This window comes from Apodemus sylvaticus, chromosome 3 (genome assembly GCF_947179515.1).
Source record: "Apodemus sylvaticus chromosome 3, mApoSyl1.1, whole genome shotgun sequence".
Classification (NCBI taxonomy): Eukaryota; Metazoa; Chordata; class Mammalia; order Rodentia; family Muridae; genus Apodemus; species Apodemus sylvaticus.
The window spans coordinates 132979290-133116870 of NC_067474.1; the positions used below are offsets into that span (position 1 = coordinate 132979290).

At 50.9% G+C, this 137581-nt stretch overlaps 1 protein-coding gene and 1 pseudogene across 1 annotated transcript; one reads left to right on the plus strand and one right to left on the minus strand.

Moving 5' to 3' along the window:
* Positions 1-3890: 3890 nt before the first annotated feature.
* LOC127680353 (60S ribosomal protein L18-like) lies at positions 3891-14040 on the plus strand (annotated as a pseudogene).
* Positions 14041-21106: 7066 nt separating this feature from the next.
* Positions 21107-103496, minus strand: Ptprf (protein tyrosine phosphatase receptor type F). Its single transcript, XM_052177165.1, has 33 exons — positions 103378-103496; positions 96932-97011; positions 89719-89858; positions 81891-82036; positions 81574-81715; positions 69962-70150; positions 61688-61798; positions 51245-51514; positions 49623-50204; positions 49263-49399; positions 48836-48980; positions 45121-45426; positions 44350-44543; positions 40246-40363; positions 39592-40170; positions 38831-38928; positions 38469-38722; positions 38290-38383; positions 37272-37490; positions 36745-36899; positions 34134-34249; positions 30656-30753; positions 26635-26758; positions 26341-26516; positions 25547-25666; positions 25192-25346; positions 24827-25112; positions 24561-24739; positions 24213-24339; positions 23861-23986; positions 23478-23632; positions 23236-23371; positions 21107-22760 (listed from the first exon to the last, which is right to left on the minus strand). The coding sequence occupies exons 3-33, from the start codon at positions 89807-89809 to the stop codon at positions 22692-22694; spliced, it is 5697 nt and encodes a 1898-aa protein (XP_052033125.1). The 5' UTR covers positions 89810-89858; positions 96932-97011; positions 103378-103496; the 3' UTR covers positions 21107-22691.
* Positions 103497-137581: the final 34085 nt, after the last annotated feature.

Consider the following 137581-nt stretch of genomic DNA (forward strand, 5'->3'; position numbering starts at 1 on the left):
AGGACCTCTGAGAAAGTTTCAAAAGTCAAGGAGTTCAAAAAATGTGACCAGCACGTCCGGGTTTGCCAAGGACTCTCAGTGCGCTAAGTCTTGCGTTCTAAGAAGCCCCTTGCCTGCTGGCAAGGTTGGGTAGGTAGGGATCTGTTCCAGGAGAAGGAGCCCTGGGGGGTCATTAGGGCAGATCCTGAAGGAAGATATCCCTGGGGATTTTAAAAAGCGGCTCCCCTTGAGCGAAAATTTTGGGTCATTAGCCGCTCTTGGAGTGAACAAGGTGATTCTAAGAATCATTAAAGACACTTCAGGGGGGCCGAAAGGGATCCCTAGAAATCATTAGGAACAGTTCCAGAGAGGCTGTGAGCAGCTTTAAGGAGTTCCCAGATTGTCGTGGACAATGAGAAAGGAGAGGTTAACAGACCTATAACACCCTTATAGGTCAAATAAGGAAGAGAACTCACCGAGCAAATGAGCACCGGAAAGAATTGTATTGTGTCTCAACTGCTTTCAAAACCAACCACTCAGTACCGAGAGATGACTGAGAGGAAAGGCATAAGCCTTATTATGATCTGAGGTAAACTGTTGAGGAAGGAGAGAATCAAGGCAAGTTCACAAGATGTCCTCTGACTTTTGTGGGATGCAGTGCCGCTGCCGCAGCCACCACCACAAACACAAACACACTAAATAAATAGGTAAATTTTTTTTAAAAGGTGTTTTTAAACAACTTCTTATCCATGCCTGGATTTTTCAAGGGGAACAAATTCAGGGGAGTTGAAATGGATGGCAGGAGTTTACCAATGTTAACTAAAAGGAGATACTTCATAGAATGCTATGGGTTAAATATCTGGGCACATATCTAATGCAAAGGTTGCTTCAAAAAATGAGGCCAGCCTGGAATAGTGAGTTGAGGCCAGCCAGAGTTACACAGTAAGACTCTCCCTCTTTCTTAAGAGGGAGAGAGGCAGAGATAGATATGTGGGCATTATGGCACAGCCCTGCCTAGCTCAGCCCTTGAGGGGTAGAGGCCAAAGAGTAAGTTCATAGCTGGGCATGGTGACACACGTCCTTAATCACAGCTCTTGGGGGGTAGAGACAGGTGGATCTCTGTGAGTCTGAGGCCACCCTGATCTACTTAGGGAGTTTCAGGACAGCCAGGGGTACATTTTAGAACTTGTCTCAAAACAAAACAAAAAAAGTTGCTCGAGAACATCCTTGGCTATATAGCAAATTCTAAGCCAGCATGAACCGCAGAAAACCCCAACTCCAACAGAAAGAGGAGGAAAAAGGAGAAGGGACAGTAATTGTCATATGTGTGTACATATGTTACATTTTTGAGACAGGGTTTCTCTGTGTAGCCCTGGCTATCCTGTAACTCACTCTGTAGACCAGGCTGGCCTTGAACTCAGAGATCCGCCTACCTCTGCCTCCCAAGTGCTAGGATTAAAGGCATGCGCCACCACAGCCCTATATTTTTTTTCAAGACAAGGTTTTTCCATGTAGCTCTGGTTGTCCTTGAACTTGTTATGTAGCTCAGGCTAGCCTATCAAACTTACAGAGATCCCAGAGAACCACCTGCCTCTGCTTCCCAATTCCTGGACACTCCCAAAGACTTCAATTGACAATATTCATTTTTCCTAATTCTTAAAATTAGACCTATTTAAACTAGACATGGTGGCACATGCCTTTAATCCAAGCACTCAGGAGGCAGAGGCAGGTGAATGCCTATGACTTCAAGATCAACCTGGTCTAAGGAGCAAGTTCCAGGCCAGACAAGACTCTCCAAAATAATATGTTCATATATGTGTTGAAGGGTAGTACATATTCATACAAAGACCAGGGGACAATTTGCCAGATTCAGTCCTTCTACCCTATGAGTCTTAGGGATTCAACCTGGATTGTCTGTCTTGGTAGCAAGCACCTTTACCAGATGACTTAAGTCATCTTGCTAGCTCTTTTGTTGTCGTTCTTGTTTTAAGCTAGTCTTGAATTCTTGAAGTTAAGTTTCTCCTGATCCTACTGCTTGGAGCTGGAGAGATTGTTAAAAACACGTGCAGCTCTGGCAGATGGACCCAAGAGTTCAGTTCCCAGCATCCCAGCATCCCAGGCAGTTCACAACTGCCTACATCCCTGCTTCAGGGGACTGTGAGCCTCTGACTTCCACCAACAATGGCACCCACATGCATATGCTCCCTCCACATACAACACAGTCCACACATGTGTACACATGCATGGACATAATTTAAAATGATAAGTCTTAAAAATTTAATCGACAAAATATCTTGTCTAATTTTGGACCATTTTTATCCGTTCAGTAAGAGTTTCATCTCACTTCTAGAGCCTATTTATGAGTGATCTGGGCTCCCGCCCCAGCTGAGGGGACCAGTCCCTCTGTAGATTTGCCTCTTCTGGTTGTTTCCTGTAAATAAAGCCGTGCCATGTGCTGCTGGTCCTTTGTGTCTGGCTTCTTTCACTGAGCATAATGTCTTTTGGAGAGAAACCCATGTTGCACTTGCGTCCGTGTTTCCTTCCTTTCTGCTGTTGAATAGCATCCCATTGTGGTTTTGATTGACAAGCGGATTGTCTCCACTTTGGGGCTGTTATGAATAGGGCTGCTATGAACATTTATGCACAAGTCTTTGTGTGAACGTCTGTTTGCATTTCTCTTGGGTAGATAACTAGAGTGGAATAATTGCTGGGTTGTATAGGAAATTTGTGTTTATCTTTTTAAGAAACTGCAAAAAACTGTTTTTAGAAATGTTCATTCCCATTAACAATATATGAGGATTCCCGTTTCTGCACACCCTTGCCAACATTTGGTATTGTCTGTCTTTCTGATTACAGCCATTCTAGTGGGCATGAAGTAGTATCATGTTGTGGTCATAATTTGCATTTTCCTGATGACTAATGAAGTCGACCATCTTTTTATGTGCATATTAGCTGTGCTAATATATACATAGGGGAATCATCCAAATCTTTTGTCTAATTTTGAATTGGGTAGTTTGAATTGTTATTGACTTGTAGGAGTTCTTTGTATATTCTAGATTCAGATCCTTTGCCAGACATAGACTTTATAAATATTGTCTCTGATTCTATGGCTTGTCGTTTTCAGTTTCCTTCTGGTGTCTCTGGATGCATGTGAGTTGTCGGTATTGGTGCAGTTCCAGCTTATCAACTTTAATTTTAGGAATTGTGCTTTGACAGTAGCATGGACTTGGTTCTGATCTGCATCTAGAGTACATCTAAGAAGGGACCATTGCCCTTGACCGCCACTGCACCTAGGTCCCTGGCTGTCCCTAGCTTGAATAAGGTAACTGCCATGGCCTCTGAAGAAGCTGCTGCCCAGCTCCCGGCAGTCTCCTCACCACAACAGATGGTGGTTCTTTCCTAGAAGCTAGATCATGTCTCTCCTCTCCAAACCACCAAAGGACATCCCAGCTGGTTTTGGAGAAAATCCACGTCCCTTCAGACATTAGGTCAACTCCCACCCCAATATATCCACTCCAACCCCATTTTCTCGTCTAGTTCCTTATCCTCTGGCTTGCTCCCCTTGGCTCTTTGATGAAATAGGGGCTTCTTCAGGGACGTCCTCCAGGCCCACCATTGTATGCTTGCTCTGTTCCGTGCCTTAGTCCTGACCTATGCTGAGGCAGGAGGTTCTCAAATTCAAGCTCACTGTCTACAGTAATTTTAGGGCCAACCTGGATGACTTAGTGACTTAATGGGGCCCTGTGGCAAAATTAAAAAGTGATAGGTGGGGCACTTAGCTAGTAAGAGCACACACACACATACACACACTCATTCACACACACCACACACACACACACACACACATACCCCAAAGGAACACTCATACCCATAAAATAAAATATTTTTTTAAAAAGTGAACTGGTGGCAAGATGGGTCAGCAGGTAAGTGTTTGCTGCCAGCCTGAAGACCTGAGTCCAACCTCTGAATGGAGACGGTAGAGGGAGAAAATAAACTTGAGCAAGCTATCCTTGACTTTCACACTGGCACAGTGACATGCATGCGCTCACATAGAAACACACCATAAAGAAACAAATGTAGTGTTAGTACACCTTTAATTCCAGCACCTAGGACAGTTGGGAGGCAGAGGCAAGCAAAGCCCTGTGAGTTCCAAGCCAGCCAGGACCACATAATGAAATCTTGTTTAAAAAGGTGGGGGATGGGGGCGCATGGTAATACATGCCTTTAATCCCAGCACTTGAGAGGAGATGGCAGATAGGACAAAACCTGGTCTGTATACACAGTTCCTGACTGGCCAGGACTACATAGTGAGGCACTGTCTCAAGTTGCTCAATAAACTTAAAAGAAGTGAATCCTGGGTGTGGATGCTTATGGCTTTAATCCTAGCACTCAGGAGGCAGAGCTAGGTGGATCTCTGAATTTAAGATCAGCCTGGGTTACAGAGTTCCAGGACAGCTGGGCAGTGGTGGCACACGCCTGTGATCCCAGCACTTGGGAGTCAGAGGCAGGCAGATTTCTGAGTTCAAGGCCAGCCTGGTCTACAGAGTGAGTTCTAGGTCAGCCAGGACTACACAGAGATACCCTGTCTCAAAAAACCAAAATAAATAAACAAACAAACAAACAGAGTTCCAAGACAGCCAGGACTACACAGAAAAACCCTGCCTCAAAACAAAACAAAACAAGACAAACAAGAAAATAAAAAGCACATAAAAAGTTGTGGCCGGAGCAGACGGTGGAGACTCGGCCTAGCAGATGCGGGGCCCTGAGCTGAGCGCTGCCAGGTAAATGAAACAAATACCCGTTGAGAGGCGTCTTTTCTTTTCTCCTGCATGATGAACTTCAGATCTGGAAGTCAGCAATATTACTCATTACCCACGGTATGTAGTGGAGAGACTGCGGATATACTAAGGACTGTGGCCTTCACCTCCTGTTCAGTCACACCTAACCCTTGCCTGTGGCATTAGCTGCGGAAAGTAAACACTTTCCCTGGGTATTCTCGGAGGCTTTGGGCGTGAGAAGGAAGAGCAGCAGCAGGAACTCTCCGATTCAGCCCCTCCCGCTGAGCCAGTTCCTCTCTGGGCAGGGGACTTCTGCAGCCAGCCCAGTCATGGAAATGAGCAGAGAATCAGTCAGGCCTGAACATCACCTTGCAGACAAAGGGCAGTTGGAAAGACTAGGCATCCTGGACAACGAAATATAGAAATACAAATACACATTTGCATAATTCGACTGGCAACAACGTGGCTCAACCAGGAAAGATGCCTGCCCCACAAGCCTCACCACCTGAGTTTGGTTTCTGGGATCCACATGTGGAAGGAGAGACTTGATTCCCCAAAAGCTGTCCTCCGGCTGGCACACGTGTATCATGGCATGAACACACAGAATAAGTACGTTTGATTTAAAAACAGAATCCAATAAATCCCTTACCCCACTGAAACCTCTTAAAAGCTCCACCGGCTAAGGGTAGACGTGTAGGCCTAGAACCCCATCCTTCAGGAAGGAAGAACGGAGAAAGTTCAAAGTCCTCTCAGTTACAGAGTTCCAGGCCAGTCCGTCTCTAAATAACAATAACTTAGCTGGGTGTGGAAGTTCGTGCCTGTAGTCTCACAAGCTGCAAATCTGAGAGAGGCCTGGTCTTATCAAGTTTCAGACCCAACTAGGTCTGTAAAGTGAAACCCTGTCTCAAAAAAAAAAAAAAAAGGAAGGAGGAAGAAGAGGAGGAGGAAAGAAAGGGAGGGAAGGAAGGAGGGAGGGAAGGAAGAAGGAAGGAAGGAAGGAAGGAAGGAGGGAGGGAGGGAGGGAGGGAGGGAGGGAGGGAGGGAGGGAGGGAAGGAAGGAAGGGGGACTAGGTATGGTGGCACATGCTTTTAATCCCAGAACTTGGGAGGCAGAGGCAGGAGGATTTCTGTGAATTTGAGGCCAGCCTATTTTAACTAATAAGCATATAATGAGTTTCAGGACAATCAGGTCTACATAGTGAGACCCTTTCTTAGGGAACAGAGGAGGAAAAATAGTAAAATAAAATAAAATGATAAAACCTGGGTTGGTGCATGGCTTTTAAGCCCAACACTTAAGAAGCAGAGGCAGGCAGATCTTTGATTTCAAAGCCAGCCTGGTCTACAGAGAATGTTCCAGAACAGCCAGGGTTATAAAGAGAAACCCTGTCTTGGGGGGGAGGGGGTGCAGGGATAATACAGGGGAAGTACTTCTCATATTTGGTACTTAGAAATGCTAGCAGATATTATTACGCTTAATAACACAGGAATATAACATGGAATATTATTTAAGATTTTTGGGGTTTTTTTGTTTGTTTATTTGTTTTGTTTTTTGTTTTTGTTTTTGTTTTTTGAGACAGGGTTTCTCTATGTAGCCCTGGCTGTCCTGGAACTCACTCTGTAGACCAGGCTGGCCTCGAAATCAGAAATCTGTCTGCCTCTGCCTCCCAAGTGCTAGGATTAAAGACATGCGCCACCACCACCCAGCAATTATTTAAGATCTTACAGGAGTTCAAATGTTGAACGATAACTGTACAGGGGGCTCTTGACACATGCCGGGGAGAGCTGGAGAAGGACAGATTTGGGAAAAGGTGGGACACAAAAAATCTTTGGCATCCTCCACAGAAGGCCTGGGTGTCATTTACTTGAAACATGATGTTGCCACCAAATAAAACACCCGCCCCACCCACCCCACCCATCCCACCCCTGCAGTGAGAGCCATTACTACCCACTGAGGCTGGAGGCTGGCATAGAAAAGCAGATTGTCCTTGAGAAGAGGACTTGACTTGGTGGATTCGAGTCCCTGAACTGTAGGGGCTGGGAAGTCGCTCTCGGGCCTGATTAGGGTGTTGTGATCACTGTGGGAGCTGGAGCTGGAGGAGAGACTGAGGAGGGAGGCAGAGATTCTGAGCGCTCAACTCAAGCTGCAGCTCTTCCAAGGAATTCGTCTCCTACCTGAAAGTCAGATAAGCATGTCTCCTTTATCCGTTTAGCAAACATGGATCGCTAGAGTCAGGCTCTAAGCCAGGAGGTGAGCGATACTTGGTCCTGGCTCCTGGCTTCAAGTACTCAGACTAGTGGAGACAGACAAGACAAGCAATAATTACCACGCCAGTCTGCATTTCACTCACACCCTGCAACCTGGATAATTTCCTTGATATTTTCCTACAAGTTACTATTTGAACAGCTGAAGAAGCAAGATTTTTTTTTTTTTAGTAAGTCTTGAATACACTTTCTCCTTTCATGTACGTGAGTACACTGTCTCTCTCTTCAGACACGCCAGAAGAGGGCATCAGATCCCATTACAGATGGTTGTGAGCTACTATGCGGTTGCTGGGAACTGAACTCAGGACCTCTGGAAGAGCAGCCAGTGCTCTTAACTGCTGAGCCATCTCTCTAACCCATCACCCCAGCCCACCCCTCCCAGCCCCCACAGCATCCCCTCCCCACCTTTTTGAGACAGTTTTTTTTTTTTTCTGTGTAGCCCTGGCTGTCCTGAATTCACTCTGTAGATCAGGCTGGCCTTGAACTCACAGAGCTCTGCCTGCCTCTTCCTCTCCTGTGCTGGGATTAAAGGTGTGTACCACCATGCCCGGCCCATACAGTCACTGGAGGGACAACGCAGCTGGACTTGAGTCTAGTCTGGTGAGGTTGGGGAGGGAACGGGCTTCAGGAGAGTTCCGGGAAGGACCTGTGTAAAGCGTGCCAGGAGAGGCAGCTAGGACGTGGGAATGACATCTGCAAGTACAGCATGGCGCTTCTCTGCCTCCGCCACTTATCAAAAAGAAGCGCCTGTCAAAGGTGGGAAAACTGGAAAACGCTCTTGAGATAGATAGGGAGCACCATCCCTGGATCATCACTAATGTTGCTGGCACACGTCCTTGTCAGCCCGCCTCTAATTTTAACGCTCGAACAAGTACCATAAGGAGCTGTCAGAGCACAGGTTCTGAGTCAGCAGGTCTGTGGCTGGGTCTAAGATTCTGCACTTTATGAGTACCCGGGAGATAGCGATCCTATATACATGTCTCTATATCTCTAATTCGGGTTGCTTCCAAAGTTTCAGCATTATGAATGCTGCTGCAGTATTTAAATTACTTGTGTGATTCCCTTATATAAGTTCCTAAATATGTATAGCTGTGAAAATGATGAAACACGTTTAGATTTTTTTATCTATCTGTTTGTCCATCTGTCTATCTGTCTGCCTGTCTGTCTCTCTATCTGTTGTTTGAGACAGGTCTTCAGGCCCTGACAGTTCTGAAACTCACTCTGTTGACCAGGCTGGATTCGAACTCAGAGATCTGCATGCCTCTGCTCCCTGAGTAGGATTAAAGATGTGCATCACCACCACCCAGCATTGTTATTTGATTTTATTTGTATGGGTGTCTGACTACATGCCTGGTGCCTGCAGGGCCACAAGAGGGCTCTGTATCCCTTGGAACTGGAGTCTCAGGTGGTTGTGAGCTGCCAGGTGCTAGAAACAGAACAGGAATCTTCTAGAAGAGCTGTCAGTGCTCTTAACTACTGAGCCATCTCTCTAGCCTTATCTCTTATATAATTGCTTGTTTTTTAAAAAAATCTTATTTTTCTTTGAAAAATACATACATACATACATACAATATATTTTGATCAAATTCAACACTAATTCCACTCCCTTGTTTGGCTTGGGAGTTATTTGTTTGTTTGTTTTTTTAAATATTTATTTTATTTATTATATGTAGGTACACTGTAGCTGTCTTCAGACACTCCAGAAGAGGGAGTCAGATTTCGTTGCAGATGGTTGTGAGCCACCATGTGGTTGCTGGGATTTGAACTCAGGACTTTCGGAAGAGCAGTCAGTGCTGTTGACCATTGAGCCATCTCTCCAGCCCCATGTTTGTTTGTTTTTTAATGAGGAAGTATGGGGGGGAAGAGTTATTACAGGAGCACAAATGACTCAAAATACAACTGCTCACTAAAACCCACCCCTTGTGAGTGACAGCTCATAGAAGCTGGAGGTTGGAGCACAGAGCATGACCTGCAGGCAGCTCTGCAGCCCGGAGAGTATTTTCTCAAGGCAGCTGAAGATGTAAGACTAAGATGTAAGATGTAAGGCTGTGGACACTGGACCAACGCTGCAGAGTCTCTGGCATCTGTCAGCAGTCCTTACTGTTTCTATACACTTGGGGAGGAAGAGAACTATTGTGTCTGATCAGAACTTCCTGAAGTGCTTAGAGGTTCCCTGAAGGATGGATTGTCTCACCTCCCTTTAGAGAATCCTTAGTCTTATTTATTTATTTATTTATTTATTTATTTATTTATTTATTTTTGAGACAGGGTTTCTCTGTGTAGCCCTGGCTGTCCTGTCCTGGAACTCACTCTGTAGACCATGCTGGCCTTGAACTCAGAAATCCGCCTGCCTCTGCCTCCCAAGTGCTGGGATTAAAGGCGTGCGCCACCACCTCCCGGCTCTTAGTCTTTTTTTTTTTTTTTAATTTATATTTTATATATGAGTTTTTGCTTACATGTACAGATGTGTATCACATGTGTGCCTGGTGTCCTCAGAGATTAGAAGAGGGTATCAAACATCCTGGAACTGAAGTTAAGGATAGTTTGAGCCACTACATGGAGTCCAGATCATCTGCAAGAGCAACAGGTACCCTAAACTGCTGAGCTATCTCTCCAGTCCTAGAACAACCTTAGGCATGATAAGCTTTGGAAGATTTTGTTTGTTGTTGTTTTTGTTTGTTTTGTTGTTGTTGTTGTTTTGCTTTGTTTTGTTTTTGAGATAGAGTCTCACTATGTAACTCTGACTGTCCTGGAACTCACAGGCATCCATCCACCTGCCTCTGCCTCCTGGGTACTAGGATTGAAGATGTGTGCTGTCACCCCCTGCTTGGAATGAAGGTTTTATCTGAGAGGAAGTTGTTATAAAATAGCATGTATACCACTATGCCTGGCTAAAAATGCGCTGCAGTTTCAACTAAAACTTTCTCCCTGCTCAATACTGAGCATGGACGGCATGACAGGCGCTGCACAGGCTAGGGCAGTCCCTGCCACTGAGATGCCACTTTTCCAGAAGGCCTTTTTGTTTCCTAGAGCCTCATGTTTCCCACCCTGCCTTGGAACTTACTATGTAGCTGAGGATGAGCTTGAACCCCTGATATTCCTGTCTGCACATCAGGGAGGACTGGGATGGCAAGGTTACACTCCACCCAGTTTATGTGGTGTCAAGGATTGAGCCCGGGGCCTTGCACATGCTAGGCCAGCACTCTCTAACGGAGCTACATCCTCAGCTTCCAATATGACTGTTGATAAATACTGCAAAATATTCTCTAAAAAGGTAGACTTGGTCTATATTCCCACTTGCAACATATGTCCAATTCCCTGTGTCAATATTGATGTATAACTTTTGCTGATTTATTTTTCTTTTGCCTATTTGACAGTCAAACATCAGCACCTCATTCTTGTTTCAATTTGCATTCCTTTGACTACTTAGTAGGGCAGAGGACCTTTACAGGTATCATGAGATTTTGTAATTTTCTTTTGAATTTGCCTATTTGCCTCCATACCCATCTTTCTAGCCAGGGTATTTAATTTTGCTCCTACTGATTTGAAAGGATCTTTAACTAAAAGGTCAAGGTTTAAACATCACCACACACACACACACACCACACACACACACACACACACACACGTGCGCGTGTGTGCACATACACACACACATGCATGCACATACACACACACACACACACACACCTCACCTTTTTCTCCCAAGAAAAGATCTCAGTGTGTAGCGCTGGCTGGCTAGGAACTTGCTATGTAGCCAAGGCTGGCCTTGAACTCCCAGGTCCATCTGTCTTTGCCTCCAGAGTCCTGAGATTAAAGGCCTGTGCCATCAAGCAAGGTCTTTTTTTTTTTTCTTTTCCTTTTTAAAAAGAAATTGAAAGCTCGGTATATAAAGAAGTTTTTTGATTTTTTTCAAGACAGAGCTTCTGACTGCCTGGAACTCTGTAGACCAGGCTGGCCTCAAACTCACAGAGATCCATTTGCCTCTGCCTCTGAGTACTAGAATTAAAGTGGGTGCCACCACCACCAGGCTGCAAACAAAAGGTTTAAAATTTAATTTGTGTTTGCATGTGTGTATGTGTATATGCATTTGTGTCTCTCTGTGTGTATTTATGCGTGTGTGAGTTTTGTGTGTGTGTGTGTGAGTTTTGTATGTGTGTGTGAACGTACACACACACATGAGTGTGGGTACTTCTAGAGGCCAGAAAACAATGCCAGATCATCTGGACCTGTTGCTACAGGACATTGTAAGCTTCAGGAGATGAGTGCTGGCCTTCTAGAAGAGCTGCAAACATGGCGCCTTCTCTCCAGTTCCAAACCCTCCATTTTTTTTTAAAGATTTATGTATTTATTATATATAAGTACACTGTAGCCGTCTTCAGTCACACCAGAAAAGGGCATCAGATCCCATTACAGATAGTTGTGAGCCACCATGTGGTTGCTGGGATTTGAACTCAGGACCTCTGGAAGAGCAGTCAGTGCTCTTAACCTCTGAGTCATCTCTCCAGCCTCCAAAACCCTCCATATTTTAAAAGATTTATTTGTTTTATGTATATGAGCACATTGCAGCTGTCTTCAGACACCGGAAGAAGGTATGAGATGCCGTTACAGATGGTTGTAAGCCACCATGTGGTTGCTGGGAATTGAACTCAGAACCTCTGGAAGAGCAGTCAGTGTTCATACTGAGCCATCTCTCCAGCCACCTCCATAGATTTTTTTCTTTTTCTTTTTTTAAAAGCCAAACCTCTCTTGTAGCACTTCCTCCTGCTTCAGTCTCAGTGCTGGCATTCCTGACACGTGCCTTCAACTTATCCCTGTGCTGTATGTGCCCCCGGGTATGTATGTGAGTGCGTGAACATGTGCTTGCATGTGTGTGTGTGTGTGTGTGTGTGTGTGTGTGTGTGTGTGCCATCAGTATGTGCTCCTGTGATGTCTGTGAGTGCCTGTGTGTGTGTGTGTGTGCCATCAGTATGTGCTCCTGTGATGTCTGTGAGTGTCTGTGTGTGTGTGTGTGTCTCATCAGTATGTGCTCCTGTGATGTCTGTGAGTGCCTGTGTGTGTGTGTGTGTGTGTGTGTCTCATCAGTATGTGCTCCTGTGATGTCTGTGAGTGCCTGTGTGTGTGTGTATGTGTGTCATCAGTATGTGCTCCTATGATGTCTGTGAGTGCCTCTGTGTGTGTGTGTGTGTGTCATCAGTATGTGCTCCTGTGATGTCTGTGAGTGCCTGTGTGTCTGTGTGTGTGTGATCAGTATGTGTTCCTGTGATGTCTGTGAGTGCCTGTGTGTGTGTGTGTGTGTGTGTGTGTAGGCCAGCAGTATGTGCTCCTGTGATGTCTGTGAGTGCCTGTGTGTGTGTGTGTGTGTGTCATCAGTATGTGCTCCTGTGATGTCTGTGAGTGCCTGTGTGTGTTTAGGCCAGCAGTTGACTCTACGTGTCTTCCTCTGTCAATTTCCACCTTACTTTCTGCAGCTCACTATTTGGGTTAGAACAACTAACAAGCAAGTTCCAGGATCTACCTGTCTCCATCAATACCACCCCGACCCAAACACCAGAGTTACAGGCACTGGCCACCACATCACATTTTTAACCTCAGTGCTTGGGATTCAAATTCATATCGTGTAGCACACACTTAACCATTGAACCACTCTCTGACCCCAGTAGCTTGCTTTTGACTATAAGCATTAAGCTTTTAGATTTTTTTTATGTTAACATGTTCTCTTAGTATTTTTATTGCTGTGGTAAAATATCACGACCAAAAGAATAGGATTCATTTCATCTCATACCTGATAGTTAGCTCATCATCCAGAAAAGTCAGAGCAGGAACTGAAGGCAGGAATCTGGTGACAGGAACTGAAGCAGAGACCATGGAAAAGCACTGCTTATTGGTTTGCTCCCTGTGGTTTTCTTAAACACCCCGGACCTCTTGCCCAGGTGGTCCTGTCCACCATGAGCTGGGCTTTCCCACCTACTAAGGAAATACCCCACAGCTTGCCCACGGGACAATCTTATGGAAACATTTTCTCAGTTGTGGTTCCTGTTCTTGGACATGTGTAGGTTTGCGTCAAGTTGATAAAAACCAACCAGCACACATGGCTATTCTTCAGATGTGTTCCCATCGACTTTTAAAAGATACAATACAAATCTGTTAGAAAAACTGAGGGAGGAAGGGCCTGGAGAGCGGACTGTTGCCAGAGTGCTTGCCCGGCATGAGGGATGCCCTGGGTTTGATCCTCAGTACCTCATAAGCTCTATAAATTGGGTTTGATAGTGCGGACCCTCAGAACTCTTTGGAGGCAGGAAGATTGAAAGTTCAAGGTTGCCTTAAGCTACACATGGAGTCTGAGGTCAGCCTCGCTACCGGAGAGAGAGACTGTCTTAAAAAGAAAGAAAAGGCGGGACAGTAACGTGGAGAGGTGGGTGGGTCTCTGGTTAAGAGTACTTGTTCTTGCTTTCTGGACCTGGCTGAGCAGGAGGCATCATCATGGCTGTTGACAACAAGGACCGCAAGGTCACAACAAGGACCGCAAGGGTCGGCTCAAGGAGCCCAGGAGCCAGGACACCTACCTGCGGCTGCTAGTCAAGCCGGACAGGTTTCTGGTCACACGGACCAACGCCACCTTCAACCAGGCTGTGCTGAAGAGGTTATTTATGAGCCGCACTAACAGGCCACCTCTGTTTCTGTCCTGGATGATACGAAAGATGAAGCTTTCTGGGCAGGAAAACAAGAGTGCTGTGGTTGTGGGGATGGTCACAGATGATGTGGGTTCTGGAAGTGCCTAAGCTGAAGGTGTGTGCACTGCGGGTGAGCCGACAGCCCGAAGCCGCATCCTCAAGGCTGGGGTAAGATCCTCACCTTTGACCAGCTGGCCCCGGAGTCTCCCAAGGGCTGAGGCATTATGCTCCTGTCTGGTCCTCGGAAGGGCTGAGAAGTATACTGAACCCCACACAGCCACACCAAACTCTATGTACGATCCAAGGGCCGGAAGTTGGAGCATGCCAGAGGCTGAAGGGCCAGATGAGGCAACAAAAAACTAACCCTGGATCTTACTGTTAATAAAAATGCTTTGGATGGAAAAAAAAAGTTCTTGTTCTTGCAGAGAGCCCAGGTTCGATTCCTAGTACTTACTTAAATTAGCGGCTCATAACTGTCTATAACTCCATTTCTAGGGGATCCAGCTCTTCCTTCTGACCTACTCAGGTACTAGACATGCGTGGACTGTATAAAGATGCATACAAGCAAAATATTTATATATACAAATAAGCAAGGCAGTGAGTGGTAGCAAAGGCCTTTAATCCCAGCACTCAGGAAGCAGAGACAGGCTCTGTGTTCTATGCCAGCCTGGTCTACAGAGTGAGTTCTAGGATAGCCAGGGCTGCACAGAGAAACCCTGCCTCAAAAAGCAAAACAACAACAAAACTCATACACAGAAAATGAATATATATATAAAATAAATATGGAAAAAGAAACCCCTAGTAATAATACCCTACTTCAAAAGAAAAAAAGAAAGAAAATAGATAAAAATTGAGAATTTCCCCTAAATAATTCAATGTACATTTGGAAGAAAAACAGGGACTAGTCAAAATAATTTGAAAACTGTAAAAAGATGACTTTAGCCGGGCGGTGGTGGCGCACGCCTGTAATCTCAGCACTCTGGGAGGCAGAGGCAGGTGGATTTCTGAGTTCGAGGCCAGCCTGGTCTACAGAGTGAGCTCCAGGACAGCCAGGGCTATACAGAGAAACCCTGTCTCGAAAAAACCAAAAAATCCAAAAAAAAAAAAAAAAAAAAAAAAAAAAAAAAAAAAAAAAAGATGACTGTAGTGGACGAGCTGTGTAATAAAGCAAGCCAGTGGGGGGGGGCTAGAAAAGGGGAAATCATTTGAAATGTAAATAAATTATATCAAATAAAAAAAAAGACAAAAAAAAAAAGTAAAAAAAAAAAAAAAAAAAAAAAAAAATTTTCAACCAGAAAAAAAAAAAAAAAAAAAAAAAAAAAAAAAAAGCAAGCCAGTACAGTTAGATGCCTAGTCCTGACTAGACTTCAGAGCCCAGCAGTATACTCTGTCCACGTTGTAAGGGAAGTGCTTCTTCAGACAGGGTCTCATGGAGCTCAGGCTAACCTTGAAATCGCTATGCTGACAAGGATTACCTTGCTGTCCTGATCTCTTTCTTACTTTTGCCTCTGCAGTGCTGGAATTGATAAGGTGTGCGCCACCACCACCAGCCCTGTCTGTAATTTTTTATACTATTTAATTAATCTATATTTTATATGTTTGGGTGTTTTACCTGCCTGTATGTCTGCACCACATGCATGCCTTGTGCTGTTGGAAGCCAGAAGAGGGCATCAGATTCCCTGGAACTAGAGAAACACATGGTTGTGATCTGTCATGTGTGTACTGGGAGTATAACTTTGATCCTCTGGGGTAGGAAGTGCTCATAAGCACTGAACCATCTCTTCAGCCCCTTAATTAAAAAATCTTTTTTAATGATTTATTCATTTTCTATGCATTGGTGTTTTGCTGCATGTATATCTGGGTGAGGGTATTAAATCCTCTAGAACTGGAGTTATAGACAGTTGTGGGCTGTCATGTGACTTCCTGGGGCTTGAACCCGGGCCCTCTGGAAAAGCAGCCAACACTCTTAAGCACTAAACCATCTCTCCAGCCCCACTCCAAGGAATTTTTAGAAAACAAGGATCTAAAAGAGTGAAACGGCTGATAATCTGAGTCTGATGCCTGGGACAAACTAAAGGTGAGTGAACCACACAGTCTGACATCTGCATGCATGCTGGGTCTCATATGCCCCCCTACATACAACAACAACAACAACAACAATAAGCAAAAGTTTAAGGCCACGTGTAGTATTGCTTGCCTTTAATCCTAGCTCCCAGAAGGTATTGATCTCAGAGGCAGACCTCTGAGTTCAAGGCCAGCCTCATCTACATGGCAAGTTTTAGGCCAGTCAAGGCTGCATAGTAAGACCATGACTGAAAATTAAATAAAGAAAGAACTCTGCAGCAAGCTCTTTTGGAAAAGGCCTGGAGTAGGCAAACGCCGCACGGAAATGTTGGCGGGTTCGGGCACGCACGCATCAGAAAGTTTACAATGCTGTGTGGCAGGCCTGTGAGGGAAATGCTCCTCAGACAGGGCTTAGTGCAAGAGGATCACCAAGTCTGATCTACTGGGGTGGATGGGGATAGTCCAGGAATGAAAGGGGCAAGGGGAAATCATCAGAAGATCTGCTTGAAGCTGGGCAGTGGTGGTGGTGGTAATGGCGCACACCCTTAATCCAGCATTTGGGAGGCAGAGGCAGATCTCTGAGTTCAAAGCCAGTCTGGTCTACAGAGTGAGTTCCACAACAGCCAGGGCTAGAGAGACCCTGTCTCAGAAAAACAAAACAGCAAAACAAAAGGAATGAACAAAGAAAAAGGAAGACATGGGTACTTGAGAGATTTTTTTTTTTAATAAACACGCAATTGAAACACTATTTATTGACTTTTAATTTTTAGAATGAGAGGCTTTATTGTATTGATGAAACAGTATTATAAACACAAACAACATGAGATCAGGGGAGAGAAAGGAAATGGAGGGAGGCGGGAGAAATAGGTACACTAACTGCCTCATTTTCCCCAAGGGTAATCAATACGGACCGTCCACAGGTGATAAATCAGCAAACGGACACTTAAATATCAACATTTAAAGCCATGCAGGGAGCGCTAAGACGAATTAAAAATAGTAATGTATCTTACAGAATAGGGGGTAGAAGAAAGGTAGAGGCAAGGGCTCAAGTAAACTTGCTAAACCTGTCACATTTATAGCCAAGGAGTCAACAGACATTAATCTGCTAAAGACACACCAAGTCTTCCACCAGAAGAGCACAACACGAGGCTTACCTTTCAGTCTGGACCCTCTAAAACTGAGCTAGTGCAGGAGCTTAGCCAGAAAACTGTTGCCTAGCAGGTGCAAAGCCTTGGGGTAGATCCTCAGCAGGTGCACTCAGCACACAACCAGACATGGACGGACGGACAGACAGACGAACACACACACACAGATACACACTAAACTGAATAGTTTCTCTGGCTGGGTATTTGGAGATGAGAAAGAGAGCTTCAACATGCCACACTTATGTACTATTGAGGCAAGCCTTTAGCTCCCAATCCTCCTGCCTCAGCTTCCTGAGGAGCGGAGATTACAGGTCTGCACCAGCAGTCCTAGGAGCTTTCCGGCTACTAATGACAACTGCATTTGTGCCTCTTTTCCATTTGACCTTCACTCAGGCTGCTCTCTGGCCTTTGTTCAGAGTATTAAAGCCATCCTGGTCTCAAAGCACCGTGCACACATCACTACCCCTTTGCTCCAGAGACCCCCCTCTTCCTGGAGGCCCACCCTTTTATATGTGTAAGAGTACTCGAATGTCAAAAGAGGGCATCAGGTCCCCTGAATCTGACATTAGAGAAGCTTACAAACCACCACGTGAGCATGGGAACGGATCCTGGGCCCTCTGGGAAAGCAAGTGCTCTCAACGGCTGAGCCATTTCTGCAGACCCTAGATACTCATCTGGAAGATGTTGGGCAACCTTTTCCAGTGTTCAAGTCTACCCTGCAACCCCATCTCTGAGGATTAATCTGCATGGTCTACTTGACTGGTCTGAGAGGCACATTTCTGGGTGTGATTCCAGACAGGGTGAACGGAGAGGGAAGATGTGGCCTGAATGTGAAGATCTGGACTGAATTAAGGGTAAGAAGGAGAGAGCTAGCCACACCCTGATCCACTCTGTGCCCCTCCCCCCATGACCAACTACGCTGCCCTGTCATAACAGATGGGAACCATAAGCCAAGAAGAAAAGGTCCCCCTTCAATTCATTCATTCTTTCCTTCCTCTTAAATTTTGTGTGTGGTGGGAATGTGTTGTGTGTATATGTAGGGCAGGCATGTTGGATGTGCAGGTGTGTTACATGTGTGCACATGTAGAAATCATCAAATAATGTCTTCTAATACTCTGCTTTATTACTTTCTGGTAGGGTCTCTCACAAAAAAGGAAAGCCATTTTGGCTAGACTGGCTGTCCAGAGAGTTCTGGAGGTCAGCCTGTGTCTGCCCTCCAGGGCTGGAGTGGCGGGCACCTACCACCATGCCTTCCTTTTTTTTCCCCTCAAAGTGGGCACGCTTCATGATTGACTACACTCTTACCCACTGAGCCATCTCACCCGCCCTTGAGTTGTTTCTGTCAGGCATTTAGGGAACAGACTAGGAAAGGAGCTAATCTGCCATCTTTCATTGAAGCCCGCCTGATCCTCCCTACTGTACCCAGGGCACTCACCACTTTCTGACACATCACAAATACATTTATTCACTGATTTTCATATGCATCCTCTGTCTCCTCAAGAACACATGCCTCTAGGCAGCCATCTGTGGGGCTCACTGACGTGTTTACTCTGAACTCTCGGGTGGTGACTGTCACATGCCAGATTCTCATTAGGCACTGGAGACGTGGATGAAACAGAATATTCCAAGAGATAAAATAGGTGTCATCGAAGTGACCTTATAGCTTGTGAGGATTACACGAAATAATAGACTTCAGATACCTGGCATAGTGAGACCATTTCGCCTCTTTTAGGATGGTTACTGCTGGCTTCTGAAGGAATTATTTTCAGCTAATACTAAAAAAAAAAAAAAAAAAAAAAAAAAAAAGAAAAAAAATGAGGAGTGCATGGGTTTGGGTGGGTGGAAAGATGGAGAGGATCTGGGTGGGAGGAGTGGGGGAGAGGATCAGAATATACTGTGTGAAAAAAATTGCTTTGCAATTAAAATAAAATGAGAAATAAAAGCTATCCAGGTAGACAGGAAGAATGCTTGTAGAAAGCCCTGGAGCTGAGTAGCTGGTTGGGCCTAGCATTCAGAGAACTGGTTTGGGGCTAGAATAGAGTTTGCCTCATACGTGCAAGACCCATCTGCAACACTGCATACACAAACCAAAAAGTGGGTTTTGGTCACTCTTGGGAAACAGGGTAAAGGGAGAAGGAAGATCAGGCCGGATCTTCCAGGGAGTTTTAGCTGATTTTGAGGGCTTGGTGGGTCTCTTCAGTCAGGTCTACCTGGTGTGAGCATTCTGGCTGCCATGCTGAGACTGCGCTGGCCAGGACAGGCTTGGAACAAGCAGATCACGTAGAAGGCATGCCAAGTGGGAAAGGATGGCTGGGGTTAGGCATGGTGGCCCATGCCTGTAACCGCAGTGCTCAGGAACACTTCACCATGAATGTGGAGCTAGCCTGGGCTACAAGGTGAGCGAGACTCTTGTCTCAAGCTGGAGGGCCTAGTGTATGGCTTGGGTATGTAGACACACAGACAGTTACAATAGGCCACATGGGCACGGTTTGGTGGTGGAAAGAGGGTGTACTGGAGAGATTAGCAAACTTAGTGCCTGGGGTGCTAAACTCTGCAAGGGGAGACCTTTGAGGGGCAGTCCTGAGGGTAACAGGGGAAGGGTGTGGTTCACTTGGTAGAGTGCTTGCCTGGAAACCAGGAATGGTAGTTACAGCCCTGTGATCTCTGCATTTGGGACATGGAAGCAGGAGGATCAGAAGTTCATCCCAACCTACATGAATCTGAGGTCTGAACTATGAGGCCCTTGCCTTTTTAAAAAAATAGGCATAGTGGTGCACGTCTTTAATCCCAGAACCCAGGAGGCAGAGGCGAGCAGGCAGATCTTGGAATTTGAAGCCAGTCTATACACAGTGAGTTCCAGGTCAGGCCAGCCAAAGCTACATAGTGAGACCTTGTCTCAAAACACAAACCAGTCAACATAAAGTACAGTGGAGACTTGATACTGCTGGGGATGGAGAAAAGATTCTCAGACACTAGTGTGTGTGGGTCCCAACTCTGGTGCTTAACCTCCCACGTGGTCTCTGGTGGAAACCCTTACTGGTGAAGGACTCCCTGAGCTGCTGCGATCCTTGTGGTTTAGGTCTGCAAAGAACTGAGTGCTGAGCCTGTGTGTGTGTGTGTGTGTAGCAGGTCTGCATGCTGGCGTTCAAGAGTAGGCCTGGCATCTACTCTCCCCTTGACAATGTCTCATGGTTTAATCTTTAATTAAGCAAGTAATTCTTCAGATTTCATCCCATCAGAAACCATGGCCTGATGGTTACCCCCCTCTGAACAAGCACAAATGGGTGGAGCAGTAAACCGTGTGTGGGACACCAGGGAGGGGCTGGTTCTAGGCCCTGGTCATTTAACACTCCGGGTGGTGGGGACTGATAACCCGGGGATAGCTGAGGCCTCAACTCAGTGCTGAGACAGGACAATGCAAGGCAGGCGTGGTCTGCACCCCTTTCATAAGCAGCTCATTGGCCCGGCTCCACCCACCCCCTTTCCAGCCTTAGGGTTTCGCTGTATTCCTTGGACCTTCCTGTTTTCTAGGATTTAGGCCTCCAATCCTTTGCATGGGCCCTTCTTTCACCAGGAATTCTCTTCCTGGCTCTTCCGGCTTCTACTCACCCTCTAAAAACACGGAATGCAACCACCCCCTCCTTTAGGTCTTCCCCAGGGCCACAGTGAGTCGGGACCAACTCTGCTGTGTGTGACTTGGGTATTTGTTTTCTGGTTTGTTCAAGATGCCAAGATCAAGCAGAGCCTTCTGACCACCAGGGTCAAGGCTACAGGGTCAGTGAACCCTCCTTGCTGTGTCCCTGAGCCCAGAGGGTCTCACTGTGTGTGTCCAGTACCCACAAGGCAAGAAGTACAAGATTTCTTACTGATCAACTTCTATATGGTCATTTTCTAAGTCTGCAGGGTTATCTCACTCCTTAGAGCACGGGAGAAGATGAGGGAGGTGATGGTGTGTGTTACATCCTCCATTTGTCAATCCACAGCACCACAAGGTGAGGAGAGACGAGGGTCTGAGAGTCCTGGGTGCTCTCCACAGCTGTAGCCCGAAGGTTCCATTTTCCATTCTGCAGCCATGGCCAGAAGCTGCCGTCACAGGCGCTCACTCAGTTCCCAGCACCCTCTTGGAATGGACTCCTCAGAACCCACCCTAGTCACAGACTTAAGATACCACACTCTAGATACAGGAGCTGAGACAGAGGCCCGGTATGTAAGAAATCTGATTATTCAAATTTATTACCATCAAGAAGTATGCAATGATGCTGTAGTTTTTCTTAACAAATAGAAAACAGACTGTGTACAACAGTGAACTCTACAGCACTAGCATCCACAAGGTAAAAATGAATGTTTCATCCAACACCACCAACCCAGACCATTGATCTTGACTTAGCCTAGCTATATCTGGGGACATCTGCCTCGAGTCCCTTGGCTAAAACAGCTATGCACCCTTCCCCGCCCCCACTCACCTACCTAGATAGTGCTGCCCAGAGGAAGAGGCCCTCTCCCTGCCCCTCAGCAAGCTGAGATAAGAGGACTGAGTATAGAACCATGGATACAAGTCCAGTAGTCTTGCCACATTGGTTTGTGAGGGCAACTTGAAGGAGTGGGAAGGGCGGGTCATGGGGGATTTGAAGACAGCTGCAAACCAGGAGAGAAAGCATCTGTCCGGTTGAGGACAGACATGTGCTACCAGGCCCACTGGCCTAGACCTGAAGGGCCAGCCACGCCCCCGCTTGGCCCTGAGGTGTGTGGGGCGTGGCACAGGCCCTCACCTGTGCCATTCATTTACCTAGGTGGCCAGAACCCACAGCCTACAAACACCTGCCACACTGCGACGCTGGGGATGATAGCGAGACTCTGTGGGCCCATGGCGAGCCCCAGGCACATTGAGTTGCCCCCCACTTCAGAGCTGAAGTAGAGGCCAGGGGATGAATCTTTATTTCTTTTTTTAAAAAAAAATATTTTTTTTTTTTTTAATTTTTGTTTTTTGAACCTTTGCAAACACGATGGTGACGAGGAACGCCTTGCCAGGCTCCCCCAGACACGTCTGTGGTTGTAGGCTATGAATGTTAAATGCACACTGGGGATGTGTTTCCTATCGCCTCCCCGCCCACCACTGTCTGTGGGGCCTAAAAAAAGGCTCTCAAGGAAAAACAAAACCTAAAACAAACAAAATAAAGTGTTTCCCTGCATTTGGCTGGAGTAGGATCTCATCTGAAAGGCTAGAGGACAGCAGGAGCTGCGCTGCCTCCGGGGCCACAGCCGACTTGCTCAGGTAGGGCCCTAGCTCTGCACAAGGAAAGTGTGTACTGTGTCCTGCAGAAGTTGAACAAGAAAGGATCCAACGTGAACTCAAAAAGGAAAACAAATAAGTCCCAACTCCCACGGCAGCCCAATCTGCAGTGAAAGATCCGCAAAAGGAAAGTCGGAGGAAGAGGCTAGGACCCCGCAGTCTACCCCACCTAATGTATAAAAAGTGGGGGCTTCGCCCCCTTTCCCACCCCATGAGAAGCATGAGAATCGCGGAGCTGAACAGAGAGCTTGAAGCGGGGCTCCACTTGGGCCCAGTGGACGAGGGCCCAGAGCCAGGCCGCCAGGCCGCCTACTTGCCCAGGATCCTGGGCTCTCTGACTGGTGTGGCAATGTTCCCGAAATGCTGTGATCCCAGTGGGCTGTGCTCTGCCGGCAACAGCATCCGTGCAGGAGGGCTGGACGATGGTCGGTATGGCTCAGAGGAGCGGGGTCCCCCCCGGAGCCCCTCAGGGGAGCGTCGGAGGAGAGGGGAGCAGTAGTTACGTTGCATAGTGATCAAAGCTGCCGAGGTATTCCAGGGCCGCACGGTAGCACAGCTGGTATTGGTCCTTTGAGAAAGAGGGGGGTTGGTCAGTGTGAACAGTGCCAATAGCTATTCCAAACAGAAGGGCACTCATGCTGCAGCCAGTGGCCACAGAAATGGCCTCCGCTGGCCAAGAGCAGACACGGGGCACAAAGAACTGCCCAGGTGCCCCCGGTTGAAGCCTCGAAAGGCCATTCCTCCTTTTTCCCTCTCTCAGGTCTGCGTTCACCTCTGCTGCTCAAGCCTCACGTCTGTACCCAGACTCACGTCTTACAGACTGCTCCGTCTAACCCCGAACCCGGGGGCAGCAAGCATGACACACTAGAGCTCAGGAAGGGGTTACCAAATGAACACAGCTCGCTCCCCTCTCCCCTGCATGTCATGCAGGACAGTAATACCACACAGCTGTAACGTGAACAAACACGTGCATGTGGGCCAGCTGCAGGTGCAGCTGTGGGTGTAGGGAAGACACTTGGGTCCCTTCCCTCTGGTCTGCATACCTCTGTCTGCACCATTGCAGGGCGCTGTGTGCGGAGGGTCTTCACGGTCTGGAACATGTCGACCACGCCCTCGTACCGCATGCGCTCCAGGACAATGCTCAGGGTGATGAACACGCCGGTGCGGCCCACGCCAGCACTGCTCAGAGAATGGCTGTGTCAGCAGTCCTGCTCACCTCACACAGTGAACTCGCCTTTGGGACCACCGTCCAGTCCACCCCATCCCTCCACGGGGACTGTCGCACCTGCAGTGCACTGTGATGGGCCCATCCTGTCCAAACTGCTCCTTTGTCTTGTGCACCTGCCCGATGAAGTCAATGAAGCCTTCACCTGTTTTGGGGACTCCTTGCTCTGGCCAGTCTGTAAACTGGAACTGTCGGATTGTCCTTGACTGCCCATCCTGTGAGAGAAGGTCAGGGGTCAGAATTAAGGTTTGTACCTTAGGTAGTAGGCCCTCTAAACCAGGAGCATAACCACACAGGGATACACTCACAGGAACACTCTAGGAGGTAACACACATGGCTTAGATTACTGCAGTGTGAACTGCAGTACCATGGGCAGACAGACCCACTGTGCTCAGGTAGCGTGAGGGACACGTGTATGTGCGTACTCCTCGGCTGACACTTACCCGGGCATCTGTGACTTTGAATTCACGAAGGATATACTGGGGCATGTTGTACTCAGCCATCGGGTCGACAACAAAGTACTGATAGCGAGCGGAGCGCTCTGCTGGCCAGTACTGGTGACATTTCTCCTGTGGACACAACACCAGGCACCGCCCATGATCAGGTGGGGAGGCCAGGCAAAGAGAATGACATGTTTCAGAGGACTTTGGGACAGGATGCCTCAGGTGTTGGTAAAGGGTCTGAGGCTATGCTGACGGGAAGCTGGGGTAGGAGAGCATTGAGTAAAAAAGATTTTCCCAAGGGTAACCAGTGTCCTCCCTGGTATGAGGGGCCCTGGGGAAGGGGTGGGCTCACCCTGCCCATCTCCCGAAGCTTGGTCAGCATAACGATGATGGTGGAATTGTGCTCCCATAACATGCGCCAGAAGTCCTCGGTGCTCTCTGCCAGAGGCCCCTGTGTAGCTATGTAGGCCTTCTGCTGTCTGGGTGACATAAGACTTGACATGCTGGAGGTGTCGCTGTCCCCACCTATCCCAACACTGCCTAGCTCCTTAGGACCCTGCTCCAGAGAGCAGCCCTCCTCCAGGAAGCCCTCACTCCTGTCCCCAACTCGCTCTGCTCTTTCAGATTAGCTCTCACTCTCCCAACCAGAAGCAGACCACGGTACCAAAGGGCACGGCGGGGCAGGGAGAAGCATGCCGACCTGTAGCCATCTAGAAAGCTGGCATTGATGTAGTCAGAGCCCTCCACGCCACGGATGGGTTGCAAACACACTCGAGTCAGCTCATAGGGCATGATATTCACCAGGCGGTTCTTGAACTTGTTGCAGGGCAGGTTGGCACTAATGAAGCGAGATGTGTGGGCCTTGGAGTTGGCCAGCAACTGTGAAGAGGGAGGGTTCTGTCAGGCCTGGCTTCCTGCAAAGAGGCCTTCCCACGACCGAGTCCAGGCCCCTGGACTGAGTCCCACCTTGAACTCGAGCTCCATGGCGGTGACGCTCTCCCCGGGAGGCACTTGGCCTAGCTTCTGGATGTGGGCATAGAGGTTGCGGGCGAGCACCTCAGTGTGTCCACACATGGCAGCCTCCAACAGCGCCTCATGGATGAACACATACTGGTCCTCTGTCTGCACCATGTAGTTCCTCTGTGAGCGCATGCACGTCACGTGGCCATAGATGTCAACTGTCTTCTCGTGCTTCATACGCTCCAGCATCGCATCAATGACAATAAAGCAGCCCGTGCGGCCCACGCCGGCACTGAGGAGAGGAGCAGAGCTTGGGGCAGGGGTCCCCTCATCTCCCACCCCACCCCCCTTGGGTGGCTCTGTGCTCTCACCTGCAATGCACCACCATGGGCCCTGCGTCTAGTGGGTTACAGGCCTTGACGCGCCTCAGGAAGGCCAAGATGGGAGTGGGGTACTCGGGAACGCCGTGGTCTGGCCAGGCCATGAACTGGAACTGACGCAGCTCACGCTTCTCACTGGAGCCACTCTGGGGAACGGTCATTAGAGGTGAGGAGGTTTGAGGTTTGCCTGCCATAGGCCCAGGAAAGGGGCTACACCAGCCACTCTCAGGTGAGACTCAGAAGCCACAGCAGACAGTCACCTAACACAGGCTGTGAGAACCCCTCATACGCCTCCCGGGCCCTGACCCCACAGCTGCCCTCTGCCAGGCCAGAACATGGGCCATACCTTATGGAGTGCAAAGGTGCGCATGGTGTATGTGGCCAGCTCCACAGTGTCTACCAGGGTCACCTGAATGAGGCCATAGGTCTCAGTGCCACGGATGGGCCAATACTGATCACACTTCACCTGGAGGGGGATGGGTAGGACAGGGGACAAGGTACAGGTGACAATGTTACAGGATGTCCAAAGGTTCAAACGGGCAGAAGCAGGGGAAAGCAGGTCCGGCTTACGAGGCTACACAGGCCCATGCCGAATTCTCCCCTTCCCTTTTCCTCACCAAGCCTCACCACACCAAGCTACCACCCTTTGCCCTCACTGGCTGAAGGAGGACCATAATTGAAAATTATTTATTCAACACCAGATCGCACCAGGCACATTTTCTGCCAAATTTACCCATAACGTTTATGCCCCATTTTCAAGCTCTGTAAATTTTATGTTCCAGTCAATGCTTCGCAGTGCAAAAGCAGACATCAGCAGCTCCTTCCACTAATTAACTTAGATGTGTGAATACCCCAGGAGCACTCTGGCATCTGGGGAACATGTGAACACCCCAGGAACACCCCAGAAACCGGGGAACATATTAACATTCCAGAAAATGACAGCATTTGGTGAAACATATTAACATCCCGGGAACCCATTAACACCTGGGGAACAGGCTACATTGCATCCTGGCAGCTCCCCTGTATCTGGGGAATGAGACAATACTCCGGGAAAACCACAGCCCTTGGGGAGTCCCTTGAAAACATTCACAGAAGGTGGTACCCAGCGTCACCAAGTCATTTCCCATCCATCGCCCTCACCCGGGATTTCTCCTCCAGCCTGGTCATCATGACCACTGTGGCTGTGCGCTGTTCCCACACCATCCTCCAGAAGTCACCCATGGTCTCAGGCAGCGGGCCCTGTGTGGCGATGTAGGCGTTCTGCTTTCTGTAGCCATCAATGTAGTTGGCGTTGATGTAGTCACTCCCAGGAACACCTATAGACGCAAAGGGATGTGAGAGCGTTAACCTGGGGTCCCGGGCCGACCCACTGTACTCAGAGCATGCTGGACAGCAGGGCAGGGGACAGCAGAGGGCAATGTGCCCTGGGCTCACCATCAATGGAGGTGAGGAGCACCCGAGAATGGTCATAGGCGATGACGTTTGCATAGCGGTTCTTGGGCTTGTTCACCTCTGAGTTGGAGTTCTCCCATGTGAACTGCTGTCCAGGGTCAATGGACTACCGGAAATGGAAGAAACGGAGAGTGAGGGTCAAGTCAAGGGAGGCCTACCCATGGCGCTTTGCAGCTGAGTAACACCTACACTCCCCAGCCACAAGGCTGAAATATCCCAAGTCTGGAAAGAGACAAATCGAGGACTCAAACTTCCATGGCAGCCCCTGTAGAGGGGATGAGGCCGGGTCATGGGACAGGCCCTGCATCTACCTGGTGTAACGAGATGATGATGATGGAATGGCCGCCTGGGCCGGGCTGGAGACTGTCCAAGGCTACAGGTCCATGTACCATGCACCCAGCTCTCTTCTCCATCTCTGTTCCCTGCCCTCCCTGCAGGTAGAACCTAAGCTCCTCCACATCTCCTACTTGGCTCTCTTCTCTACATCCTTACTGCTCAGCCAATGTTTTGTTTCTTTGGATAGGGTCTCATGTATACCTGGCTAGGTTTGAATTTACTACCTACTATGCAGCTAAGGATGGCTCTGAAGTTCTCATCTTCCTACTTCCATGTCATGTGTGGGTAAGCGGTGGGATTATAGTGTGTGCTACCCCATTGATGTGATGCTGGAGGAAATCCAAGGCTTTGCAAATTCTAGGCAAGCACTTGACCAAATTAGTTTCACCCATAGCCCATTTGCAAGTTTTTTTTTTGTTTTTTTTTGTTTTTTGTATAGAATAGAGTTTATTCAGAGTAGGGGATGGGAGTTAGTGGTAGAGAGAGGAAAAGAGAGGTAGGGAGAGAGAGAGAGAGAGAGAGAGAGAGAGAGAGAGAGAGAGAGAGAGAGAGAGAGAAAGGAGGAGGAGGAGGAGGCCGGCCATGACCACGTGGAGGGGGGAAGAGCCCCCCAGGGGCAGAGAGATGAGAGAGTGTGGGAGAGCAGAGAGCAAAGAGCTTTTTTAAAAAATTTCTCTCTCTCTTAAAATGCACGTGTGTACATGTATGTGTTTGTGCACCTATGTGGTGGGCAACCCTAGCAACACCTTCTGCCTTCAAGCCACGACTTCTCAGCGGCCTACTGTTTACCAAGTAAGCCAGGCTGGCTAGCCAGTAGTACCACAGTGGCTTATGTCCCCATTTCCCCACTCTGGAGGACAAGTGGCCATTCTACACAGGCATACCAGCAATCTTCACCTTTTGTAAGTCAATCTTCACTGACTGAACCATTCCCATTAGCCATGCCCAGCCCACTCACAGGACTCTTGTGCTTACACGCCAGAGCTACCCCACCATCCCGCAGGCCCTCAGACATCGCCATGCACAAGTTTCACGGGTCTTCCCACCCCAGGCCTTTTAAAGGCCAGCTCATCTGTTTCCCATCAGAGCAGGCTCTGCCGTAACCGGCCTCTCAGTGAACAGCACTAATCACTGACCCAGGAAGCCCAGCCAGGTTTGAAGTTCACCTTAGGAATTCCCCAAGGTCCCTCCCATTGCTAACCACACCCCCACACTCCCTTCCTCCGCCATTCTCAGCCTGTGGTCGGTTGGTCAGTCGGTCACTGCCTGCAGCCAGCCGCAAGCTCCACTTGGTACCACCAGGCTTCTCTCCCCTTGCTCCAACCTACTCCGTCCTTCAGCTACAACAAGTCTTTCAAAAACTGCAGATCCGAGTATCAAATTCCTGCTCAGAAGCCTCCCATGCTCTTGACTGGCGCAGGGCACAGAAATGCTAACAGCTACATTTCTGTGGGAGGCTCAGGGTGTGCTCAGCACTGTTCTAAGCCGCTATGTGCATTTCTCCATCTCTTTACTCAAGACAGGTTTGAGTTACTGTCCTTACTTTGTGGATGGACAGAATCAACACCTATATCACAGTCTCCTCCATTTTGGTCCCAGCCTCACTATTCTCTAAGGAGACTGGCTCATCACTTCTGCGAGGCCCCACCCACCACACACACCACCATTGTGCTTGCTTTATATGATTTCAGTGCATGTTGTCAGAACCACACACTCACAGTACCCATTACTGTTCTGTCTGTGTTTCTCAGTGACTGTGTCCCGAGGTCATCTGTCTCTACATGCCCAAAACTCAGCACAGGGACTGGCACACAGTTAGATTCTAGCAATAGTCTGACAAATGACTTACAGACCATGAAAGAGAATGTTTTGGGAGAGCCCACAATAGATGTAGAGGCTTCTAGGACAAAGGAGGCCCTTTATTTATTATTTATCTTTTTTTTTTTTTTTTTTTTTTTTTTTTTTTTTTGGTTTTTCAAGACAGGGTTTCTCGGTGTAGCCCTGGCTGTCCTGGAACTCACTCTGTAGACCAGGCTGGCCTTGAACTCAGAAATCCACCTGCCTCTGCCTCCCAGAGTGCTGGGATTACAGGCATGCGCTACCACCACTCAGCTAAGAAGCTGCTTTAAAGAAGTTCAGATGGGGGGATGGAAGGCAGGTGGCAAGGTGACGGTTGTGAGAGGGGTTCTGGGTGCCGAGGTGGGCAGAGCGTCACAGGAAGGATGGCAAGGTGTGGGGCAGGACAAGGGCGAACATTGGTAAAAGACAAGGAAGGTCTCCTTGTGCAGAAGCCAAGCTTAATGCAGGCTGCCCACTGACAGGCTCTGCCCCTGCAGTAGAAGCGGCACTGCTGCTAAACAGAGGCGTGCTTGCCCATCTACCTGCCAAGCTCAATCTTCTTTGGAAGCCTGGCCTATTGCCTTTAGGACCTACCTGGCCCATTGCCCTGAGAAGGGCAACTCCGGGGTATACCCCCCACATAACTCAAGAGTGGACACCTGACTAAAGGAGAGCAACCCCCTGGGTCCAGCTGATCGGATCCATCCATCACCTGTTCGTCAGTCATCTTCCAAGGCCTGTGTCAAGTGCTGGCAAAAGAGCGGCCGACACAGCAGAGATACAAAGAAGGTGGGGGGGGGGTTTCCTTATCACTTCCTTTCTTACAAGGCTCCCCAGCCTGGATGGCCTGGGCACACCCAACTGTCCCTAACAAAGAGCTGTGGGTGGGACAGGCGCTCACTGACTCTGAAGTCTGAGCTCACAGAGCTGAAGGCCAGGGTGAGCTGAGCACTCGGAGGGCTTCCTGACTCCCTGCCTGTGAGCTATGTGTTTCTACATGCACATGTAATCACAGGCGGGAGCAGGATGGAAGGCAGGCTGAGGACAGCCTTCCTGCTCCTCACTGACAACAGCCACCACAGGGAGACTCAGTAACACTGTTATGCAAGCCTAAGGTGTGGACGGTCACGAAGCCAGCACAGGCTAGGTCCGGGTGGTAATCTTGGCTCCACTATCCCTCAGCTATTTGACTCTAGGCAACTCATTCTCCTGTTTGAGTCCTGCTTTCTTGTTTTGGTTTGGGTTTTTTTTTTTTTTTTTTTTTTGGATTTGTTTTTTTTCCCGAGACAGGGTTTCTCTGTGTAGCCCTGGCTGTCCTGGAACTCACTCTGTAGACCAGGCTAGCCTCGAACTCAGAAATCCACCTGCCTCTGCCTCCCAAGTATTGGGATTACAGGCATGCGCCACCACCGCCCAGCTTGAGTCCTGCTTTCTTATACGTCAGACAAGACTGTGACAGTACCACTCCATGGGGAACCAAGTAAGAGGACGCTGTCCAGTGTCTGCTAAGTGCTGACCTGTTCTTGTTGGAAATTAGATATTATAGCCATTGTTACTAAACCAGGTCTGCTTCTGTAGGCATCAAGACATTTGCCTGGGCACCGAGCAGAGCCTTCTGAAACATGTTCCGGGTGACCACCAGAGGGCTATGGTGAGCCTGTGGGCTGAGCCCAGCACCAAAGGTGTCCAGTTCCCCAATTGTAGTCTGCTGTTGCTCTTCCTGGCCTGCCTACCTCCCAACATCCTCCACCGCAGCTGGGACCCAGGACAAAACAGCAGTGGGCTTGAGGATATTGAGGACACACGGTGGGAGTGCTGGGTGTCTCACCTCATACTCTTGGGAGAACTTGAGCCCGTCGTTGGCTTTGAGGCGCTCAATATTGTCTTCCAGGTCAGTGATGGGGATGGGCGGGTGGTCTCGCATACCTAGGGGAGGTGGGGCAGACACACAGGTGGCATTAGTGTGAGTTCTGAGCAGGGTGGTAGAGACAGCCCAAGGCACGTGTGGACATGTGTGATCATGAAGTACTCGGCACTGGTGGCATGGAGACAACAGCACATGCGGCAGCGGCGACGACGGCGACAAGAATGGAGAACACACAGTGGCTGGGCATCAGGGGAGGCCAGAGAGGGAGGTGTGTGTACTATGAGCACACGGAAGCATGTCCAGATGAGCTGGTGCCGTGCGGGTACCACAGGGCTCTCTGCCTGCCAGGTCTGCCTAAGAGGAACACGAGGCTTCTTCCCACGAAGACGGGGCTGCAAGCTCAGGGGCGTGGCGCAGTGGACAGGTCGGAAACTGGGCTCTCACCACTCCTGAGGCAGACCCCCCCACCCCTCACTGATGCCAGTCACCCCAGGAGGCCTGGTGACCCTGTGACCCCGGGCGCCAAGTGTGTGGGCGGAATGGTCATGGAGCGCAGACAATGGTAGCGCGGCATAGAAGTAGAGAGGGAAGCAGAGATGGGGAGGGAGGTACAAAGACAGGTGAGGGAACAGGACGGAGGCACACAGAGGGGTGGACCAGGTGGCCGGGACAAGGAGATAGGGTGGGAGAGAAGACACCGGAGGAGGCCGGGTGGGCACAGGAGAGGACAGGGAGGAGGGAGATGGCCGGGAGAGGTGGGAATAAAGGCAAGGGAAAAAGAGCAAGGAGGTGGGGGAGGGTAGACGTGAGGAAGTAGAAGAGTGGAGACACACGAAGCCAACGTGTCCCCAAATGTGGGAACTTTGAAAACTAACTTGAGATATTCGGGCAACTGGGGGCGCTGGGACCTGCAGAGAGAAAAACCAAGACAACAATGGGACAGGAGCAGAGCTCAGGAAGCCTTTGCTGGTCACCTGGTTCTGCGGTTGACACTGAAGGGACTGCAGGTGGAGGGCAAGAGGAAGGGGCACGGACGGAAGTGTGGATTTGGTCCCAGCATAAACTCACACGTCTTCCGGTAACACAGAAAGTCCCCCTCCCCCAAAGACAGCTTCCAACACCAACAGGTCTGAGTGGCCTCTTGAGCCCAGTCCTCAGCCCCTCCAAATCTGACCTTGGCCATTTTCAGATGGTCTCCATACTGGAAATGAAGTCTTTTAAAATCTCACATTCCTCTCTTCTCGGGGATGTCATGTTCCCACGGTATCCCTCACACACTGGTATTTGAAAGGGTTTGCAGGGGTTCCCTTAGCTGCTCTTCAACCACAGAAATACTCCTGCCTAAAGGCTGGGTCCTACACCCCAACAAAGCTATGGGCCCCACCTTCTGAGTATCACAGCATGCTAGCACCTGACACAGGGAGCCTTTCTGTCCACACCTCCATCTGCATCCCCCCCAACACTACGCCATTCTGCCACCATGGTTCCCACGGTTCCCTTCTCCCTTCCTACTCCTGGGAGTCTGCCCATTCTGAGCTTCCGCCACTGCCTGATCCTTGGCACCACTCCCACTGGTGGCTTCCGGCTGAGATCAGCACAATGTCCAGACCCAAAGGCCTGCTGCCGCTGGATCTCCTCTGTGGCGGGAGCCACAGACTATCTTTGCATCCACGTGTGAGCTCAGCTTACTGTCTGCCTTACCACCTTCAGCTTTGCAGAGCCTGTTCTTCTCCTGCCCTCACTTTCCTACCACTTAAGTGCCCGACTTCTTCCCCATGGGCCTGCTCTCCACAGATGCAGTCAGAGGTCTTCTGACAGCAGCCTTGCTGCTCCTCTGATAAAGACCTTCAACTCCTCCCTTGGTCGGGCAGGATGAAGTACAGCTGTGTGGCCTGCCGGTCCAGGTCCTGAGGTCCTGGTCAAGGAGGCCGCGTAGCCCCAGTTACCTCTTGGCTCCAACACTGCAGAAACACCTTTCAAGGTTTTAACTTGATGCACACACATCCATGCTCCCACTTACAGCCATCTTTAACCCCACTTCCTGTATGGTGCCCGTGAAGCGAGGCACCCTCTGAGAACAGAACCCTCTAGCACCACTCTGGTGCTTGCCTTCCTTCTAGATCCACTTGCTGGTTACAACAGCTCACTGGGTCTACACAGCACACATTCTCAAGACACGTCTTTGGAACTCATTCACCAAGCTGTAAGAAGTCCAGGCTACACAGAGGCTAGCTCGTCAACTACCTACCACCTGAAGGAAGCACCCTGGGCTTGGCGAACGGTCACTACCAAAGGCCAGAAAACGACTACTATGGCTTGCAGACATCCGGGGTCTCTTCTACCTTCTATTTGTCAACCGACCTTTGTATTGCAAATGTCCCCGGAAATGACTGGGTGTAGTGGTGTAGCGGGCAATTTTCATTTATAAAAGCAGATAGTGGGCCGTATTTGGCTCCAGGCCATGATTTGCCAGCCTCACTTTAAATGATTCTAGTTTCCAGTTTTTAAATCTTCCAGATGAGGGTCTGGGTATTTCTAGAATAGACACTGATCCTACCATGCCCTGTCTCAATTCCTAACTCATAAAAACTGTGAGAGAGAATAATTACTGTTGTTTTAAGCCTCTAAGTTTAGGGTAATTTGGTGTGCAGTGATAACCAGCTCACACGTACACAAACCCTCTGTGTGCACACATTACTTCACTCACTCATTCCGTTGTTGGGTGCTCATAGGCATCCACCGAGAATCTACCACACGATAACTACAAGGATGGGGTTGGGCGAGCCAGGTTCTGGAGCTACAGCTACAGAGACTCTCTCTGAGAGATACTCCCTGGGGTGTAGGGAAGGAGTGACACTCCAGGTGGAAGGAACATTCAAAGCCACATGAGAGCAGCTCAGGGAAAGGGACAGGTATTAATCCTGGAGCTGGGACCCACATCCTGGCACAGTGAACCTGAAATAGCCTTCAGGAAGGGTCAGGTGTGAGCCCCTCACCTACCATTCTGTCTGCTACAGCTTCTCACTTCTAACATAGCCTGGTCTGGTGGTGTGTGTGTGTGTGTGTGTGTGGTCAAGGGCCAGAGAGCAGATATAAAGACTGACCACTTGTGCCAGAGCTGTATCCTGGGATCTCTGGGTGTAAGCCAGGGACAGAGCAGTGTCAACACGAGAGAACACAGGGTAGGGATGGGGCAGGGCTTCAAGAGATTCCCCGAGAGTCCATATTCAGAGACTGGAGACACACGGGGACCTCTGTTGTCTCTCTCAGTCTCCTCGTCTGTCTACCTGGTGGCTATGGATGCCTCTGTCATGTTAATCCAAAGGGAACAAAAAAGGAAGAGAAGCAGTAAGCGTGCGTGCGCTAAGGTCTTTTGGCGGGAGAGACCTATGGCCTGCAGGACTGAGAGGAGGCCAAGAGGCCGAGGGATCAGCCCTACCTGGGGTCTGGTAGTTAAGCCTTCGCATCTCCACAGGGTCAGAAGAGTGGGCCAATAGGGAGTCCTTCAGCCCAATTGACTGCTCATCCTTTGATGACGGGGAGTGTGTTCTCTTCCTAAAAGAACAAGAGAAGGCTAGTGAAAACTTGGAGCACAGGCAGCTCCCATGGCCACAGATGCCTTCCCACCACCCCACCTTATCCTGGGATCTCTGGGTGTGAGCCAGGGGCAGAGCAGCGTCAACATGAGAGTACACAGGGTAGGGATGGGGCAGGGAGACAGCGGGTGTGGAGTGGGCACGGGAGCAGTGAGGCAAGGGAGGAGGGTCGAAGAGGCTGGCGGTCCCTCTGGACAGCAGGCAGGTCACCACTGGGCAGTGGCTGCTGCCCTTAACTTGAGCACAGCTGAGGCAGCAGAAACCACCATGAAAAAACATGCACTGGTACATAAAACACACAAACATCACAAGGGACTGGGTCCCAGCCGCCTGGCTCTCAGGGCGAATGTCCAGAGTAGCGGGGGGAGGGGCAGGAACAGCAGGGCCCTAGCCAGACAGAGTCCTCTCTCACTGGTGTCAGCTTGCCCATATAAAAGGGACAGGGTCAGAGACAGTCTACCGGGGACCACCTGCAGTGCCTGCACAGGAGTGTCTCGGGAGAACTTGGAAATACGCCCGCGCATGTGTGCATCAGGACACCTTTCCCTGCTGCTCTGCCAAGTGCAGAGATGGCCTCTTGTAGGAATTAGGTTGGAGAAATGGGAGCCTACGGAGGACTGGAGAGCTCTGTGGACTCGGGGAAGCAATGAGAGCTGCAGCGTGCACGTGCTCCAGGGAGGAGCATCTTCTGCGGGAGGAAGAGGGTTGGACTCATAGGAGCGTGGCAGAGCCTGCCCCTCGTGCCCATGAGGATTCACCCAGACCTGGAGAGCCTACGGTGCTGAGCAGGCAGCTTGCTGACTAAAGCCACAGGCTGAGGGGTTCGGTCAGAGCTCCACCCCTCCCTGCAGGCCCACGGTGTGCACAGGGATGAGTAGAGGGGAGGAGTGACAGAGAGAAGGAACGACTCCTACCTTTCTTGTTTACTAGGTCCCGAGAGACAGGCAAGGACAGAAGAAAGGAATGGTCATTGTCGCTGCTGAGAACTCAGCCCTCACATGACAAGGGAAACGTGGGACCCTGGTAAGGTACTCACAGGACCACCTCAGGGAGGTCACCTCTCGCACAGACATCAGAACCCACGTGGGGATGGCGAGGGAAAGTGGGTGGAGGGACACTCCTTAGTGCCACCCACAGGTCTGTCACAGCGAGAGGAAGGAGTGAACTTGCCAGGAAGGACTATGGGGTCCAGACAAGGGTAGGGTAATAATGACAGGGAAGTGGGTACCTCCATGAGGTGACACATGACACATAGGACAGGACATGTTCAACAGCCAGACACGTGCCAGCTGCTGGGGACTCAGCATAAGCAGCGGAGGCCCAGCACAGCCAGTGAGGCACCGTGGGGCAGATGAAAGGCTGCATAAAGACGGGACCGGGAGCCAGAGGTCTCTGAGGCACCAGAGACTAGAAGTAAGAACATGGGGTGAACAGCTGCCCACTGAGGAGGTATTGGGGGGCTGGGGTAGGCACTGCTGCACAGCAGGAGCCCAGGGACCAAGCGACTGTAGTTATTTGGTATAATGATGTCAAGGGACAAACTAAAGACACAATTAACCAGCTCAAAGATTAGGCTTTAAAAAAAAAAAAGAACTTTGAGGTTTTTATGGTACCGGGGATTGAACCCAGGACTTTGTACATGCAAAGGCAGACTTTTTTGTTTGAAATAGTATTTAGCTGAGTTACCCAGATTAGCCCCCAGATCCTGCTACCCCGGTCTCTAGAGTAGCACAGGAGACAGAGGCAGGCAGATCTCTGGGAGTCTGAAGCCACCCTGGTCTACACTCTAGGGAAGCCAAGACTATACAGTGTGGCTCTGGCTTAAAAATCAAGGGGAAAAATAAATAAATTAAGTAAATATTATATAATATATATGATAATATATACATTATATATATTATACACATATATTTTAAACTGGGGATGGCCAAATAAAATCCCTGGAAGCAGCTTGGAAGCTGGACAGCGGGCACCTCCAAGGACAGGTGCGACAACTACCCAAGACAGGAAGCGTTAGACAGCCATGGCTATAATGGGTCTTTAGTAAATGTCTATTGTGTAAATACTCATGGGGATGTGGGTCTGCAACTCAGCCTGAACCTCTTGTGGGCCTCAGGAGGAGAGGAGGCCAGATAACCAGCCAGGACTTCGTGGCAGAAGAAAATGCTTACAGCAGGAGACCAGGAAGCAGTGGCTCCTGAAAACTGAAGATGAGACAGACACACTCACACGCAGAAACAGACGGACATGCCTCGGGACACACATGGTTCACCTCAGCTCTTCTTCATAAACGGACCCAACACAGACGTGCACATACACAGAACCGCCGTTTCTGTCCATCCTGGCTTCCCATTAGACCCAGGGCCCAGGCTGAGATGGCCCACTTAACACTGTACCACAAGTGCAGGCAAGAGGCAGCAGGTTCTGTCCCCCAGAACCAGGCATGGCACTCACCTCTTGAATAGGAGGATGGCGATGACAATGAGTATGATGAGGATGACCGCCAGGACAGGGCCTGTCACCCACAGCATCTCGGGCTCCTCCTGCTGCTGAGCTGGCGTCACCTGGACTACGATCTCGTCGGAGTAGGGGCTGGAGGCATAGCGCTTCTGTGGTCCAGTGAAGCAATAGCAAGGGCTATGAGCACAGCAAGGAAGCCCCCACCCTCACCAATCATACCCAGAGAGGACACCGAGAGCAGGCTGCGTGGGCTGGCCCAGGCTCTAACACCCTATAAGGCCGACTCGTGGCAGGTCAGCAGGACAAGGTCACTGAAGCCACGTTAGGTCTGGTCTTCACATCCTGAGGCCTATTGTCATGGGATACCTAGCATAGGTCTTGGTCCTCAGGGCTGTTCTAGTCCTAGGACGCTGGAGTCTCAGGATAATGCAGCCCGGGGTCTCCTAAGGTCTGAGACTGGCCTAGACTTAGATTAAGCCTGGGGTCTTGGGGTTCTGAGAGTCATGCCAGCTCAGGCCAACCTGGTCCATGGGTTCCTTGAGGGAGGCGAGCACAAAGCACTGGTAACTCAGATCCGGAGACAGGGGCCGGTTGTAGAAGCCACGGTAGCTCTTCTTGTCCCCTAGGGTGAAGGTCTCAGGGAGCTCGTCCACTTGGGCTGCCACGTAAGGCTTCAGGCGCTCCGCTTGGCGCCGGCGCCTCCGCTGTTTCTCCTCGCCTTGCTCGATGGCTTCCAGAAGCTGGCAGAGGAGAGCACAGAGTCACACGAGGCCTGGGAGCATCCTGGCCCCGGGGCATTTGCTACTGAGGCTTATGTAGGGGCTCCCTCTCCCTAGGGACCCCCATGGTCCTGGCCTGGCAAGAGCTGTTACAGGATCCTTCCTGACATTACAGGGAGACCCCTCCTGGGAGCCCAGGCAAGGGCCTCATGAATAACCTCATCCTAACTAGAGAAAGCAGTTTCCGTGTGACCTGTGAGGAGGAAGACAGGTGAGTTCATGTGTTTAGGAGAATTTAGGCTTTAGGTGTGAGCCCTCCGTGGGCTCTACATCACGGGCCCTCTGAGGTCTACAGGGCTCAGGACACTGAGAGCTACAGAGATGTCTCTAGTGACTCCTATACCATGGAACTCTTACTAACACCTCCAGGGAAGTCCCTGTAGGCCCTCCTGGAGTTTTGTTAAAATCTCCTGGGGGTGGGGTGGGGCGGGGGGTGGAGAAATGGCTCAGTGGTTAAGAGTACTACTGACTGCTCATCCAAAGGTCCTGAGTTCAATTCCCAGCAACCACATGGTGACTGGAAACCATCCGTAATGGGCATCTGATACCACCTTTTGGTGTGTCTGAAGACAAGAGACAGCATACTCACATACATGAAACAAATAGATCCTTAAAAAATTCTCCTGGGGATTTCCCCCTCAGTCCCTCTCCCCAGAGAAGGAGTGGCTGATAGCTAGATTTGGACTCCTGGGGCAACACTCAGGGAAAGATGGCTACTGCCCTACACGTGTGCCCTCAGTGCTAATCTTTCCCTAGGCACCTCGTCCAGCTCCAGCTCCTCTGGTGTGTTCCATCTTGGTGCCAGCAAGTTCCCGCCCACACGGTCAATGGGCACCACCACAATGTAGAACCACCTGTGTGGACAGAGCAACAATCAGAACCTTTATCGACCGTGACTACTATGCCGATCTGCACCGGCCTCCAGCCTCCTCTGTACACCTGACTAGCGAGGGCTCCTGCACTTGAGGCATGGAGAGAGAGAAGCGGCCATCCTCTATAAAGGCGGAGGCAGGCAGTGGCTTCTGAGGCAGGAGGTCCGGGGCAGTGCGGATGGACACCAGGTGCTGTAGGCCCCCAGCGCTACTGCCACGATTCATCAGGACAAAGGAGTATTCCGTGTTGGGTTGCAGGTCTGCAATCAGCTTCCGCATCGAGTGCCCATCCACCTCCACACTCTGCCCATTGTACAGGATCTGTAGGGGAAAGAGGAGGAGCAGCTAATGCCTCTGGGTAAGGACCCGACCACAGGTCTGCAGTGCATGTGCGAGGGAGCTCTGGCAGGCCAGCAGAAGTCTACCCACCTTGAAGGGCACAGCTGACTTATAAGAGTCGGGGACCTCCCAACTGAGCAGCACAGATGTCTTCATTGCAGCGGCCACACGGAAATTCTTGGCAAACACTGTGGAAGCACGAGGAAGGAGTGAGCTGTGACTAGCTGGGGTGAGGGGGCCAGAGGATGTGACAATGGCTATAGCACAGGAGTAGGGAGGGAGGGGAGATGGATGGAGGGGGACCAAGTCCCCCAGGCAGCTTCACATTGCACAGTCCAACTCCTAACCCAAGTTCTTCCACAGTGAACAAGGAACCAGCTGGGGATGCCACTGTGCCTGTGGCCAAATCTCCGAAAGAGCACAGGTGAAAGCCTCAGCTCAGACACCAGGTCAGAGAAGCCAGGGATTAGTGGGCTGTGGTCCTGAGGAGACGTACGTAGCCACAAGGTCTCTGATGTCAGAAGGTTAGGCCCCAAAAGATTAGTGCTACAGACCAAAGCAAAGCAAGCTGCACACCCTAGAAGGTGATGTAGCAAAAAGAGATCAGTGGGTCAAGATCACAAGAGACTGGAAGGTCACGCAGACAGGTCAGTAGGTCAAGGACAGCAGAGGTCAGGGCTGCACCCCAAGAAAGTGGTGCCTGTTCATTAGAGGTTAGCGGTCACGAGAGCGTGAAGTGTCACACAGCAGAAGCTGGTGGATCAGTTGTGAGAGGTCAGTGGGTCAAGGACAGCACAGGTCCCTAGGAGTCGTCACCCTTGGGCAGCCAATGCCATGACCACAGCACACACCTTGCTCCATAGGCATGGTCCGGGACTGGATGCTGGGGCTGAGTGGGCCGGCGCCTTTGCTGGTATGTGCACGGACCTTGATGTCGTAAGTGGTGTCCGATTTGAGACCCACGAGTGTGAGGTGTATGTCATCAGTGACATTCTGTTGTTCATGCTGGCTGTTGATGTCACGGTAGACCACAGTGTAGTTGGTGATGCGACCATTCCTTTCTGCCAGCACCGGTGGGTCCCAGGCCAGTTCCGTGGTAGACGTGGTCAGTCCTGTCACTCGAAGGTTTTGAGGAAATCCACTGGGTGCATCCTCAGGGGTCGTGATCTCTTTCTCAAACTCTTCACCTGGGCCAGCCCGGTTCTTGGCAGCGAGCCGGAAGATGTAGGTGGCCCCTTTGTGCAGACCGGTGACTGTAAAATGCTGGTCATCCTTGCCAAAATCTATGGTGTTAGGTCGCGCCTCGTCGGCCCGACGGTATTGTAGACGGTATCCCAGCAGCTCTCCAGGCAGCTCCTTGGGTGGGTGCCACTGTAGCAGTGCCGTGTGCATGGCTGTGGTGCTGACCATCATGGTGGGCCGTCCTGGGACTGAACAGCACGTACTGGGCTCTGGTGCCGCCCTCCCTGCTGCCCACCCAGCTTTGTCCCTGACCCCTCACTCACCTGCCCCTGTCGTAGTAACCACTTTGGGCTTGCTTCGGGCACCATCCCCCTTAGTGGTGTAGGCAGCAACAGTAATGGAGTAGGTGGTCTCAGGGGTGAGCCCACTGATGGTGGTTTCCTGGAGGAGAAGGGGGAAAGGCAGGTCCCATCATGCTGCATGAGAAGCTAGACTATCAGTCACCTGAAGACTATCGCCTAGGGTGCCCCAGGTACACAGGACCAGGGTCTTGGGAGGAGAAGCTATACAAATTCTTACTCTGTTAGAGGCAAGACAGCCAGGTGGGATGTGGGCTAAGAGCATCCCACCCACCCCAGAAGCCCCATGCCTGGGGCAGACAGCTCATTCTTCCTTTCAGAGAAGAACAAAGGGCTACACTGTTCTTTAACTCCATTGTGCTGTGTGAGTGGCGCCTCCATGAGGTCTCTACACACAGACAGACAGAGCTGGGCAGGCACCAGGCACCTTCCATGCCCCTTGGCACACGAAGCAAACAGACCGCCATCCCTCCTGAATTAGCTGGTGCAAGGCCACTTATAGACACTAACGCAAACACACACACACACACACACACACACACAGAGAGAGAGAGAGAGAGAGAGAGAGAGCACACCACGCCAGGTAAAGGAGAGGGCCCAATGAACAACACTGTAAGTTAGAGTGATGCCATCTACTCCAGTGACTGTGATAACCAATCCCTGCTAAGACCACATAAGAGGGGGAAAAAAACAGAACACAGAATCCCCCAAACCCTGGAACACATTCCCCTCTTGTTTCCACTGATGCCCAAGAAGTCAGCCATTCTGCTTCCTTCTGCCTCGGCAGATCCTACCCACACACCCATCCAGCAAAGGCATCATTTCCGGACATGCGGAGAAACACCACAGGAGACCAAGCCACGCCACACAGAGAGGAGGAGGAGGAGGAAGGGAGGGTACCACCATGGAGTAGGAATAGGCTGTGAGCACCGCCCTGGCGCCCCTCCAGCTCTAAGCCTCAGGTGGGGCCAACTGCAGATGCCAACAAGCCTTTGCAGGGCCCAGCTGGAGGGTCTCCCAGGGCTTGGGCTCCAGCAGTACCGGTGCTGGACCTGGCTCCCAGTGCTTCTCCCAGCCTGGGCCTGAGCAGGTGATTTTTCACTCTAGGGATCAATAAGGCCTAACGATCGGGATTGGATTTAACTCCATCCCTGTCTGGCCAGAGCAGGGGCCAGGTCCTGGTCGATTGTGAACATTGGCCTCAAATTGCTGCTCGACAGGCGAGGAGTACGGATTAGAGGAAACGCCAATCACTGCTCAGCCTGGTGCTCATGTCTACACGCCAATTTTCTCTGGATGTGGCTGGTGCCCTGTGGATCTTGGCAACACAGGCTGGGAGAGGGGGAGTGTCCCATGAGCCCAGCCTGACCCAGTCTTGCCCGTGCTTGCACACCTGTTACTTACATAGTCCTCGGATTCCTCTGGGCTCCACTGACAGCGGGAGGAGGAAGAGAAAAAGGGAGACAGGGTGGTGAAGGATTTGGCCTAGAGAGGACCTAGCCCATGGAGAACTGATAGATAGCTCTGAAGTACCCACTGGTATAGCCCAGGACCAGTGCCTACTCAAAGACACAAGTCCCTGCATCACTGAGCACCAACGATGTGTGCCAGGCCTGTTGAGGGCAGGGAGACATGGCAGACTGCCAGATATGGAGATAGACTTGACAGCTCCGGCAGAGGGAAGACACTAAGAGATGACTACATATCCTGGTGTGTGCTTAGAGTCCCAATGTCCTGCTATGTCTGTCCAGTTCACTCGCTCTATCTATCTATCTATCTATCTATCTATCTATCTATCTATCTATCTATCTATCATCTATCCACCCACCCACGCACCCACCCACTCGCTCAGAGCCTGAGAATTAGCCCAGAGCCACAGGGGGACCTCAGACCCCTGTTTCTGATTCTATAGGTGCCTGGAGTCAAAATAGGAAAACTAGTTTCTTGGCTGACAGTGGTAAATCCTAACACCAGTGTGCACTGGTGTGCTGGGTGAACAGTATGTAGACTGAGGACTAATCAGAAGCTGTGTGGTCTTGAAGCTAGGAGTTGGCCAGTGAGGGGCAGGCCCTGTTTGGAGTCCTCTAGCTAGATCACCCTCATATGGCTGCTCTGGCCTGTCCACTAGCCTGGTCCTAGAGTGCCTGGGCACCTGCTATTCAAGCCAGCTTGGTCACAAAGTCTATGCAACAGAATGTAGAGAGGCTACAGAGTTCTGGAATGATTGTGTCTACTTTGCAGATATTTGAGGGGAGACCTGTGTTTCCCAAGCCCTGTGTGGAGTTACCACAGGTAGTTCTCCTTTGTCAGGAGTGAGAGGAAAAAGACAGAGGGGTAGGTGGGAAAGGAAGAGGCTGAAAGAGGTGTATGGAGAGGAGAGAAGGAAAGGGGACAGAGAACAGCTAGACTAAACCACAGCAGTGAGAAAAAAGCCAAAGGAAGGGACAAAAGGAGGCGAAGGGCAGCGAGTCTCATCCAGAGGGAACACAGGGGAGGCAAGCTGGGCTGTGCACATCCGGTGGGGATACACATCACATGCTTCTTTCTGATCTTATTGGGGCCCTGGGCTGCACAGATGGTTCTATTGGGTGGATAAGGGCAGGCTGGGGTGTCCTTGACAAGAGTCACACAGGGGATACCTATGCCCTGGGGCCAGGCTGGATAAGTACACCATCTGGTCTCCCAGTGGCCCAAAGCAGAATGACCCAGTCCCAGGGGGTGGGAGGCTACAAGGTCAGGCCTTGTCTTCCATGGCCTCCCTGGAGCCTGCTTGGGTATATTCTTTGTAAAGAATACAAATATGGGGATGATGTCCCAACCCCCTTCAAACTGTTGGGGACCAGCACACAAAAGTACACGAAGTGACTTTCCTGGAACCACAGAGGCTGCAGCTGTGGCGCCAGACTCCTGGGATGGGAGGGGCTGAATCGAGTCATTCTCTGGATGTTTCTGGGCGGGCGTGTCTGCTGAGACTTAGTGAGGAGCCCTCAACCTGCCCCAGGAATGCAGGCTGGTGAACACACCCACCTCCCCCACCCCTGAGTCCTTCAGTACAGACAGGTTGGGAGAAGAAAGAGGGCACCCTCTGGGCAGAAAAGAATTTTGGCTCAGAGGGTGGAGCCTAGCCAAAGGTATGAAGGCAGTTTGTCTGGGGGGGGGGGTGTCATCCCTCAACATAGCCTGCAGAACATGGGGTTCCCACTTGGTTGGGGAGAGAATCTAGGCTCTTTCTGTTGGGACTTGGTGCTGGCCCAAGAATCCTCAGGACCTGGTTTAGGACAGGGAGACCAAGGGCAGACGCCACAGTTTTTCCAATACTTGATTAGTCCTTTCCCAGGGTAGACCTGGCCTCCTAGCCAAGCCCTGCCACCCACATGCTGGCTCATTTTGGCTATACATATAACCTCACAGCACTCGGTGCTCCTCGATGGAATAGCAAGGTGGGGTCAGAATACTCCAGGGACCTTACTTGAGCCTGTGGGCAGAACTCCCAGGAAGACAGAGGCTTCCAACAGGAAAGGGCTGGCAGGCTCAGCCTTGGAGATAAACACTCAGGGTCAGGAGCTGAGTGACACACAGGTGATTATTGCAGAGCGTTGCCTCAGTCACTGGCTTGAGGCCACAAAGGATGGAGAAAAGTCTTGTCTGCCTCTGGCTGTGCAGTACAGGGGATGCTCAGAACAGTATTGCCTGGGACAGCAGTTCAGCTCAAAGGCACAGCAAATGTACTTTCTGCAAACCACAAGGATGAAGCCAGTGCGGCATGTCTTTGGAGGTAGCCCTGTGAGCACTATGACTAACACTGCTACCTGGGTGGAGGGGGTAGCAGGACCTAGGTTAGCAGAGCTTTACATTCCTAAGACAAAAAAACGAAGTCTCACTAGAACCTGTGCCTCACCTCTCCATCTCAACAACTCCTGCCCTGACAGACCAAAGCAGCTCCAATGACCATCAAATGCATAAACACCTCTGAGAGCAGCCATTGGAGGAACAAATCTGGACTCTAAGGAGTCACTGTGACACACGGGTCACTGTTTACCATGCCACACAGCACCGCCAATGACATACCTGAGCCTCAGCCAGCATGACATCCTGGATGATGGGCTGGCCTCGGGGCTCACCATTCTCCAGCCGCACATAGGTGACCTGGTAGCCACGGATCTGTCCGTGCTGCTTGTTGGGGACGGGCAGCTTCCAGGAGACGTGCACAGCAGTAGAGTTCAGAGGCTCAACCTCCACCTTCCGTGGTGGCCCGCTAGGCACTAGGGGCCAGGCAGAGATGAGAGTCAGGCATGAGGGAACTGAGCCTGGCTTGGGCGTGTACAGCTAACTTAGGGCTGCGACTCTGCACCCGCCCCTTGGGAAAGGCTCCAATGTTGTTTCTTTGGCTGGCTGATTTGCCTGCTGTGGGCCATCCCTAGGAACCCTTCTGGCAGGGCTACTTCTGCAAGGGGAACATAGATGTGGGGAACAGCCAGAAGCAAGGCAACACACCTTCAACTACCTAGGCTCACACCATCTGTCACAAATTTTGTTAGTATCCAGCCAAAGCCCACTTGAGTCTTTTGCACTCATCTTCCCAACCCTGCCCTCATACTAGGTGGGGCTGCTGCTTCTGCCATAGTCCTTTTAAGGTCTAAGGCTTCAGCTATCTTGAAGATGGCCCAGAAGCCAGGACCTGGATATGGGATACCCCACCAACTACATTGCCCCAGAGTTTAGACAATGAGTCTGTCAGGTCCTGTGGAGGGAAGATCCTGGGTGCCTGGCAGGCAGCCCCAGATGGTGTGCCTCCCGCTCCCGCCCCTCCTCACAACAATGCTACCCACTGCAGCCTACCGTCCTCGTCGGTGCGCACCAGCACCGGACTGCTCTCAGGGCCAGGGCCCACGTCTGTGTGTGCCCGCACCCACACCCGGTACTCCGTCCACTTCTCCAGGCCCAACAGGTCCCAGCTGGAATGCTCACGGCTGATGCCATCCACCACATGCCGCTTACGGTCCTCGCCGTCCACTGCCTCATAGGCCACGGAGTACTGGGTGATAATGCCGTTGCGGCTGTCAGCCGGTGGTGGGACCCAACTTACCCGGACCGTGGTGGAGCCCGTGCTCACACATGTCACCTTCTGGGGAGGGGCGGATGGGGCTGGGGAAGACAAATGGGGGGAAAGCAGGCAAATGGAGGGTGGGGAATCACAGGCACAGTGACCAAGTAACAAGGGACTGGAGACTCACCCAGCCATCCTGAGGCCCTCTAGGCATACTGTTGCTGAGACAGCCTAACTGCCTCAGAACTAGCTTTTTACACACACACACACACACACACACACACACACACACACACGGAATGTGCAGTGTCTCACACGCACATATGGAGTTCTAACAGTGTCTCTCCCATGCATATGGCATCTTATACAAACATGGTATCAAATACACACACACACACACACACACCCCAGAACACTCAGATAATATAATATGCTTCTGGGGATACGTGGTGCAAAGGCCTCCTTTGGTTTAAGACTACTTAATCTGTGCCTGCATGGATGGGGCTCTGTGCTTAATCTCATGAACATCTGAGGCTAGTCACAGGGATGGTTTGTGGCCTCTGCCGTTTGGAAGGAAAATATTCAACAGATTTTTTATGAGTTAGGCGGCAAGTGTGTGCTCTCTTTGTGCCTGGTGACTTTTCTAGACACCACACCAATACCAATACAGGGGCTTCCTTTTACCTCAACTTTGCCATTCGCTGCCTAGGTAACTTCAAGAGCCCCAACCATTGGCAGAGCACCACACCAGTGCTAGGAATGACCTTTAACCTCCCCCTGTGCACCCACCCACCTCAGTCTTCCAGGCCCCAGCATTCTACTCTTACCCCTGGGGATTACATCACCCACTTTCAACCTTACAGCCCTGAATATTCAGCGATGACTTAGAGCGCCCCAGTTTACCATTCTCACCAGTGCCCTAAACCCACTTCCTTGTCTTTGTATATGTGTGGTGTATTTATATATGTATGTATGTATGTATGTATGTATGTGTGTGTGTGTGTGTGTGTATATATATATATATATATATATATATATATATATGTGAATATGTGCACCTGCCCCACAGAATCCCGTCTCAGCCTCCCAACAGTGTTATTGCTAAGGTGCATAAGTGACCATACCCTATTTTTTATGTGGGTGCCGAAGATTTAAACTCAGATCTTCATAATTAGGTAGCAAGCTTTTACCTGCTAAGTCATTCCCTCCCTCAGCCCCCATTTTTCCCACCATTGCTTGACCCACACTAGGTAATGGACCCAGCAGCACCGAGGCAGGAGACAAGGCATCCATCCGAAGACGAGGCATCCGTCCGGCGCTCCCCACCCCAGGGCTCTCTGGGCTACCTGCTGAGGTCTACTCTATCTTGCTCACTCTGCTACTTTACAAGTAGTGCAGTCAATCTGCACAGCTCCCTTCGCCTACAGGCATATAAGCTTGCTGCCTGCCTTCCAATAGTACACACTTCTATTTCCAGCTACCAGCATCCCTCTTCCTGCACAATCTCAAGAGTGGAGGCCATGCTCTTTCTCATACACCTTCTGCCCCCCTCCTGCTACCCGAGAGACTTTACCAGCTGCCCCCACCCCCACCTTCCATGTTTCCAGCGTGGTCCTCCTGACGCTCACAAAAGCATACGGATGCACTTCAAGACCATCCTCATTGCTACAGCCTCCTCGCAGCGAGCCTCTTGATGACACCTTAGCATGCTGGCTTACTTCTCACACACTCGGAGCCCCTGCCTCCTCTCCGCCCCAGCCCGCTTCCTGCCCCCCTGCCCCCTGCCCGCCCCAGCCCTCTTCCCTACTACTTCTAGCCCCTTTGGCCACTCAGCAGCAGCTCCAGGCCACCTCTGTGAGCTTCCCTTGCCCTCTTCCCCATCGCGGCTCTCATTTCTAGTCTTCTCAGGTCTGCGTCCACCAGCTTAGGATCCAGGCCTCCACAGTTCTACCTGACAGACACAGCGCCTTGAATCTGGGTGCCTGAAACCAGGTGCACTGCTCGACCTGGGGGGAGTGCCCACTATGGGAGCCTCCCACCAGAAACATGACGCACCTCCATCTCTCTAACCTACTGCTCCGCATCTTCAATCTATCACCAAGCCCTGGCCAGGAAGTATCCTAGGAAACCCCTCACCCGCTATTACCAGTTCAGCCAAAGCAGCGAACTTCGCCTAGTCCACAGAAGAGATTTCTAAGTGGCCTCTGCATCTTGGGTCACCTGCCCATTTTCAGAGCTTGGGTGGTTGCAAAGTCCCTGCTCAGGGCCACCATATTCCGTTCCTTTTACCTCATTAGCTTCCACGCTTGCTTCAGTGGAGGTGAAGTGTCATATCTCCGAGACTGAACTGTCTCTGACCTTGCACCAACAGTGTTTGCCTCTGACCTTGCACCAACAGAGGCTCCTGTACCACAATCTCTCCACCCTCCCAGCTCGCTCTGAACAAATGCAATTAAGAGCTCATTTGGGTAATTACAGGCACCACTGTATGTCTCAGTCTACTGCAGGAGCTCTATGGATACAGGCCTCGCCTTCTGGCCACGCTACCAGACCTAGAGCACGGCAGAAGCTTCTAGAATGAACTTAGACTACAAAGTCAGGCAATCTCTGCACACACAGTCCTACCTCTTACAGACTTAACCGACACTGTCATGCTTATGGTCTCTGTTTTACAATGATACCCAGCCGGTTCACACCCATGAGCATTTTATCATATAGCAACCTTTAAGACACTGGCATACTGATCACAGACAAACCATCTATAGTATCACACCAAGCCACATTCACAATTTGCCATCTTGTGCCAATCACAATCTGGGTGTGACAGACACAGTCACACCCCCACACACTGACGCACTCGGGTGCTATTGGCTAGGTATTCACACAAACTCCAGGTGGTTCTGTAAACAGTCATGATGTCAAATAAGCCATGTGTTCCCACAGGCAGATGTGGGGACACACACACACACACACACACACACACACACAGGCACACAGTCACACAGTCACATTCTCATGGACCTGTCCCCAAGTGCAGAGGCCTCAGAGAGGTTACATAGCTCCCAAGAAACTGGGGGTGGGGGTACGAGGAGGGGGAACGTGGGTGATGAGATGTGGGACCACGGGAAGGAAGACAGGCATTTAGGCAGGTCTCAAACATGGCAGGCCTGCCAAATCAGTGCTATGATCTAGGTATGAAAGGAGAGTGACAGAGGATAGGGATGAGTCACAGTCACACAGAACTTACCTGTGCAGGGTCTAAGAGTCACAGGGGTAAGAGAGGGTCAGAAGGCTGGGCAGGAAGCAGAGAAGGCAACCACTGCCTGCACACGGACTAACAGGACACTTACCTGTCCCTTTCTTGGGGTCCAGACTTAAGAGCCCAGACTGGAGTCCAATACTGGACTCAGTAGACCTGACCACCCACCTGCTTGAAAGGGAATGGTATATGCCTGTGTATAATGTACCAGCCCAGATGTGACAAGGGTGGCTTTAGCAGACACTTACTGGACTGTGCTGTACGGGCCTCTACGGTGGGAGTGAAGACGCCCACGCCCAATTCTGAGCGGGCAGCCAACTGGAAGCGATACAGTGTGTCAGGCTTCAGGTCCTCCAGAGTGTAGGAGGAGGTGGGGTCGAAGGTCACCTTGTGCTGGAAGAGCAGAGAGCAAGTACTGACTGCTCAGATCTCAAAGGCCACCAGGGATCTATGACCCCAGGGGAAGCTTCAAGGCTAGGACAATATCACATCGGCCATGAACCCAGGAGAACAAAGGTAGATGTTAGACACTTTGCCTCTAGCACAGGGGTGGTGCAGACTATAAACCACATAGGCTGTAAGAGCTACAAAGCTGTAGGGAGAAACCTAGACCCATCACAGACCACTGGGAACTGGGGATACCCTCTTCCCACTCTTCCCAGTCTCGAGGCTCACCTGCTGGCCCTCGTCCTCTGCCGCCCAGTACACCAGCTCATACTTGACGATCCGCTCCTGCGGGGGCAGCAGCCACGAGAGCTGGATCCTGGTGTCCGACTCAGCTTTGGCCTGGAAGTCTGCAGGCTGTGCAGGCACTGCAATATCCACCCCGGGCAAGGTCAGCTTCATGATATCTCCCAGGGTCCAGTGAGAGGTGCCAAGCTCTCACTAGCTTGGCCTGCATCCCCAGTGACCATGTATTTGTGGAGAATGACACCCTTGCCCTCCCCGAGTTCCAAACTTCACAGTCTAAGGCAACAAGAGGGACTCCGCCCGAGCCTGTTGTCAGCTGTCCATCAAGCGCGAGCCCCTACCTACCTCCCTGCTGTGTCTTGACTTGGATGGTGGGGCTGGGTGGGCCATCGCCCACGGCAGTGAAGGCAAGGACGCGGAGGCTGTAGGTGATGCCAGGTAGCAGGCTGCCCACTGTGGTAAGGAGTCCTGCATCGGTGTTATGCTTGTGCCAGGCGCTCAAAGGGCGTCGAGAATCTGGGGTGTAGTAGACGCGATATCCCCGCACCAGGCCGTTGGGCTCTTCAGGTGGTTCCCACTGTACCAGCATGGTGCTGGCGCTCAGCATGCGGGCCTGCACGCGGCGTGGTGGGCTGGAGGGGGCCTGCTCACCAGTGCGTGCTCGCACTGCCTCACTGGGTGGTCCTCGCCCAATGCTGTTAACAGCCAGCACACGGAAAGCATATTCTGAAAAGGGGCTGAGGCCGCCAATGCTGTACCGGGTGCTGGCCACACCGTCCACTTCCTGGAAGGGGCCGTCTGTGCCAGCTGCACGGTACTGGATGCCATAGAAGGACACAGGCTCGGTATTTCCAGAGTCCCATGTCAGAGTAACACTGGTGGCGGTTGTCTCTGTCACCACAAGATCAATTGGAGGCTTTGGCAGAGCTAAGGAGAAAGAATTGTTAGATGTTATGACTCTGAGAACAAATCCATGGCATCATACAAACACTGGGTCCGGCCACCCAAGTGCGGTTGATGCCCACAACCTTCCTTCAAAAAAGGCTTGAAAAGCTTGTGGTGACTTCTTGGGGCAGTTACTGAGATAGTACAACCAGGTCTGATGGTGGTCCAAGGAACCTTGAGTCCTTTGGTGTGTAACACATTGCGCGCACACACGAACGATCTCCAAGGAATTGGCCTTTAGAGTTCAGAAAGAGCCATAAACTTGCTAGCCCCGCCACTAGGTCCCATGACTTGGCTCAAAATGAAGGTGGCGAAACCCCAGGCCCAAGATCGCTCCATGAAGAATGGCCACTACTAAGTCCTAGGAAGCCCGTTCAGTGCCACTACAGCTCGTGGTCACATTCCTGCTCTCTGGAATTTACAGTCTGGGGAAATAATCAGCAAATGAGTTGATGGTAATTGTGAACAAGGACAGGAGGAAAAACACAGCCTCTCCCTGGAGGGGGGGTGATGGGGACGGGAAAGTCTCACAGTGCTGAGCCCTGAAGGCAGATGCTAAGCCACTGACTGTGACAGAGGAGGGGCAGGAAGGGAACAGTGTGTTTTTGTGTGGCTGGAAGCAGCAGAGACTGGGAGACCAGCTGATGTCCCTGGGTGACTCCCAGAGCAACTCGAGCCCCTGAAAGCTACTTTTTGCTTTGATGAAAGGAAACTGTACACGGCTAGACGTGTAGGCACTCCTCTAGTGTGTGCAAGGCCCTGGGCTCCAGCCTGAGGAGGACCAGGTGGAGTGACAGGATGACTCCTAGCTTACATCCTGATTTCCTTTTGGCAGTACTGGGGATTGAGTCCAGGGCTTCCAACAAGGTAAATGCTCTACCAACTGTATTACCAGTTCTTGGGGAGCAGAAGCAGAAGGATCTCTGAGTTCAAGGCCAGCTCCTACTTATCTGCCACAGGCCTGAGGATCTAAAGCCTTCAAGACAGAGATCATCAGCTGGCTAAGGCGCTGGAGCACTCACCTTTTACTGTGACCTGGGCCGTGGCCTCGATCATGCCCAGGGACGAGATGGCCACACAGGTATAGTTGGCAGACCGCATGACATTGCTGAGCTCCAGAACGTTGCGGCCAACTGGCATCTCGTCCTCTCTGGTCAGCTCCTCGGCGCCCATCATCCACTTCACATACGGCATGGGTGCACCCACTGCCACACACGTGAGGTTCACGCTGCCCCCTGGCATCACCTCTTGGCTGCTGGGAGGGATGGAGAAGCGAGGAGCCACGCGGCGCACTGTGGGAGGAGGGAGAGAGGCACTCACAGGCTGGGCAGGATGCAAGGGTGGACAGAAGGGCAGGGGCCCCTCAGCAAGGAAGCCTCTCTTGTCAGAGCCAAGCCCATGCTCAGAGACAGGAGGGGTGGCGTCCCCGGGGCCCGGCTCACCATTTCCCACCTCACTCTGGGAACAGAAGTAGTCCCTGCACTCAGGGACCATCTGGAACACCTCTTAATGAGAACTTGCATAACCAAGCTCCCATCCTATAGCAAGGGACACTCAGCCAAGGTCACACAGGACTTAGTGCAAGAGCCAGGCCTGGTTAGGGCACAGTCCAGGCGGTCCTCCAATGACCACCCTTGCTTACGCCTGACTCCCCTCCTCCTGTGTCTCTAGAGGGACCAGATGGGGGCATCAGTGAAAGAAATCCAGGTCCTCAGAGCACGGCTGGGAAGGGCGGGCAAAGGATCAGTCTGGGAGTAACATGGCCACCACCTCTGTTGTCAAGGTCTCCACCTAAGGCCATGGCCCCAGGAGAGAAGAGAGATTGGCACAACTACCTGCTGGGCCTTGCCTGTGCAGGTCAGCCTGGGACCCACAACGTGGGTGGGCCCTTAGGAGGGCTAGTCCGGGGAGACAAGGGGTCGGGCGGGCCAGGGACGTGGTCCGCGCACGCGTGCGCGGGCAGGATGGGCATGAGGATGGCAGTAACATGATGACGGTGCCGAGCAGACAGGCTTTCTGCACCAGGGAGCAAAGCTTAAGGAGGGTGGCTGTGCCTAGCCACGACCCCAGCCTTGGACTCTCCTGGCCAGAAGCTGTCCTGGGCTTCTCAGTCCAGGGCAGAGCCTGGAACCAACCCTGAAGTAGCAAGCTTGGCACAGACATTCAGAGCATGCGGAGGGGTAAGGTGGACAAAACCTAGCTACACACAGGCATGCTGGGCATGCAGACAGGTCATGCAGCTGCTGGCAGAGGCTCAGATGGTTCCTAGGTGGTCACCCTTACACAAGGGGCCAGAGAGCACAGGCAGCAAGCCCAAGTGACCCGCGGGCCACGATGAGAGCACAGGTCTCTGAGGACTCTTGCTGGGAGAGCAGACATGCAGAGGACCCATGGTACCACATAATGTCACGCAGCCCTGGGTCACAGAAGCAGAGGTGGAAGGCCGGGAAGACCACCAGGTTCAATCTCACCTCCATTCCTAGAGGTCAAACCGAAGCTCAGAGCTGAGACATTTAGTGTGTCACCAGGGTTGTACTAAGGGTCTGCCGAAGACATCTTTTAGTAACATCTAAATAACACCACTCCTGCGGTCTCTCTACCTCTCGCCCTAACCAACTCCCGAGCTCTCCACAGACAACTGGCGTTCCCCTAACTGACAGATGTCTGTATGGTTCCTCATGCTCCATGGCCAGCCTATGGGACCCTGGGTAGAACTTGCCTCCGCACCGCACCTTCTATGCCAGGTTCACTAAGTCCTACGGGTGGAATTACAACACTGGCAGCCCCAAGTGAGTCACAGCGAAAGGCAGACCAGGTCTGCTCCCCACACTCGTGTCAGACATTTACTAGGAGTGTATTGTCCACGTCCGGACTTCCACCTTTGGCCTGAAGTAGCAGCACCCTTATTCCTCCCTTTCTCCTCCCCATCCCTCCCCCACCTCTCTTCCTATCTCTTTTAGAGCGCTAGGAACTGAACTCAGAGACTCCTACATGCTAGGTGCTGTACTCTACCGCTGAGCAACATTTCCAGGTCCATCTTTATTTTCTCTAGGGGAGCCATCTCTCCATCCTTGGCACTTGGCAGTATGTAATCTAGATCCGGCTAATAAGTAACAACCTTTGGACCAGAAACAACCTTTGGATATTTGCGAAACTGATGAGAGGAGCGACACCCTTTACAGGGGCAGCGGAGCTTAGGTTTTCCTTTCCTAAGGCCGAGGAGGACCTGCTCCAGTACGAAGGTAAGAACAGTGGAGTAACAGTGAGAGGCGATGCTGAACAGTGGTCTGGCCACACTGAAGATCTGGCTCCAGCCCTGCCCAACCCCAAATCCACTTCTACTCTTCCCAGTTTTGTAGCATAAGACTCTAGCTTGCTTAGTATGGCATACATGGGTTTCTAGCCTGAGTCTCTTCTTAAAAATTCCCTTATCTGGGGCTGGAGAGATGGCTCAGTGGTTAAGAGCACCGACTGCTCTTAGGAAGGTCCTGAGTTCAAATCCCAGCAACCACATGGTGGCTCACAACCACCCGTAATGAGATCTGACACCTTCTTCTGGTGTGTCTGAAGACAGCTACAGTGTACTTACATATAATAAATAAATAAATCAAAAAAAAAAAGATGCTGGATGTTTAAAAAAAATTTCCTTATCTATTTTTGTTTGTTAGTTTGTTTTTTGAGACAGGATTTCTCTGTGTAACTGTGGCTGTCCTGGTACTCAGAAATCCACCTGCCTCTGCCTCCCAAGTGCTAGGATTAAAGGCATGCACCACCACTGCCCCATGAAAACTTATTTTATTATTCATTTATTTATATTTATCATTCTAGGTGTTTTGCACATGTGTGCCTGATACAGAAGGAGGTGGTGGGATTTCAGGACGGGACTGGGAATAGAGCCCAGGCTCTTTGCAAAAAACAAGCGATCTTAACCACTGAGCCAAATCTCCAGCCCTAATTTTTTTTTTTTTAAATTTATGTGTATGTATGTGTAAGCCTGCATAATCATAAGTGCCCCACACATATGCTGGAACCCATGGAGGCCAGAAGAGGATGTTGGAGACTGTAACTGAAGTTACAGATGGTTGTAAACCACTATGTAAGTGCTGGAAACTGAACACAGACTTCTTCAAGAGCAAATGCTCTTAACCCTTAACCATCTCTCCAACCCCCTTATCATTGATTCTTTTTTTGTTTTTGCTTGTTTATCAAGACAGGTTTTCTCTGCATACCCTCGGCTGTCCCGGAGCCCACTCTGTAGAGCAGGCTGGCCTTCAGTTCTGCCTCTTGAGTGCTGGGCTTAAGTGTGCGCCACCACTGACCAGTGTCTTTGTCATGTATGTTAATATCAGGAGTCTACATGGCTGATGACATGGTATCACAGACATAGCAGTTCTCATGACAAGGGACAGGTATGTCCCAGGGTCACAGCTACCAAGTGCCCCTGGCAGCTGACTCCCCTTCAAGAACTCTGGACTGGCACAAGGTACAGGCAGGCTTTGCCGGCCCAGGGCATGGGTACTCCTGAGCTTCAGACCAGGTCCTACAAGAGCGGGGTACTGAAAGGCGAAGAATAAGTACACAGGGCTGCGTGTAAGCCGGGTTCAGGCCTAGCAGGAACGGAGGCGTTCAGAACACGGGGCTGCTGGAGCTGACCAGGCCCCTTTGCCTTCTCCTTGTCATTGAAAGGCATGGAGTGAGGAACAGAGGAAGCCTGTCTGTGTGTCTCTCTCTCCCTTTCTTTTTGAGACAGGGCTTATATATCGCCGGCTATCCTGAAGTTCAGTATATACACCAGGCTGGCCTTGAATTCATAAAGGTCTACCTATCTCTGCCTTCTGAGTACTGGGACTAAAGCCGTGCACATCGTGCCTAGTGAAGAGCCACTCTGTGCTCTGTATACGGGGTTCCCATGGCACCATGTCTCAAATGCAGATGAGGGCCAGTCAACGCTGACACAGGAAGTGACACATCTTCCTTTATATACTCAGTAAGATTAGGTCTGTGTGGTAAAAGCTCTTATCTTCGAAAGCCATGAAGGCCACAGGGCTTTAGTGCAGGCAGAAGATGGGGCTCCAGATGGCATACAAATGGGACTTTTGACAGTGACACCTAGGGAAAGGTCAAGGCTGGACATCTGGCTCTAGTTAATGGTGGAACCCTAATGGAAGAGGGGCTACTGGGTGTCAGACTCAAGGGGTTGTGCAGCAGGAAGTAGTTCTTTGGCCAATAAACCTGGGGCCCATACCTAAACAAGTCCAAACTTTTACCCCAGCTAGTCCATGGTAGACAGTGTTTCCCGAGCCAGCTGAGACCTCAGGGATCAGCCTCAGAGCCATGCCAGTGCCCTGGGCCACTCCTTTGAAAGGCTTCATCTCTAGCCACTGTCAGGAAACTAGGCCCCTGTGGGAACTGATACTAAGAATGGCTTTTATCTTCCTTCCAAGATGCAAGCAAGCTATAGGGAGAACTCTAGGGCTACAGACAGGTGTGAGGTCAGGGTCACCCCAGCACCAGGAAAGGAACTCAGCTAGAGGTCCAGGTGTTCCATTGATAACTACATTCCTATATAAGGGCGCTAGGGTCCAGCCACATGCAAAGACTCCTGGAAGGCGATCTGCTAGAGCTCAGGCAGGCCAGCACAGCTACAGAAAATGGGGAAAGAGGCAACAGAGGGCTTCAAATGCTAGAGGCCCCGTGTCCTAGCCCAGCCTAGACATCTACCCCCGTGACAGCAGCTGGAAATGGTTGACGCTCTGACACAGCATCTCCACTATCCTCCCCCGGCCAACATAAGCACAAGGCCTCCAAAGGGAACAAGACTCACCCTGGACTCAGTCTATTGACAGAAGCAACAGCAGGGAAGGAAAAACTGGAGCTGGGAAAAATGCACTTAGGGTCTAATCTCAGGCTCCAACAATGCTGGTCTATTACCGTTCCCCGAGCATCCTTAGTGCTGACATTTTATAGACAATTTCCAAAACAGGGCCCTGCCATTTCTGGATTATATTTCAGCTGTAACTTTTAAGTCTAATTATTTGCGCTGACAACCCCCTATAATAGGGTGGTGCGGCGCCTGGAGGTATCAGCATTCAGTGGAGTGACAACCTAATCGCAGGGGGAGGGAGCCCCGCAATCTGCATTCACTTGCGGAAATTTCTCTGATGAAAATAACACAACATTAAGGAGGGGATAAGGGGCAGGATCCACTGTATCAAGATAAAATAACTCTTTAATAAATAACCTTGTGGCTGCCGCAGAGCAGTAATTAAATGCTGGCACACCCGGCACACAGTTTTAAGTAAAGCTAGAAAAATGTAAGATGCAATTATCAGCACCAAACAAATTACCAGCCCGGCAAATCCCCCCGGAATATTTAGAAACTCATTTCTCCTTCCCGTTAAATATTTGTGTATGCGTTTATTTTTGGTGGGACCACAGGGTGGGTGGGGGAAAGAACAAAGGATGCAGAGGGTAGGTGAGGGGGTGTGCGGGGAGTGGCTGCGGACTGGGATGTCTGCTGATGACTATTTTCTGAAAGCCCTGGCAGATCCGCCTGGTCAGCGAAATGGTGTAACCGAAATGCCCCAGAGCTCAGAAGTGCATATGGATGGAGGCTTCTGGTGATATCTGAGCCCAGGCTGCAGCTCTTCTCTTGACTAGATCCCTGTCCTCCCGGAGTAAACTCAAAACCACAGAGCATGATGCAGAGGCCACCTGGTAGACTGGGTCTGTCCTGTGCTTCTTCCTCAGACCCCCAAAGCCCAGTGATTAACCCTTTACACCACATGATACAAAAAGGACCACGAGCCCCTTGCTGGCCCAGTACTAGGAAGTAGAGGCCTGGCTCCAAGGGGCCGGCTCTGGGAGGGGATACAGAGACTGTCAAGAAGCCCTGACCACCTAAGGCTGAGCTGGACTGATAGCAAATTGCAGTGATAATTCAGTCACAAGCAAACTGGATCTGAATGCTCAGTGCCACCGCCCAGCCTCGGTCCCAGTAGGGCCAAGGGCTGTTAGCTGGTCATCAAGCCACATACACTGTACCCTCAGAGAGGCACAAGGGCTGGCTTGGAAGCTCAGGTAGAGGGGCCTGGGACGGCAGAGTGACCTTGGTTTGGATCTGGTAGGAGAGAGAAAAGATAAAATGTCGGGACACTTACTCAGTATACCAAAATGCTGCCACTCGCTTTGGACTACAACCATCAGGGTCTTTGAGAGGCAGATCAAAGCTGGTCTTAAGTCTCAGAACAGCCAGTCTGCTGCATGGAACATTGGTAAGGCTCCGGGGGCCTCAAGGACAGGGCAGACACTGCAGGACTGTGTCGTGTACTGCAAGATCTCAAGGGGACAGCTCACTCTAAATTAGCCTCCCCCTATTGTCTCCTGCAGTTCCGCCTTCTCTTAGGGAAACATGGCCTACATCAGGGTGGGTGGGGAGACTGCAGAAGCTTCCCTGATCCCCTACATGCCAAGCACTTCAGCCTTTACAGTCTCTCTGACAGAGATGCCCACAACCATTCCTGGAACAGAGAGCTAGCCTGGTGTGGGTGCAAAGCTGGGTGCAGTTCTGTGGGGTACAGTTGTATGCCGTGCACCATGCGTGAAGCCACTCCAACAGCAGAGCCTGGCTAAGGGGACATGCAGACACACAGTGCATCAGGGACTCAAGCAAGAGGATCATGCAGGGCAGAAGGCCTGCCCACCCATCCCTGGTCCTGCCTGCCAGCCAGCCCCAAACACTGAGAAGAGGCCAACTGGCGGGCAGGCGCGGCTGGAGCGAGCCTGAGGGAGCTGGCCAAGCCCGCTGCTCCCAACTGACGGGCACAGCCGGTGGGCGAACTGTAGATGGATAAGAAGTGAAAACGACCAACCTTCTCGCTGATCTGAGAGATGAGAGTTTGGGTTGATGGCAGAGTGCGATGAGGATGAGAGGGAATAAAAAAAGACAAGGAGAAACACAGAGAGAGTAAAAACAGGCCAACCTCCATCTGCCCACACAGCACAGAGACAAGACAGGACGCCTGTGCCCCTCACACACACACACACATGTGCACACAGGTGCACACGGACCACGCCGCTCACAGAGGACTTAGGACTCATGGAGGGACATAGTGGACAGGGTAGGGCCCACCAGCGGGTGCCAGGGACGATGAGGGCAGAGCAGGTAGGGGTGGAAGTGGGGCACGGGCTAGTCCCCATGCCTCACACACCCTCACCACTCAGACAGACCCTACTGGGCTCTGGGGTCGGGGTCCTCCCAGCTCACAAACCCACCGAGGTACACAAGTCACTCCAGCCCCACCATGGAGGAAGCCCCATGCGGAGCCAACACCAGTATGAGGAGCACATCTGGATGCCTGTGGGAAGAAAGGCTATGAGGCAACATCCTCTATTCAGACAGCGGAGTCTCCGATGCCGGGTCCCTGAAGAGAATGGAGCGGCTGGTGATCTTGGCACAGGTAAGCCAGGCTTTGCCAAGGGCAGTGTTCTGCCTTGGCCCAGGCAGCTGTATACTTGAGAGCTGGAGGGGAGAGACGCCGTGGATGGAAGGAGAAAATGAGTCACTTGGGGAGGGAGTCAGATGGTGACGGAGAGGCTGGTCCACCCAGCGTGCCTGGGCCTGCTAGACTGTGGGTGGAACTGCAGGCAACTGTGAATAAAGTCAGATGTAAATGTACGATGTGTGTCCCACAGCGCTAGCCCAACAGAAACCCAGACGGCTGACTCTCAAGCACCTCCTGTGCACCTGGCAGCATGCTGGGTAGGAGCTTTACAAGTCCATGTACTGCCCCATCGGTTGTAGCAGCCCTAGGGCCTCAGAGAGGCAGGGAGAGCCCGACAGTTTGAGGAACAGAGGAAGAACATGGGGAGGCTAAGTCTGAGAAGATGAGTCAATAGACAGAAGAACCAAGTTAGCGATGGAGACAGAAGCCTTCAGAAGGCAGCAATCCTGAGCAGAGGGTCTCCACAGAGGCAACTAACTGCCTCCGGGTGCCAGAGTCTGGAGAGAGTCGTGGTTATTTAGACTGGTCTGATTAAGTGCTGCTCCTGGTACCTGAATGGCTAGGGATGCTTCTAAATATCGTACTATGCATAGACTGGCCCTCAACAGAGAGTCTAAAACGTCACCAGTATGAAGGATAAGAGATGCCTGAGCTATAATTCACACTAGCCTCAATCAGGAGGCTTAGGGCCTGACAAGAGTTGGGGACTTCCATCTCTGGGTGATAACAGGAAGCACTGTGGACTGAAATCTTGAAGCCGCTATATTGGGAGACAAGAGTGCAGCAGATAGGCACTGGGGCAGGGCGGGGCGGGGCGGGGTTCTTCCAAGCCTATCCACCCACATACAGAGTTACAGATACAGAGCTGGTGGTTAGCATCACACAGGCCGTCCCAGAGCACTCCTGGGCAGATAGGGCTTTGCTAGGCGCAGAAGAAAGCGGGAAACACTACAGGCAAGGGCCCCAGTGAGCGGGTCTTTCCCTACAGTCCGAAATCCTAGACCCAAAGGTCCCTCATAGATTTAGATGGGTTCTAGATATGACGCAGGGCCTGGAGGGTGAGCTGTTGGCTCTGTTAGGCTCTAGACAGGAAGGGCTTAGGGTAAAGGGGCTCCTATACTCCTGACCCCCTAAAGCTCTTTAAAGTGGATCTTATCCCAAGAGATGGGATAAGGCAGGATCCAGCTAGGGTCATGTCCAAGTCAATCAATGTGTGACAGCGGGGACTCTGAAGGTAGAGATGCTCCAAGGAGTGGGGATCTCCTGGTCAGCGCCTCAGCAGCCACCTCAGCTCATTTCCAGAGATAACCCTTGCCCTGCCACTCGCCACAGGCAGCATGACAGTGCTAGCTGGACAGGTGTGGTGCCCAGCTAGGATGCCCGCATCATCCTTTGTGAATCTGGGTGGCCCTTTCCTACTTTGATACTGCCTCTGGCAGCTCTACCTTAGGAAACGGCCACAGAGCAATGCTTAAACAGCTGGCTTTGGGTTTACCAAGGCTCTGCCTGGATTCTCCTCTCTCTGGTACGTAGCCATGTGCAGACAGGGGCTGCCTTGGCTGAAGAGGGAGGAGGAGGAGGCCAGTCACTGTGAAGAGTCTTTTCAGCAGCTAACCTCCCAGAGGGAACTTGGCAGACTCCTGTGCCTTCGTTAAGATACCGGATTGGCTTGGGGTTAAGTGTGCTTTTTCTAGTTCTACTTTTCTCTGTCTTCAGGAAGTTTTTGGGTTCCTGGTCTCTGTCCTGGTGGTATTCCTAAAGACAAGCAGTGGTTCATCTCACTGACTGGTAAACAGGACTCTCAACGACAAGGACAGTTTTAGGGGTTTCCCAATTCCCATGAAGGAACGCAATTAGCCCAATACAAACAGCTCCTCTGGTCAACTAACAGGCTGACACCTGTGACCCTTCCAAACCAACCTGTGCTCTGGGGCACGGCTGGCCCTCAGTAAGTAGCTGGCAGCTTGCACCTCTCCACCTTGAGTAAGCAAGTCTATCAACTGCCTTGAGCGGAAGACAGGCCACTGCTGTCACTTGGGCTCCATGACCTCGAGAGATGGCAGACCATCCTCAGAAAGAGGGGGGGAAGCTCTCGAGTGAGGGAGTTACCACTGCAGTGGAGATTGCAGGGAAGTTTGGTCTCTTTCCCTTAGCCAACGAGAGGTCCATGCTTTCCAGATGATCTCTTGCAGTACCAGGTGTGAACTTTGATTCCCTCTGGCTATCAATAGAGGCTGGACATACCAGAACAGTCCCTGACCCTTCAGCTGTGGACCAAACTGTAAACAGCACCCAGTCCATTGCCTTCCAACTAGGAATGCCCAGGGCAATATACCCATAGGGGCTCACAGCTACCTCAGTCTTACCCGCAACATGATGGGTGGAGTTGGTCAAAGAACACAGGATGCTCCTCCTGGTCTATTCCTGAGCCCTGCCAGATCTAAAGTTTAGAACCAGAGTCCCAGAGCCCAGCCAGCTGGGGTAGCAGGAGGAAAGTCAGGTCAGACATGCACATTCACATGTAATTCCATGTGTCTGTGCCTCCAACTACCCTGAATGAGCGAGCGCGCGCGCGCGCACACGCACACACACACACACACACACACACACACACAGAGGAACAGAAATGTCTGCTCAGAAGGCTCCAGACTCCCATAGGGCTCTGGGACTGGGCAGCAAAGACCTACAAGAGATACAAATACTCCCAGGGGTGAGAGGGTGGAGGGAGTGTCTGCTTCCCCAAGGGCCTGAAGGGAAAGAAGGCAAGCAGTGGCGGCTGCTGGTAGAATGCCCCCTGGGAGCTACGGAGGTGGTGGCTGCGAGAACTGCTGCAGAAAGATGCGGGAAGGAAAGACTTGCAGAGTCCCTCCAGTTTCTGCACCAAGGTCTCCTCCAGGCAGCGTGCTTGGCAGGTGAGGCTTGGCTCCAAGCTGACAGAGCCAGGTGTGGCCAAGTTCTTACCTCGCACGTACAGGTTGGCGGGGGCCGAGTAGCGCGTGCCTGCGGAGTTGGTTGCCACACACTCGTACTTGCCTTGGTCAGACTCCTCGCTGCTCTCAATCTGCAACGCACCTGTGGGGGGACACAAGCGAAGACGTCGGTCACGGTCCATGGTGAGTGTGGCCTGGAACACGGAGGCCTCGACAACAAGTGTAGCCCCTGCTGCAGTGCCTCGCCTGGGTCACAGCCGAGGGCCTCTGTGGCTTCTAGGAAACTCTTTCTGACAAGCCAGGTCCCTCTAAGCAAGAATCAAGAATGTGTACTTAGAAGCAGGATCCACCCAGGGACTGTCCATAGAATGCCCACCACTGTCCCAAGTCCTAAGGCTATTTACTAATAATCATGCTTATCAATGTTCTTGTCCCCAAAGCCTACAGATCCTCAGGTCTGGAATTCCTAAACAAGTGATGTCCTTTATCACCTACTGGGAAGGAAGGGGCTTGCTGTGGGGCCTGGTGCACAGCAGCCTCGGCCCACACTCCCACCATCTCCTGCGACTCTACCTCCACCCTGCTGGCCCCACCCTTTCCGGCTACTTTCTTCAGCTTGGTCCTGCTAAAGTGCTTCGACCCACCAAGGCTTCTGCATAATTTAGAAGGCTAATGGAGACTGTAGCTCCCACTTGGGCCAGCACCCTGAGGGGCTGCTCCTGGCCACAGGCGGACAGACAGGAGCCAAGACTGGGGGTGGGGTAGCTGAAAAGACCCTCTGAGAGGATGGATGAAACTGCATTTGGGACCCGTACTGTCAGGTCAAGTGAGTGAACCCAAGATGGAGGGTTACTCGCATTAATGCCACCCCCCACCCCCAGCAATAAACACTTGGAAACTGCTAGTGAATGCAAACTGGGCTATCTATCTATGACAGAGAAACCCACAGGGCAAAGCACCACACCCCTCCCTGGAACAATTTGACAGACAATTACACCCACACAGGACAGTCCAACGGACAGCTAATAACCCCCACAGGACACAGTCTGACAGAAAACCACCTCCTGCATGAACAGCTGGAACAGCTCTAAAGAGCTTCTTCCTCCACCCCGACTGACAATCACGCCCACATAGGACAGACAGAACCTGCCAGGTCCCACCTAACTGGACTGGACAGGAAGCTCTGAGGAAATTTCAAGCTGTGTTCTCACAGCCCCCTTCCACCATCGGCACCATGGCAGCAGGAGCTGAGGTGCACACCAGAAGGCTGAGGGCTGGCAGCAGGATTGGGGGGGCAGTGTCACCAACACAGAGGAAAAGGGCTGGCCTCTCCATAACCTTGACCTCAGCATCCCCATGGACATCAGAGCACAAGACAAATGCCCAGCAACTGTAAGACCAGTGCTGACTGGCAGCCAGTGGGTCATATTCACGGGATGAATGGACACCGTTAGAGCAGACATTCACTCAAACAGGGGAGGACCAGGGCCCTGGCTGGTGGGGTTTACCCATGGTCAGTTCAATAGAGGTTTGGGGGGAGACAGGCAGCTGGTGCCACAAATAATGCCTGGGATTGCAGCTGATGGAAGGAGGAAGCTCCCTGGGCCAAGAGCCTAAGTCTGGTCAGGAGACTTGAGTTATTTTTGTCAACTTAACACAAGCTAGAGTCCTGAGAGAAAAGGCACTCTTAATTGAGAAAAAGCCCCCGTTAGATTGGCCAGGAGACAAGTCTGTGGGATATTCTCTTGACTAGCAGTTGATGTAGGAGGCCTGGCTCTCTGTGGCTGGTAACACCCCTCCCTGGGCAGGTAATCCTCCATGTATAAAAAAAGCAAACTGAGCAAGCCACGGAGAGCAAGTCGGTAAGCCGCTCTCTTCCACTTCCACTGTCTCTCCGCTCTTGACCTAAGCTCCTGCCCCAACTTCCCTCAATGACAGATAGTAATCGGGATGCGCTGGCCACACGAACCCCTTCCTCCCCAAGTCGCCTTTGGTCATGGTATTTATCAAAGCAATCGAAAGCAAGCTAGGACATTACCCAGTATAGACTCTGAATCTATTTGCACATAGACATCTCCAAATCTGGTATCGACACCCGGACCCAGTAGTAGGGAAAATAGGGTGGGCGTGTAACAGATGTGCAGGGAGAGGCAGAGAGGGCAGGGAAACCAAGTCCTGTTATTAGAGCAACAAATAGTTACTCCCCAGCCCCAGCTTCTCCCCTGAGCTCTCTAGCCTTCAATGTGGGAAGAAAATGGCGGGATAAAAACACAAACTACCATTCTGTATGTGACAAACGTCCATGCCCATCCTCACTCTCCTGTAGGTCACTCAGCCCTGACGGGAGGTGGTCCTGGCTCCAGTTCTAGGAGGAGACAGACTTGAACCCTGACCTCTACCAGCCCAAAATCTGTGCTTTCTCACCAGCAGGTTACAGAACCCTGTTATGTGAAGGGGGGCTATGAGCTGACAGATCCGGTGACCTAGTTATGCATGGGTCTGTTTATTTCCCAATTGCCACCTAAAATAATCTAAAGTCTCTAGTCCTCACTGCTGAAGAGATCTAAGGGAGGATCCTCATTTGACCATGGGACCAAAATATTAAAGGAAAGGTCAAGTAATAATCTAAGAAAAAGGAGCTGCTCAAGGGGAAGGGCCAGATGTGGTCATGCCCCCCCAGCCACCTTCTTTTGGAGAGAGCATCTCCCTTTGTGCCGGCCTTAGGCTCAGGCTAGGATTTGCTATGGGAACCAGTTGGGTCCCTTCTATGGGGCTGACCTAGAAAGCTGGGTAGCAGGGTTTGCCATCCTGGGCGGTCTCAGCTGGTCTGTCCACAAAGCAGACTTGTAAATGGATGAGTCCACAGGAGGAAATGACTGAGAGTGGAGGTGTGTGGTGGCTGGTGGTAAAGGGGGCTGGAGCTGGAGATGGAGAGACTGGAGAGGGCAGGATGGGTATGGGGATGTGACGGACTGGACGGGATGGAGTGGAGGTGACCAACGGCGACAGTAGTGGTGTGGTGTGGCGTGGTGTGACGTGACGTGGCGTGGCGTGGCGAAATGCACGGACAGCATTCTTACCTCTGATTGGTGAACCACCTGGCGAGGTAATTTGAATGCAAATAAGATCAGAGAGAAACATTAGTACAAAAAGGAAGGAAAGCCACACAAAGCCAAATCAGATAAAACAAAACACCAGAAAGGGCCTTAACTATATGGAGAACTGGAGGCCTCAGTGTGGGTGACTCAAGTGTTGTGTGAGCAAGCACCAGGCTGGGCCAGGCTGAGTGTGGGTGAAGCATGTCCCCTGGGTCACTGGCACTGCTCTGGGGAAGCAGAGAGCTGGAGCTGGTGGAGCTGTTGACAGGAACAGGGGAGGTAGGACTGAGCTCCTATGACCTTTGCTGGCTGGGCTGATGGAGAGAAAAGGGAGAAGCACCCACCCCAAAGATCACCCAAATCCCACAGGGTAAGCGTCCAAGTAGAGCACTTACCAAAACAAAATCAGAGCATTAAGCAGGCAGGGTTACGGGGAGAGCTCACACAGGTTACCATGATGAATCAGGGACCAAGACCCAGACCAGCCCTGGCATCCAACCGGGGAGGCATGGGACTCAGCTCACACCCAATGGCTAACAGTCTGTAACTCCCCCCCCCCCCCCCCCCCCGCCCCTATTAGGATAGAGTAGTCAGAGCTCCTCAGCCTATCTGGTAAGAGGCAAAGGGCCAGCATCCACCCCTTGTGTGTCTGGTGCTTCAGACCCCTGGGATGAGCAGCCTAAAAGGGGAGGCACTTGCCTTTCTAAGACAGGCCTGTTACACGAACTCCTGTTGTCTTCTAACAGGAGACTGTCCCGAGACTCCCACTTCAACCATCAGAGCCAGGAACCTATAGGCAGACCCGGATCCAAGTCTATCCACCCTCTAGCCCCTTCAGTGGGGAGGGGGTTGAAGTGCTCAGGGCCAGAGATCAGTTCCTGTCTCACTGAACTTGGCAACACCCACGTGGAAAAAAATATTCATCTCTATGCACAAATGAGGAAAGGGAGGCCTGGAAACAGTAAGAGGCTTTTATGTGAGGCAACAGGAGCTGACCGATGTAACTTGGAGCCTTCCTGATGGACACCCTGCAGATGTGGAAGCTAAGAGGCAAAAAGGTGGTGGCTGGGGAGGGGCGGGGTGTTCACACAGGAACGTCAACTAGACCAACACAGAGGTTCTCCATGTGTGCTCCAGGGGTGCGTGTGTGTGTGTGTGTGTGTGTGTGTGTACACGCGTTTGCACGTGCGTGCGTGTGTGTGTTTGGGAAAGGAGAGAATCACTGAGAACCTTTTAGGGAGTCCACTAGAATAAAGCCTACAATTAGTAGTTCCTACAATACTAAGACTGGGGGTGTGCCTGGAGTCTGCCTGTAATCTTAGCACTTGGGAGGCTGAGATGGGGTGACTGTAACAAGTTCCAGGAGAGGCTGGACTCTATAGAGTATCATGCCCAGGGCTATACAGTGAAGACATTGTTTCAAAAACAGAACTATCTGCTTTATTTAGGAGCATCTCTTAGGAATATACAGTGTCATTTCCTGAAGAAGAGTTATTACACAGCTGTAACTCTAACAAGTTGAATGCAGCCTCATTTATACTCCACATTAACAAAGAGGTTTTCCTAACTAAATATTTTTTGTTTTAGATTACAGAATCATCTTTTTTATTTTAGAATGTTATTTATGTTAACGCTGGATAGTTTTTAAATTATTTTAAAATAATTAGTAAGTATTTAAAATCTTCTATCTTAAATGTCTAATATGGTAAACATCAATAGGTTTAAGCCAAATAAACAAAACTGCCTTAAGGTCCCCTGTGTTAAAGTTAGCAATACTAAGACCAGAAAACTGACCACCAACCACTGACCTCCTATGGTCCAGGCCAGAGCTAGGGTGGGGGTTGTAATGTATACAGCCTGTCACTGACGCCCTGAACTTGTGGTTCCTGTTCTTTCTCCACTTAACCCATTAACTGAGGCTCTGGCTTTTCTGTTTCACTAGGCAGTATATGGGACTAAAGGGGCCCAGGTGTCAGCCTCCCCAGGAGACTTGTGCCAATGAACCCAGAAACTGTAATCACACACTGACTGCACCATTCTGGAAGATTAAGTCAAAGGCAGAGCAGAGCAGCATAGATGGGCACTTCCAGTCAGAGCTGGGCCAGACAGCAGAAGGGGAAGCCACAGTCTCTCATCAGGGGGACCAGAGGCCTCCTCCTGCAGCCAGAGCCGCCATCTCCACTTGACAGCTCTGACTCTGCCACTGCCACAGTAGGCTTCTGTTCTTCACGGGCTTGCCTGAAGTCTCCAGCTCAAGGGGCCCATAACGGTACGGTGGCAGCCGATCACATTGCTGCAGCGGGAAAAGAGCCCTTCAAGCAGAGCTGATGTGTACAGATGTGCTAAGGCTCAGATGCTGGCCTGGCGGCACTATAGAGACCATCACGGGGACCTGAGGTCTGGAGAGCAAATGTCTGGAGTACTGATAGATACAACTACTTCTAAGACTCCAGGGTTAGGCTGTGCTCTTAGAAGACACTGAGGTTACCTCCCAGGACCACCACGTGTGACCCTTTGACCCGCAGAAAGCAGACATAATCATCATGGCCTATCCTACTGCAAAGATGTTGCAAGAGGCTCAGAAGTAATAAAGGGTAGAAAAGCACTCTGTGAACTGTTGGTGACACGAAAACTACAAGGGTCCTTGAAAATATGCCAGTGTATAGGGACCTGAACCCACTCTGTGAAGGATGTCCTCACACAGCTTCCTCCCAAGCACTGGACATACACCCTATCTAGCCTATCTGTGATCCTTCAGTTACAGCTTCCCGGTATCAGGAAAGGTCAAATGAGTAGATATCATCTTCAGTGATAAGTCCCAAAGGTCAATAAAATAATTCCTCAGTGAGGGTATGGTGGGGAGGAGCACCTTACCCAGCAAATCTGTCCCAGCCTCTCCCATGTCCAGCCTAGGTAAACAGGGCTGGAGACCAACGCTGATGGCAAGCAGCAGGGCGGCTCCACGAGGAGCGGGAAGCTGGGTGCAGGCGCCCAGTGCAGGAAGCTAAAGTGAGTAGAGGGCCAGGTGGGCAAGGTTGGCTCACCATGGTTACCTGCAAGTGGGAAGCGGCAGGAGGCAGGAACAGAGCCTTTACCACAAACCAGGCCACAAAGTGTCACTGTGTCTTTAACACAGCTACTTTGCAAGATATGAAAACTTACAAAGTTAACTTAACTAGGGCCAGAGAACTAATAAGGTGCATATAGATAGGACAGGCCAAGATAAAGCCGGCATGGGATGTGAGCAGGTCCCTTGACCAGGAGCACGTATCTGACCACGCAGGCAGGGTCAAGGGTCAGGAGCCCAGGGTCCAGCACTGGCTCTCAGAGTCTAGAAGGGAGATGAGCAATACCAACAGGTGCCGGAGGACAGCGTTTTCAGAGTGAGTCTAGAGCAGGGAGAACAGTGTTGGTGTCCCAGGCCAGAACAGAGTCAACAGAAAGAGAAGAGGGCACCAATGTGAGATCCATTTGGCGAGGCTCGAAGAGGATGTGGTTCCTTACTAAATGGAAGCGTTGGGTCACTCTCAGTTGGGGGCGGGGGCAGGTTGCCATTCATGGACAAATGGCCAATGGGAGCAGGGAATGGCTGATTGAAGTCATTGCTTATCTATGATAGAGCGAAATCCAGACCGCATCAAATGTGGCACCTGGAGCTCATACAGGATATCTGCGATGCATTGACTAATAGAGGGACAGATAAGGAGGTGGTGACCAAAGCACCAGGAACAATGGGTTTGCCTGCCAGAGGACAGACTGTCAGAGCAAGGGTGAGGCTGGCAGGTCTCTGGGCTAGAGGAACTTCAGGCAAGGACAACAGGGCAGCTAGAGGAAATCAGGGGTGGCCAAGCCTAAGGGGGCGCAGGAGGTTTCCTCAAGGAGGAGGAAGGGCTGTTGGCCACTGTGAGGACAAGAAGGAAGAGGTGTGCGCAGCATCCAGGGAGTAATGGGCAGGGGAGGGGTGCACGGGGGCTGGCACACAGCAAGCGCTACATAAATACTTGATGAACAAATGCTGGAGACAGCGGGCCTTCCCAGAACTGCTGCCTGCCACAGACAGTCAATGCCATTCTGGGGAGGAGTCAGGCCTGCAGGGAGGACCGTCTGGCAGCATGGGGAACCTGCCTGGGGGCACCCATGAGCAAATCCAGGGGAGCTGGGCCATGCCGGCCTCTGTGCTGTGCTGGGCAGCAGCCACAAACGCTGCCGGACCATTTCCTGCCTTGATTATGGCTGTTTTAATTAACTGCACTACAGCTGCCTCCATCTTGTTGAGTTTTAATTAAATTAAATGAGCTAACACTTCGTGGGCTGTCTCAGGCGGCCGTGGCTGGGGCCGGAATCCTGCCCTGCTGGGTGGCTCATCACTCCCTATTCTTCCTGGGTACCAAAATGGTGTGGGCCTGACAGGAGTGGCGAGGGAGGGGCTGGAACTGGTGTGCACCTCTGAAGCCAGCAGAGCCCTAAGAGAGGCAGATACACCCTTCATGATGTTGATATCACAGCTGATAGGCAGCAGGAGTTCAAGCCATACGGCAGATGCCTACCTTCTCCCAGCCAGCAGGACTTTTAGAGCCAAGCCTGTGGGTCTATCCTGAGCTCCTAGTGGGTGTAGAATGCAGCCCAGCTGATTCTGAACCTTGTTTCCCACCCACTCCATCCCTACAAAATAAAAATCCATTCTCTTGGCGGGAGCCTCACAGGCAGATCGATCAATGGGGCGACACTTCCCTCTAGGTCACAATGGCATCCTTGTTCCCGGGGCTCCAAGGTGGCTGGACTGAGACATCCATAGGAGGGAGACAGGTGGCTCTGGTGGCCACGGCACAGAGGCAGAGTCCCCCAAGTTTCAGGCTCTTAGGCTCCATTTGAAGCCTGATCACTGAAGTATCACTGGCCCCTTCCCCAGCAAACCTTGCAGCCTAGAGAAGCAGAGACGTGGGCTGGGCACTGGGGAAGTAGATGAAGAGCCAGGGGCACCTTCCTCAGGCTTGCCATGCTAGCATGTCCTGGCCAAACGTGTGGTGTTGGACAATGCCAGAAGGATCAGGGCAGTACTAGCCACCACATTCTGTTCCCTAAGCAAGCTCTGGTCCATGATATTAGCAATGTTCTAATCCGTCTTCCTTAGAAAGTTCAACCCCAGCACCTAATTGGACTAGGCTGGTCTTCCCCAAGGTATCCACCTTAGCTCTCCCTCAGCTCACCTGAACGCAGCTGCTTGATGCGACCGTTGCTTGCAGCAGGGTCCACAGGAAGGAAGTCTTTGAACCAAGAGATCTCAGGGTCTGGATTCCCACCGGCTGCGCACAGCATGGTGGCAGTGCGACCCTTCTCCACCACCTTCAGCTGAGGTCCCATGTCGATAGTTGGGAACCCAGACGGCAGCTGGTCCTCTGCAAACAAAGAGCGGCACGTGTGTTAGGACTAGCTCAGCTCACCTCTGAGGACCTCTCTGTGTAGCTTTCTCCTGACTTCCAGGCTAGCTGGGACCCATAGTACACTTCTCTTTCCCACTCCTGACTTCTAAGCACAAGCCCTACCCCAAATGAGAAGTCAGAGTCCTAGGTCCCTTTTGGCAAGGCAGGGGCTGCAGGAGGGACCATAGCACCACATCCCTGCTGGGGAGCTGCCAAGTCTGGAAGCACAGACTGCAGATGTCAGCACTTATCTCTCTAGGTCCTGGGAAGAACAGAGATCAATGCTCTGCTGGCTGCAGTAAAGTGCTCTATGGATGTGGGGTGGGGGCGGCAAGGGAAATAAAGTTCCCAAAGCATCGACAGCCACAACCCCACCAGAGCGGTGCTTGTCCAGCCTCCACTTCCTTGTCAGCACCATGAGAGCTCTCCTTGGCCTGCATCCCTTCAGCTACACCACATGGCTGAGCCTCAGGTCTTTGACCCTGGGCCCTGCCCTACAGATGACCTAACTCTAGTCTTGCCTCTGACCATTCTCTACTGCAGCCTTGACCCTTGGCCTTTCTTACTCATTCCTGGCCAGATAACCATGGTAAGGCCTAAGGGTCATGTCAAGTATGTGTAGGCAAAGAAGATAAAAATACAACAAACAATAAAAACAACAACAACAACAACAAAAAACCAGCCCTCCCAATATTTCCTGGAGTTGGCGACTCACAAAGGAAATCACTTCCATTTGACCCGTTCCCGCCAGCCTTAGGTTCCTTAAGAAGTCCCAGGAGCAGACATCCCTACCACCAACCACCACCTCAGGGCCCAGGAGTGTTCTTCACTCACTGATGTTTGCTCTGTCTATGGGTTTAGGTGTCTGCCTTGTAAAGATACCTTGAAGACTCCATCAGAAAAAGAATCCAGGGTGCTGAGGGGTATCTGACACAGAACAAGCACCCATTAACTATTAGAAGTTATAATTAATCAGGCCTGAGCCACTGGGGCAGACAGATATGGGAACTATAGCTCAGGGGCCCCCTTTCCCATTCTGGGCTGGTAAGAATTCCTTCCCATTGGAGCAAAGCCATCAAGTGTTTTCCAGAACGCAACAGTACCTCTCCTCTTCCCAAGCCTGGTTCTGGGCACACCTAATGAGGACACAGAGAATGTCTGCCCTTTTTCTATCTTTTGGCACAAAAGCTGGGCCGTGTGGTGGTGGGGGACCAGACAGCAGTCTGCTCTTCCCTCGCACATGCCCAGCACAGGTTATAGGAACATTTGCTGCACCCAGGCTCCCATGCCAGGAAGATTCAGCCTCAGAGGGAGAAAAGCAAAGAGCAGGGTGACAGCGCCTGCTTTCCTTACCTGCCCTGGCAACCCAAGGGGAGCACCCAGGGGGACAGACGAGATGAAGCCGGAGATGCCACAGCAGGCAGAGGAACCCTATCAAAGTTGCAACTTCTAGGGTCATCCTAGAAGGGTATCAGCTGGGGTTATAGGAGATCTCTCATCATGGCCCTGAATCCCCCAGCTTGGCCAGGAATTAGCTATACACGTCCTTGTTCGTAGCCCTATAAATTCCAACGTAAATCCTGGGTCTCTGCCCTATAAATTCCAATGTAAATCCTGGGTCTCTTTGGCTGTATGATCCCAGTGTCCTGACTCTTAGCTGATTCTTGAAAGGATCATATTTAACAGCAGCAGGAGAAGAGAAAGAGGAGAGAATGAGGACTGTGGATGCACAGCTTCCTTGGCCTGGTACCACTCGGAAGATAAGCAAGACCTAGGCCTGGGCTGTCCCCCCCACCCCTTCTAGCAGCAGGGATGCTCAAGGCTGCTAGAGCTGTGTCACTAAGCAAGGCAGGCGCCAGCTTGCTCTTCCAGGCTCTCACTCCTATCTGTCTGAACAGTCGGAGCTCAGGATGATGGGTGGCTAGGTCCTGCCGGAGTCAGAGCCCAGGAGTCATCGGGCCTCTATGGCCTACATGCAAAGCACTGATCTAGAATGAAAGCAGTAAAAAGCTTGCGAGGCCAGTGTCCCAGGGATCTACTCTGAATTCTTGACACGGGGAAGGTCTTTGGGACCTATGCCAAATTAAGGACAATTAATTTTCCTCCCTCAATTATCACACCCTCAAATGGCTCCGTCCTTGGCTCGAATCATCCCTCAGGCATCACTGCCAAAGTCTAAAACCAGTGAGTGTAAGGAGCCGTCTACGGAACAGGACCCAGAAGCCAGTCCCTGGTGCCCGCGAGGCTCCTGCAGCTGGGAAGGCAGCTTCTTAGCCCACTTGTCCCCCAGGAGGGGCAGTCAGCCCCGAGGGCTGACCTGCTGCTGCTTCCTCCTCTCCCTCCAGGAAGCCCTCAGCACACTCTAATCAGTCAAGGACAACAGACATTCCCCAGATGCCTGTGGAGTGAGTGACTGGCCCCCTGGCCACCTTCAAACCCCGCCCCAGTACCACCAGAGCAGTGTCTACAGAAGTCTGAACCACTCAGGTTAATGACCAAGGCAAATTTCTCAAGAGGATGCATGCCACACTGTCACTTCCAACCCATCAACGACTGAGAAAACCGAGGCCTCTGGACACAGGGATAAAAGGTTCCACGCACGAAGCATTCACTCCGTTGCAGGTACTCTCTAACAGCTTCACAAAATGACGATCTTTACCAAAACCCTGTGAGGCATATGAGCAAATGGGGACTTGGCAGAAATCTGGAAACCCGCCCAAGGTCACTCAGTTAAATTGGAGGTGGGGCTTGGAGGAAAGCAGGTGGTAAGGCCCTGGTGCTTTAGACTAGCTCGCAAGAAAAGTGGGCAGGGCAGGGGAAGGGAGGGGCGTCCCTGGGAAGAGCCACGCCCTTCCTCCTCTCTCCGCCCTCAACTGGCTTCCAGCTATGGGCTCTACTGCAGACCCCCCAATGCACATACGCCCCTTCGTTTTCAGGTGCTGTAAAGGAAGCACAATGCTCCCCACATGTGGACACCCCTGCCACGCGCCCGTGTTCCATAAGGGGGATCCACGAGTTACGCTATAGCCCCTCCAAACATGTCCTGTCAGCACAGGGGCTGCTGGTGTGGGAGGGCCCCTCCCCCCTCCAGGCCACCCGGTAACCATGGCGACGGCAGAGAGGCGGGTGCCACGGTGGAAGAGCTGCGCGCGCTTGTGTCCGAGCGGGTGCGCGCCTCCGCGTCCAAGTCCTACTGGGCACCGCCCTTCCCGCCCCCACCTAGGCGGAGCAGCCGCGCCCCCTCCCTAGACCCCTGCTCCTCAGTTGGGGGGGCTCCCCCTTAGGCATTCCAGCTCCACCAACGCAGCGCACCCAGCTCCCGCCTGCTAGGGTCCAGAACAGTGCTGGAGACTGTAAGTTGCCTCTGCTTATATAGTCCCGCAGTGTCGGCCAGGTCCTCCACTGCACTGTTCCCAAAGCAGAAAGAGAAGCCTTTGGAGTCTTTGGAGAGGCACCGCCACAGTTGTCTAAGCCTGGATAACCTCTACACATAAGTACCACATGCAAATGAAAGTCTGCCCCACCAGCACATGTCTGTGCACACAGAGTGAGGATCCAAGTGGTTCATGAATGGCTCCTGCACCCAACTGGCCCTTCAGATACTGTGGCTGAGAGACCTGACCCCTTCCCTAGAGAGGTCCTGTTGTCTTAAGAGCTCAGAGATGACAGGGCATGTGGGAGGGCGTGTCTAAGGGGTGGGGAGACTACACAGGACAGGGACAGGGAGCACAGTTGATGCCCCTCGGCAGTAGAACTAATTTCTGTGACTCCACCTCTCGTCTGCTATCCCGGTGACTTCCTGGAGGAAGGAGGATCAAGAATGATCAGGCAAGGCAGAAAGCTTTCCTGCTCACTGCGAGTGAAGACAGCCGGGAGGGAGGAACCTGACAGTGAGGTGAGTCTGGGGTGTGTACTGGAGTCTGACAGCCGAGGACGGGGCAGGGGTGAGTGGGACGTGTAGACCGACAGGCTGCAATGAGTGGGGGAGGGAGGCTGCGGCCGGACTCTAGAGAACACACACAGGTCTCTTTGTCCAGTGAAGCCTGGGATGCCTGGGGCGGAGTCTGGGCCAGAGGCAGGGGGCTGCACCGGGAAAGCTAACAGATGGAGATGCTTTAGAGGGGAGGGTGGTGGCAGTAGGGGCAAGCACCAGCACCGTCTGTCAGTGAGAACTCTTCACCCGTGTTTACCCAGCTTCACGGCATCTCTGAATGTAGGCACACATCCGCATGCACATATCCCGGCTCCCTGGGGTGGTACCGTCTGCGAGGCTGACCCCTCCTCTGTGCATGAGTGTATCACCCTGTCCCTGAACACACAGACACCTCAGAAACATGCACAGCCAGGGACCTGGAAAACTACGAGGAGAAAGAGACAGGTGCAAAAATAGAAACCTACATGTGCCTGTGGAGGGGCATCCGCAGTGACAAGCACCTGTGGAAACAGACTGCTGCAGGCAGATCCAGAGGCGGCATGCAGAGGGGTGGGAACACGGGTGTGAGGACATGCAAAGCCACACACACACACACACACACACACACACACACACACACACACACACACGCAAAGCCACACACACACACACACACACACACACCTGGAGACACAGTAAGACCAAACCTACAATGGAACCTCTGTGGGTGGCCAGGCCCCACCCTGCCCTTTGGCACTCCAAGGAAACCCAGGGTCACCTCAGTCCAGTCCCCAGAGCAGCTCCATCCTCAGCAAAGACAGGGTCAAGATAGAGCCCTCCCAAACCTGTAAGCTCTCCCGCTCAGTGCCTAGCCGGCACCCCCACCCCCAGGCTCCCAGGCAGTAAGGGGGGCCGGAGGGGCCTCAGGGCCCCTCTCCCTTCGCAGCTTTCAGTCTCGACTTTCAGCTGTTTTTCCAAGAGAAAACTCCCACCTCTTCCAGCACTCAGATTTCATCAAACTTGGCATCTTAAAAGCCTGTTTTGTTTTTGAGTCTGAGCTGTTTGGGGCCTGTCGGCAGCCACGGTCTCCCCCTCTCAGTAATTCCCCCTCCCTTGGGTTTCCCTGGCACTCCACAGCGTCCTATTCAACCTGGCAGGTGAGGCCTCAGACTCAGTGGATCCAAGAACCACTCAGGCTCTGGCTCATGCTGGGCTCTCCCTCCTGGGGTTCCCTACCTCAGGCCTGCTCCGGGAATTTTCTTTTTAACCATTTACCTCTCTAGGTTCAGACCACTGACAGCCTCCCACGCACTCTTCAGCCCCTGCTGCCCTGCTGCCACCCCCGCGGCTTCCAGAAGCCTTCTTGCCAAGGTCAGTGCCAACTACAGAGCTAAATCCAAAGGACACTGCCCAATACTCATCTTGCTTGGCTTCTCCTCCTTCATGCTCTTCCATTGCCTCCCCTGCTCTGGCTGCCGCCTTGGCTCCCAGGAACCTCCTCCCAACAGCGAAAGCCAGGTAGCTCCTGGGATCCTTTGGCTTGGCTCTCATGATTTCATCTCCAGCTGCCCCTCGAGAGTGCCAGGCAAACCCATATGAGGCCTTCTCACACATGTCCTTGCTGATGCCTGCACACACCTGACTTGACAAGCTTCAAATCAGACTTAACAACTCACCTCCTCGGACGTGGGCTTCTTCCTGTATTTCAATCTTAGATAGAGAACTGCTTCTGCTGTCTACCAGCCTTGAACCAGGAACCCAGAGCCAACCGCCTCTGGGGTCTCGCAGGCAGCTGGGCCGGATGCTACCTGGCATGCTCTTGATCTATCTCCCTTCCTCTTCTGTTCACAAGGTTCGGGGTCATGCTGGCTTTTGCTAGCTAGATGGACTACACCTACCTCTCACGGATGCACGTCCACTCTACTTTGCATCAACAAGGACTTCTCTGAAGCATGAATCTGCCCGTAGTCAGCTCTCCTCTCCCCTGGCCATCAGGGTAAGGAGGATACCTTACCCAGGACAGAGGGTATACATATACCCAGGGGCATCTAAGACCTCCAACTATGAGAGCTATTGCTAGCGCTGCTGTTTCAGCCCATGATCGTAGGCTGGGAGAAAGGGCAAGGAGCACAGACAAACAGACACCTGTGAGCACGGGGCTGGAGAGCTAGGTGGGCACAGGCCAAGTCTTCTGTGTCCGCAGCTAACAGAAGAGGACTCCATTCAAAAAGGAGTTCACTTAGCTCTTTCTTCAAAGACTATCACAACTGGAAAAAATGAAAAGAATCCAGGAATCAAGAAACCCCGTGTCCGACCTTCAAGCTGCTGCCACTGCCCCGTTCCAGAAGTGCCTTCCTACCCAGGAATATCTTGGGTCGGAACCTCCAAAGTCTGGCTATAACATTTCATATCTTCATGGCCCTGAGATCTACTGTGGTCACAGGAAATGGAGGTTATGTCCCAAAGGCCTCTACACCAGAGGCCTGTCAGCGCCATTGCTGCCGGGAGAACAGGGGTTGCCTAGAATTCTAGGTTTGGGACTTCCTATAGTAGCTCTTCACCCTAATCTTCCCACCACCAGTGAAAGGAATAGAACGGCTTAGGGTAGGAAAAAGGGTGGGGCTGGGAAAACTGATCCCTGGGAAAACACACTCATTCTGCCCAGCCTGGGCAGGACTCCTCGGGACAGGGTCATAGGGGGCTCCTCGTTGGCCTTTTCCCCTGGAGCTATTTCCAAAGATTCTATATGTGTGTTGGGGGGAGGAGTGTGTGTGTGTGTGTGTGTTATCTATCACCCTAAAGCCTTAGAACCTACAAGCCAGTGTTACACTGAACATCCTCCACCCGGCCATTGCCTTGTAGCCTGCTCTCCAGGTGGGCGATCTGAGATTCTCTAGCTGGACCCAGCCGAGTGGCACAGGTGGCACAGTCTAGCCCACTTAGCAGATGCAGAGGCCAAGATGGAAGCAGGTGGAAGGACAAGTGTGTAGGTGGGGGTGGGGAAGAAAGGAGTGGTCCTAAATCCTAAGGCCAGGTTCAGTCAGGACTCCTGGTGTGCCCTCCTCCTGGTTTGGTCATGGAGGAGCTGCTGAGGTGTGACGGCGGCAGCGGATGCCAACAATACTTTAGTCCTCCCCCCATGTTGTCCAGCATCCATGGTTGTCCAGCTGTTCTGACTGACTGACTCTGCGGGGTCCCAGAGACAAGGAATCTGAATACAGCACCTGACTTCCCACCAGCACCAGGCTGACCCTACACATCCAGTTCAGACTCCTGACTCTCTTGCTGTTCACAAAGCTAAGATATAATACCACCTGCTGTAACCCCCCCCCACACACACACACCAACCTGCCGTATGAACCCCACAATCCAGTGTTGCCTGCTGTGCACATGTGCACATTTTACTACTGCACAGAGCCCATAAAGTACATACCACCTCCTTACACATCATGCCCCCCCCCCAGCTACCTGAGGCACACACGTGCACCCTGCTATACAACTCCTGTGTGATGCGGCACACTTGTGGTATCCACAACCCTTCACACATGCTCACACCACTGTGAGCATATCACCTTCTATATGATGAAATGACAAACATCCAGCCTTGAGCGCCCCCCCCCCCCCCCCCCCCCACACACAGGTCAGGACAGCCTACTCCACTGCCTCTTCCCCCATCTTCATTCGGGCATTCTGTATCCCTTTCAGAACTTACCCAGTCACTAGGACTCCACCACACCTTTGGCTGTCTAGGCTCCTCCCTGAGGTTTTCCCCAACCATGGTTCTGCCTGGCCTGGCCTCTGCAACCCCTGGGGACTCTAATGACCTCCAGACTGAGCTCAACACCCTCACTCTCCCCTCCACCTCAGAAGGGAAAGCCCAGAATCAAGGCCTCACTCCCTTCCCCCACCCCTCCCCTCCCTTGTGAGGGAAAATGTCAGATTCCCTGTCTCAGTGGCGGCAGCGGGCGGGTTGGAGGGGGAATGATTCAGCCACCGCCTCAAGAGTGCAGAGCGAGAAGAGCTTTTCCTGCCATTACCCGGCGAGGGAGAGGCTGGCGCGCTAATGGCTTCAATTACCACTCAGACAGGAACGCTGGGCGGCAGGGCCCTGGTACTCATCACAGCCCAGGACAGGACAGGCCCACCCCCAGCCAGCTTGTGCTGGACACCCCTCCTTGTACCCTGACAGGGATGTTGGCACACCGGCTGGCCATCCCAGCACAGTGGGCTAGGTCTCACACAAGCTGCACCAGAGGCAGTCTTGCTCCAGTCATAAGGTACGGAGAGTCATAAGGAACCTGGCATGGCCGTGTCCCCAGAGGCTGCAGTGAGAGTGGACTGAGCTGGGGTGCTATGAGGCAAGGGCAGAGGGCCCTGAGGGAAGTATAATAGTGGGATTCCCTTTTGAAGATTCACTGCTCCTGCACCTGGACCAGGCTCCCAGGCATTCTCCAGGCACTCCCCACAGCCTGTGTATCTCTTGATGTGCAAGCTTACACGCCTGTGCTTGGAGGGCACACACAGTGTGAGGCGAGAGTAAGGCATTCAGGCACTATCTCCCAGCCCCTAAACCAAGTTTATCTCTCACTACTAAGATTCTATGGTGCTCTCACAAAAATGGCCCCGGCTCTCCCCTCGTGTCAACCCCAGAGCTCTAGAAAAGCCATCTTTTCACCTATTGCAGGCAAGCACCCCAGCTTCCTGCCCCCACCCCAGGAAGAGTGGGGAGGAAATGAGGCAGGATTGCTTTAGGCTGCATCCCTGAGGTCCCATCCCCTGTGACACCCATTTCTGCCAAGCCTTAAGCTCGTCAAGGTTACAAAGACAACAGGACAGGTCAGCACTTTGCCTCGCTGGCGCAGTATCTCAGGAGCAGGAGGGGCCCATGAGGCCCACAGTTCCAACCACTCTGTTGTAGTAGGGACCTGTCCCACACTTCATCAGACATCTTCCAGTCCCCAGAGGCATCGATATATATCCTGAAGCCCCAGACTGGGGATAAAATTATGTGTATAGTACCAGGGACCATCCCCAACACCACAGAGGAAAGAACAATCTCTAATCCATGCAAAGAAACTCTTGACCAGGAAGGCTGTTTCTAATGGCAACCCTCTGCAAGTGTGAGTTCTCTTCCCCAGGCCTTGAAAGACCCTTTAAAGGGTAAGGTTGTGAGGGCAGTGGGATGTCTTAGATGAATCGGCTCTCCATTCTCACAAGGAGACTACTCCCCAGCCTGGGGGCCTGAGCGGATGGACACCCAGCATGATGGGGATTAGACTTCCAGTCTTTCAGACTCCACTCAAATGCAAGGCAGGGTACATGACTCTCATGCCAACAGGTGAAGTTTGGGGCAGAAATCCTTTCTCCTGGGTCACAAATTGGAGGTCAGAAATGACCAGAAGGAACCTCTGAGCCAGTGATTTCAGCTCAGTGCTAACTGTCTGCCCCCTGTCCCCAAATGGAATGGATAGTGGGGTTAGCATAACCCAGTGACACCAAGCAGCAGCAGCTCAGGGTGCAAGCTTCAGAACAGACTCTGAGATCTGGGATGGGTAAAACTCCACACTGGCTTGCACAGTGGGTATAATATCCTGGATCCCAGATGGAACAAATGAGGCCCAGAGTCCCTGTCTTAAGCCGTTTTCATCTATGGCCCCTCTACCGAGGAGGGCCTAACACAGCTCTATTAGAACCCATTGGTTCACACAAGACACACAGATGCAAGGATTACTGAATGGATGCATGTGTGAACACATAAAGCCAAAGCATAAAAATGGCCAATGTGAAAAGATGTTCAACTGCTCTTGTAATCAAAGAAATGCAAATTAAATTGAGATGCCATTTTTTGCCTATTAACTTGGCAAAGTTTTTTTTTTTTTTTAATGGTAATTTCTACTGCTGGTGAAGATGTGCAGAGAAGAGGCCCTCTTATGCCCTTCCTGGTAAGAATATAAACAGACACAATCTTCTAGCAATATTGAAGGCTTTAGAATGCATGTGCCCTTTGACTTAGCAATTCTACTCTATGAACCTAGACTCAGGAAATGATCAGCAAAGCCTTAGTATCTTCGAGGACACATGTGATACCTTACTTACAAAGGCTGAAAGCTGAGAACATATGCACCCAACAAAAAGGGAATAGCTAAATAAATTAGGGTGACAGCTTACCCACATCCATTAAAAACAAAGGTGCAAATAACGGCAAAAAGAAAAAAAATCTTCACAATATATTTTTTTAGGCAGGCTGGGGAGGTGGCTCAGTTACAAAGCTGCTGAGCACGCAGGAAGACCTGAGTTCAGTTTCCTAGCAAAGCTGGAAGCTGGGTATGGAAGCGAGGGCCTGGGTCCCAAATGCTGGGCAGGCAGGCAGACAGAGGTAGATTCTTAGAGCTCACTGGCCACTAGGCTAGCCAAATAGGTGAGCTCCCAGTTCAGCAAGTGAGCTTGTCTGAAAAGCCCTGGGTTTGCCCTCTAGCTGGAAAAAAACAAAAAACAAAAATCCCCAAAGTTACCGACCAGTGTGTGATCACTATTCTGTTTATATATATTAATACAAATATACATACGTGTATACAAAACATACACACAGAAAATGGGACACCAAGAAATAACCAATAACAAGAGGGGTAGGATAGTAAGAGATTATTATTTCCCCCTCCGCGCTATCCTATGCGCCTCAATTTTTAACAGTGAACAGATATCGGTATTGCATTTAAAAATGAAAGCAACAATCAATATGGTATTTTGAAAACGCACATTCAGATTCATGTATCCATTGTGGTCAAGGTTTGATCATGTCACTTCCCACCCTATTTGTGACTTTCTACGTCCTCAAGAAAGGGCTCGTTCCTCAGCCCGATCCTCCAGCCTCAGTGAATTTCTCTCGCCCCCTCTCCGTGTTCTCCACTCTCCAGACGCCACTTGAAAAGTCTCAAATTGACCACTCAGAGTTCTGGAAGCTCTGCTCCCCTTTACACCCTGGGCCTTGGCAAAGGCCTCGAAGCAAAGTGTCCACGTTCCTTACAGAATTTACCGGACACTGACTGAAGGTAGCATATATCAAGTGACATTCTGGGCTTAACGGCAGCTCAAAGAAAGAGGGTGAATGAATAACCGAATGAACTAGCCACCAAATGAGACGAGACACTAAACTTCACGGGGAGTCCAGCTCCAGCTCTTCCATCAGGGCACCAGGAGTACACTGCCAGCGAGCCAGTGACTGCCAGGTTCACTGCCACCGTCACATAACCCCAGGGCCACAGAGCTGCAGCCCCACCCCTCCAGCCTGACCCAGACCCAAGGGAGCAATGGCCCAGCACAGCAGCAGATCACACAGCTGGCAAGCTCACTACTGGCTCCGATGCAGACCTGTGACCTTGGCCTGTTGAGCACTGACTCGCACCCACCCCAGGACAGCCAGTCCTGGTGGGCCCTGCCCACACCTCTGTCTACCTGGCCACCATGCCGTGTCCCCCTCGGCACACACCTTCAAGCACTGACAGTTTGGCACTGGTGTTGATCTCGCCGAGACTGTTGGTGGCTGTGCACTCATAAATGGCCTCGTCTCGCTGCACCCGTAATGGCTGGATCCGCAGCACGGACCCTGCTCCGTCGTCAAACTCAATTACCTGTCACAGGACAGATGTGGTCACAGTCTGTTAGGGGTGTGGGGATCTACTATAGTTTTCCTCACATCCCCAAAAGGCCCTTGAGAGAGACTAAGAAGAACAAGAGAGAAAGGCCAAACTGAGAGCGGGCCAACCCTAAAGCCTGCCCGGCCCTCCCAGCCAGTCCCGGACGAACCTCAAAGCGCTGGGAGCTGACTTTCTTCCCCTTCTTCATCCACGTGATTCGAGGCTTGGGTTCTCCTGTGGCTTGGCACACAAAGGAGGCCACCCCTCCCGACAGCCCAGTCTGGTCCTCGGGGACCTTAACAAAGACAGGTTTGCCTGGAAGAGACAGAGATACTAAATCAAATGGCACGATCACATCAGGCATGGCCAATGCTACAGGTGGCAAGACTTGGGGGCAAGGGGGCAAGAAAGACTTAGAGAAAACAATAATAATACCTAACTTTTATATAGTGCTTAATAAGTGCCGAGCCCTGTTCAAAGAGCGGAACCCCTGTAACTCTTTGAAGCTGAGGAGGTGGGTGCTATAATTACCATTTACAGAGAGGAAATCAAGGTGTGGGGAGGTCAAGAGATTTGTCCAATGGGACGCAGCGGGTCAGGAGCGGAGTCTGGAGTCGGCCCCGCCTCTGTTTGTCTCTGGCTCCTGGTCATTCCAAGCTCCAGGGATAACAAAAAAATCAAAAAGGTACTGGGGAACAGCTTTCTGGGAAGAGCCTCAATCTCTCCAGGAGATATTCTATCTACTCTAAGCCTTAGGCAGACCCTAGACTCCTCCTCTTCCCTACCCCTACATTCCAACAGCCCCAGAGGCCTGGACATTCCAGCTCCCGAGAGCTCTGGATGACTTCCCAGAGGATGCTTTCCTGTAACTCCCTGCTCCCACCCCTGCCCCCACTGGCTTGGCAACTGCCTTCTTGTAGCATGGGCAGCTCCTGAGGTCCTACTCTAGAGGAGGACAGGGGTTCAGCCAATGCCTTGCCATACCCTGGTTTAAATGCCAGGGCTGACCCACAGCCTCTTATCCCTCCATGTCCCAACACTAGGGTCACAGCCCCAAGAAACCTGGCTCACTGAGACTAAGCAATGCCTTGTTATCCATTCCCTGTTAATCAGGCCGCTGCGCGGCTCCAGGAAGCCAGTGCCTTGGGAACAGGCCCGTCAGGTGACCACCTGCTTGTTACCCATCAGCTCAGGCTCAGGTTGGGCCCTGGCAGAAACATAGCCACTGTGCACCAGGTACTTTAGGTCACTTCTTGCACAATCAGTGTCTCCACTTTCTAGGCTGAAAGACCAAGTCACATGACCAGAGTCACATAGCCAGTGAGTACCGACACATTTGGGATCCAAATTTAGGCCCACCAGAGTCCAAAACACCTGACGTACACAGTTCATAGGAGACAGAGGACCTTGTCAAAGAGAACAGCCAGTGCTGGCAAAAGTCAGGCAAAAGAAGCAGAGGTGAGGTGGGGCCCAGTTGACTGTTAAAGTACGCTGTAACTAGGAAAGAGATGCCAGTTGGAAGAAGGTTTATAAATTCTTGGGAGTTTTATCTGTATTGATGTATACAAGCCTGCTTGTCTGTATGTATACCACACGCATGCAATGTTCACGGTGGCCAGAAGGGGACATGAGATCTTCTAGAACAGGAGGTGGCTGTGCACTGTCTGATGTGGGTGCTGGGAAGCAAACCCGGGTCTCTACAAGATCACTTGGGGCAAACACTCTTGGCCACTGAGCCAGCTCTCCAGCACCAATTCTGTTTTTTTGGTTTTGTTTTTAAGGACATGTGCCAGTGGCAGGCAGTCACTTGTTAGTGTCGCCAGTCCTTCGGGTCAATAGGTCAATAATCGCCCTCATTTTAGAGACAGGGAAACACATGCAAGTGGTGAAGGAACCAATGAGTCAAGTGTTCTGGGGAGGAGCTGGGGTTCACCCTTCATTCTAAATCCTAAACTCACTTTAAATAACCTGTGTCCTCCCCAGGAAGGAAACTCAGAGGACCCAGTGCAGGGGCGGGAAAGTCATGCGGGTGACCCAAAAGTTCTGAACTCCTTTCTGCCTCTACCGCCCCCAGCTGCCTCTGGAGAGAGGCGTGGCTCTTTCCTAGCTGTAGAATTTACAGAGCCTGCCACTGTGGCCTATACCTGCTTGAGAGGAAGAGTACTACTGAGGTCATCTCTTAGTCCCTCCCTCACCCCAGTAGCTTCCACCTCCCCATCTGCACTGCCACCACCTCATATTTCTTCTATAGGACAACTGGTTGGCTGAACTAGCTGATGGCCCTGCCTCCGTCACCCCCACCCCACCTCCTCTATTCTCTATTCTGAAGCCAGAGAACAAGCCTCCTCCTGATCAAATCTCTCTAAAGGCCTCCCACTGCTCTTTACAAAGAGTAAGCTCCCATCACCAGACAAAGCTCTGCCAGGTCTGACCCAACCACTCTCCCCAGAGTCCTGGCTTTAGAGCCCTGAATAAGCAATGCTCTCTGCTGCCTCAGGGCCTTTGCGTAAGCTGCACCTTCTGCTATGAGTCTCTTAGACTACCCCTTACCCACTAACCTCTTAAGTCACCTCTGAACATCATCATCTCAGAAAGCTATCCCCTATCCCCTCACCCCCATCAGCTCCCTCTGCCTCCCTCCCACAGTATGCCCACGGTCTCTGTATGCATGGAAGGCCACAGCCTTACAACCTTTTTTATGTTTAATAGTTGCTTCCCAAACAGACTGTAGCTCTGGGCAGATAGATTCCATGTCTGCCCTGTCTTCTACCCTGTCCCATTGTCTGACCAAGTTCCTGACACCCAGGGGTGCAGATCAGAGGAAGAAGAGGACAGAGGAAGGAATGTGAGGAGTGAGGAAGACCGGGGCCTCCCGTACTCCTTCCCTCTAGGCAAGAGAGAAACCTAAGGAGTAAGTGCCCCTCCAGGTCCTGCCTCAACGTGTCTGCAGTGAAACCAGAGACTGGAACCTGAAGAACCAGAAAGACTAGGAGTGTGCTGGGGTGGGGTGGGTGGGGCCTCCTGAGCCAAACAAAGAGCAGAGGCCGGGCAGGAGTCAGGTAGAGCAGCCAGAAGGAAGAGGCCTGGAAGCTGTGTGGGGGCTGGACTGTGCCCAAGGCCCGGGGCCATCAGGGAGGTACAACTACTCCTCTCCCTGGCAGGCTGGAGAAGAGCCAGGGTGCTGCCCAGGATCAGGCTTGCAGTGCTACTCCAAGGCCTTGCCTTGCTTTCTCCTAAGGGGACCCTCACAGAGGCCCAGGCTGCCTGGCTCTTCCTCATTCCAGAGCTCTAGCTAGCTTTTCTTTTGGATTTCCCTGTTGTTCCTCAGGAGACTTTCAGAGATCACAATCAAATCTTGTCTCTACACTGTCTCCCCAAATTTGTTCCTGCTAGCCTCTCTAAATCCCCCCTTTTCCATTTCAACAAGGATCTTGTTTTGTATGCACTTGCTTGGTCAAGCACTATGCTGGGAAGTTAGCTTGGCCTTACTCACTCCAGGCCTGCCTCTGTGTGTACCCTGTATTCCTCACTAGCCCCTCTTCCACACTGGGGAAGCCTGCCCTACACCCCAGTGCCAGCTGCAGTGCCAGGCAAGCAGGTAAAGCCAGGATACTGTGGCCAGTCTGCCCTGGGGGCCTTATCAGCTGGTGGTGTGTATGTGTGTGTACATGCGTGTGTATACGTGCCTTGGTGCACATGTGGAGGTCAGGGGAACCAGTTCTCTCCTTCCACTACGTAAAGTCCAGAGACAAAATAAAATGGCCTGGTGGTGAGTGCCTTTACTTGCTGAGCCATCTTGGTCTATGAACAAAACTTCTGAACCAGAAAACAGGGTGTCATCTGAACAAGCAAGGATCAGCTTTGTGTCACAGTTACCTGCTGTGTCACCCAGCCCTGTGGGCAGCTACTCACAGTCGGGTACCCTGGGTCATTCTTTACATGTCAACAGCTGACCCTGTTATGTGAGAGTAAGTCACCAAAGAGAGGGGCTGGCTCGGGCTAGAGGGAAGCACACCCCCTGGAGACACGCAGACATGCGACACTGCCAGAGACAGCTAAACTGGGCCACCTCCAAGAGGGCTCCACAGGGAGACTGATTGCTATTTTGTGCCTCCCCTGAGGGGCACATATACACGGGCACATAAACAGCGTTGCACATGGAGGAAGAAGCGCACACGGCACTTTGGGACCATGAGGGCAGGGGAGCTGCTGGAGAGGTGATTTCCCAGGCCCTGAGTGGCTAGTGAGCTGGGGAGTCGGTTAATGAGCTCCTGTGACTGCCTCTGGCGACGTTCCCCAGCCCTGTCCACTCAAGGGCAATCCTAGCTCCAGGAGGCTAACAGGGGGAGAACTTAATAGGTGCCAGGTGCCTTGCCCATGTGACCCTGGTTAACCTTTACAGGTAGGAGTGATTACCCCTGTTGTGCAATAGGAAAACAGGCTCAGAGAAAGCGCTTGTGACGGAAGCTCCAGAGGGCGGGGCCTAGACGGGCCACCCATAAGCATGGGGGTGGGGGTGGGGCTGCCACGGTCCAAGGCAGGGGTTTTGGAGGAGGAGAAATGGGAAGAGACACACATACTTTTCAGTCCCCTGCATCGCTGCTTCAAACCTCCGATCCCTTCAGCTACCAAGCACCTTGCTCAACTTTAATGCCTGCAAATAACCTGGTCATAACCAGGACCCAGCATGCACCTGGTCTTGGGGGATCCTGTCGCTGGCCTGTGCTGTCTTCAGGCCTCACTCTGGCTTTCTCATAAGCTCGTAAGACCAGGGGTATGACTCTTTCTGCCAGTCTCATTTCTTCATTGGGCAATACTCTGTCAGCAAATGCCCACTCATCTTCAGGGGCCCTCAATTCCAGGAAGCCTCTCAAGATATTCAGGCTACTGCCTGTGCCAGCGCTGCCCCAACCTGCCCCCACTGTTCTGTTAGCTCACAGACTTGTGCCCAGCGTGGTGGGTTCTATGTTGTGATGGGGCTGGGCAGACTCTTTCTCTCCTAACAAGTACCACATGAGATCAACAGAAACCTGTCTGAGGACTGGACCAAGCCCACCTCTATGCCCACATCCACATATATCTTCCCTCCCCGAGAAGGCACAAACCCCTGGGGTGGGGAGCTGAGCTGAGGGAGGTTCAGAAGTGTGCGTGCATGCAAGCATGCGTGCGTCCCTTTGTACCCAGGTCTCCACTGGAGCTGACTAGGCGTCAACGCTAGGCCTCCAGGCTAACTCTTGGCAGCTGCTTCTCTCCCCAGCAGCCCTCCTCTCCCCTCTGAGGCCAGGGCCCCCATTCATTTGTCTCGTTAAGAGGCCTATAGAAACACATTTGTCCACTCTGCGCTTCACTGCTCTCTCTGGTCGTCAATTCTCTGGGGGCCCCCCGGCCCTGCCTTCTGCAGCAACCCTGTCCGTGTCTGGCTGCTTGCCCCTAGTGAGAAGTCTCCCAAGTTCAGTCTAAGCCTAGCCACCATGGGGGGAGACTGAAAAGATGAGAGCAGTTTAAAGGTAGGGTAGGAGGGGCAGGCCCTGACTCCTGAGGTTGGCTGACCACAGCCCCTAGCTGATGGCTCTTGGCCTCGGACAGTGCTTAAGTCACAGTACCTGGGGGTCCACCCTTAGCTGAGGCAGGTTCCCGCCTCTCACTCGGTTCCCACAATCAAGTCCCTGCTTGGTCTCTGTAACCACATTACTAAGGAGCCAGCAGGAAGATTCCTGGAAATCTGCCCGAAAAGCAGCTTCAGCTCCCGGCTTCATGGCGGTCAGGACTGTCCTGCCCCCTTTATGTATACACCAACCCCCTCTAGACCCTGAGCTGGAAATGTCTGAACTCCCAGGACTCCCAGCCTCCAGGGCAGACAGACCAGGGCAAAATGCCACCAGAGCACGCTATGAGGACTGCAGAGGGCCAGAGCATGACTACACTGCTACAGGAAGTCATGACAGCTGAGTCAGATCTGGTCATGTAGAGGGAGGGAAAACGTACCCCCCACACACACCTTGTTTGTTTTTGGAGATAGTCACGTAGCCCAGGCTTGTCTTCAAGTTACTACATAGCCAAGATCCTCTAGAACTCTTAATCCTCCCGCTTCTACCTCTCAAACGCTAGGAATACAGGCCCGCGTCATCACACCTGACCACAGAAGTGGAGCTACAAAGCACGAAGGAGGCCTGGACATGGGAGCTCTGTGCAGCCGGAGGAGAGAACATGGCGGGTCCCGGGGAAGAGGGACAGTGAAGGGTAGGGTAGCAGAGAGTCAGACACTCAAGCTCACCCTGCAGGCAGTTGGGGAGTGAAGAGGTGCAACCTGACTCCCACTGTGGAGTAGAGAATGGGTTCAGAGGACAGGGACTGGAGGCAGGGAAACCCCTAGAAGGTTTCCTGATGCACAAACTCAAGCAGAAGCCGAAGGAGGCTTGGCAGAAGGGGGCAGGGAGAGTGAAGTGGATACATTCCAAAGACACTCAGAAGCTAGAGGCCGCAGAACCTGGAGGCAGATCACACGTGGAATGAAAGGGAGAGAGAAGCTGAGAGAAGGCCCAGCTTTCTGACTCGGTGACCAGGTGGATAGTAATGCCGGTCACAGAGAGAAAACTGGGGGGCAGACAGGACGGTGGGACTGAGGGGTGCAGGCTGGGGAGTGCTGGGTTAGAGGGAAGATGGGGAAGTCAGTTGTTCTCCTAGGCCTCACTGTTTCTCAAAACTCAGTGGCACATCTCCCCTGTTGTCTGGGCCCTGAGACGGAGAAGAATGACAACACCATCTGAGGGCCACTGACTACCCAATGGCAGTCACACCTCGGGTGCTGGGCCCCAGGATCCCCTCCCTTTCCTGCCCCTGCAGCTCCAAGCTCTCTCCCATCAGCCCCAGCCAGGCCTAAGGGTCACCCTGACATCCCCCCTTCTAAAGTTTTCCACCTGACTTTCTTCTAGACCCCTAGCCCTGCACCCCACTGGCTAGACTCTCCAGAGAAAGGCCCTCTCCCTCCCATTCTCCCTTATGCAGGGCCCAGCCTCTGAGGACAAAGGGAGGTGCTCCAGGGCCACCCTCTTCTATAACTGGCTCCTGAATTATTAATGAGCCTTTTAGATAGAGCCCTGGTGGGACAAGGCTCTTGTCTAGAGACCCGGAGGGGATAGAAGGATCCCTATGGCCTACTGTCCTGGGGCCTGACCCCTGGGTTGGCCCTGGACTGCCTCTGGGTTCAGGACTGGCTGGGAATAGCCCCTTCCCCCCAAGGGACCTCAGCTCCGACCTTGCCCCTCCCCCCAGTCTGCAGATTGGCTAAGCCTGTCCTGTGCTCCGCCTCCTTCCAGCAACCAAGCAGTGGTAACCATGGTGACAGGGCGGGCTATGGCCAGTCTTATAGTGCCAGGCAGGGGGAAGGGCAGCAGCAGGGAAGAGACCAAAGTTCAGAGTTGGATTGGAGTAGGGGACAAATCGTCCCCCCAACACACAAACACACACTCACTTTCATTCCCTGCCCCCTCTCTCCTTCCTGCAAGCCAAGTGACACAGTCCTTCCCCATTTTCCAGGGATTGCAGGCCTGCCTCAGGGAAGGATATGGGTAACTGAGCTTCTGAGTCCTCCCTGGACCTGTGGACGTGAGGTACCCTGCTTCCTTCTACTCAGGGCCTTCTACAGAGATCTGCAATGTGGACGCAGCACATGCCTGTGCCTGTCACACAAAGATCACATGAATCCAAGACACGGCTCCCCAGCTCTGTATAACAGGGTCACGCTTAGACAGGCACCACTCTGCAGAGCCTAAGGGGTACCCAGGTGCTCAGCAGGCTGGTCAGAGGAAGTAGAAGCAGCTACTCCTCGAAGAGGGCTTTCCTAGTGCGGGTCTCTAGGGCAGGAGGACTACAGGGTTATCTATGGTCATCCTGTTTCTTTTTCCTGAGACCTAGTCCGGTATTGCATTCTAGAGACCTGCTGGGAGGTAAGTCACTTTCCAACACGGTGTATCTGTCGGATGAGGAGTCAGACTTACTGTCGCCATGAGCACCTGCCATCAAACCAAGCATCACGAGGGCAGGCACGAGGGGCACCATCCTCCTCCCTGGGGCTGGTTCAGGGGCCATCCAGGGTTCTAGCTCCACAGCCAGTCGCAGCCCAAGGCAATCAATCCTCCTGTAATGCAGAGAAGGGCAGGGCAATTAGCCAGTGTCCCCTGAGTTCCCACTGCTCACATGCTCCTCTGCCCCCACCCCCAACCACCCTCACTGCCCATTCGGAGTTCAGCAGACCCACACAGGACTATGCAACGGCTACCCAAGCTCCCTCACCACTGAAGGAAACCATCCTATGGGAAGAGTGCAGAGTCCTTCAGGGCATCCTCTAAGCGCCAGGAGGGGGAAGAAAGCTAGTTAGAAACTAGCGAAAGGGTGGTCCATTCCAGATCTTGAGTTTCCAACTTAACCATTAAGGGGATGGGGGCAGGGAAATGGAGTCAAAGACACATACAGTTTGGGACAAAAACCAAACAAAACCAAGACAGAGACAGGAACAGGGAGCAGTCAAGTAGTTTTACAGTCTCAGGACATCTTAGACCATGGGATATCCTGGTGCTCTTCTTCAGAAAGCAAGTGGCCAGACCCCAGGACACTCAGCAAAGGCCCCAGTACACAGACTTAGCAGTAGTTGCTTCCACGTCGTCAGAGGCTCACAGCCAAAGCCACAACCCGTCAGGGCTCGCCAGGACTGCTCTCTACAATTTACAGTTGCCCTGCCTGGTCACTCTCAACCTACCCAATTCCCACAGCACCTTCCTGTCCCAAAGACAAACAAACCACTGAGCGTCTAGAGTCCGAGCTTCAGCACCCCTTGCTCCTGGTGTCCAGAGCAGGGGGGAGGGCTGTGCCTGGGCTAGCCGGAGCCCTCCAGACCTTGCTCTCGCTCCTGTCCACATGCCTTTCCCATTCTGCAAACACATGCGGAAGCCTTTCAGTGGCCACACTATGTACCCAGGGGTGAGCTTCTAAAGGTTCCTGTTCCATGTTGCCTGCCTGGGGACCTAGGTGACATGCAGCAGGGCCCATCAATCCTGCCGCTGCCACAAACCGGCCACCTGCGCATGGCCAGGCTTCACCCATGCTCTGAAAATACAACAAGGTCTAATGGACGAGTGCATTGGACACGTCTCAGTATAGCTGGACCTTTGCTACCTTGTGGGTTCTTTTCTCTTCCACCCTTCTTACCATCCCCTTTTCTTCCACACTTTCATCCTCTTAGCATAGGAGAGAAAAAAGGGTAGGGGGGAAAGGGGGAAACATTATCATTAGACAGCTTCCTGCTGAATAGGGTAGGGTATGAAGCTCCTTGGGGCAAGTTTGATCTTCACAGTCAAGACATCTAATTTCTTCTCATTCCTTCTTTGCACCCAACTACTTAACAACCAAACAACAACCAATAACCCATCCCGCCTTTCCAAATATTAATACCCTCTGAAAAATTCCCCGATTTCTAAGCATCATACAATCACAGAAACTATCTGCCAATGCAGAAATCACACCCCTGCTAGAGCATGAGGCAAATCACTGTCAGCCGCCGTGGACCATCTGAAGCCGCCCCATAGCCCACATCCGGGATTAAAACAAAAACATGCCCACAAAAACCCTACAACTGCCAACTTGGGATCCCATGGGGACCCCCCCCCCAAAGTGAGAGGACAGGAGAACAGGAGGGGTGCAACACAGCCATGGCTCTGCTCCTCCCTGGGACTTGACCCCTCATCTGAACTTAGGACAGTCCAGATCATGAGGTGACTGGGCAAAGGTAAGGCAGGCGGGGCTGTGACGTGAGCCGGGCTAGAGTCGCTGGGAAGGGGAGACATCCCTGCCTCAGAAGCTTACCCAACCTGTAGGGAAAGGGTAAGTGGCACGAGAGTGACATTAAAGGGACAGGACAGAGTCCCACACTACTCATTCCAGGCTGGGAATTCCTCCAAGGGACCAGAGAGCTGAGGTGGTTCAGTCCACACTGAGGCCATACACTGCCATGTCAGGACGGGGTCTGTACTGTTAAAGTCTTATCTGGGCTTATTTATCACAGCACCATGATTATCTTAGTGTGGCCATTGAGACGCCAGGTGGCCTGGCCAGGTTACCATGGGAACAGTGTCCTCAGGTAGGACTCTAGCTTTGGTACCATTACCCAGGGTACAATTCAGAAGGGTGACACCCCACAGGTCAGGCAGAGTGTTCCGGGCAGGTCTCATGAGTGAGTTTAACTTCTGTGCTCGGGCATTCCAAGCACACTTCCCCACCCCCAGCACAGACACCATATGGACATAATCTTCAGCACAAGTATCATGGGGACATATCTCCCTGGTACGGACATAAAGGGATGAACAGAATAGATGTTACACAGCACAAAAATGCACAGCACAGTCATCATGGGACAAAATTCCCCAGTACAATTACAGAGCTTTAATCCCCTGTAGCTGCCTTAGTATAGCAATCACAGCACATTAACTCCCAGGTGCAGACATCGTGGTAACAGCGTCTGGTCCAGACATCATGTGGGGGTACACAGAGGGTACAGACATCTGCGGGTACAGCTGCCTCATGAGGATATCACAGGGATGCTCACAGAGGTGTCACAGACACGAGGGGGGGGGCTGATATTAACTATTAAATAGGAACAAAACTCCTCTCAGTAAAGCCACCATAGTGTCTCATTCCCAGGACAGGCAAGCGAAAATGTGGCCACAAGTGTTATCTGAGCCCAATCTCCAGGATAGCAAAGGCCGGTGCTCTTACTTGGGGATTCAAGATGGCCTGTGTATGTCAGGTAGAGTGTTCAGAATACTGTGTACACTTCCACAGTATAGTACATAGGCAGCTGAGTTGAAAATAGGGGCCAGAGAGATGGCTCAGAGTTAAAGGCGCTGGCTGCCCGAGGACTTGCATTAGATTCCCAGCACCTGCATGATGGCTTACAACTGTCTAACTCCAGTTCCAGAAGATCCAATGCCCTCCTCTGCCCTCTGTGGGCACCAGACACATGGTACACAGACCTGCAGGAAGGCAGGCAGACACTCATACACATGATATATTTAAACCTCTTTTTTTTCGGTTGAAAATCTAGACATTCCCCCAAAAGAGAGTTGCTCCCAGTAATCCTTGAATACAAGGCCACCGACAACTAGAAACACCAGGAGACCCCAGGGACAAACAGGGAACTGCTCTGGCAACCATACAGTCTCCCCAGGCAGGGCCTCTCCCTCTCAGCAACTCCCACCCCTGGACTCTGGGCACAGAGCCTGCCCCTGGGGTCAGCTCCAGGGCCTCCTCCCTCACCAGAGGAGAGGTGAGCAGCCCTGGGTCCCAGGCTTTGGTTAAGTCTAGATGTTGGACCTGCCCACACCCTGGTCTCCAGGTCCTCTGCAGACCAAGTCTGCCTCGTGTACCCGCCCAATACAGCGGTGCTCAGAACGACAGTCACTCCACCAACATGGACGGGTGAGTTTGTGCCTGGGACAATTCAGAGAGCATCAAGGCCCCAAGCCTGCGGGCACTCAAGCCCATCTGTGAATTGTACTGCAGACCATCGGTTCCACTGAACTGACATACTTGGTCAGGAAAACAATTACGTGGCATACGATATTATAGGATATAATTGAGTATAATTTTTCTACATTCAGAATGGCTTTGATATATCTTTTTTCCTTACTACACCACTGTAAAGCTGCCAACTGCCCTTTCTTAGGAAGAAATGTCCTTTATTCTCAAATTTTGTCCTTGGTGCTAAAATATCCTTTCTTGTATGAAGTGATAGGGACAGCAGATAGCAGTTGTTTTTTTTATAATGTCCTTACTTGGCAAAAAAAAAAAAAAAAAAACAAAACAAAAAACTGCTAACCCCCTGTCTGGCCCTGAGCACTTTTGGAAACTGAACTGTGTGTGAAACCAAAGAGCCTGGGAACCACACTGCTCGGAGGAAAAGGGATCAGCAGGCTCAACAACAAGCCACAGGAGTCGTGGATGTGTCTCATGGAAAATGCGTGTCACTTCCATGAGGTTCACCCTAACCATCCCTGCCAGGGCCAAAGAGGACCCCCCAAGAGACCATGTGACGCCAGGACCAAGGGATTCCGGGATGGAAAACAGCTGGGACCATTCTCAAGGCCCCCTCATGAATATGCAAACACAGATTGATTTGTTTCCCGTGGGCATGAGTTATTATTCACAAATATTAATTAGTCTCCAAATACCACCTGTTCCTCTAGCCTCCCCCACCACTCCTCTTCAGGCCAGGACCCTGGCTCCCAGGAGACTGGAGGCCAAACACGGCCATGGGCAGAAGAAGGAGCCTCTGAAGTTCCACAGTATGCTCAGTCAGAGCTTAAGCGACAAGATGCACACCGGGCTGGGAGAGCTGAGAGCTGTTCATCTCCTAACCTGTGGCGGCAGCTACCAAGCCCTTTTGTCACGTCCTGGATAGTTCACCGTGTGGTACTGCAGCAGCAGCAACAGCAGCCACGGAGGCAGAAGCCGGCCTTGTCACACTTGGGAAGGGAAAACCAACCTGTTTCCAACTCTCACCAAACCAATCGCTAGATTATGATGGGAATAAATCACAGCCTTATCCTTGACCCCGGCCCAGAGGTAGCTGGCAGGAAGGAGCCTGAGACAGTCTTACCGTCTCCAGCCAGGAACAACATGCCCTCCCACTCCAGTATTAGGGATACTCTGACTACACTGAGGCCCCCTTTGTAGCCCTCAGCTTCTGCATGTCTGGGGAGTCAAAGGGGAAACCACGAGTGTCAAAATCTCTGTGAGTGGCAGCCAAGAACCTAACAGGGGCCTCGTTATGAAACAAACAAAAATCAGAATAGATTGCTTTCTACAGCTACAACCCCTCAGTCTTTTCCTTGTGGGTGTGGGGTGCGATCCCTTAGATTAATGTTCATCATCTTTACTGCCTTCTCTTGCCCAAGCCACTATCCACTTCAGAACCAGGTTCAAGTGGTCCATAAACACATCTTCCAAGTGACTGCCCCTAGGTTTCCAGATTGTACAGTTTAGTGAAATCACAGAAGTGATACAAACCAGTGGTTCTCAGTCCAGGGTGACTCTGCCCTGCCACAGGACATGAGGTAATGTCTGGAGACATCTTTGTTAGGACTGGGGATGGTACTAGCTAGCAACGAATGGGAAGAATCCCGGGATACTTGAGGCATCTTACAACATCAGGTCAGCCCCACAAAGAACTTTCACCTTGTCTAGAAAGTTCACAGTATCACAACTGAGAAACCCTGACAGATGACAGCGCTCAGCCTACAGGCTGACCTTGCTCTAGAACCCAGTCCCTAAGAATCACTTACCCTTCAACCACAGGCAGTCCTATCCTAACCTACCTGACGTTCACATCAGCACCTTCCTGGTCTGTAGACTCTCAAAGCATCTCTCTCTACCCTCAAATTAACTCGGCCTCCAGGACAGGAGGCCCCATACACACCCCATCTCCACCCTCCAGACAAGCCATTAACAATCCCAGAGCACAAAGGGCTCTTCTTTCCCAGCCTCTTCTGGACTTCTAAGCAGATGAGGCCCATCACCTGAGGACGGGCAGAAGGGCGCATGGTACCCTTTCCCCCATTCTCCCCGCTGACCTTTCCTGTCCATGGCGGCCCCTTTTGTCCTTCTGCATAACCTCACTGCCCGTTTCATCAAGTGCGACTACTCACAGCACCCGCGTTCCTCTCCATCTAGACCAGATCCATTTCTTTTTCTTTTTTTTTTTTTAAAATGTATTTGTTATAATTGTGTGCGGTTATGCAGGGGTCAGAGGACAACTCTGTGGAGTCAATTCTCTGCTTCCACGTTTACCACTGGGTTCTGGGAATGGAACTTGGGCTGTTGGGCAGCAAGAACATTTACCTGCGGAGCCTCTTCAGTGGCTCAGATCAATCCTTGTCACGGCTCCCTCTGTTTAACCATCTATCTAGAACTGTTCAATGACCAGGGTGAGGGCCAGGAGGCAGGGGTCTTGCCTTTGAGAAGCTTACTGAGAAAGGCCCACCAAGCTCAGGGACACCCTGTTAGCTAGGTCAGCAAATCCTTGGAGGCCCTTTCTTCACTCTAAACACCCGACTTGTGGGGAAGTTTGAAATCGCCCCTCGTTTATCCCAACTGTCCCCCAGCCCCTCAGAGGGCACCCTGCCTTCCGTCCCTTCCTTCCAGTTCATCCTGAACACAAGCCATTGGTGCCTTCAGCTCTCAAAAATACAAAAACCTGGGGCTGGAGAGATGGCTTACCAGTTAAGAGTGCTTTAAAGCTCTTGTTGGGAACCCAGGTTCAGTTCCCACTACCCACATGGATGGGGGCTCACCCCACTCTGTAACGGATCCAACCCCCTCTTCTGCCGCCATGAGTACCAGGCATACACATGGTATATATACATATGTGTAGGCAAATACACCCATAAAATAAAAATAATTGGTTTTTTTGTTTGTTTGTTTGTTTGTTTGTTTATATGCTTGCCTGTTGTTTTGAGACAGGGTTTCTCTGTGTAGCCCTGGCTGTCCTGGAACTCACTCTGGAGACCAGGCTGGCCTCAAACTCAGAGATCTGCCTGCCTCTGCCTCCTAAGTACTAGGATTAAAGGTGTGCACCACCACTGCCCGCTTTAAATGCAAATCTAATCACATCCACGTTGTTTGCCCTGTCTGCTGCATGAGGCACCACTTGCCGGTGTTCCCTGAATGAAGTGACGGCTGGAAGAATCGCCCACCACGTAGACTCCTAACTAACTCCCCGACCTTGTTCCCTAGAGCTCCAGCCCACTGCCCTGAGTACCCTGCTCCTCCTCCCACACTCCTCAGCTGACAAGCAGTCTGTCTTCCATACAGAAACATGGTAAATGGAGAAGCAGGAAGACTGGTGTCATCTGGAAGCTTATTTCACACCTAGGGCAGCTGATGAACCTCACCATTCCCCACCTACCTCTGTCCCCCAGGCTAGCCAGACAGCCCCCCCCCTCACGTCCCACGTCCCACCCTCCACGGTGGCTGTCTTTCCCACTTCCCTAAATAACGCTCAGATCCCTTCTCTCCCTCAGACCACCCTAGCGTCTCTCACCACGTGCACACAGGGCATCCCATCCACAACTTTCTTTGGATCTCACAGCAAAATCTAAGTCATTTATCCCGGCCCACAGCCGCCCCTGCAGCCCTGGCCACACTCTGGGGCGCACTCACCGGGTCTCTGCTTGCTTATTCCAGTCACTCTCGCTGGGCAGTCAGCACTGAGGGCAGGGCACCAGGGCCTCCGCTCCTTCCTGGACAGGGACGAAAAGAAGAAAAAAACATTAAGAATTTCATCAAAGCAGAATATAAACTGACAGAGACAGATTCTTGAAACTCACTGTTTATACAGGGGAAAGGAAAAGCAGGTTACAGATCTGCTGGGGCTGGCTGATCCCCATTTAGTAAAAATATCCATCCGGTCGCTTCGCTGCATTTGTTTGATGTTCCCTAAGCACCTACTATGTGTCTGCCCATCTGTCTACTTCCCTACACCCATGAGCGACACAGACCAAGTCTCCAACCATGGCCAGGTCAGACCATGGGTCTGAATTCCGCAGCCATCCTGGAGGAGAGCAGTCGCCCACCTACCTCAGAAACCCCACCTTCCGGTTTCTCATCTCACTAGGCTGCCACACGAACACCCTCTTCCAATCTGCCAGTGTGCCCTACTTTCTCCTGTCTCGAAGCCCTGCCCATGCTGACCAGTTACCACTCAGAGTTCAGATCCAACACTTCTCAGGGAAGCCTTCCATGACGTCAAGTTCATGCCTGGACTTTGCCTCAAAGCAGTGGCCACAAACGTATTTATTTACTTAGATGACTGAGTCACTGAACTAAGCTCAGCAGACACATGGGGCACACTTGCCTGGCTCGGCTCACTATTCCCAGTGCCCAGCGGGAACCCAGCACATAGTAGGTGCTCAGTTAACACATGGTGAGAACGTGAGTTCACCAGCCCAGCCAGGAGGACACGCCCCAAAGCACATACACCAGCCTTCAAAGAAGCTTCAGGAGCAATATTTATTTTTGACTTTCTGCTTCTCTATAATTTCTAAAATGAAGGTGTGCCCCTAGATGCCTCCTCCACGGGCACACATGGTGCGTCAGAGCCCTGCCCCTTCCATATAAAACCATTACTGAGCTCTCATTAGCGCTGTGCATGGTCCTGGTGGGGCAGAGCTTAGCCATCTCATCACCACTAGCCCAGCTACTCTGCTGGTGCCCACTGGAGGCACACTGCAGCCCATTCGGGGCTCCTTCTGGGCCTCACCCCACACTCCAGTCCTGACACCTGACTCTTCTCTGAACAGGAACCTGTGATGTGATGTGAGGGAGAGGGTGTGGGAACACCCTCACTGGCCCAGGACTGGTGCTCATCACCATCACCATCCACACACTAACAACTTCCACACACACGTCTGACCTTGCTTTCACCTTTTATTTAGATTGATCCGATGTGTTTTGCATGAATTAGTTATGTGTACCATCTGTGTACACGTGTGACAATCAAGTTCAGAAGAGGGCATTAGATCTCCTGGAACTGGAGTTATGGATGGCTGTGAGCCACCATGTGGGTGCTAAGGACCAAACCCCGGGCATCTGCAAGAGCAGCCGGAGCTCCTAACTGCTGAGCTATCTCTCTAGCCTTTGTCCTCACTTTAGTCTGGTCACCTTTCAAAAGTCAGGGAATCTTCTTAGGTAAAAAAGACACCGCCTCACCTAGACCTCCCCAACCCAGCCTCTAGAGACCCACCCAACCCCTGCCAGACCAGAACCAAAGGCCCTGGGCCTCAGGATGTCAGTATGGACTTCCTACCCCCAGTCCACGGCATTTCTCCACAACATTCCCAGTGGCCACCGCTCCTGCAGCAGGCTGCCAAGCAGGTCTGGCCAGAGAAACCGGCTTCTGAGTTGCAAACTCAAAGGCCCGTTTGTCTGGAGATGCCTGCCCAGCCTCACAATGCTTGCCGTGGGGCTGTTAGCACCACCGTTGCTCAGGAACCCAAGCAGAGGAGTAGTGTTCAAGGCACCCCATAGTGTCGCACCCCATAGTGTCACGCCCCATAAGCCAGCAGCACTGGGCCTCCTGACAGGCCCTATCTATCTGAAGGGAAGCATACATCCAAAATGCCCATGAGGCAGGTCTCTGAAACACACAGGACCTCAAGGCTACTAAGACCCCAGCGAACACAGAACAGACCATGGCAATATTCTAGAACAGTGCTCTGTGGCTTGATCCTCCACACCAGGCCAGGATCAAAGAGTCCCAACACTGACTATCAAGTCACCTTCACTCGACCACCAGCAGCGCCTACAGAACCACTCCAAACCCAAAAGGGGACAAAGCCTAGAACAGTCAGGTTGGCCATCTACCAGAGAGCAAACCGGAATAGGCATCTGTAAGGCACACTAGGTCTAACTGGATAGGACTTCAGTGAGGGATCACGCTGGGTTCAAGCCAGAAAGGTCTCAGACCAGGCTTAGGTAGCAGTCATGAGCAAGATCACGTAGAAGGAAGGACCTTGCATCAACCTGGCTGGCCTTGGCTGGGCTCAGCGTCACCTGCCAGGCTGAAGCCCGGCCCACCAGTGGGACCAGGAACAAGTAGAAACCCAGAGCACAGACGGGGACTGAAGCAACCTCCAGGCAGCCCTGGGGCTGCACCACAAACAGTCCCAGAAGCAGCAGATAATACACAGCCAAGGAAAGAATCCTGAGTCCTCAGACCCAGAGGCCCAGAGCACAGAGATTTGGTGCATCTGGACCTCAGAGGCAAAAGCAGAACAAAGAATCTTGGGAGGAAGAGGGCATTTAACCACCAAGTAGCCCTTCCTCAAAATCTTCTCTAGCCTCCTCAAGAACTCTCTTCTCCAGGGCCCCACCTCCAGCCTTCTCATACCTACCTGTGCCCTGGAGGTCAAATACACTAGTACAAAACACAGTCGCAGCAGTGAACACGAGGCTGGGAGACAAGGCAGCTTCTCCCCCACCCCCGCCTGGTTGAGCACCCCACCAGTAAAGCCCCAGTCCAGAGCAGCCACGCTGGGACCTTTGCCTGGACTGCGTGTGTTTCCAAAGACAACTCTGTGACTTAGTGATTCCGACGGAGGAGTTTATTTTCAGCACAAACATCAAAACAACGGCTACCACTGAGCGCAGATACAGGATGTGAGGCCCTGTCCCAAACACTCTGTGCTTACCTTTAATCTGCCTAACAACCATACGGTGCATGCAGTTTTCTCAGGCCCATTTGAGAAATGAGGTTCAGAGATGGTTAGCAAGTTGTTCAAGGTCGAGTCAAACTCCAGCTGATCATAATGTGGGCTTCCTGGCCACTGCTGACAGTTGTCCTGCCTGAGAAGGCACCCCTAGGCCTCATGTAACTCCAGATGTCCTTCTTTGGCTTAGACACGAGCTTCATACTAAACCTCTTCACCAAAACACGAGGCCTTCAAAGACAGCACGGGGCCTGAGCTCAACATCCACCCAGCCTTCACCTTTCCTCCCCAGGACCCTAGTTCAGGACCCTCCCTCCCTCCACATCCCACCAACCACACTGTTCTGTCAAATATGCTTTCTCCGTGGCCTAGTGCTCCTCCCCGCCAAGCTAGCTTTCTCTCACCTGACTTTCTGCACACAGCATCCTTCTCACTCGGAATCCCGTCTCCACCCAGAACTTTCCATAGCCCAGAACCATCTTCTAGGAAAGCCATCTGGCTGTAGCGTGACCCACGGTCTCCACCCAAACCTTAAGTTTCGGGCCTTTCCCCTCTGGGTTTTCAGAAGTCACAAGTACCTCACAGAACATCCAAGGCTCTGTGAGCTGCTGTGACTCTGAGCACACCACAAAAGATAACATCTCTCCATCTTTACCTCATACTGTCTAAACTTTTTAATTAACTAATTAATTAATGTTGCAGTACCGGGAACTGAATCCAGGGCCCCGAGCATGCTAGGCAAGGGCTCACCCACTGCGTTATTTCCAGGGCTGCTCATACTCTCCCCACCCCCCATCCAAAGCAGCCTTTCTCTTTTTCAACCGGCAAACTCCTACTGATCTGTCAAAGCCCACTCCACAAAGCCCTTCCTTAGTCTCAGAGACTCATCTCACCTATGTGACCCTGGACCTCTGCCCTGTCACATAGGAACTGCTTCAGCTTCGGGTGACAGTTGCTTTATGTGGCTAACACTCACCTCAGCAGCTGCTGAGAGAGGCTTCCTTCTCTATACAGCTGCTAGTCCCACAGGAAGCAAGACTGCCAGGCCAACGGTGCCTAGCCCTGTGCCTGGCACACAGACAGCAATCAATAACAGGTTACTGACTCACTTTTGCCTTCCCACAAAGTGCCTGCTCCACACAGCCCGCAGTTCTCTTGGCTTCACACAGCAGCCCAGGGGCCCACCCTACACTTGATTATCATTCTACAGGCGACTGAACCCAAGACCCCACAAAGAGATTTCCTTGCTGTGTCACGCTGGAGCGTGCAGGGTGTTCAGGCTGGGGGCTACCTCCTCCCACTGAGGACCTCGAACTGACTCCCAGTACAAGTGACTGGGAAGAAGTAGAAAGAAAGCACAAAGCACCAGGGATAATAGCTTGCTACACATCAATACAACTCACAAGACAAGGTTTCCAGCCAGCCTACCCTTGCTGCAGTCCACCCCACCCCCAGCAAACTGCTTCTCCAGCACCCAGAACTAAGATCCTCTTCCCAGAGCCCTAAACACACAAGCTTGGACAGAGGGAAGGGGGTGCAGCTGCAAGAAGGAAGGAGAGAAGAATCCTATGAAAACTGTTGCCATTAAAGGAAGGGAAGAGGAACACTGTAACTCAAAGAAAAACCATGAAGAAACCGAATGAGAAAAGTCTGTGTAGAGCAAGGCCCCAGACTGAGTGTGCAGGCGCACAGGTGTGCGTGTGTGCAAGCACAGCAGGTTTCTGCAGGCGGGCTCCTCCTTGCAGGGAAGGTGAAGTGTGCTGGCAGAATGGAGGGTGAGCTGAGAACCAGAAGGTGGGGCCTACGGGTGTGTGGCCTGAGCCCTGGCTGAGAGCGAAGGCTTGTTCTGAAGGAGTCTTGGAGCCCTAGGCAGATTCACATAATCTGTAAAAACAGGGATTTTCACGCTCCCTGAAGCAAGAGTTAATATGGAGCCAAACAGAATCTCCCAGATTTCCTGTCAGACCTCTCCTCTGGATCCTATCAGATGCCCGGCTACCTCACAAGGATCCCAGACTGGGCCCTTTACCCAGGAACTACCTCTGTGCTTCCTTTGCCAGGCCTACCAACTATAAAATACTTTTCCATATTCCCAGGCCAGAGCCAGCACCAGGTCATCCAGGATACCACCCTGGTCCCTTCAGAAACACAAGTGGAACCTTTCTCAACAACAACCCTTGGTCATCCAGCATCACCAAGCCGGCCCACCTGCTCTCAGGGTGGTCCTCCCTCCCATTCCACAGCTCGGGGCAGGTAGGGCTCCCACCCCACCTGCTCCAACTCAGGGGCCCTGCAGAGGGAGGGGGTGAAATGGGGAGGAGAGCTAGCCCCTCCCCCTCCCGGGGTAGAAGAACCAGAGGGGCCGCATTCCAGAGAAGTGGGGGAGGGGGCCTGACAGAGGGGGATTCAGAGACACCAAGCAGAGAGACACCTAAGGAGGGAGCTACAGAGACATGGAGGCACAGAGGCCCGGGGAGAGGGAACAGGGACACCCGGGGAGAGGGAACACGGAGACCCGGGGAGAGGGAACACGGAGACCTGGAGAAAGGGAACACGGAGACCCGGGGAAAGGGAACACGGAGACCTGGGGAAAGAGGACAGGAAGACCAGGGAGAAAGAACCGGAGAACACGGAGACAGGGAAGAGAGACCCATGGCTGGACAAGCTGGGACCGCAGGGAGTAAGAACGGGAGGGAGTGAGCGACACAGGGAGCCGGAGACACCTAGGGAAGCGGAGAAAGGCGCCGAGACGAAGACGCGGGTGCAGAGACTGGGGACCGGGCACACCCGAACGGGACGGGACGGGGCGGGACGCTGGGAGGCGACTGAGTGAACTTTCGGAGCGGGTCCGAGCGCACCCGTCCTCCCGGGACGAGCCGCTCTGGGGCCTCGAGGGCGCTGCTCGGGGTGGGGGTTGGGACCGCCCGGCCGGCCCCTCCCCGGCCCGCGCTCCGCACGGGGAGCAGGGAAGGGGGGCTCGCAACTCACGCCCCGCTCGTCCCGGGGCCGCACGTGCGCCCGCTTGCCCGCGAGACCCGGCGTCGGCTGCGGCTCTTCCGCCGGCGGGGAGGGGGCGCCGTGGGACGGGGAGGGAGGCGGCCTGGACCCGCCCGGGGCTGGCGGGGGAGGCTGAAGGCCGCCCCCGGAGCGCGACCGCGGCGGGTGGGGAACCGGGCGCCCACCGGCGCGGGGAAACTTTGCACGGGGGGTGCGGGCTGCGGCTCAGGTGCGGCGGGGGCTCGGTCGAGATCGCGGGCGCGGCAGGTGGGGGCGCGGCCGGGCCTTCGGGCGCCCCCGGGCCCGCCCCCGGCTCAGCTCCGTGGACGCGGGGGCAGGGTGGAGATGGCGCGGAAGGGCCGCGCATCGAGGGGCCCGAAGGGGGATCTGGGGGTCACTCACCGCCTCTCCGGGGGCCGTCGGTCTGCATGTCCCCCCTCGAGCCGCTGAGGCCGCCGTTCTCAGTCAGCCGCTGCCGCCGTCGCCCGCTCCCGCCACCGCCACCACCTCCACCGCCGCCGGAGCAGGAGCCGGAGCCGGAGCCGGAGCTGGAGCCGGAGCCGCCGCCTCTGCCGCCGCCGCCACCGCTCCCGCGCCAGCTCCAGCCGCGCGCGCCCGCCCGCCCGCGCCCGCGTCCCTGCCCCTGCCGCGCGCGTCCCCGGCGCCGCCCCTCCCCTCGTGCACTCTCGCTTAGAGAGGAGTGGAGCTGTAGGCCCAACGAGGCTGCAGACCAACCCCAAGTCTAAACCGCCTGGAACGCCAAAATTGAGCTTAAACCTCAGAAATGAGCGTGGATAGACCCAAACTCTGACACAAAAGTCCAGACCCTCCCAAAGCCTCACATGAACCTAATCTTCTCTAGGGTCCTCTGCCGCCAATACAGCCCAGAGCCACCTTTAAACCTAATGTTGAGTCCAGACCCCCAAATTTGCCTAGGAATCTAAAAAAAGTACTAATTTTTAACTGAATGCCTATAGTGTATTGATTCCAATTACAGATTCTAACACTAAATGGCTTCATTATTTCTACCTGGCCTAAATTTGATATTGATAGCAGCTCCAACCCTTGGTCTAAATGGAGTCCAGTATAGATATTGAGACCCCCTTATCCTCAAGAAAATCCTACGCTAAGACAGCTGCCTCACACTGTATTCCAATGCTTTCCTCTGTTCAAGTCCCTGCTTTATTTCTATCCCAGGCAATAACATTTCCCCTGGGGTTCTTGATTTTTTTTTTAAATTGTATTTATTTATTTGTGAGTATGCTCGCGTGTGTGTGTGTGAGTGTGAGTGTGAGTGTGCACGCGTGTGCGCGCTTGTATATGCATGTGCGCCATGTGGGTGCAGGTGCTGGAGTTATAGGAGGATGTCAGGAACTCAATGTGGGTGCTAGGAACCAGACCCAAGTCCTCTGCTCTTAACTGCTGAGCACTCCAACCCTGAAACTCTCAATTTCAATACAAAAATTGGAATTGTGTCATGGGGGTGGGGGTGAGGGGGTCAGGCACACACTTTCACACAGACACTGACCTCAATACCCCTCCCTCCTCTGTGATCGTTTAGTACAATAACCTGATCCAACTCTAATAATTGCGTAAACCAAGATAGGACTGGCTTTGCAGAAACTCCACACTAACCTTTATCTCTACGCTGCCCTTCCCCTGCGCTCTGCTCTGAGGTCAACCCCACCCAGAGGCTGACCGATATACCAACATCTACACTAATTCTAGCAGATATAAATTGTTCCCCAGTCTCAAGACCCAGGTTCAGTATAAGCCTTAGCATTGAATTTCGGACTCCTTGTCTACAGCCACACCAACCTGAAAACATCCACTCGAATCTGAATTTCACAGTCCTCATACCAAATTCAAATGCACGTGCCACCGTGTCCAGTATATGCAGTGCTGGGGATTGCTATGGACGAAACTAATAACCTACTTGAAGATTTATATTCCAAGTTGTGCTTATAGGGACTTGGTGATCTCCAAGCAAGAGCCAGCCTCTGCAGCAAAGCCTTCAGGCTCCTCACGTAAAACTATCTCTTAGAAAGTCATCAAGGCTACACCAGCCCTTTTCTGTTCCCAGTCCCACACCATGAGGCTTCACCATTAAGGGGAGAGGTGAGACCCCCCTGGTCTCTACTGCCTGGGTCAGGTGAGATCCTTTTTGAGGGCTCTGATCTCTGTATAGCATCTCTTTGATTCTTCTGTGAATTTAAAATCAGATGAGAAATAAAAACAAGGCCAGGGGACTATTGAGGCTCTGGATTCTCAACGGTTACCTATGCTAGGTTCAGGGATCTCGGTTGAGGGATCAAGTTCAGGGGAACACCTAAATCACAGACTGCTTTTGTCTTGGAGCTGTAGTCACAAGCGGTGCGCGTGTGCCCCCTGGTGTATGTTAAGGCAATAGGCCTGGCTTCCGAGAATCTGGGCAGTTGGGCCCAGATGACAAATAGATCAAAAATGAATACTCCTGAGGCAGTGGCTTTTCACCCACAGGTAATTTTGCTGTGCTGTGGGAGAGATGCTCCAATTTCTATGCATCTTTAAATATATTTTGTCTGTTTTTCAGAACTCTGACTGTTTAGTCCCCCAATTTAGAAACATATAATTTTCGACCTCCTTTTCGCTGACTTCTGGAAACAGCTCTTTTCCTTGGCTTTCCTGGCCTCCATGACCACTGGCTCTCCAATTACTTTGCCGCGTCTCTACGTTTCCAGGGCTTAGTACCAGGTCTCCCCTTCTGCCTCTTTCCACCCCTTGGCCCTCTTGTGAGCTCCAGACCTTTGTACCAAGCGTCTTCTCTATGGTGCGTCTCAGTTGTCCCTCAGATAAATAGAATTTCCTTCCGTCTCAGGTCTCTCCCCATTCATGTCAGGCAAGGAACTCAGTCACTGGTCCAGAAATACAGATCTCCTGCCCAACTGGTCATGAGTCCTGTAAAATTTGTGAAAGAGACAGAGAGACCGATGGGATAAGGAGAAGGCAACTGGTTAATTCTGACCTCCACATTAACCCAACCAAAGCCAAACCTGAGTTTAAATGCTCTTGTACATATGACAATCCACCCCCGGCCCCGACTTACTGAACCTGGAGAGAGTTGTCATACTTGCTGAGGGACATTGGCTTCTTCCGGGAAGCCACACTTAAGCCTTGGGCTGGGTTAGTGAGTTGCCACCATGTCTGCATCTATCTGTTCCCCTCGTCTAAGACTGTAAGGACAGGAGGGCCGCGTCTGCTTCATCCACTGCCTTATTCCAGTGGTCAGCAAGGACACCAACACTCAGCAGCTGCCTGGAATAAATATATTAAAACAGCAAAGGGCTGGAGAGATGGCTCCTGAGTTCAAATCCCAGCAACCACATGGTGGCTCACAACCATCTGTAATGGGATCTGATGCCCTCTTCTGGTATGTCTGAAGATAGCTACAGGGTACTCATATACATTAAATAAATAAATAAATCTTTAAAAAAAAAAAACAACAGTGTAGATCTTTTTTTCCCTTCTGTTAACAAGGAGCCACCAGATGTGAATGGCCAGGTGAAGAAAGTTTCCCTCAGCAGGGCTTAGACCATCACACGGTGATGCTTGGCATCTAATGGAAAGAGAAGCTCATCTCTCTTTTCAGCTCACCATCCTGAGTGTCAGTAAGTGTGAGGTCTATTTAGTGGCCTTGTACCTCTGCCTGGTTTAGTGACTCTGACGCTCACAGGTAGGAGGGCTGGAGCCCCGTCCCACCCCCACCCTGGCTAAAGGCTGCAGACCCATTTATTGCTAAACCAACTTACGCTTTGAATCACATAGAGACACATACTGGAGCTACTACAGGCATCTCAGGCTCTCAGACTAGTGGGCTCTGTCCTATTTCTCACCTTTTGGTCCCTATTCAGTATAGTACATATGGAGGCTGGGCAGAAGAACTCTGGGACTCCCCCCCTCCATGTTCTGATTTCAGAATGTATAGCACCTGGCTGCACACAGACTCAAGGGAATGAAACCAGAGACTCAGGCCCTGAGGCCACATGTTGAGAGAAAAGTCTCAGGGGAGTGGGACTAGATAGTATATAAAGAAACAAAGCCAAGTCTCAGACCAGATTGCCAAACTCTGAGCACAGGGTCCATGTGGACCTGTCCCGCTGGCCTGCTCCGAGGCCTGGCGGGGAGGCATGTCCTTGTGCTCATATGTGAAGGCCAAGTGATGTCTCATGGTAGCTCTGTGTCTGCTGTGCTCCAGCCCCAGGGTGCAGGGTGAGGGGAGCGCCAGATGTCAGTTCCCACTCACTATTCACCCTTTGTCCAGATCCTGGGCCCACTGGATGCCCCTCAAATTCATGACGTCAGTACATCTCTTAGTTGGTTGAAATCAAATTACATTTCAGCCCGAGTCCCCGCCCCACCAGATCAGCCGGAGTTCTGTCGTCCCTCACAGCTGCCTTTGCCCTCTCCTTGCCAAAAGTGCAGGAATTCTGAGGCTTTGTTCGCCCCACAGTTGGTCCTCTGTGCTCCCGAGCCTTGCAGGGAGAGATTGGAACAGATACACAAACGCTGGCCACCGCCGTAATGGGATACCCACTATGAACTGCCCCCTCCCTTGTCTCCAAGGCCTCTGTTTCCCATCCCCATCCCTGTTTCATCCCCAGCTCCTTCAAGGCAGCTCCTCCTATAGACCCTTCACAAAGCTGCAGCCTTTAGTCCTTGGTGGGTTTTTTTCCCAGCCACCCACAGCTGCTTTCCATGGTAGTGGGGTAGACAATGCTGTTTACCTGCCCTTCTGTATGCCTTCCTGGGTACAGATGGGAGAGAAAGGCTGAGTCCCTAGAACGCAATAGCCTGGCTAATGTCTTTGCTTCCCTGTCAATGAGTCACTGTGGTGGGCATGATACAGGAGCTAATTTCTCAATGGAACAAGCTGCTGCTGACCTCACCCGAGCAGGACTCCCTAATGTCCTTATCACCAAGTGAAGCCACCCACACCTGCTCCTTCCTGCCTATCCCTGTGGTTTCTAAGGGGCTGGAGGTGCAGGCAGATGCTTTGGCTCCTGCAAGGCTTTGCCTCCTATCCCCATTCATTGCTACATCCTGTTCTCTGTCTTGCCCAAGCCTCTCCAGCCTTGAACAAAACTTCCCTCCCTCAGACCCACACCCCCTCCACCGTGGGAGAGACTTAAGTACTTCTTCGCTCTCCTCCCCAACAACCTCCTTCACTCTTCCTCTCTTGCTCACTTCTGGGTCTGCTGCAGGTCAGGTTTGGATGATCACTAACTTCCTCTTCTGAATCACTTTCTGTGTGTATAGTGTGCTTGTGTGTGTGTGTGTGTGAATGTAATAATCACTATGCCTGTATATAATGTGTGTGTGTGTGAATATAATAATCACTCTGCCTGTATATGATGTGTGTGTGTGTGCGCGCATTGTATGTTTGGACAGGAATGCAGGTGAGTGTATGGAAACCAGAGGGCAACCTCGAGTGTCTGTCCATGCCTTGCTTGTGACAGTGTCTCTTGTTGTTCACCACATTAGCTGCGTTAAAAGCTTTTGGGAATTCTCTTGCCTCGGCCTCTCATCTCACCAGTACTGCATCTGGCATTACATGGGTTCCCCTGTAATGACATCCTGTGACTGTGCCTCCACGTTGTGTCTAGGCTGGTGGACGTCCACCAGCCTCCGCTGCTTCCTGCTCCACATTGAGTTACTTCCATTCCATTACACAGGTCTTTGACCTTGCTGTTGCAATGTCCATCTCTCATAAGAAGTGTGAATCTCTCTCTCTTTCTCTCTCCCCCTCCCCCTTCCTCCCTCTCTCCCTCTCATCGCAGTTCCTCCCCCCACACCGTCTTTCCATCTTTTCCTGGGTTTCATGTTGCCAACAAACTCTGAGGATAACCTGCAACTTCTAATCCTTCTCCTCCTACCTCCAGAGTGCTAGGGTTACAGGCCAGTACCACAATGATCAGTGTATGTGGTTTGGAGCTCAGACGCCAAGTTTTACCCATCCTGACCAAGCACTCTACCACCTGAGCTGCAAGCCCCCTCTTTTCAGCAGCGCACACTGGGCTTGGGCCTGGTCCTCACTGCACCTCACTGTCACATCAGGCTCCTCTGCTAGTGACCCCACACTCTCCTGATGCACTGCCTCTCTCCTTCCTTCCTTCCCTCTCCTCCATGGCCCATTTAGGTCCCAAAGCCTAACACTTCATAATGCTCTTGTCAATCCTCCGAGCTCCTTTGCCGCCCACCTCTTCATCATCATCATGTCTGGATGGCAAAAGCCCAGCTCCGAACAAGCCCTCCTGCCTTCTCCTGTCTGTGCTAAAGCAACCAAGCGACACTGGTTTGGTTTTGTTTGTGAAGGAACAAACTAGTGGAATCAGTTCACTCAGCAGAGAGAGGGGAGAGAGAACACCTAGCTTCTCTGAAGGCCAGAACACCAGAGATGTGCACAGGGGCCACGCCCCACAGCCAGGAGTGCATATAAGGTCAGCTTCTCCATGAGATGACAAGCATTACCCCGCAGGCTCCTGTTCTTTGGGGAGCTTGGTCTTTGTGGAAAGTGGGGTGGGACCTAGGAGAGTACCAGGCAGCACAGGTGAAGGAGTTCAGAAGCCAGGAGGGGCCTCCTGAAGCGGCATAGGAACCGGCTGCTGGCTGCCCCAGCTCTCTGGGGACTCCCCATCCACTGCCATCTCACCCTCCGCCCCCCCAAGTCTCAGTGAGCACAGAGCAGCCAGGTAGGGGAGCCTGACATTTAAAGAGCTGCTGACCTGGGTCTGAGTAACACCCACGGCCCAGATCACTTCCCCTCCCTAATGCCTTACTTTCCTCTTTGTGAAAGGGGATAAAACAGCAGAATTGGAAGCAGGACACAAAATCGTGTTTGTAAAGCACTTAATCAGAGCACACCCTAGGTTCTAGAGCTTAGAAGCTATTTGATGGTTTTAGAATTAGCATAATCAAGCTTCTAATAGCTTCGGCTTGGAGAAGTGTTTTACAAGCTCATCTTGCCGGGTCTTCTATAGCAGATAACCCTGACAACTCTCAGCCTTCACTCCCATCAGCCTCCTCTGGGCATGCCCCACCCTTGTCTAACTCCACTTTCCCTTCCCTTATGCCTGAAACTCTCAGGCCCCTTCAGACAAGCTTCCCTCCAGTTCCCGCCTAACCAAGGAAACAGCAATCGTCCCAGGGGAGGCTGCCATTCCACAGTCAAAGAGCAGAGGCCGGGCAGCGCCTTCCCGCTCTCAAAGCCACTCCCATATCATTATTCCTGCAGCCTCAAGGAAAAGCCCTGCTCGCTTCAGGCTCCTGCCATCTGGCTCACACAAGCCCTTCATTCAACCAAGATTTATTGGGTTTCAGAGTCTCTCTCTCTCTCTCTCTCTCTCTCTCTCTCTCTCTCTCTCTCTCCAATCTCCCTCCCTCCCTTCCTCCCTCTCTTTTTTTTTCAAAAGGGCTTCAGGTACACTGGCACAGGGGAACCATCTGTAATTCCAATCCTCGGAAATGGAGCAAGATGATCATGGGTCTGAAGTTAATGAGACCCCGTCTCAAACAAGCAAATAAACAAATGAACTGGATCAAAAACGCAGGCTCCAGTGAGGGTCTTGGGGAGGAGAAAGGTGATGTGGGAGAAGGGCAGGAGGGAGATGCTAGGGCTCAGGAAAGGGGGATGAGACATCAGGGTCCAGGTGCTGACCAACTTCAAGAGAGGTGAGCTCTGCCAAAAAAGGTTTGCCTCATGATTGGAGTATATTCATTATAAATTACACTTTAAATTTTCACATGGGGCGGCTAAGATGATAAAAGCACTTGCTGTACTGGTGACCTGAGTAAAAGAGAACGGATTCCTGAAAGGTGTCCTCTGACCTCAGTATGTGAAGTCACACACACACACACACACACAAAGAAAAAAGTTCCTCCCCAAATATCTGAGTTTCAGCTAACTTACACAGGGAAGTAGAAGTCTTTCTTTTAAGTACTTATGAATTTATTTTATATAAAACCGGAGCAATGTAGAATTCGGGTGTCATCTTTGTTGCTTCACATGGAAGTTGTGAACAGTCCAAGCCACTCAGAAGGAAGTCTAGACAATAGTGTAGAAAAAGATCAAAAGTTAGACAGCCACCAGGCAGTGGCTGCACACACCTTTAATCCCAGCACTTGGGAGGCAGAGGCAGGCGGATTTCTTGAGTCCGAGGCTAGCTTGGTCTACAGAGTGAGTTCCAGAACAGCCAGGGCTACACAGAGAAACCCTGTCTCAAACAAACAAACAAACAAACAAACAAACAAACAAACAAACAAAAAATTAGACAGCCATATCTTCTTCTTAGTGTTCTCGGCCCTGAAGAAGATCCAGTCTGCTGCTCTGCTTGAGCTGTGCAGTCAGGAACTCATTCACCACGGCATAAATAGCCTCAGCTGGGCTGGGAGATGGCTGGATGGTTAAGAGCACTGGCTGTTCTTCCAGGGGATCCAGGTTCAATTCCCAGCACCCATATGGCAGCTCACAACTGTTTGAACTCCAGTTCCAGGAGACCCGACACCCTCATGCAGACATATGCAGGCAAAACACAAATGCACATAAAATAAAAATAAATAAATCATATAAAGAGTCTAAGCTCTATAAGGATGTTGCAACCTTTCGATGTTGGCCAGCGCCTGGAACTTGACGATGCTCTAGAAAATACTGTTCCCTTCTCTGAGCCCTAGCATCCCCTCTTCTTTACCACATTGTCTTTATCTTTTCCAAGACCGTTTATCACTTGAGTGTGGCCTATCACAGGTGACCTGCTTTAAGGAAGAAAAGTACACATTTTCTTTTATAAATTAATTGATTCATTTTGGGAGGGGTCTCATGTAACTCATGTTAGCCTTGAACTTTGGAACTCTTGACCTTCTGTACCTCCAGTTTAGAGTGCAGGGATTATGGGCATGCACCACCACACCAGGTTTTATGTGGTGTTGGGGACTGAATCTGGGGATTCCTGCATGCTCAGGAAACCCTGTACCAACTGAGTTACACTCCAGATTCTGAGAATGTAACTTGAAAGGACGACTTACGGTGGCATCAGGGTAATAACCAGAACTTTCCAAAGACCAAAAAGAAAAGAATTTCAAGTCGAATGAGGCTGGCTATGGTGACTCATACCTGTAATCCCAGCCTTTGGGAGCTGAGACTGGAGGATTACCACAAGCTGGAGACCAGCCTCGATGGTATAGCAAACCTCTGTTTTAAAACCGCAAGGGGTTGGGGGAGAAACTATCTATAGACCTTGGCTTCTTTTTATTAAAGACTTTTAAATTTTAAATGTATGAATTTATTTGAATGGGGAGAGGTATGTGTGTGCCTAGGTGTACATGTGGAAGTCAGAGAACAATTTACTGGGATAGGATCTCCACGGGAGTTGCCTCTCCTTCCTCCATACAGACGCTCAGCCTCCTACCCTGTGGGTTCCAGGCACTGAACCAAGGCCCTCAGGGCCACTTTACTTCTGAACTATCTCAGCCTCCCCGCCCATCCTCCTCTCACCTATAGTCCTTCAATCCTCCCTACCCCCACAACAGAGAATTTTTCATTTTCAGAAATCTCTTCTCAGCTCAGGTAGCTCAGACCTGTACTCTTAGCACTTGAGAGCCTGAGGCAGGAGGATTGCCACGATTGTGAAGCCATCATGTGTTGTGTGTGTGTGTGTGTGTGTGTGTGTGTATAAAACACACATATACTTATATAAAATACATATATTTTATATATACATATATAAAAATTATATATATATATACATATATAAAATTCTAAACCAGCATGTCTATTGAGTATCAAACAACAGCAGAACAAAACATCCCTTCCTCCCCAGAGTCCTTCTGTTTTCCCAGTCACCTTTCCAGGTCATTATCTGCAGGGTAGATCTAAAAACTGAGTAATGCTGGGATTGGAACCGCTTTTCACAGATCTTTCTAGTAGGGAAGAGCGCTCCGTTCCCTCAGCTTCGAGTGGGCGTGGGCTCACTGTATAGGGCTTTCTTTTCAATGCCTGCTGTTCGTGCTGGCTTCTTTATTCAACCTGCTAAATAAAATACTTTCATACTCGTAGCTCAAAGACAGACATTACTTTTTCAGTCTAGTACATTTTTAAGCTATAGTGAGACGGGAAATAATTCCTTAACTGCCTCCTAATTAGCAGTGTGTCTTCCCTATTCCCTGAGAATCAGTAAATCCGATTATTGTGGCAAGGGTAGATGTCTGTTCCTTTCTTGATCCCCTTTGGGGTTTGTTTGAATAAGAATATGGTTGTAGTCCCTTTAATGGCTTCGCAATGATGTTTGAGAGAGAGGCCTTGATGGTTTGATTTTAGGAAGCCTCAATTACATTTTTGCCAAAGGCTAATATCAATTTGGGAATGATATATTCTCCAAGTTAAATAAAATTAAAGATAACTGTATGAAGACATAGAAAGAAAAAATACAAGGACAGTAACCAAGAGTGTAGGTCTAAGGACAAGCTTTCGAGTCGATGGAACAGAATCCAGAGTCCAGGAAGAAGCCCTTATATTTATGGCCAATTGATTTTTTACAAAGGTGCCAAGGCAATTTGGTGTGGAAAGGACTGTCTTTTTAACAAATGGCTCTCAGCAAACTGGATACTTACATGCAAAAATGTGAATTTAGACTTGTGCAAAAACTCAACGAGTCAGACACCAGCGCAAGAAACACATCTATAAAACCCTACGGAGCCATGGGATCAAGTGTCTGTGATTTTGATTAGGCAAGGTGCTCCTTGATCTGACAATGAAGGAACAGTAAGAAAGAAATAGACTTTAGAAAGTCTAATTTAATAAACACCATCAACCGGGTGGGCATGGTATCACCCGCCTTTTAATGTCAGCCCATGGGAGGCCGAGGCAGAAGCAGGCAGATCTCTATGAGCTCAGGGAAAGCCTGGTCTACAGAGTGAATTTCAGGTCAGCCAGGGCTATACAGAGAAGCCAGGCCTGTCTAAAAGAAGAAAGAAGATATTTAGTATCATCGTTAATCACTAGATAAATGTAGAGCAGAGGGACTGGGGCTTTTGCTCGGTAGAACGACCTCGCCTTGTACACAAGCTCTGAATGCAATCTCAGGGACAGTAAAAAGAAAGAGTGCGAATCAAAACCGCATCGAGCTAGCACTTCACGCCTACCAGAATGGTTCTGATCAATAAGACAGGCAATAGCGAGCATTGATGAGAGTGTGGAGACACCAGAGCCTTCCTCATGCTTCTAGCTTATGGGAATGAGAAAACCTACAGCACTTTGAAAAGCGGCTTGTCAGGTTTTTAATATAATTTTACCATGCGACCCTGCAATGTTGCTTATAGGTATTTGCTCCAGAGAAATCAAAGCCTACGCCTATAGAGGAACTGATACGTTGATGCTCAGAGCAGAAGCGGCAGAAATGGCTCAAAGTTGATACAACCCAAACGTTGATGACTCAGTGAATCACTAAACAAAACCATAGCACATCCAGAGCACACTGCACGCTTCAGCAATAAAAGGAGCAGGCGACGAGCAAGCGGCGGCCACAGAGGAACCTGAAGAGCATACGCAGAGGAAGAGACAGGATGTAAAAGGCGCATTGTGGGCTTGGGATATATGTAAAGTTCAGCATGCAAAGGCTAGCATGCGATAGACTCTGGGCTCCTACCTCAGGGGGCGCATGCTTAAATCAGGGAGGGCGTCTGGAGCCATGGCTTAGCAGGTAAAGGTACTTGCTGTAACTCTGAGAACCTGAGTTTGTTCCCTGGGTCCAGCACAACGGAAGGAGGGAACTGAGCTCTACAAGCTGTGCTCTGACATGTGTGAGAGCCACTCTCATGTGTGTGTGTGTGTGTTGTGTGTGTGTGTGTGTTGTGTGTACGCACACACACAATTAATAAAGTGGTATAATACTATAATATTTTCTGTTTGGTTGGTTTTTTTTTGAAACATGGTCTCACTATGTAACTCTGGTTGTCCTGGAATTCACTGTGTAGACCAAGGTAGCCTTGAACTCACAGAGATCCTCCTGCCTCTGTCTCCTGAGAGCTGGGATTAAAGGCATGTCCTGCTATGCCCAGCTAAGAAATGTGCTAGATTTTATAAAGGGATTGTGTGACTCTGTTTCTGTGAAATTTTAAAGTCAGTGAAGAAGAAATTTTAAAGTCAGGATGTGGACAGTGGTTGGCTGTGGTAATCGATGGTGACTGACTGGAAATTCTTTTAGGGTGCGCCACATAATTTTAAGTTAAATTGTGCTTACTACTGTACAACTTTATAAATTTACCAAAAAAAAAAATCATTGAACCACAAACGTGAAAATTAAAACACAAGCCAGGTGTGGCGGTGTATACCAGCAGTCCCAGCATTCCCAGCTCTTGGAAGCAATAGTGTGAGGTTGCCACAAATTCAAGGCTAGCCTAGGTTACATGGTGAGTTTTGGGTCAGCCCGGGCTACTCGGCAAGAGTCTGTCTCAGAACAAACACAGAGGCTGGGGAGGTGGCTCAGAAGTTTCCAGAGTGCTTCGTTCTTTCCCAGCATCTAGTTCAGGCAGCTCACAGCCAACCTCTCCTAAGTCTATCTCTAGGAGAGCCAATACTTCTGTGGGCACCCACATACATGGCACACACACACACACACACACACATGCGCACATGTGCACACTCACACACGCATGCATACTCACAAAGTTAAAGATAAATAAAAAGTAAGTCTTATATACCAAAACAGAGAGATGAAAATTTTCAGAGAAACAGACTGAGTGTAATAATATATATCCATAATAGAGAGATGTCCTAAAACATGCTTAGCATGTGCAAAGGGCCTGGATTCAATCCCCAGCACTGCATAAAAACCATTCCCACAAAGGTTCACAGAGAAAGGTGCACAGTGAGGACCTCTGAGCTCCCTATAGCCAGGGGAGAGAAGGAAACGTGATTGATAATGAGATTTACTGTGGTGCCTATGATTGAAACAAAAACAGAAGATAACCTTCAGCTACTCAGCTGCTTCAGAGCAGCTGGTTGTCTGAGGAGGAGTTAAGCCCCCATTGGGCTGCCACGTCAGACACGATCTTTACGTGGCTATTTAAATAAAAAGCAATTGCAATTTAATAAAATTAAAAACAATTTGGGGAGGGTGGTGGTGAGGAGATGGGTCAGCAGGCAAAAGTCCTTGCCCTGCAAGCATGAGTTGCAGTCCAGGGACTCCCACAAAAAGCAGGATGCCGTGGATCACAACTGAAATCCCAGTGCTGGGATTATGGGAAGCTTGTGGGTCAGCTAGCCTGGAGCATGAAGCCAGCACACAGAAGCAGAGAGATAACCAGACCCTGAGTGTTGTCCTCTGACCCTTCACACACGGCTATGTGCACACGAACCCACACTCTCTCAAACACATATACACACCAAGAGCACACAAAATAAAAAGAGACGGTTCCTGGGGTCGAGTAACAGCTCCGTAGTTCAGCATTTGCCTAAGGCCTTCGCTCTGACCTCCAGAACCTTTTTTTTAAAGTTAGAGATGGAGTCTTCTGGCTCCCCATAATGCTTGTACAAGCACACAAGAGCTCGAGGCTCCCATCCTGGACAGGGCCCTGGAGAAAGCTCCAATCACTGCTCACTGCACTGAGAGTGGTGAGAACAAATACTGGTCCAGGTCTGGAATGTCAGAGAGGAAGTAACTTTGTCCAGTTCTCAGCAATAACTTTTAAACAGACTTTTGCACATTACACGCTGAGAACAGAGAGAAGGATTTGGGAGTGGAGGAGTCAAAAGTTTAGCTTCTTTCATTCTTTCTCTGTTTCTTTTCTTCTTTCTCTCTCTTTCTTCCCTTAGTGGGTCAGAGATTGATGCAGGATATATTCCAGCTTTTTCCAGCTCTTGCATGGAGTGGTAGGACAAGCTGAGACCAGCCAGGACACACTCCAGGAACAATATTTGGTTAGTTTCGCTGTTTAGCTAATGACTGGGCTTTTGTCGAGCAAAGCGCCCTTTGGCTGGCTTCTCTTCTGCTGAGTGGTATATTCTGGCTGGCAGGGTGCTGATACACAAAACGGAGAGGCAGAGCCAGCCTGGCAGGGGATGCTGGGAGCTGGTGGAGAGAGGTGGAGGAGGGGATGGCTAGAAAAGTTTGACCTCTGCCTGGGGGAGGGGTAGTACTGAGGGAGCAAGAACATACACAGGTTTTATCTCAAATTTTAAATGACATTGATTTATTTAGCGTGTGCTGAGGAGGAGAGCTGTTTTTCTCCTTCCGCCATGGAGATCTTTTGGCCGCAAGTGCCTTTACATGTTGAGCCGTTTTGCCAGCCTTGGGAAGATAGACTTTTGAGGGGGATTCTCAGGGGATCCTCCTGTGCATGGGCCATGTAAAAACATTCGAGTTGGGTTTATATTAGGGGAGTTTCCTGGTGTGGACAGACTGGCTTCAAGTCTGGCTTAGCACAGTAGAAACAATACTCAAAGGAGTACAGTATAGTATGGGTTAAAGGCTGGACCTTGGGGTTGGAGAGGTGTCTCAGTTGGTAAAGTGCTTGCCCTGCAAACATGGAGACTTGAGTTAGATTCCCCAGGACCCATGTAAAAAGCTAGGTAGGTGTTTCTTGGAGAAGAGGTCAGGAAACTTACTAACTTTCCTCCCTGTACTGGCTGGTTTTGTGTGTCAACTGACACAGACTGGAGTTATCACAGAGAAAGGAACTTCAGGTGAGAAAATGCCTCCATGAGATCCAGCTGTGGGGCATTTCCTCAATTAGTAATCAAGGGGGGAGGGTCCATTGTGGGTGGTGCCAGCCCTGGGCTGGTAGGCTTGTGTTCTATAAGAAAGCAAGCTGAGCAAACCAGGGGAAGCAAGCCAGTAAGTAGCATCCCTCCATAGCCTCTGTATCAGTTCCTGTTTCCTGACCTGCTTGAGTTCCAGTCCTGACTTCTTTTGGTGATGAACAGCAATGTGGAAGTGTAAGCTGAATAAACCCTTTCCTCCCCAACTTGCTCCTTGGTCATGATGTTTGTGTAGGAATAGAAACCCTGACTAAGATACTCCTTAACTGGGTTAGCCTGGGCTATACAGTGAGACCCTGTCTCAAAACAAACAAACAAATAAACAAACAACAAACATCCAGTGAAATAACAAGAACACAACATCAAAGGCTCACATGGCCACTGGACCCTCTGGTCAGAGACAAACACACAGGACACATGGCCTGTGGGATGGAAGGGGAAACTTAAGAAGTGTGTCTTTGATAGTGATCTACCAGCCAACAGTCCCTCACCTGCTCTTACCTCCCCTCTAGAGTGAAGTCATGTGGCACGTAGCCTGTGGCTCAGGAGGTAGAGACAGGGACCCACAGAAGGGCAAAGAAATACCTGATACCAGAGATCAGGGCTAGGGATAGAAGGAGGCTTTTTGCTTCTGACCTTGAGCATGACCTTGGCATTTCCGGTTCTGTGGGAGATGTCATGGAAAGGCTTTTACACAGAATACTACTGGGGTTCAGCTATTTCTGCGAAGAATTCTGGGGACATTGTCACATGAGTCAAGTACCCTCAAATCAGGAGTAACTATGCATTTTTCTCTGCTTTAGATATGATTGTTTTTCTCTTTTGGTTAGCATTAGTAGTGTGGTTTATTTAGAGTAAACTTCTCCCATGTTTAGAGGGGAATCATCTAGAAGTTTTAAGCATGCCTACCACCAGCCATGGCCAGATTCAAAGGTATTGATGAATCTAGCCAATGGGCTCCCTCATGGGGTCTAAGAACACACTGGGGGATAAAGAGTGATGGATGGAGAAGCCGCCCATGGCGGCAGCCGTGTCAACACGTACACCTGCTCCTGGATCTTCTGAGACTGGAGACAAGAACTGGCTGTCCAGCCCACCAGCCCCCAACCTCCAGTGGAGGATCCAGTGATTGGCAGCAGTGTAGACACAGTTGGGATGTAATTTGGGGCAAGAGTAGTGAGCAGCCCCCGCCCTTAGTGGTGATCTGCTGCCCTTCTCCAAGCCTGTTCTTGGACTATGACCACCTTGGGATTAGCAAGTCCGTGACAGGAATTACTCATTCCATGTGTTTTCAGTCGTTGTTGATTTCAAGGATATAGTATAACTTTCTGCTTTTTATTTTCATAGAAAAAGATTAGGACTTTCTTATGTTTGAAAAAACAACCAAGCTACTTGGAATCCACACAGGTCAGGGATCTGGGGTCGGGGCTACACCCTCATGAGTTGGGAGGGAGAATGACAGCAGGGCAGGGATGGCAGGGATGGAGCGGGGCAGGGATGGGGCCTCACTGGGTTCTAAAAGAAGGACTCTGGCACAGGAAGGGATTCGGCTCACCCCTATCCCATAGAGCCCCACTCTCATTAGTGGGTCACGGAGCATCCTGGAGCCCTAGAAATAGTACTAGTGCTAAACTAGAGGTTATGATAAGGCCGTCTGGGGGCAGGCATACCAGGGAGGGCACAGTCTCAGAACACTAGGTATCTGTGCACCCTCGCCATGCTCCTTGGAAGATGTATTAGCAGGGATTGTGTCCATGATTCTTGGAAGCATGAGGACAATGTATTTTAGAAGAAACAGCTTAAATTCTGCATCGAGTTTTAAGTTCTTAAATCACATTTATTTATTTATTCTGGGTGGGGTCGGGGAGGCACTCACGCAACCCCACACCAAGGCAAGAGGTAACTTTCAGGCTTTGGTTTTCTCTTTGTACAATGTGGTTTCCCCGGATTGGACTCAGGTGACCAGGCTTCCAGCTCCTGGGAACGACACTGTGGTTTTAATAGGAGTCTGTTACCGTCAGTATTTGTTTTTCTTGCATAACTTTTCTTTTCCTTTTTTAAAAATGTAATTAATTAATTAATTAATTAATTCTCACATTTTATTTTTGAGGCCGTTTCTGAAGCATCTCAGGCTGGCCTCAAATTTATAATGCAGCCTCTGAAGGTGACTTTAGACTTCTGCTCTTTCTGCCTCTAGTTCCCAAGTGTGTGGCTTACACCACCACACACGATTTATGTGGTGCCAGGGATCGAACCTAGGGCATTGGGTATGCTAGGCAAGAACTCTGCCTCCTGAGTTATGTCCTTGCATATTTATGCAAATAGGAAGAAGAAACCTTACAAGTGTTTTCCCAAATAGCAAGAAACGCTCTCACTCTTGTGCCGCTTTAAGTAAGAACAGCAGCATCACACTCAGTGGGTTAAATATTACGAGGCTGACGGGAAGTTCAATTTCCTATAACAAACTTACAGTGTGTAAATACAATTTTCTATAATCAACAAGCATCATAGTCTTAAGGTTAAGGGTTATAAAACAATAAAATATTGTAATTAGAGTAGACTATCACAGGAGAGCTTCTTGCATACAAATTACTCAATATCAGGATATCGAGACATAAGAAGGGATGTAACTGGAAATAAGATCTTAACTCCATATGGTTAATATTCTCTCTTCTCCTCCTTCTCTCTCTCTCTCTCTCTCTCTCTCTCTCTCTCTCTCTCTCTCTCCCTCTCTCTCTCCCTTCGCTCCATTCAAATTACTCCTAATTTTTGCTACACAAAAATAATTATATTCAGGGCAGTGCTCCAAATTCTTCCCCATGTCAATAACTAACTTCTCAAGGTTCCTTATCTCTTTCTTATCTATTGCTATTGGAACATGTGATCTCAGCTACAGCCTTAAAACCAAGATGAAATGGTAGATTGGCGGAGTATAATGTTGTAGGGAATGTCTTAAAAGTGTGACTATCCCACAACAGCTCAGTCCACACACTGGAGGAACATTTGGGACTGCTGTCTGTCTTCTGCCCCAAATTCTTTATGTAGATGAGGATGGCTTTGAACCCTTGATCCTCCAGTCTTAACTTCTCAAATCTCAGGATTACTGTAGTCATGTGGACAGGGAAAGGCCAGTAGGAGCTTTGCCTCATAGTCTCAGAGCAGAGAACACTTTCTCCACAGTTCAGATGGGGAGAGGGAGAGACTTTCAGAGAAGGATCTGATTGGCCCACTCCGTCATGTGCTCATTTCCTGGCTGTGGATAGAGAAATAGGCTGGTTTGCAGGCTGGTGTCTCACACTTTCAGGACCTGGAGGAAGGACTGAGTGGGGCATCAGAAACCCTTCAGGGTGTATGCAATAAACAGAAGGCATTTACTAATAGCAAGGATGCGGGCAGATGAACAGCCCTGGTTTAGGACAAATAGATGAGAGGTGATATTTTATTAGTTTGAAAGATCTAAGGACATTGTGGTATTTGCTCGTTGAAGCCCACATAGCAGCAAGGTCCAGTGTTTTAGTAACAAGAGAGGGCTTCCCCCACCCACACTCCTTGCAGTACTGGAGTGGAGGGACCTGTGTGTGGCAGACAAGTGTTCTGCTCCTGAACTACACCCACGGGCAGACCAAAGCTTTTAATTCAGGCGTATATGATCAGGGCCATGTGGAAGGTGTGTGGAGCACCCATCTAGCCGTGCCAGGTTATACTCTTCAATCTCCAGGGCTGACCTGGGTATCAGAAACTTCAAAGGGTGTAAGCTCCCGGGCCTGTAGTCCTAGCATTGTTATCATGTGTTCTGAAGGTGCAGCTGCTGTGTTCCGAAGGCCTTGAGTTGCTGAGGCCGTCTAGTGAGTGAGTGTAGGCTATTGGGCATGGAGAAGGGGCCTGGAAAAGATGGTTGGCTGGCAGGGAGGACCATCCTCAGAAGCTGTATTTATAACCTTGAATCATAACCCAAATCTATCTCACTGTCCTAGGTGAGGACCCAAGAGTCTCAGTAGGAAGGTGCAGAGTTGTGGTTGATGGTGTAAAGGAATGAAGGCCTTTTGGCAGGGGAGACATAAAGGCTCCATCACAGCCAGAAAACTCTACTTCAGGAAGGGCTGAGAGCGCCCTAGTTCCTGGATCCTGTGTGCATCATGAATGGACTGTGGAAACAGTTGGTACTGTTTCAAAAGGCTGCCCTGCAGCAGAGAGGTCCACGCATGATGAGTTCAGGCCTTGGGGAGGGAACAGATGCTGGGGCTAATTAGGGCATGGTTCCTCTGGTCCAAGATGGCAGAGAATATCCAAATAAAACCCGACACCTGCGTCCAGTGTGCTGCATGGGAGCACTGCTCCCTCACCAGCCTACTGGATGTGACTCGGAGCGGATGCGCTTCGGAAACGGGGCACTTGATCATTGTCCTTGAAAGCCAGGCTGAAGGGGATGAAGTGCTTTCTCCTGTGCTCATGGGTAGACCACTGAGGCTCAAGAAACATCCTCTATGGTGGGTCCTCTTCAGATTGTGGACCTCCTGTTTTGAGACCTTCTTACAGAGACATTGTGAAGTTTGTGAAGTTCATTTTGCTTTCAGAATTTCTCCTGGCAAGGTAAAAGATCCTTTTCCCAAAGGGTTTGCCCTGACCCGGAGGGCTCAACAGAACGCCATCAAGCATCCTCGGAGCGCCATATCCAGATGGGAACAAGTAGTGGGGTGGCACGCAGATGCCCTGTTCATGCTGCTGGAAGCACTCTGTCTATCTCGGTAGTCAGGCTGGAGCCATGTCCACTTATTGATCTTGTCTGGCCTTGACAACAAAGGGCCACTCAGGGACAGTCTCAGTATCACTGTGGAGGCTCAGGGGGATGCTGCACAGAACACGAACGGATGTCGAGAGGACATCTGCTGTTCTGGTCCACTCAGAAGCCGTTTATCTCCTGGGTGGGAGTTGGGGGGAACCACAGCTTAGCGAGCTGAGGAGGGGACTTGATAACAACTTTCAGGCAAGAAAGGGTTAGGGTAGACTCCTGATGATACTGTTTGAACTCTGGGTTGACAAAAGAGCATGGGTTGACATAAAGAGCCTACTATGAGTATTTTTAGCTGAGTGTCATATAGGCTCTCTGCTGCAACCGCTCGGTGCCATGGAAGTAAATGATGTGTAAATGGGTACAAAGCATTGGTGGAGTGTGTGCACCATATATAAACAAATCATCATGACTAAGGCTCCAAAGAAAGTATCTACAAGGAAGGCGGTGGGGGATGTTTGGCTCAGAGGCCAGTTTAGCCAATTTTTCCTGGACAGTGTCAGACCTAGAACAGGGTGAGGTATCTACATTCAGGCTCACTGAGAGTGTATCCTCTCACTGGTTATTGTCTGAGTTAGGGTTTTACTGCTGTGAACAGACACTATGACCAATGCAAGTCTTATAAAGGACAACATACATTTGGGGCTGGCTTACAGGTTCAGAGGTTCAGGCCATCATCATCATTAAGGTGGGAGCATGGCCGCATCCAGGCAGGCATGGTGCAGGAGCTGAGAGTTCTACATCTTCATCTGAAGGCTGCTAGTGGAAGACTGACTTCCAGGCAGCTAGGGTGAGGATCGTAAACCCACTCCCACAGTGACACACCTACTCCAATGAGGCCACACCTCCACTCCTATAGTGCCATACCCTGGGCCAAGCGTATACAAACCATCACAGTTATGCAATTGGCTCCAGCTGAGTCTGACTGAAGCTAATCACCTCCGTGACTTGCTGCTTCAGAAGCCGATAAATTCCCTTTTGCCTTACTCTGTCTGCATGGGTGTTCTTTTCAATGCTACTGAGAGGTTCCTTCAAATTCACCCAGCTGCAGAGAGAGCCTCAGACTGGGTTTCAAGACATAGTTGGTAGCCTCAGTTAGGCAGAAGGTAGGTAGCCTAGCAATAAGAAAACCTCAGGGCCAGTGAGATGGCTCTGTGGGAAGAACCACTGCTGGGCTGGCCTGAGAACCCGAGTCTACTCCCTGGGTGCCTTGCAAGGATGAAAGGAGATAACCAGCTCTGTAAAGTTGACCTCTGACCTAACCGCAAGCACCTTGGCATGGCCACACCCACACTCCTCCTCGTAATAATAATGATTAATAAAACAAATATAAGTTTAAAATTTCATTTTAATAAATAAGAAAATAAAACCTCATATCTTACAGGAAATCTGCCAGGTTCTCTTGACAGCTTAAACACGCAGCTGGAAGCCAGTGCTATTAAGATGGTGCCTCAAAGCAAACCCAAGGGATACCCTCGGGGAATGGGACCCACAAGTCACACAGGAAATGCTGCTGCAGTGGCGTCAGCGAGAAACCATCCTTCTCTTTTGTTGAGGAATGAGGGTCCGATGGATGTCCCTCCTAATGCTGCGATTACATACATGTGCCACAAGCCCTTGATTCTGTGGTACTAGATATGGACCTCGGAGCTCCATGCATGCTAAACAACCACCCTACCAAGTGAGCCATATCTCCAGCCCTTGCCTTTTTCTGTCTCTAAGTAAGTGTTAAGGAAAGGACTTTATGTACTGGGGTCAAGGCATTCTGGGACCCCAACCCAGAGGCTTCCCACATAATGTGCTCTTTGCCTCTGAGCCCTGAGAGTTGTTTCTTAAGGGTCAGATCTCTTCCTGAGGAGGAATGGCGGTAGCTCTATACCTGCACTAGCTGGGCCCAGGCTTCTCCTGCAGTAGAACAGATGCCAACATTCAGACCACGGAGTTCTGAGGGGGAGGGGGAGATGAGATAAGTGGAGGCTGGAGCGTGCCAGAGAAGTGTGATAGCCTGGCCGGCCTCAGAGAGTGAGTTTGCATTTAGAAAGTATAATAGAGAGATTATAGCCGGCGCTGTCCGTGGACCCCTGGATCATTTTGCACATCATCAACTCAAATGCTTTCACTTCCACCAGCCTTCCCTCCTTTGCCAGAGAGTGAGCCAGCCTCCTGGGACCCACTGCAAGTCAATCCGCAGAGCAGCGTAAGTGCCTGGGAAGCTGCGTGGGGCAGGGCAGAAGTGAAGGAGCTGGGGCTGTAAATTACTAGGACTGTCTCTCCCTGCCAGGGCAATCCTCACACTCAAAGCTCTGATGGCGCCGAGCCACAGTCACCCACCCCTCAGTGTGCGAGTGCTCTCCATTCTCTCCTGTCCTGATTCCCATCCCCTCTCCCTTCTCTGTTCTTCTTCTTTTTTTTTTAAAGATTTATTTATTTTTTTATATAAGTGAGTACACACACGGTCACTGTCTTCAGACACACCAGAAGAGGGCGTCAGATCCCATTACAGATGGTTATGAACCACCATGTGGTTGCTGGGAATTGAACTCAGAACCTCTTGAAGAGCAGTCAGTGCTCTTAACCACTGAGCCATCTCTCCAGCCCTCTGTTCTTCTTAGGGATAACTTCCCCTCTTCCCTCTCCTCCTCCTCCTCCTCCTCCTCCTCATCCTCCTCCTTCTCCTCCTCCTCCTCCTTCTTTTCTTCAGAGGTCTCCTATAGCCCAGGATGACCTGGAAATAAGTTACTATGTAACTGTGGATGACCTTGAAATCCTGATCCTCCTGCCTCCTCCTTCTCAGAGCTGGAATTACAGGCATAACTACTCTGCCTGGCTTCTGGGAACCCTTCCTAAAGCCCATGCTTGTGAATCCTCCATGAAGTGTTGGCTTCTGGAAAATTAAACCAAGTCAAACTCCCAGTTGTTAATGCCACAGGCTCTGATCGCTGAGCACGGAGGAGGAGGTAACGTGCCTAGTACAGATGCTCTAGATCCGTGACATGGGGATGTGCTTTTATGTCTCTGAGAATCGGAAGTGTGGACCAGTCCACACAGGAACAATTTAGCCAGGATTTCCTGGATGGTGTTAGATTTCCCATAAGCTGGAGAACCACTTAGAGGAGTTCTTGATGAGGGACCATGAATCAGTCTGTTTGGATCAGAGGGGACGGATGTGGGAACCGGGAGGCCATGCAGACCCAATTCATGCAGACAGCCTGTGGTGTTTGACTGAGAGTGAACTGACAGGCTCACATGTTTGGATACGTGGTCCCCAGTTGGTGGAACTGTTTGGGAAAAATTAGGACGTGTAGCTTTGTTGGAGAAGGTGTGTCACTGGCAGCCAAGCTTTGAGGTTTCAAAGGACTAACATTTCCCCTCTCTCCACCTCCTACTTGGGAATCAGGCGTAAGCTCCCAGAAATTCCTTCTCCATGTCTTTAGTCCGCCATCATGGACTCTAAATCCTTTGAAACCATGAGCACCAAATTAAATGTGTTATTTTTTAAATCACCTTGGTCATGGTGTTTTATCACAGCAAGAGAAAAACAAGAAGACAGGCCCTAGTCTGAGGGCGAGGGCACCTGGGTCAGGTTCTGGACTTGGCCATTGACCACCTCTGAGGTGTCTGAAGTGTGTGATACTGGAAGTTGTGGTTTTCAGGTGTTCTGTCAGCCCCAGGAAGGGTCAAATGGCCTCGTGGAGAGGAGTGAGCTGGTTTAGTGGCACTTGCTGTCAAGCCTCCTGACACGAATTTAATCTGTGATACTCACATGGCAGCAGGGGGAAAACTGACTTCTGCAAGTTGTCCTCTGATCTCCACACACTGCCATGGTAAATGAATAAGTGTAATAATAAAAAGTCTTGGGACATCCAGAATAGCCTAGGGCTTTATAGCCTGACACCCTTTGCTGTAAAAGTCATCTTGTGGCAAACAGATATGGAAACGTTTGGGGATAGGGATTGAACTGGTCCGAGAAGCCATCCCTTCCCAAATGTGGAGCTTGCTGACCATGTCCCCAGAGAGCTCCAGGACCATGGGTGTGCCTGCGTCAGTTACACATACATGTCCTGAGCCTCATCACTGAGAACCCTTCAGCTCAGGCTGGGCATGGCAAGGACATCCTAGGTGATATACCTGAGATGCAGGCAGGGATGAGGTGGGTGGAGAGGAGGGCACTGTGGGGCTGGGCTCAAGCCGGAGGAGCTTCTAGGACAAAGCAAATAACTTCCCAGTTCCTCTTTGTTGCACAGGGACTTCCAAGCTAGAGAGGTTGGAGAGATGATTCAAGGCCTCAAGAGATGCCAGGGGACCTTGTCAGCGGCCTCTGTCAGGATAATGTTGACTGAGTTTTAAAGGATGGAGCTACCATGGAAGGAGAGAGCCAGGGGGAAAGGTTAGAGTCAAGGGGCGGGGAATAAGCATGTGCTGTGGGCAGAAGACCTCACGGAAGGAGCTCGTGGGGGGTTGTTAAGACTCCCCCGCTCCTTCAAGGAACTGTTGTCTGCATTGTCCATCCCTGCCTTTAGAGCTGGAGTTCTGTAGTTTTTGGAACGCAGCAGCACTTGAGGACTGGCCTTAAGGCTATCAGAGGGGGAGCAGGCCCAACCCAATATAGCTCCTCCCTCCCCCACCATCAACATGATAAGCCGGTGAAATCCAGAGAAAGTTCAAGTGTGGATGTGAGGAGAGCCCCTGTGCTTGGAATTCAGATGAACAGCCTGTGCCCACGCTTCTGTTTTCCAGAACAAACTTCACTCCTTGCATACAGGTCGAGAGAGGGTGGGGGAGCCTTTGGTGTGGAAGGATGGCACTGGAGTCAGAGAGAGCAGCCAGCTCCCATCCAGCAGGGGTGGACAGCCTTCCTGATAGCCACGTGGTACCTAGAGCCTGACTGAAATGAGACCGACCCTGTCAGGAGATGATAGAGGGACAAAGACCTAGGGAAATAGGGATTGAGGGGTGAACATAGCATTGATTTAAATTGATTCTAGATCAGTGAAGCATGAGTTCTTTGGGGAGGGGGGCTCAATGATACTCAGACAGAAGTAGTGGCTGATGAAATTAGAAGCCCATTGCTGAGGGGAGAAGACATTTTCCTGAGCCTGTGGGAAGTCTCTGCCAGGAGTCTCCATCTCCAGGGCTGTCTGACTAGGTAGCTGACATGTCCAGGTATGATTGATATCTGTGAGGATACAGTACGGAAGTCTGAATTCGACCTGTTTTGGGGACCCCAGCCTTAGAGGCTGGCAAGTCTGTCAAAAGGCAGATTCCCCAGCCATTACTACAGCCCCATTATTATTATTATTATTGTTGTTGTTGTTATTAATTATCATTATTATTTATTATTGGTGTGTGAGAGAGAGTGTGTGTGCATATGTGCTACAGGGTGCTATCAGAAGACATCTTTTGGGAACCAATTTTCTCCTTTTACTGAGGATTCCCTGAACTGGTTCAGCAAGTACTTTTGCTCACTGAGTCGTCCTGATGGCCCCGTTAATGGTATGTGTGTGTGTGTGTGTGTGTGTGTAGCGTGTGCGTGCGCGCATGTCTGTCGTGTGGCTGAGGGTGTGCTCTTGCCACCGCACACCTGTGGCCATCGAAGGACAGCCTCTCACGCCTCCCGTCCTTGCTTTCCATCCCGTTTGAAATCAGCGTTTCTCCTTTGCTGCTCACCATGGTGTAGGCTGGGCTGGCAGAGCTTCTCCTGGCTCTGTCTCCCGTCCCCACACGGCCCTTATGATACAAGCGTGCACTGCCCCAATCTGGCCTTCTGCAAGGTGTGGCAATTCTAGGTCACATCCTCATGCTTGCTTGGTCAGTACATTGACCACTGAGTCACCTCTCCAGTCCTGTGGATCTATCAAGAAAGTTGAGATACTTTTCTCTCTCGGTATTTGGAATGAAATCCAAAGCCTCAGAAATGCAAGGCAAGCGCTATACCACTGAACTAACAGTCCTGACCCTTCTTCAATGTATATTCAGTTGTTTATTCACTGTTTTGCTGAGTCAGCTTAGCATGTCTCCGAGACTGGTCTCAGACTTACCTTGAAGCTGAGGGTCATCTCGAACTCCTGATCTTCCTGTCTCTACCTCCTGGGTGCTGGCGTTACAGAGATGAGCTTTGTCTATTATTTATTTATTTATTTATTTATTTAACTTAGAAATAGAATCTCACTTTTCATCTTTTGAAGACTTTGAATGTAGGTTAGCTTGCCCAGGCTAACCTTAAACTCAAGACTCTCTTGCCCCAGAACTCCTGAGTAGCTGGGATGGCAGGCATGTGCCACCATGCCCAGCAGTAAGAGTCCTCAACAACAACAGCAAATTCCTACTTGTGGCTGACATCTGCCAGGCTCCTAGCTTAGTGTTCTCAACGCTATCACATCGAGTCCACATTTACAATACAAATACAAATGTTTCACAAAGTCCCCTCTATTATTGACATAAATGCATAAATAATGTTGATTATTGTATATACATACATATATATGTACAAATGGTTCTGAATGTTGTGGTGGTTTGAATAGGAATGGTCCCTATAAACTTGTGTATTTGAATGCTTGACCTTCAGGGAATGGCACTATTAGGAGGTGTGGCCTTGTTGGAGGAAGTGTGTCACTGAGGGGAGGGCTTTGAGGTCTCCTATGCTTAAGTCTGCCCAGCGTGGCACACAGTCTCCTTCTGCTGCCTGAGGATCAAGATGGAGAGCTCTCAGCTTCTTCTCTAGCATGTCTGCCTGCATGCGCCATGGTTCTCTCTATGATAATGGATTAACCTCTGACATTGTAAGCCAGACCCAATTAAATGTTTTCCTTTATAAGAGTTGCTGTGGTCATGGTGTCTTCTCATAGCAATAAAAACCCTAAGACAAATGTTTAACATATTCAAATGCCAAAATTCCTATAGAGGCTCTACTTCCTGATTGCAGATGTGATGTGAGCAGAGGTCTCATTCTTGCCGTCATGCCTTCCCCATCATGATGGACTGTATCTGTTATTTTAAAATTTTTCAAGACTTATTTATTTTATGTGTATGAGTATTTTCCCTGCATATATGTGTATGCACAATGTGTGTCCCTAAGGGTAGTTGTGAGCTAGCATGTGGGTGTCGGAACACATACCCAGGTCCTCTGCAAGAACAAGTGTTCTTAGGCACTGAGCCATCTCTCCAGCTGCCCTGGTCTTAAACTATAAACTGAAGTAAAATCTTCCATTAAAAATTCCAACTAAAGTCCCAATAGAAAGATAAAGGAGAAATAAAGGGAAAATGGTGTCTGGTAATAGACATATGCATCCATATGTTAATGCTCAGGGTCTGAGACTGGGTGAATGGGTCACGTGTGTATGTTAATGTAAAGTCACTGAGGCCAAGCTGCTACATGTTATGAGACAGCGTGGGCCATTGGTGTGGCCTTGGCAGGTTCCCTCTCAATTCCTTTGCAAAAAGGTGAACTATCAGGATTGTCTTAAGGGACAGGTCACTGTTTCCTTGGTCTGTACCGTAGTCTCTACTTTTCTGAATGATCTCTCCGTGTGGGCTTGGAAGAACTCAAGAGGTAGGCATGAGGAACAAGGCGAGAAGTTGTGTGTAGACAGACCCTCCGGTACTTAGACTACCTGTGGGATACTTTTTTGTTGACTCAATGATCGAAGGATAGCACTGACAGCCAGTGGTCAGGTGTGAGGGATGCCGGATGCTGCAGGCTACTTCTGTGCAGTGAAGGAGTGTTCTTCACGCTCCCTGCCTTCGGGAATATTCCACTGGTCTTCCATGCATGGCAACAAACAGGCTCGGCACAGCCCAAAGCTCAATCCTAACTCTGTGTTAACAGTGTGCTCTGCCTTCCGAAAAGCGTGACCCTGGGAGCTGCAGCCTTTGAAACGCGAGTGGCGTGGAGTGGCACACACTAGCGATCCCAGTACCGGAGAAGCAGAGGTTCTAGGCCAGTCTGTGATGCGTGGCAAGTTTAAGACCCCAGTAACATAGAGAAACCCTGTTGCTGTTGGTTTTTTTAAAGGAGAAAGAAAGGAGAAGAAGGAGGTGGAGAAGGAGGCAGGATGATGCTAATGGTGGCGCCCTATGTGTTCAAAAGGATCTCTAGCCTGTGGCAGGCTTTCGAGCATAAGTAGTCAAGGGTGGGGCTCATTGGTAGAGCTCTTTCCTAGGGCCCTGTATTTCAGATATAGCCAGGGAACTGAGACCACACACAGTCTCCCCTAGACAAAGCGATTGCTCCTCAGCCTCAAATCCCATTGAGGGGAGAGGAAGCTCTGCTCACCTGCTCTTTGGAATGGCAGGAAGCAAATGACATGATGTGACCGAGTCTGTGTGGCTCTTCCTCAGCACATTATTACTGCAAGGCAGCGCTCCCCTGGATACAAAAACAAACAAACAAAAACAACAACAACAACAACAAAAACCCTGCCATCTGAGACCAGTGTCCTCAAAGCTTTGTAGAGCAAGCGTGAAGTGCCCCGACTCCTCCGCCACTGCCCTCAGCACAAAGACAACTCTTCTAGAAAAACAGCTACTCAGAACAAGACAGAGGGACAGGCTGTGAGGGAGACAGCAGTATAAAGCCACTGGCTGTGGGAAGCGAGGCATGCAAGAAACCCTTCACACGGAGTTTGTCTTCACGGTAACATTTCCTTCTTCCTGTCTGTAACACCTGCCATTCCTCTAGGGAAATGTGCTGGAATGAAGGTCATTGTGCTGCCCTCCCTGACAGATTGCCCCAGACCCTCAGGGAGAGGCAGACCCAAGCCCTGGCCAATCAGAATGCCCAATCTCTTGGCCAAGTGGTAGGGACAGGAGACCTGAGAGGGACAGGTTCCCAATTGTCTGGGTTTTGAGTACATATGTACAGATGTCGAGAGAAATGAGAGAGAGAGAGAGAGAGAGAGAGAGAGAGAGAGAGAGTGCTTTTTTTCTCCTGGTGTTGCTAAGCTGAGACTATGCGCATTTGGAGCTGTCGGTACCTATCTCCCCTGGCAACATGGAGGAAATCCATCTAGAGCTGGAAAGAACAAGATCAACACTCAGAGGGGCGCAGCGGTAGCTCTGTCAGCACCAAGTAAGACTCTGGATCCAGCTGTGCGTGATGCTACACTTGCCCACGGGCTACCCAGCCAGCCAGCTCGGAAAACCACTCCAATTTTATTTATTTATTTATTTACTTATTTACTTACTTATTTACTTATTTTTGGCTGGAGCTTATTTGAGATGGATTGTGGCTTGAAAGAAGTCTTGGCTTCTACAAAAAGCGTCAATTCACCCATTAAGCACGTATCAAGTGCGCACTATCCACCAGGCGTCAACTTACATATTAATCAGCTGTCTGGCAGTGTGGCTCAGTGGCAGAGCAGTTGACTATTCTGCAAGAGCTCCTGGCTTCCATAAGTAGCATTACAAAAAGAAAAGATAAAAAGGATTCGGTCCTTCCTGTCATAGAAGGAATGAAGGTGAAAATAATTTCACAATCAATTAATCTAATAATTCTAAGAAGTGCTACAAAAGCATTTTGCAAAATTCACTTCCAGGAGACCAGGGACCGTAGTTGCCTTTGTTGACAGCGCCTGTAGAACAGTGCCTGGTTCACTTAGTAACGACTCAATAAATACGTGTTGTAAACAATGAATGAAAGATAAATATTTAGGGTCAGGGCTGGAGAAATGGCTCAGCTGCTTAGAGCCCTGTTGCTCTAATGAGCCTAAGTTTAGTTCCTAGATGCTGACAGCAGGTGGCTCACAACCACCTGTACCTCCAGCTCCAGAGGGATCTGCCCTCTCTAGCCTCTTCATGCATCCTAAGCCATGGGCACACATTCCACACAGACATACATGCATACACATGGCTAAAAAGAAATCTTTCTGTTTGTTGGTTTTTGAGGCAGAGTCTCACTTTGTGGCCCTGGCTGGCGGGGAGCCTGCTTATGTAGAGCAGGTGTGTACCCTTCAGAGAGGATGCTACATCACAGACGGTTGTGAGTCACCACGTGGGTGCTGGGAACCAAACCCAGGCCCTCTGCAAGACCAACAAGTGCCCTTAACCACGGAACCAACCCTCCAGACCCCTAAAAATAACCCCCTGAGACAGGGTTTGGCTGTGTAGCATTGGCTATCCTGGAATTCACTCAGTAGACCAGGCTGCCCTCCAACTCAGAGACTGGCCTGCCTCTGCCTCTGGAGGGCTTGGATTAGAGGCTTGTGCCTCCACTGCCCAGCTATAAAGAAATCTTACAAATAAAAAGAGCTTCCGGGCATGGTGAGTCTGAGGTCTGCCATGTGTATATAGTGAGGTTCAGGACAGCCAGGACTTTATAGAGAAACCCTGTCTCAAACAAAGGAAATAAATACAAATAAAATAAAATAAACTTTAGGAACTAGAACAGGTACATCCTGGAGCATCAGGGAGGGCTTTCTTGAGGAGGCAACAGTTAAGCTGAGATCTGAAGAATCCAGGGGAGTTGCCCAGACTCCGGAAAGCAGAAGTGAGCTTGCCTAGAAGAAATAGTGAAGGGTGGCCCGTGTGGCTGGGTCATCAGGGACCAGGGAGCAAGAGCGCGCAGAGGCAGGGGCATGCCTGGGGCTTCGGTGGCACACTCAGGAGCTTGGATCACTGCAGAATGATGATGTCAGTGCTTGCATCAGTGAAGACGCAAGCCTCCAAGGGTCACAGATAGAAGCAGCAAATGCAAGGAAAGGGGCTGAGGGAGAACGGAGACAAGTGGAAGACTGTGGCGTTGACTTTGGTAATGACAGATAGAGAGAAGGACCATGGTTAAAAGACACTTAGCATCCTTAGTCAAAGGAGGAGGGACATAGCTTACCAGTGAGATAAATGTTTGGTTTGTGAAGCAAAGGGAAAATGTTGCCTGGATCTACACATGGAACTAGATTACAAAGGGTGGGGGGCTTGGGGCCGGACATAAGCTTTTCCTTAACTTTCTGTTTTATTTACTTCTTTGTTTTGGGTTTTTCGAGACAGCTTCTCACTTACGTAGCCTTGAATCTTCAAGTCGCTCTGTAGACTGGGCCAGCCTTGAAGTTCACAGAGATCCACCTGCCTCTGCCTCCCAACCGCTGGGATTAAAACTCATGTGCCACCACGCCCGGCTGCCTTGCTGTCTCTAAGTACTGAGAGTTAAGGAGCAACGGTTGCCACTCTGGGAGTTCAGAGCGAGAAGGACCCCAACAGAAGAAGAACGCCCTGGCCAGTAAGTTGTCATTCATGTGGGAAAACCACAGGAATGCATTCCACACTGACAGAGGAGGGTGCTGAAATGGTACCGCCTGTGCGTTTTACCCCAAGGAAACAGCTTGAAGACATACTTCAGCTGTTCCAGAGATGAATTAAAATTAAGAACTTGGAATTATAGAATTATAACAGAAAAGACTGGGGGCAGGCACCGAGACCAACAAAATATATAAAAATTGAACAACAACAAAAAATATCTGTGCTTTGAAAAAGAAGACTATGGTTGAAATGTAAGCTGAATTTATAAATCCGCTGGAGGTTTAAAAAGGCTGAGAGTGTGTGACGGGAGGGCAGTCTGGTGACTGCCGTCCTCAGGCATCAGCGAGGGCGGGTGGAGCTACTGACCATTCCTGACCTCTAGTTAAGGGAAATAAGGGTTTCTATTCAGGTTTGGTAAATACAAAAGTCCATCAGTAGCAGAATTAAAAACAGCATCCCTATCTTTTAAGTCGTGAGTGATGACAGAGGAAAACAGAACAGTATATGCCACAAAGGGCAGAAGATGAAGAATCTTTTTGTGATAAAGGTGCAATGTGAAAAAAATTTTTTTTCAAAAATAAGAGTGCTAAATTCTCAAGCGATTTCAATAAACAAGGGAAATGAGATTCGTGGAGTTGGCTTTTTTTTTTTTTTTTGGATTTGGTTTTTTTGAGACAGGGTCTCTCTGTATAGCCCTGGCTGTCCTGGAACTCACTCTGTAGACCAGGCTGGCCTCAAACTCAGAAATCTGCCTGCTTCTGCCTCCCAGAATGCTGGTATTACAGGCGTGTGCCACCCCTGCCCTGTTTTGTGGAGTTGGGTTTGAATGTGTATTAACAATGTGGTAGCCGGGCGGTGGTGGCACACACCTTTAATCTCAGCACTTGGGAGGCAGAGGCAGGCAGATTTGAGTTCAAGGCCAGCCTGGTCTACAGAGTGAGTTCCAGGACAGCCAGGGCTATACAGAGAAATCCTGTTTCAAAAAAACCAAACCAAACCAAATCAAATCAAACCAAACCAACCAACCATCCAACCAACCAAACAACAACAACAACAAAAAAACCAATGTAGTAGCATTTGGGGAAGAGGTTGTAAATCGATTTGATTCATGACATTGACAGAGATGACTTTTGATATTCAACAAAATAGATATGGCTGACCATCAAAAGCCTAGGACTGAAGTGTGGAGCCACAGAAGAACCAAAAAGGGAGCATCTCAGAAGCACAGCACACTCCTGAGATACAACAAACTGGGGGGGGGGGGGGAGGAGGAAGGCAAGAGGAGGGGGGAGGAGAGATGTCCCCGCTGCTTAATGTTAACCATCAAGGTTACTGCCTTTCTGAGCTGGTGTGTGGACGTGCCTGTGCGGGTTGTCTTGATTATTTATTTTTGTTTGTTTGTTTTTTGTTTTTTGTTTTTGATTTGGTTTTTTTTGAGACAGGGTTTCTCTGTGTGGCCCTGGCTGTCCTGGAACTCACTCTGTAGACCAGGCTGGCCTCAAACTCAGAAATCCACCTGCCTCTGCCTCCCAGAATGCTGGGATTATAGGCGTGCGCCACTACCACCTGGCGGTTGTCTTGATTATTAATTGGTGTCAGAGGACCCAGGCCACTCTGGGCGAGTGGAGGTGCCACACCCTAAGCAGGTGGCTCTGGGCTGTGAGAAGGCAATGCTGCCAGGAGGAGCGCTCATCCCCAGGGTTCCCACTTCAGGTTCCCATGAGTTCTGGTCTTGACTTCCTTCAGTACTGGGCCAGAGCCTCAGAGTATACGATGAAAATACACACTTTCCTCCTCGGTTTGCTTTCTGTCACCGTTTGTCACAGCAGCAGGAAACTAGAACAATGCTCAATAGAAATGTGGAGCAAGGCAGAAGGAATAAGTCCAAACACATCCATAGTCATAATAAAACATGATTTGCAAATGATACGTTGGCTCTCCTGGCAAAGAAAGATAATCAACTGTAAAACTATTAAAAATCATGACAAATGTCAGGAAGGGTGCCAGAGATGAGACCAGCTTTCTGAAACCAATAGCTTTTCCATTTGTCTGCAGTAATCAGTTTACAACTACAGTGTCAAAATACCATGGCATAAACTTAAAGGAACATGTGTGTGGTAAGGATATGACAAACTACTTATAGAAAGAAAGCAAGGGTTATGAATAGTCAGCTCACAGGAGAAGAAAACCAGCCAATAAACATAAAAACGTGCTCAACCTTGCTTGTAATCAGAGGTTTGGAAGTTGAGATGATATTAACATCAACACTGAAAAGAACGATTCTGCGCGCTCAGTGACAGCGGTAGACTGAGGAAGCGGACATTCTCAAGGGAATAAAATTCAGGAAAGCGCTGTTGGCCTTAGAGATGCTTTACATTTAGATGCATATGGTTTTTTTTGACCCAACCATTCTGCATTTAGGAGTCTGCTCTACAGAAATTCTTGTACCCATGCCAAGGCATTCATTGCAGAATTATTTATAATAATAAAAAAGGAGGGAAACAAATATCCCAAAGTGGAGGAACGATCAATTAAATTACAGCGCATCCATATGCAGTTCGCGGGGAACTGCCGCCGTCCTCCGCTTCGGTGGGTTTAATATTTCCCCTTGAAGGAGCCCTCCTCCACCCAGGAAGGGCGGGATCCATTATTTATGGCAGTAGTTGTTAGGTAGGCATCCCTTGTCCTAGGAGAAGGGTGGAAAGGAAGCTTTTGTGGCTTTATAAAAGCAAGACTCTTACAAGTATGCCCTTGATAGGGAGGCTTCGTCTTTGAGCAGAAGCTGAACTGATTTGTGCTGAAGCCCAAGGCCTGCTGGGAAGGAAGGGATGGAAATCTCAGCCCGACTTCTTTGAAAGTTGAAGTCTGGGGCTCCAGATCTAGTTGTAGAGCTGCTGGTAGGAAACAGGCCGTGGTTTCCAGTGCACAGAGTGCCGGGAAGGAAGGAAGGATGGATGAGCCGGGGCGCCTAACAAATACCCACTGCGTCACAGGGGGCTGCGTCACAGGGGACTGCGTCACAGGGGACTGCGTCACAGGGGACTGCGTCACAGGGGACTGCGTCACAGGGGGCTGCGTCACAGGGGACTGCGTCTTCTCTCAGGTGGTTCTGTGGGGAGGAACAGCGACTGAAGCACCTCTAAGAATGGCCCCAGTGGGAAAGGATGCGTTTAATCCTGCAAAGACGTGATTCACCGGGGTGGGGGGATACCCAGGAGGGACCCCACTCTCTCACAGGAGAAGGGGTGGGGGAGGGACTCTGTGTGTGGGAGGACCAGCAGGGTGAGCAGCATTTGGGATGTAAATAAATAAATAAATAAATAAATCTAACAGGCCTGGGCAGGAGAGATGGCTCAGTGGTAATTGTAGCTCTTTCAGAGGACCTGGCTTTGGGTCCCAGCACCACATCGTAGCTCACGAATGACTTTAACTCCAGTTCTAAGGGATCCATAGCCCTCTTGGGGCAACAGGCCTCCATGTGGCGTATACAATATATGTAGGCCAAACACTTATACATATAGAAATAAATGCAATCTTTATTCAGTATTTCGGTGATCGACTAATCTTTGGCAGACTGCCATCTCTAGGGTCTAGTTATTGAAGAGCATTTCTCACCAAAAGCATTAGCTCACCATTGAATAACTGAACAGAGACTCCATTGATCATGTATGATGATGAATATAGGTTTTATAGAATTAGTTCAGAGAAACTACTAAGTAATTGAGTGATAAACAGTAGTACTCATAATAGAAGAGAGAAAGAGGAACCAGCTTTCTAGGTCACCACAATTATAGTCTAAA

Excerpts from the sequence above, each read along its gene's own strand:
- Ptprf (XM_052177165.1), bottom strand. The coding sequence starts at position 89,809 with ATGGCCCCTGAACCAGCCCCAGGGAGGAGGATGGTGCCCCTCGTGCCT. Across the intron at positions 38,723-38,830 it reads AGTCAGCTGTGCCCTTCAAG|ATCCTGTACAATGGGCAGAG; the intron begins GTGGGTAGACTT and ends TTTCCCCTACAG. Across the intron at positions 24,340-24,560 it reads AGCTTTCTAGATGGCTACAG|ACAGCAGAAGGCCTACATAG; the intron begins GTCGGCATGCTT and ends TATGTCACCCAG.